The 132,912-nt window shown below is 63.0% G+C and overlaps 8 protein-coding genes and 4 non-coding genes across 19 annotated transcripts in view; 4 read left to right on the forward strand and 8 right to left on the reverse strand.

The window, feature by feature from the left end:
- Positions 1-12,857, reverse strand: part of PLEKHB2 (pleckstrin homology domain containing B2) — a 16,815-nt gene extending 3,958 nt beyond the window's left edge. Inside the window, exons 1-7 of the mRNA XM_045839159.1 lie at positions 12,804-12,857; positions 7,663-7,750; positions 6,793-6,836; positions 3,600-3,752; positions 2,573-2,675; positions 1,347-1,386; positions 304-396 (exon numbers count right to left, since the gene is read on the reverse strand). Coding sequence (XP_045695115.1) covers positions 304-396; positions 1,347-1,386; positions 2,573-2,675; positions 3,600-3,752; positions 6,793-6,829 — 426 coding nt within the window. The 5' untranslated portion in view covers positions 6,830-6,836; positions 7,663-7,750; positions 12,804-12,857. The remainder of the gene's footprint in view (positions 1-303; positions 397-1,346; positions 1,387-2,572; positions 2,676-3,599; positions 3,753-6,792; positions 6,837-7,662; positions 7,751-12,803) is intronic.
- A 3,414-nt stretch (positions 12,858-16,271) lies between these two features.
- Positions 16,272-28,921, forward strand: FAM168B (family with sequence similarity 168 member B). Its single transcript, XM_045839093.1, has 7 exons — positions 16,272-16,499; positions 21,111-21,191; positions 22,425-22,508; positions 23,284-23,426; positions 23,522-23,699; positions 25,145-25,268; positions 25,592-28,921. Exons 2-6 carry the CDS (start codon positions 21,122-21,124, stop codon positions 25,255-25,257), a joined length of 588 nt encoding a protein of 195 aa, XP_045695049.1. The 5' UTR covers positions 16,272-16,499; positions 21,111-21,121; the 3' UTR covers positions 25,258-25,268; positions 25,592-28,921.
- A 493-nt stretch (positions 28,922-29,414) lies between these two features.
- On the reverse strand, positions 29,415-65,226 carry ARHGEF4 (Rho guanine nucleotide exchange factor 4). Of its 8 annotated transcripts, none has more exons than XM_045839059.1 (14): positions 65,181-65,212; positions 60,485-60,687; positions 56,903-60,380; positions 53,031-53,157; positions 42,344-42,483; positions 36,096-36,275; positions 35,136-35,315; positions 34,866-35,045; positions 33,636-33,868; positions 33,262-33,391; positions 32,042-32,173; positions 31,227-31,470; positions 30,573-30,650; positions 29,415-30,241 (listed from the first exon to the last, which is right to left on the reverse strand). In XM_045839059.1, exons 3-14 carry the CDS (start codon positions 59,825-59,827, stop codon positions 30,090-30,092), a joined length of 4,701 nt encoding a protein of 1,566 aa, XP_045695015.1. In that variant the 5' UTR covers positions 59,828-60,380; positions 60,485-60,687; positions 65,181-65,212; the 3' UTR covers positions 29,415-30,089. The 8 variants fall into 8 exon arrangements, with proteins under 8 accessions (XP_045695015.1, XP_045695017.1, XP_045695016.1 ...); XM_045839061.1 differs by adding an exon at positions 30,372-30,451 and having other exon boundaries at positions 56,903-60,687; XM_045839060.1 differs by lacking the exon at positions 60,485-60,687 and having other exon boundaries at positions 65,181-65,226.
- Positions 65,227-71,089: 5,863 nt separating this feature from the next.
- Positions 71,090-78,201, reverse strand: AMER3 (APC membrane recruitment protein 3). The gene is made up of 2 exons (XM_045839050.1): positions 78,056-78,201; positions 71,090-73,345 (listed from the first exon to the last, which is right to left on the reverse strand). The coding sequence occupies exon 2, from the start codon at positions 73,325-73,327 to the stop codon at positions 71,090-71,092; it is 2,238 nt and encodes a 745-aa protein (XP_045695006.1). The 5' UTR covers positions 73,328-73,345; positions 78,056-78,201.
- Positions 78,202-92,380: 14,179 nt separating this feature from the next.
- On the reverse strand, positions 92,381-96,328 carry LOC123818925 (cryptic protein-like). The gene is made up of 6 exons (XM_045839264.1): positions 96,209-96,328; positions 95,706-95,755; positions 95,242-95,400; positions 94,416-94,530; positions 94,169-94,278; positions 92,381-92,602 (listed from the first exon to the last, which is right to left on the reverse strand). The coding sequence occupies exons 1-6, from the start codon at positions 96,229-96,231 to the stop codon at positions 92,433-92,435; spliced, it is 627 nt and encodes a 208-aa protein (XP_045695220.1). The 5' UTR covers positions 96,232-96,328; the 3' UTR covers positions 92,381-92,432.
- Positions 96,329-102,720: 6,392 nt separating this feature from the next.
- On the reverse strand, positions 102,721-105,148 carry PTPN18 (protein tyrosine phosphatase non-receptor type 18). Its single transcript, XM_045839107.1, has 3 exons — positions 104,917-105,148; positions 104,539-104,613; positions 102,721-104,368 (listed from the first exon to the last, which is right to left on the reverse strand). Exons 1-3 carry the CDS (start codon positions 105,086-105,088, stop codon positions 104,301-104,303), a joined length of 315 nt encoding a protein of 104 aa, XP_045695063.1. The 5' UTR covers positions 105,089-105,148; the 3' UTR covers positions 102,721-104,300.
- A 3,869-nt stretch (positions 105,149-109,017) lies between these two features.
- On the reverse strand, positions 109,018-109,181 carry LOC123818957. Its single transcript, XR_006785733.1, has one exon. It is a non-coding gene; the product is annotated as a U1 spliceosomal RNA (small nuclear RNA).
- Positions 109,182-111,539: 2,358 nt separating this feature from the next.
- TRNAY-GUA lies at positions 111,540-111,629 on the forward strand. Its single transcript is given in 2 exon segments — positions 111,540-111,576; positions 111,594-111,629. It is a non-coding gene; the product is annotated as a tRNA-Tyr (tRNA).
- Positions 111,630-112,802: 1,173 nt separating this feature from the next.
- On the reverse strand, positions 112,803-112,892 carry TRNAY-GUA. The gene is given in 2 exon segments: positions 112,803-112,838; positions 112,856-112,892. It is a non-coding gene; the product is annotated as a tRNA-Tyr (tRNA).
- Positions 112,893-115,257: 2,365 nt separating this feature from the next.
- On the forward strand, positions 115,258-115,422 carry LOC123818958. Its single transcript, XR_006785734.1, has one exon. It is a non-coding gene; the product is annotated as a U1 spliceosomal RNA (small nuclear RNA).
- A 589-nt stretch (positions 115,423-116,011) lies between these two features.
- On the reverse strand, positions 116,012-121,337 carry IMP4 (IMP U3 small nucleolar ribonucleoprotein 4). The gene is made up of 9 exons (XM_045839068.1): positions 120,766-121,337; positions 120,518-120,626; positions 118,682-118,765; positions 117,894-118,003; positions 117,687-117,819; positions 117,447-117,601; positions 117,267-117,361; positions 117,097-117,170; positions 116,012-117,005 (listed from the first exon to the last, which is right to left on the reverse strand). Exons 1-9 carry the CDS (start codon positions 120,766-120,768, stop codon positions 116,893-116,895), a joined length of 876 nt encoding a protein of 291 aa, XP_045695024.1. The 5' UTR covers positions 120,769-121,337; the 3' UTR covers positions 116,012-116,892.
- Positions 121,338-121,591: 254 nt separating this feature from the next.
- CCDC115 (coiled-coil domain containing 115) lies at positions 121,592-125,419 on the forward strand. Its single transcript, XM_045839147.1, has 5 exons — positions 121,592-121,719; positions 121,800-121,903; positions 121,987-122,069; positions 122,680-122,811; positions 124,510-125,419. The coding sequence occupies exons 1-5, from the start codon at positions 121,609-121,611 to the stop codon at positions 124,620-124,622; spliced, it is 543 nt and encodes a 180-aa protein (XP_045695103.1). The 5' UTR covers positions 121,592-121,608; the 3' UTR covers positions 124,623-125,419.
- Positions 125,420-132,912: the final 7,493 nt, after the last annotated feature.

Consider the following 132,912-nt stretch of genomic DNA (forward strand, 5'->3'; position numbering starts at 1 on the left):
GCCACTGAGTACGAACTGTAAACCACAAAAACCGCGTGGCCAGAGCAACCACCGAGGTCACGGCGGGTTTCTGGGTCGCCCCCCAGACGGGCTGTGCACTCGAAGGCGCAGGGCCGCTGCTTTACTGCACGGAAGTGGAAGGTGATGCGTCTGGTCTGAGAAAGACGGGGTTCAGAGTACGGTTCTACTTTCCCGACACCGGCTCTGTTCTGTTTTTGCTTTCTTCAAAGACCACAATAACTGGCACAGAGACCCCCGCCCCCGCCGCCGGCGCGGAGAAGCACTCCCCCCCCTGCCCCCTACCTCGGGGTCCGGAGCGGGGTAGGCCGTGTACGGAGGTGGAGGCGGGGCGCCCACCGTGGGGCCGTCGTAGACGGCTTCCGAGCCGACGTAAGCCTTAGGGGAGAGAGGGGAAGACAGCGGTTGCCACACAGCAACTACAGAGGCTTTCAGGACGTTACACATCCGTCCTTCTGTTTAGCGAGTTTTTTTAAAGCCCAAACGTTTCCTGTGGACAGCAATACAGCAGCTCTCAGAAAGGCAGTAATGGGGGCAGGGGGAGACCCCGCCCCTCACCCCCAGGCACCCTCCAGCACCCTTCTCAGGGACCCGCCGGGCAGCTGGGCGCGCTCACACCCGCGGCGCCAGGAGCCCCCAGGGCCACCCCCAGCCCTTCTGTCCACCAGCAGACCCCACAGTGTGGCCCCCACAGACATGCTCTGCACACAGGGTCCGTTCCTGCTCTGAGTCACTCCCCAGCGGAGAAGACGACAACGTGCACTCTCTAAAGTCCCCGTGAAGAGTCGTCCGGCCCCGGAGCACGCGGGCCGTCAGCACTGATCTCCCCCAGGAGCGGGTGTTCGAGGGAGGGGGGAGACCGCGGGCCGGCCGGAGCAGGGAACGCCCCGCTGTGCGTCTCTCCACTTTCCTCCCCCCAGAGAGAGGGGGGCCCCTCTGGAGGAGGAGCACGCAGAGGGCAGAGGAAGCCGCCTCAGCAGTGGGGCTGCCTGCGCAGGGCCCCTCACGGCCAGAGGTGAGACGAGGCCGAGGGGGAACGAGGTCCAAGGACCCGCTGACCTTTCCCAGCCTCCTCTGCAGAGCACAGCGGAGGTCAACGTGCGGCAAATCTGAGACTCTAGCATTTCCGGAAAACCACCCTGGCACCGGGTCCTCCCACCGGGAGGGCTCCTCCCGCCCACAGGCCTGGCCCACCCGGCTCTCCCAGGGTGAACCCTCGAGGGGCATCCTGCCCCCCCGTCACCTGGTGGCCAGGCACCGCCCCTCCCCCGTGTGTCACAGCGAGTCCGTGAGACACGGCACTGCCGGCTGCCCCGCGTGGCACTCACCGTGTTTGTCCTGCAGTCCTGGAGTGTGAACTGCCAGGCCCTGGGGGGACGAGAGGGAAAGTCGTCTGAGTGAAATCCAGCCCCGGGCGCGGCGGCCCCCCAACCGTGCTGGAGCCAGGGCTTCTGCTACAGCCGGGTCCAGGGCCCGGCTGTGCGGCCCCGGCCGCCAGGGCCACTCAACCAACCCAGTGGGGGCGTGCACTGAGAACACGTGACACGTGGAAACACGCCGCAGCACACATGACGCACACTGTTTAGAGCGCACTGCAGACTGCCTCTGCTTCGCCCTCAGTAACTGAAGGGCGCGCCGGCCCAGTGACACACAGACCCACCCCACCCACCGGGTGGCTGCGTGAGGTTCCAGGACGGGGGCGGCAATTCCTCACAAACGAACACGAGGCCGGTGCTTTTTCTGCCAGCCCCAGAAACTGACCTGCGTGCACGTTTAAGGCACGCAGACCACAGGACACACACGTCCTAAAACGACCACCGCAGTAAGTGAACGCCTCTGCTCCCCCGGCCCCCGCGATGACCCTGCACTTTCTCCGGTGGTGACGTGAAGGCTCTCTCCACCCCAAGTGCGTCCAGCAGGGCCGTTCACTCCACGGTGGACGCCCAGCATCGTGCTGACCGACCACCCCCTCCCCGAGCCCCAGCCCCCGGCCACCACCCTCCACTCTCTCCCCCTGCAAGGTCAGCCCTTCCAGACCCCGCGCACGAGAGAGGCCGCACCGTGCTTGTCCCTCTCTGACTGGCTCACCTCACTGACCGTGACGCCCTCAAGGTCCGTCGTGCTGCTGCGAACAGCAGGCTTTTCTCTCTCGCTGACAGAGGGCAGCGACACCCCACTGTGCACGCGTGTGCATGCCCACCTCTCGTCGCCCACCCACAGACACTGGGCTCTTTCCACGTCCAGGCTACTGTCCATCCTGCCGCACTGAGCGTGGCAGGCAGGCGGGGGGGCACATGGTTTAAGAACCCCTTTGGTCACGCCCACCACCCAGCGGGCGTCGAGCAGGGGAAGAAGGGCCCCGGGCCTGCGCAGGCAGGAGGCCGGCCGGGCGGCCAGCAGGGGTGGAGCGGGACCCCCGAACTTCTTCCCCACAGCCCGAGCCACCGCTCTGCCGCCCGAGGGAGGCCCCACTCCCACTCCGTCCCTTCCCGACAACCGGACACTGGAACAGAGAACGCCCTGGAAAACGAAACGTTTCGGAGAGGAGACTCACAGGCAGTCGTCCGGGCTTTCCGCACAGAGGCTGACGGTCCTCCCGTCCCGGCAAACCACCTGCAGCATGCAGTCTCGGGGCCTCCCGTCGGGCGGCTGCACGTCTGCGGGAGGCGGGCGGAATGCAGGATGGGTGTGTGTTCAAAGGGTTTCTTCTCCCCCAGGAGCTCAGATGAGCAACAGGCCGGCACTTCAGAACACCCCACCTGAGGACCCCCCGGCTCTGCTCTGCAGAGCCGAACAGGCGCATCCCAGCCCCGCGCCAGCGGGACTCCCTGCGGGACGAGCGGGCAGCCCTCGGGAGGGGCAGCCCCCACGTGGAGACACGCCGCAAGGCCCAGACGCTGGAAGCACAGGCCCCACGTGGTGAAAGGTGTTCACGCAGCACGAGACACCAGAACACCTGCTGACTTCATTTGCAGGAAGCATCAACTAGGTAGGTCGCTGCTCTAAAAGCGACCTTGGAGCTTCCAAGCACCCATGTGCTCCGCCTGGGCCACGGAGACCCGCGTGTGAGGACCAGAGCGCGGGCGGGACGCCACACACATCCGAGGTTCCCACGGCAAACTCCGCCTCAAACGGTGGCGGAGCGAGGGGGACTGACGGGCTGTGTGTGCACCTGCCGTCCGTGAGACAGGGAGAGCTCGATGCCTGGCGCAGACGGGCCCTCCCGAGGGAGGGCGGGGAACTCCAGGAACACGGGACGTCACGGCCCTTGAGAGACGGCTGCCGTCCTGAAGGCACAGCCGCTGGCTCTGAGTCGCAAACCTGCACTGCCTTGGGGGCCCCCTCTCTCGGGTCCAAACGCCCTGGAGCCCGAAACGCCCACCACCTTCTCCGCGGGCGAGGAAGGAGTGCGCACTGGAGGGTCTGACTCGGAGGAGAAATGGATCTGCCCCACCGCCCGGCCCCCACTGTGGGCGCCTCTTCCCCAGTGACGCCCCCCGGGGCCTGTGAGTGGGGGCCGGTGGGTGAGGGAGGCCCCAGGGCCCACCCAGGGTGGCGAGGGGCGGGCGGCGGGCGCTCACCGCAGCACTGGAGCCCCACGCGGAGGTTGATGCAGTCCACCGGCAGGTGCACCTTGTCCTCCATGCTCTGCCGGGTCTGGTCGCTGTAGTAGACCAGGTGGCCGTCGGACCAGAGGTCGAACCAGTTCCTCTTCCAGCGCTTCAGTATGGTGCCTGGAAGACACCGCGGGCACACGGCTGCTGGGAGCGCCCCGGGGACGGGAGCGGGGGGGGGGGACGGTCCTCCGCGGGCCCCCACTGCCCCGAGCAGCCCACCCGAGCGGCACATGACACGGACCCCAGGGGCAGGACGCCCGCACGGCACGGGGACACGGAGCGCCGTCCGCCCCACGTCCCCAGACTGTTTTTACACCGAACTTCTCGGGGGACTCGGGTTGGGGAAACCGCACAGGTCTCAAGTGTACAACTGCAGGACCCGTCTGCATGCGGGCGGGCGGGCGCAGGCTCACGGCTGCGAGTGTGGGGGGCAGGGTTCCCGCTGCTGTGGCCGTGGTGGCGAGTTACCACTGCGCTGTCTTCCGTGCAGACCACCGCCACCCGTCTCTCGCCCACCCCGGGTTTGCACTGCGTGCCCCCCTACGGCCACACCTCCCCTCCCCCCGATTCCATCCCTCCCCTGGTCACCACCACGCCGCCCTCTGCGTCCGCATCCGAGAGTCTTCGTCTTCCTTGTCCGCCTGTTGCTCCCAGTCTCGTGTCCCTCACACGTGAAGTCCCAGGCTTCTTCACTTCGCCCGTCCGACTCGTCTCGCTCAGCACAACGACCTCGCGGTGCGTCTGTGTCGCTGCGAACGGCAGCAGCCCGTCCCCTCGCCAGTCGAGCGCTGCTCCCTGCAGCCACGCCGCGTCGCCACCCGGTCCTGGTCGAAGCTGCTCCGTGTCTCGGCCACCGCGGGCGGCCAGTGCTGCTGCGGACGCAGGGGCGCGCGTGTCTTTGCACACGCGTGTTCTCGGTTCTGGGGGGCAGACGCCCGAAAGAGGGGCGGCTGGGTCCTATGGCAACTCCATCCTCGCCGTTCGGAGGAGCCCCCGTGCCGCCCCCCACGGGGGCCGCACCAGGCCGCACGCCCGCCCGCGGCGAAGGAGGGCTGTCCCCACCGCCGCTGCAGCACGCGTACGGCCCGTCGTGTGGACGGCGACGGCCCCTCTACCGGGCGTGCGGTGCGACCTCGCTGTGGCCCTCGCTTGCGTGTCACTGGAAGTCGGCCATCTTCCCGCGCCCCCGGTGGCCGTTTGTGGGTCTTCCTGGGAGAGGGGTCTGCTCGGGCCCTCTGCCCGCGCTTTCCCCGCTGTGCGTGTGGTGCTGGGCTCTGTGAGTCCTTCCTGTGTTCGGGGTGTGAGCCCGTCGTCGGAGCTGCTGTTTGCCAGTATCTTCTCCCACTCGGCTGGTCTCCTGTTTGTTCTGCCGGAGGTTTCTCCTGCCGTGCAGAAGCGTTTTGGTTTGACCCAGTCCCATTCGTTTGTGCCTTCCCTGCCCGTGCCTTTGGGGTCAGACTCATAAGACCCTAAGACGGCGGCCCCCAAGCCTAGCCCGTGTCTTCCCCTGTGCACCTGCGCGTCTCAGGCCTTCCGTCCAGGTCTCGGGTCCCGGGTCCGAGCTGCACCACGTCTTGGGCACGGGGCACACAGCAGTCGAGCCCCATTCCTCCCCACGGGGCTCTCCAGCTCCGCCGGCTTGCTCTTCTCCCTCGTCTGCTTTGGGCTCCCGCATCAGAAACTGTGCGTCCATCTACATGTGGTTTGTCTCTGGGCTCCCAGCTCCGTTCCGTCCGTCTGCATGTCTGCTTTTCTGCCGACACCACGCGGTTTTGATTATCGTCACCCTGGAGCATAATCTGAAGCCAGGAAGCGTGATACCAATGTCTCCGTTCTTTTTTTTCTCAGGATTGCTTCAGTCTTCAGGGTCTTTTGTGGTTCCACACAAACCTGGTGTTTCTTTTTTGTTCCATCTCTTTAAAAAATGCCACCAAGAGTCTGACGGGGATTGAGTTCCATCTGAGTATTGTCTTCACGTGGACACTTTCACCATGCTGATTCATCTAATCCGTGAACACAGGTATCTGTCCGTTCCCCTGTGTCTTTCTCGACCTTTTTAAGTAACTCTTTGTGGTTTTCAGTGGATCAGTCCTTCACATCCTCAAGTTTATTCCTAGGTGTCTTATTCTTTTTGTTGCAATTGCAAAAGCAATTTTTTTTTCTTTTTCTGAAATTTCACTGTTAGTATATAAAGACACAGGGAGTTTTGAGCACTCATTTCACACTGCTTCTAGTAGTTTCTGGTGGAGTCAGCCCCACCTGTGCTCCGCCAGCCTTCCCAGTTCCCTGCACCCTGTCAGGCCCCCCCCAACCGAGAGAGCACTTCCCCAAGTCGACAAATAAGTGACCCCAGTGCCCACTGGACTGGCAGCTCCCGAGCTGAGCAGAAACCACCAGTCAGCCACCGCACGACAGCAGGCGGCGTCCCCGTCGGCGGAGTTCTGACCACACATTTCCCCCCCCACCCCCCGCCGTCGAGTCCCTGACGACACGCCCCCAAAGGAGGCTGTGCTCCGTGTCCGGGCTGGCGTCGTGCGGGTGTGGGCGGCACACAGGAAAGGGGTCCCGGAGGCAGTCCTGACACGTGTCACCACCTGCGCGCCTCCACTGCTCTGGGACGTGGTGAGCGTAACACACCTCACTCACTCACTGCTTTGTCACTGGGGCTCCTGCCCAGCAGTCGGGAGAGGGGGAAGTGGGTGAGTCTTCCGTACACACACCTCTCAGACAGCCAGTGCTATTTACACACGGTTTCAGGTGTCCACGGGGGGTCTTGGAACAGGCCCCGGCAGATAATGGGGGGACTACTGCCCAAAGGTTTGGTTTTAGACAAAAACACCCCCTCGGGTCGAGTCTTTATCCCTGTAACTAAAGATCCCACGTTTCAGAATCCCAGTCCCTGGGCACACCTCGGGCGGCCGTGGGGAACAAAGCCTGCCGCCCCTGCCGGGCTGCTCTCCACACAGCCACCCACAGGGGCTCGGGAGTGCGGAGAGGGCCGGAGAGCCCGGGAGACCCCCGAGAGGACACCCGGGGTGACGTCGTGAGCACGGCCCTGCCCTCTGCTCTGTCTGCACACGGATCTGCTGCAGCAGCAGAAACACAGACGGGGTCCCCGCAACGTCGGCCCAGCCCGGGGTCCCCGTGCGGTACTCACTCTGCCGCAGCAGCCACCCGCTCTTCACGAACGCCATCGTCCACCTTCGGGAGAGAGGCAGGGTCAGGGCTGCCCGGACGGGGCCACCTTTTCCCTCACCACACCCTGGCACCAACGGGGCGGGAGTTTCCACACAGGCCACCAGTTCCCCAGCTCCAGGACACGAGTGGACGTCTCCTGGTTCAACCTGACGCCGACCCTCACCCCCTGGAGTCAGCCTCAGAGCCCAGAGCCCTGGGCACGTGCCCCCCCCACCCCCTGCCAGCCTCAGCGTCACCCCACCACAGGAGCCCTCGGCCCCCATCCCATGGGGCTGCTCAGCAGTTCTCGGAGGCGGCTGCTGGTGATGCACCTCTGTGTCCAGCCTCTGTCCCTTCCTGGAGGTCCCAGGAGGGACTGAAAGCTCTGACCTCTCAGCACAAGGCACCCTCCCCCGCTCCACCGTAACCAGCCCACCTGCCGCTCTGGGGCCCTGAGCCAGCGTCAGCGCCCACTCGGCTGCGGCTGCAGGAGGTGCAGGGGCAGCAGCGGGGCGCACCCGCCCCGACCTCTCAGGAGCGCCCGGGGTCTCAGAAGACCACACATCTCCCATTACAGTGTCACCAAATCTCAGCCAGCTGGTCTGAGTCCCCATCCTTATCCCCTTCAGGGTCAGCGGACGGAGGGACCAAAGCCGCTTGACCCCACTGGCCACCTGGCACTCACCAAACACAGTATAATCTCAGTGGAGCCAGTGCAACCCCCAGCCCCTCCCCCTCCCACCGGAGGCTCCGCCTCCACCCCGTGCCCACCCCGCGGAGTATAACCCCACTCAGCTGCCCACGCACACTGAGTTCGCTGGGTCTGGGGTCGTGGCTGCCCCTGACATACCCCTTGTCCTGGGCTCTGGCGTCCAGCAGCCTCCGCGTCCTCCCCGCGGTGCCCAGGTGACTTCACACGCCCGGTCAGGTGTGCACGGCTGTCCACAGGTGCAGCAGCCAGGTCAGAGCAGAACACCGGAAACCGGGAAGAAAAAGCATAAAAGCGTGAAGGACAAAACCCGAGTCAAGAAGACGCAGTAGGCTCAGAGACCACGCCTGCAGCCGCACGGCGGGCCCGGGCCCCCTGCCTGCGCGGACAGAGGTCCCGTGGGGCGGGGGCGGCGCACTCGGCCGCTCATAGGAAAACACTCAGGAGCGGGCAACACACTCCCAACGCGCCCAGTTCCTGCACCTGAGCAGACCGAATGCAAACACCGGGCACCAGGACGCCCCAGCGCCAGGTCGGCACCCGTGGAAACGAGGACGCCCAGAGCTGAGGACGCCCAGAGCTGACGACGCCGACGGCAGGAATGCCGCCCCGTGCAAGCGCTGCTGGGAGGGGATGTGACCACGCCTCCCGGAGGCTCAGCGTGCGCGCCCGCCGGCCGGGAGTGTGGCCACCCTAGGAGCAGACCTCACTCACGCACGTGCAGAGACTCACCAACACACGCACCCTCCCCGCGACAGCGCTTCCACCTGTGCGGCACAGCTGGGCCCACAGCTGGGCCGGTCCCAGCCCCGGAGTTGTGCTGAAGGGGTGCCACCCCCTGCCCCGCCCCCAACCCCGCCGGTCCTGGTGCAAACCTGCTGAGCCCCGAGGGGACAGCTGACGCCGCACAACTGCTCTGGAAGGAACCGAGAGGCTGGCGCCCTTGCCACGATCGCCAAGGACAGGGACAAGGGGATACCGAGTGGGCTTCAGAAGACGGGGTGGCGATTCAGTCCCATCACACCTGTCTGTCCTGTTCAAAAACGTTTAGCGGTCTGCATGTGTTACAGCCTTGTATTTTCCGAAGTCAGCATATACCGACTGGAGGCTGAGGTCACAGGCCACCTCTGTTTCCCTCCCGCGTTCTCAGGCGCTCTCCTTCGGGAACTAGGTCGGCAAAGCGGACCGCCAGCCTACACAGGCCCCTCGGGGGCACAAAGGAGCCGCCCTCATTTAATTTTCTCCCTGTCTCCGTGCGGCTGGATTCTCGCCTGTCTCCCAACCTTCAGAAAAAGAGCTCCGCACAGCTTTTATCCACCGTACATTCCAGCATCTCCAAAGTCTCGGAAGGTTCTTAACCTCTTGCAGTTTCTGCCGATTCATGCTGCCTAAACGCGCCAAGACAGGAAGTGCGTTTTGCATCCTTCCGCACCTTTCTGCCACGCTTTCAGGCCCTCAAACACACATTCCCGCTGGACCAGACCCGGGAGTCAGCCTCTCCCCTGACCCCCCGGGATGCGGGCACTGCTCCCAGTGGCTGGCAGCCACTCTGCGATGAGGAGGGAGCCAGCCTGAGGGCGGGGAACGGCAAGGGAGCAGAGCGAATTCCTCTGAGCCACTGATTCAACCCACCTGTTCAGCAAAATAAGTTTTTTTCATCCTTGAAACTGGGTTGAACTGGTTTCCTACAAACCTGCAGCCTTAAGCATCCTAAAATAGTCATTTACTTCCAAAAAGATCTGAGGCAGAGAAATAATACCATCGTATTTCCATTCAACAAATATCCTTTGAGCACCTACTACGTGCCTGGCCTTGGAGTAGGACCAAGGACAGAGAAGTGACCAAGCCGAAGTCCCTGCTTTTTACATAGCGTCCAGTCTAGTGGGAGAAGCAGGTTAAACTCGTTATTTAAAAGCTGGGCCGTGCAATGTCACCGAGAGCATCACAACTCTACGGTGACAGGTCACCCAGCACAGAAAACTGAAGGTGTGTCCACTCACGCCGCATCCCGGGTACTCATGGCTAAACCTCCTACGGTCGTACCGTGAACTCTCAGCCTATGGCTCGTGGGAGGAGGAGAACCACGGGGGACAGGCCCACATGCCTCCGGTTGGTGCTGGGGGCTGCGGGGAGACAGTGCAGACACGGAGCCTGCCTGAGACGCAGTCACCCAGCAGCTGCCGCTGGTCACGAAACCGAGTGAACAGTCCAAACACGAGGGGCAACCGAAAGGAGTTCCCTGAATTTCTGCGGTAACTTCTTTTAACCTCTACTGGTGCCTGATACTAACTTGGCCTCGTGCGCTGTCCCTGCTGACAGTCGGTCACACGTCAGACCAGGTGCACGGAGACCAGGAGCAGCTCGTCCAGGAGGGTCCCTGAGAGCCGGGGTCCCAGCGTCTCCGGTGCTCATGAGACCACACGCACCCGTGAGGCCAGAGGCAGGGCCCCGGTCAAACCCAGGAGCTAGATTCCCGGCATGCGATGGCGTGCTGGTCGGAGCACGGGACAGAGGACAGGCTGGACTGGAGTGCCAGTTGCTTTGGTGGCCACGGAGCTTCGAGTCAAAGGTTAAGAAAGTGTGTTGGCCATGTCCTAGGGGCCTCGCTGCAAAGCAAGATCCAGGAGAAGATGTTTAAAAGTGCACTTTCTTGAGACAATAAAAAAATGCAGCTAGTTTCCCTTAAAGGAGTAAGAGCTTAAGCAATAACATCGGTCACAAGATGTTTGCTTTCTCCTTTTGCTTTAAAGATAAAATCACTGACTCATACCCTTGAGATCTCCTGCAGAATCTTAGTTCCCCAATCCAGTTGACTCTTGTGACCAGTCAGGGGCGATCCACGCAAGATGAGGTCAGGAACTGAGTTAATCAGGCTCAAGAAACTGCTGAAGCTTGCTCAGAACGCAGTCAGCTTGGCCACTGACCCCTAACCACAGTGTTTGCATTGAAAAACCCTTGATTACAAACCAACAGGAAGGGCTCCGGTCAAGATGGCAGGACAGGTAGACACTGCACTCAGCTCCTCCCGTGGCCACATCAAAACTACAACCACGTTAGGGAACAATCACTTGAATAAACCATCTGAAAGTCTGGCTGAACAGAAGTCCTATACCTAAAGGCACACAGAAGAAGCCACTTCCAGACTGGTAGGAGGGGCAGAAACGCAGCCTGAGCTGGCCCCACAGTCACATGGGGCAGTTCAGGAAGAGGTCAAGTTCAGCTACTGCCAGACACAGGGGAAGAAACCTGCGGTGCGGCAGCAGGGTGAGGGCCCTCCCCCGGCATGGCACGGGATGCCACCTCTCCTGTGTTAAGCCCTCCCTGGACATGGCCAAATCTTACTCTGACTTCCCAAAAGAAGCTTTTCTGGCCAGAAGGGACTGGCACAAAATAGTCACAGTGATAAAAAGCAGAGACTTAGGGCCAAGATTGTTCTGCTCAGCACGGCTCTCGTCTAGAATCAAAGGAGAGACAAGAGTTTCCCAAACAAGACAAAGCTAGAGCCATTCATCACCACCAAACGAATATTATGAAAAGTGAGACCTGCTTCAGACCCCAAGGCCCAGGCAGGCAGACTGAAAGTCAAGAGATGAAAAGACATCTCAAGCAGACAGGAAAAAAAGCTAGGGCAGCAATACTAATATCAGACAAAATGGGCCTTAAAACAAAGGCTATAAGAGACATTTATTTCGTAATAATCATGGGATCAATCCAACAGGAGGATATACCCTTTCAACATTTATATATCCCACTAATATAAGGAAATAATAAAGATCAAAGCTACAATAAGCAAGATAGAATCTACAAAACATACAAAAGATCAATGAAGCCAAGAGGTGGTTCTTTGGAGAGATGAACAAGGTTGATAAACCATTAGCCAGACTCATCAGAAAAAAAGAGAGGACCCACATTAAAAAATCAGAAATGGAAGAAAAATGACGACTGACACCACAGAAACAAATACAAGGGATCGTAAGAAAGTACTGCAATTCCATGCCAGTAAACTGGACAATCTAAAAGAAAGGGATCCATTCCCAGAAACACACAACCTTCCAAAACTAAATCAAGAAGAAACGAAATCTGGACCGACAATTACAACGAACGAAATCAAAGCCGTAATCAAAAACTCCCAGCAGCTTCACTCCTCAGCAGGGAAACGCAAATGGAAACCACCACCAGACACCACCCCCTGCCTGCCAGAGCTGCTATCAGTAGATCAAGGAACAAGTGCTGGCCAGGACGAGGAGAAAGGGGAACCCTCCTGCACTCTAGTTGAGAATGCGGCTGGTGCAGCCAGTTTGCCACTGTGGAAAGTAGTATGCGGGGTCCCCACAAAATTAAAAGTGGAACTGCCTTATGACCCAGCGATTCCACTTCTGGGAATATATCCAAAGAAACCCAAGACACTAATTTAAAAAAAACAAACGCACCCCTATGTTCACTGCAACGTTTACAATAGCTAAGACAAGGGAGCAATCCAAGTGCCCATCAGCAGACAAGCTGATAAAGAGGAGGTGGTCTGTACTGGGCTGGAACTTTCCTCCGGGAGATCCCAGTGCCCCACCCTCGGGCAGTGGGCAAGCAGAGATTCTCAAGGGCCAAGAGTCAGACGCGTTTGTAATTAACTACTTTCCGCTAGAATTTTTAAAATTGAATGTATGGGGCGGCGGGGGCTTGGCTAATAAAACTAGATACAATTCTATAACAACATCATGTGCACACTGTATGATCGTCCCAACTTAACCCTTTCCTCCAACCGCCCCGAAAAACGGGCACTCTGGTTATTCGCTCATTTAGGAAACCTCGTCTCTGTAAGTTCCTCTACATTTGAGATTTTAAGAAAAACAAAAAACTTAAAAACCCCAGTGCCGACGCGAAAGAAAAATCCCTGACCTCCTTCGGAACTCCCAACCTGGTTGGTGAGAGACTCAAACGTGGAAAAAGAGATTTTCTCTAAATAATGTGTAATCACGCACGTAACGCTACGGGAACTGCAAAACCGAGCGCGGGGCGGACGGAGCGCCCAGCGGCCCCGCCAACCGGCGGGAGGAGAGCGCGGTGGTGCCCGGCTCCCCCGCGAGGCCCGGACCCGGGAAAGCTGCGGGACCGGCAGCCCCTGCGAAGCAGGAGCGCGGGGACCTGCACCTCGGCGATCGGGGGGGGAGACGTGGAGATGGAGAGAGGGCGCGAGCGGGGGCGCGAGGCGGACCCCTCCGAGGGGGCGTGGGGCGGGGCACAGCCCACGGCAGTGGAGGAGTGCCCAGACCGCACCTGATTTTTACCTGCGAATATGCCGGCGGGCGTCGTCGCACTCCAGGCAGACAAGGAGCGCAAGGTCGCTGCGGAACCCACAGCCCAGCCCACTGCGCGCCTGCGCCCTGCGGGCCCTCCCTCGGCCCCGCCCTGTCGCGGGTGCGCAGGCGCACTCTCGGCCCGCCCGCGCCCGCTGGGACCCACGGCGGGGCCCGAGCGCGCCTGGGGTTTCCGAGGAAGGAGCCGAGGGGCGGGGTGTGCGCGTCCTCGGCCCAGCTTCAGTACGTGCTGAGTTCTCAGCGAGACAGGGGTGTCGCGCGCCCTTACTTCGAAAGGCCGTCCTGGAGCCGCGCTCCTCAGACGCTCGAATTGGACGGAGAAGACACAGAAGCTAAGCCTAGGGCCTCCTCCCATCGCGCCGGAAGCAAGGAATGCTCAAAAAAATAAAATAAAATAAAGGCGAGGAGGCCCGTGAAAGGCCGTGCCCATGAACCTGAAAGCTCCTGGAACAATTGGAGCAATAAAATAAATTACGTACTATTAGATAATTTAGAGTGTAAGCTAAATATATTAGAGTTCATTCTGCTGTAATAAATGATTAAATAAATTAATGGTAAGAAGAGATACATCTTCCTTATCGAATTCTAATTAATCATGCCCCATTTAGAGGAGATGTTTAATCTCTAACCCCCTTCTCCCGTGTGGGCTGTGCAAGTGACTTCCTCCCAAAGAGTACATGACAGGAAGGGGGAAAATAGCATCGTCGCAGGTGGGCATCAGTAATCAGGTTCTTGGTCATCACAAACAATGAATTGAACACAAAGAGAGAAAGAAAGAGCAGATGTACTAAACAACAGTATACAACACAGAACATGGGAGCAGGTCAACTCCAAGCAGAGATTGACCCTCGGGGGCTGGAGGGATGCTATTCCAACAGGATGAACAGTTCCCGGCTAGTTTTGGCGGGCTTTTTTGTGCATGTACGAGTAGTTGCATTGCTGTTAAGATACTGTCCATGCGGTCTCCCGTGATTTTCCTCGATTGCCCACCAGGGGAGAGGGTCTCCACAATGCTAATTTGTTTTGACGCTGTTATCATGGAACAAGGGTCATGTAGCATCTGTGCAGGTGCTGCATGAGTCGCCAGGATTCCGTGCTTTTCCAGAAAGTGGGCACAACCGGTCTTAGAACAGGGTCTCTGTCCTGTATCAATGCCCCTTGTCCTAGTCCTGGGGAGCCTCTGAAGATTCCTCACTCTCGACTATCTTTTGCCTCAGCTGGGCATCGTCCGGCAAAGCGAAGAGTCAGAACACGTACCAAGAGGCAACCCAACGATGCTTCACTCTCATTCTTTCCCCCCTCCTCTCTCTCTCTCTCTCTCTCTCTATATATATATATATATATATATGGAATAATTACATATGAAATTATATATGAAATCATACCCAAAGAGGTACACAAAAGGAGAAACTTTACAGAAGTGAATAGTTTGCAAAACAGGGAAACAGTTTTAGGTAGGAACCAAAAGTGTGCTTTAACCCAAACAACTCTTACCTGAAGGCATGTTCATTGATTTTAGAGAGTGAGGGAGGGGTGAGGAGACAGAAAGAGAAGTATCTTTGTGAGAGAGAAACATCAATTGGTTGAACATTTATATCTTTTTTGATTTGGATATTATTCTGGTATGGTGTAAGTTATAGATCCAATGTTATATTTTTTCAGATGGCTCTATTTTGTCCTAGTACCATTTATTGAACAGTCTAGCCCTGGCTGGTGAGGCTCAGTGGATTGAGTGCCGGCCTGCAAACCAAAGGGTCGCTGGTTGGATTCCCAGTCAGGGCACATGCCTGGGTTGCAGGCCAGATTCCCCAGTAGGGGGTGCACCAGAGGCAACCACACATTGATGTTTTCCCCCCTCTTTCTTCCTCCCTTCCCCTTCTCTCTAAAAATAAATAAATAAAACCTTTTTAAAAAAGTCTATCTTTATCACCAGTGATTTGGTCGAGCTGCTACCTTTCAAATAACTTCCCAATTACCTGGGTGTATTTCTAGATTTTCTGTTGTATTTCATTGGTCTGTCTATTCATGCATTAATAAAACACTGTTTTACTCATTGAGGCTTTTAAATCTATCTTCTTTTCCTTTGGGGGGAGTCCAGGAACTTCTTCCTATTATGCTTTATTTTCAAAGTTTTCCCAGATGTTCTTGCTTTTTTTTTTTTGGTTGTTGTTTCATATGTAAATTAGAATCACTTTATCTAGTTAAAAATTTTTATAAATTGTATTAAATTCATAATTAATTTAGGGAGTGTTCACATTATTCTGATATTAAATCTACTTATCCTAGAATATGATGTTTTTCTCCATTTTTTGTGCCATTTGGTATTTAAACTTGTATTCATACAGATTTTGAACAGTTCTGATAAATTTATTGCTAGGCTTGTATTTATTTTCCCTATAACTAACCTTGTACAAAATAAATTTTATTATATTTTCTAACTAGTTATTTAAAACCGTGACAACTATTTTATTTTTTCATTTGTATTATTGTTGATGAATTCTCTTATTATTTGTGTACTTCTTTAGATGATCCCACCTGCCTGGACCCAATGTGTGAGAAATAAATTTCTGTTGTGTGAAGACACCGAGGTTTGGGGCTTATTGTTACTACAGCATTTCCTAGCTATCCCGACAGATACAAGTGATTATACACCAACAAAAAAAGATGCCCGGCGTACTAATATATTGGGGCAAAATTCTGTAGCAGCAGTGGAAAGGAAGCAGGAGATCGAGGAGAAAAAGAAACAATAAATTTTCATCTTGTAGAACTTATTTGTTTTTTTAAGAGATTTTATTTATTTTTGACCCAGCTAGTGTAGCTCAGTGGATTGCGCGCCAGCCAAAGGGTCGCAGGTTTGATTCCGAGTCAGGGCACATGCCTGAGTTGCAGGCCAGGTCCCCAGAGGGGGCGCGCGAGAGGCAACCACACATTGATGTTTCCCTCCCTCCCATCGCCTCTATCTAAAATAAATAACTAAAACAAAAAAGATTTTATTTACTTTTAGAGAGAGGGGGAAAGGAGGGAAACATCCATAGGCAGCCTTTGGTAAGAGGCCCCGACAGAAGACCAACTGCGCCCCAGGCCCCTGCCCTGACCGGGGATCAAACCTGCGACCTTTCTCTCTGCAGCTAAGCCCAGCCCGCCACGCTCCAACGTGTCCTTTTCGTATCGCCATCAGTGGGCGTAGCGACAGCTGCTTGAGAAGAAACAGTCCAAAGAAGCGTCTGTTCGAAAAGGTCAAGGGAGACAGTCATCCCCGCGGCCAAGAGCCTCTCCGGCTACTGGCCAGCCCAGCTACTCGCAGGGAGCCGCCACCCCTGCGGTTCCTACCAGCCTCTACCTCCGGGGCCCCTAGACACCGACGGGAGCGCGCACGCCGCCCCCGCGCCCGGAAGGGGCCGCCGAGGGAAGTGACGGCGCGCCCCCGCCGCGGCGCGCTCCGGCCGGAAGTGAAGTCCGAGACCCGTGGCTGCGCGGCTTCGGCTGGGAGCGCGGGCTGCGGGGAGGCGGGCCGGGCGAGGCGGCACTGGCGACGGGGATTTGGCGGCTCAGCCCTCGCGTCGGAGCAGACCTCTGCGGTGCTCGCCCTTAGTGCGGCTCCAGCGCCCAAGCCATCCCGGGCCGGCGTGCGCTCGCCGTCCAGGCCCAGGCCGCCGCCGCGGCGCGGTGAGTGCGGGCGGGGCCCGCGCGGGGCGCGGCTGCCCGGCCGGAAGTGCGGCGCTTTGTGCAGCTGGCCTGGGGCGGCACCAAGGTCGAGCCCGCCGCCTGGGGTTCTGCGCCCCCGGGAAGGGACCGCGGGGCTGGGCGGGGTGGGGGAGGGGGCCTGGGGTGCAGGCAGGTGCGGAGCGGGCGGCGGGGCCGCTGCCCAGGTGGAGTCTGCACGAGCGCGTTCTCTCTGGGCCTCTAGGAGGCCGGAGTGCGAGCAGATCCGGAAAATGGATGCAAAACGGGGAAGCAGCGGATTGTGGTTCCCGTAACCCAGGTTTAGGTCCTGAGATTTTAACAATCTGATGTGTACACGATTCCCTTTGTCTGCCCACACGGTAAAGATTCTTTTGGTCTGGCAGAAACTTGGTGTTCGCCTTCCGGCGTGAAAGCCTTTCATGTTTTCTAAAGAAAGGACGTTTCGTGGCCCAGTCTGGGTCAACTTTGCTAAAGACAGGTGAAACATTTTCTCCTTGATAGTGTCTGTAAGTGCGCACTTAATGGATTGTATGAGTTGATGTTTAATTAAAGTCATACATAAAAATATCCTGGAGTGTCTTGGCACGCAAGAATTTTTTTTATCAAATATTTTATGACAATCCTGGCGGAGTTATCATTCTCATTCATTTCTTCAGCAAGACATTTTTTTAAATGCAAACGTTTGTCTAGTTCCCACTCCTAAAACTTTCTAGTCATCCTTGTGTATGTAATTTGAGGTTACTTTCTGAAATAGTATATGAAAAACTAGATTAAAAGTTTTTGGTGTTGGCTGTGGTAGGGGCACATTTTTAAATTTTAGTAAGTATAGATGTAGGGGATTACTTCTGCAGTGACAGCCAAGAACTGAACAATCCAAAGCTATTTTTCTCCAATGTTGAAGCTCCTGGGGTGCACATGGTGGAGATTTTATTTTTGTCCTGAGCTAGGCAGGCTGGCAACACGTGTTTGCAGACGCCACTTAGGTTTGGTCGTGGTGTGAAACTAAGGTCTCGTAGAGGTCCCCGAAGGCTGGCTTATGTATTTATTTTTAGTTTATATTTACTGTTGACACTTGCAGATGTCCCATTTCCCCGCCTTTGCCCACCTCCACCCAGCCCCGCCCCTGCCCCCTCTGGCCATCACCCCACTCTCTGCACTGGGTAATGCATTTAGGTTCCTCAGTTGACCCCCTCACCTTCCACCCAGCCCCCCTCCCCTCTGACAGCTGTCAGTTGCAGCCTGCTTCCTGCAGCCCCTGCCCCTGGCCGGGCGGGGAGGGGGGGCTGTGTTCTGCAGCAGTGGCTAGAAGGCCCAGCAGGGAGTGCCCCCTCTTCCTGCCCCCTGCCCATCAGAGTAGTGGGAGCATTGGGCACGTAGGCAGGGCGATGGCTCCGCCCACCACAGCTGCCACCTCTGCTGTCCTCCAGGCCACCTGCACTTGTGAGGGTTCTCGGTGAGTCCTCAGAAATAAGCCCCAGAGAGGAATCCGTCCACAGTGCCCAGACGTTGCCTTTTCCTGGCCCCGGGCAGGCCCATCGGTTCAGCCGGAGAGGGAGCTGCAACATGGCTTTCGTCGGTCCTGTTACCACATTTTCTCACTCACAGTTTTTTATTCATGAGGACTTGTTCATCACTTTAGGAAATACTTATCATTTTCCTCTGGGGAAGTGAAAGCGTTTTCAGGAAAGGTAACCTCCGGCTAGTTTGAAATTCGTGGTAGCTATTGAGCACTCAGGTGCAGTCCTGCAGGGGTCTAGTGGCACAGGCACGGCGCCTTCTTTACTGGGCCAGGCGACAGGCCAGGTCGCTGGGGAGGGCAGCCTGTGGGGCCCGTGCTTCCCAGCGTTCACAGCTGTTGGCCATGAGGGGTGGTGCTTTGCCCACACCCGTGCACACGTGTTTGTGGGGATGTCTGTTTCGCTTCCCCTGGGCAGTTTCCACCTGGGCATGGCGTGGCCAGGCCACCTGGTGACTTGTCCTCACCTGCTACACCAGTCCTGCGCTCCCCTGCCTACCAGGGGGCGTCTCCTGTCAGCTGCGAATTCCGGGGTTTCCATGGGGTGCTCCCACCCTGGCCCGGGTCTGAATGGCCACCTGCCGGTTCCCTGCAGGTTGCCTGGGCTCCACTTAGCCCTGTCGCCCGGTGTTCCCACAGGGCACCTTGCACTTTCTCATTTCTGTGGCTTTGGGGGATCTTCCCTGCTTTTAGAGCTTACTGGAAATACCTCCTCTGTGAATCAAGTTTTCCCTGGCCAGTCTCCCCATCTCCAGTCAACCCAGAGAACGCTGTTTTTTAAAGATTTTATTTATTTATTCATTCATTCACTTATTTACTTGTCAGAGAGAAGGGAAGGGAGGGAGAGAAACATCAGCGTGTGAGAGAGCCATGGATTCCTCTCGCATGCCCCCAGCCAGGAGCTTGGACCGCAGCCCAGGCGTGTGCCCTGACCCTCAGAGACCCGCTGGGCTGCCAGCCCCCTGAGCCACACCAGCCAGGGCTCGGAGCCCCTGCCCCGTCCCAGCACCACTTGGGTGCTGTCTCACAGCCCCCTGTCATCCGGAAGGGTCGCCGCCACCTGCAGGCAGGCGACTGCTCACCGGAAACGTACAGTAAGGAGTGGGGCCTTCCCTGTGCCAGCCACGCCGAAGAGCCTGGCGGCCGTCAGTGGCCACGGTGCGTGGGCAGAGCAGACACACCTCCGCCCCCACAGAAAGTTCTGTCGGCCGCACTTCTACAGACTGTAAGCCAGGCCCGGGGCTGGGACCTGCCTCTGGCTGTCTGCGTGGCCCTTGCACAGCGCTTCGCTCGGTTGGGCTTCGATTAAGAAAATAAGATTAGATCCTGGCGCAGAAGAGAGAAATGGGGTTTGGGGAAATAACTCACTTCTTGAGAGAGGTGGTAGTGGAACCAGAAAAGCAGGTGGAGTGTGTGAGGGGCCCTGCAGCTCCGCGGAAGACCCGCCAGCACCGGGTTCGGCGTGCGGGACGCCGGGTCGGCAGGTGCCGGCTCGCCGACTGAGCTGCTGTGGGGCGAAAACTCACAGTCTGTGCTGCCTGCCACACGCCCTCCCGGCCTCCTTCCCCTCCCGCCTCCTCCCTAGGCCTGCACTGCGTTGCGCAGTAGCCCCCAGCCACGTGTGAGTCCACCTAAGCGGAAATTAAATAGAACTAAAAACTCTGTCTTACGCTGGCCACCTTGTTGGGTGCCCAGCGCTCCTTGCAGCGCCGGCCGCTGGCCTGCACAGCATGGATGGGGGTCTGGGACAGTGCGGGCCAGACTGCCCTCCCAGCTCCGCTCGTCGACGGAGCGGCAGGTGCGGCGTCTGCCCCTGGTCCCTAAGGGTGAGAAACGGGCAGTTGTTCGGGCAGTGGGTGTCCCAGTCACCATGTCCCCCGTGCATTCCCGCTCCGGGTGGGACCTGCGGCGCGGGCCGAGGGTGTGACCGAGCACACTTCTGTGTGCTGAACCGCTGGGTCGTGAGCGTTGGCAGAGAGTCAGGCGAGCCGCGTGTTGTGGTTTGGCTTCACGATGGAGTTCGATGTCTAGAGTTTCGAGGCGCACGGGGTTGCATCCGACCGGTGCCAGGCGCCTGCCTGCAGGGGCCTGCACTCTAGTGGGGGGTGTGGGGGGAGCGCGAAACCAGTGAGTGCCCGTGGGTTGTACGTGTTTTTCTTTCTAAAACAGACCTTGCCTTCGAGAGCAGTTTCAGGGTCACGGCAAAATCAAGCCAAAGCAGAGTCCAGGGCACTGCCTGCTGCCCGCCGCGCGCCCCACCGGGGCCGTGCCTGCTGCTCGGCTCAGGGAGCCTCAGTCGTCACCGCCACACGGCCAGGGCGGCTCCCTGGGCGAGGACCCCGAGGGGTCTGCGTCAGGAGCACCCTGCAGACACCAGGGATAGCGCTCCCTTGGAGGAGCTTGCTGGGGTGTCAGGTTACCGTTTCCGCTGGGGAATGGTGAGACCCTGGTGGTGGCTGAGCAAGTTCTGGACCGTTTTAGGGAGAAAGGATTGCGGACGACAGAACGTCCAGGGCTAGCAACGTTGCTAGACTATAGTTAACTTGTCTTTCAGAAAACATTGTTTAACAGAAGCTATTTACGAAATAAGGAAAAGTGCAAAAGGAACACTAAACACCCACCCCTCTAGGGACAGGCCCTCTTTGTGTCTTTACTTACTCCTAGATGGTTTTCTTTCTTTTTTTATAGGGTTCTGTGACTCACATTGGAAAGAGGGCGGGAGAGGGGAGAGAGAGTGCATCCCTTGGTTGCCTCCCACTCATGCCCGGACCTGGGATTGAACCCACAGCTCTGGCCTGTGCCCTGACCGGGAAGTGCATCTGCAGCCGTTGTGTGCGGGACGCTCCCACCCGGCCAGGGCCAGGGCGCTTTTCTTCGTTTCCTTAGCTTCTGCCCGGTCGACACAGCGTGGAGGGAAGTCCCCGAAGCCCCGTCGGTGCCCGGCAGGGCCTCCCGTCGCCTCCTGGTCGGGGGTGGTTGGCCGCGGCTGAGGGGCCTGGTTTACTGGGAGGAGAGGCTGGTGCTGGAGGGGGCCGGAGGTCAGGGCGCGGGACTGACCCCTCTCCTTCCCTGTGCAGCTCCGGGAGTCATGAATCCTGTGTACAGCCCTGGCTCCTCCGGGCTCCCCTATGCCAGCGCTAAAGGAGTCGGCTACCCAGGTGAGCGTGCGCAGTCCGTCCTCACGACGGGACCGGGCACCGGGTGGAGGCCCACACCGCCCAGAGCCCGAGCTGACACGCCCCGGCCTGGGCGGCCAGCTGAGGAGGGGGTGTGCCGGCTCGAGGAGCCGGGACGTCCAGGGCTCCGGGGGCTGCGGTGGTCTGGGGCGAGGGACGAGACATAGCCTGTCCTACACAGGTTCATGTGGTGGGACAGGCAACTTGAAAACCCTGTTGGGTAAAAAAAAAATAAATAAAACCCTAGAAAGTTGAGTAAAATGCTTAAAATGTACACATACCTGAATTTGCAAGGACAGAAGAGACGTGTCCACAGCTACAGAGGAAGGTGGGGGGAACCAGTGCACTTGGCGGTGAACAGACCCCGTGCCTGTCCTGGGGCCCGGATGCAGAGGGGGGCCTGTGGGGCTGGGGCTGGAGGCGGGGCTCCCGTCCGTGGGTCCTTTCGAGGGGCACAGACACCCAGGGAGAAGGGGCTGAAGCACCCCGTTCCTGGCCCAGGAGGGAGCCAGTCTCTCCTCCCGGCTGGGCTGCAGGTGCGTCTCTGGAGCCGAGGTGCGGGAGCGGCCACCTGCGTGCGCTCTGGGGGCCATTTCACACCCGCCCACGGGGCTGGCTTTGGTCTTTGTTGAGTCTTCCCAGACACCGCCTGCCGCCAGACCGCCTCTGGGGGCGGGGTTCCTCCTGGGACACTGCCCCTCTCGTGTGCTGTTCCGTTTGTGCTCCCCGGAGCCAGCGGGGGCTGTGGCGCAGCTTTCTGGGGGCTGCTCGTTCCTGCTGGTGAAGGTCAGGCTGCTGGCAGGGGGCGTGCGGTGCGCACCCACCTGTAGCCCAGCAGAGGCCCCTGGCACGCAGCGCCCTCCGCGCCCCGTGGCTGGGAATGAATCGCGGGCTGAGCATCGAGAGTCAACCCGCCAGAGAACTGGAGTTGTGGGACTTATGCCTGGGTGTCGGGGGGTTGTTTTTGTTTCGGGGTGTTTTTTGCATTCCAGCTCAGTTCAGCTGCGGCTGGGAAAAGCCCTGGCTGATAGGGAAAGGCGAGGTCAGGGCTGGGGCGCCTCACGCTTCCGAGGGGAGGCGGCCACCGCAGATACTCCGCTGGCCTCTGGTACTCGGCCCGGCGTCCTGGTGACGCAGGCGAGGAGACCGCCCCGGCCCGTGTGGAGTCCCGCGCGTCCCCGGCAGTGACGCGCGCTGTCCTGTGTCTCTCTGCAGCCGGCTTCCCCATGGGCTACGCAGCGGCGGCTCCTGCCTACTCCCCCAGCGTGTACCCCGGGGCGAGCCCGGCCTTCCAGACAGGTACGCAGATCGCGTGCTGGGCGGGCGTCCCTGCGGCGGGGACGGGGAGGGGAGGGGTGGGGTGTGCTGAGAAGACAGGCCACAGAATGGGGGTGTGGGGCTGCCGTCTGGCTCAGGAGCTTGGCCTTGCTGGTACTTAGGGAGAGACACGGGGCACGCCGAGGCCGGGGCCGGGGCCGCACTGTGTGCGAGGTGGTAGGGAGCCTGGCGCCTGAGCAGGGCGGGCCGTGCGTTCTGAGAAGCCACCGGAGAGGAGGACTTCGGATGGGCCCGCGAGTTGGGCGGGGCCAGCGGCGCGAGCCGGGCTGGTGGAGGCGCAGACTGGGCTTCCGCCTGCGCCTGCACGTCCAGCCGGACCCCGGGCAGCGCCAGGTGGTGGTCTGGGGTGCGCTGTGACTCGGACGTGTTTGAGGGGCTCCGGGCTCCGAGCCCCCTGCACTGCCTCTGGACTGGAAGCCCACGCCTACGTCCTCGAAGCAGACGGCTGGAAGCGAGGGGGCGGGGCCGAGGGCGTGCTGGTGTACGGAGTGCCGCGCGTCCCGCCCCCGAGAGGCCAGCCGGGCTGTGTTTTATCAGGACTCTGGGGGCGCCCTTTCAGTGCAGCTTTTCCCTTCGTTCTGCTTTTCCTTCTGCACACGCCTTCTCGCACCTGAAGTCTGCGGCCTGGAGTCAGACCCGGGGCGGGGGGGGCGGACACGGATGGCCCTCGGGGCTGCTCCCTGTGCCTGGCGAGGGTGCAGGTGTGTGGTGAGACCACCAGGCTCCTTCGTTTCAGGCTACGCCCCTGGCACGCCGTACAAAGTGTCCTGCTCCCCCACCAGCGGGGCGGTGCCGCCCTACTCCTCCTCCCCCGCCCCCTACCAGACGGCGGTGTACCCCGTGCGGAGCGCCTACCCCCAGCAGAGCCCCTACGCACAGGTAGGCAAGGGCGCCCTGTGGGCGCGGCGGGGTCAGTTCCCGGGCTCCGGCCCGAGGTGCGCCCTGCTCAAGTGTCTCCCCTCCCCCTCCCGCAGCAGGGCGCCTTCTACACCCAGCCCCTGTACGCGGCGCCCCCGCACGTCATCCACCACACCACTGTGGTGCAGCCCAACGGCATGCCGGCGACCGTGTACCCTGCGCCCATCCCTCCTCCGCGAGGCAGCGGGGTCGCCATGGGCATGGTGGCCGGGACCACGATGGCCATGTCAGCAGGTGAGTCCGCCCGGTGTCCGGTGCGAGTGCGCAGGGAGGGGCCAGCCCGCTGCTGCCCCCGCCCTGGGCCTTGGTCTCCCGTGTCTGGACGGGTGTGCAGGGACCTGCTCTTCGGAGAAGGAACTGCCTCTTCCCTCTTTCTTTCCTTCCCTCCCTCCCTCCCTCCGTGAAGTAGGGAGGGGGTGGGGTGGGGGTGGTCACAGGGCCGGCGGCGGGGCTCCAGCCGTGAGAGCCGCTGGGCAGCGGGCGGAGCCTGTGCGGAAGGGACCGGCGTTCTGCGGGGCGAGCCCCGGGGTGCCTGCCCCTGGGACGGGCTGCCTCGCAGGCAGGTCACAGGTCCAGAAGAGCCGGCCTGTGTCCCAGAGAGGACAGCCACCTGCGGAGAGACCCTGCAGCGTGTTCATCAACGTCACTCCCCAGGGAGAGCGGACCCCCGGCAGATGAGAGCCCCTCCAGGGGCGGGGAGCTCCCCGGGGCGGGGCCGGTGCACCGTGCACTTGGGTGGCCGTGGCTGGGAGAGTCCTAGAAAATACTCTTCCCTCTGTCTGTCACACGTTACTCGAATGAGGACGATCACGCCAGAGAGGAAGGTGCTTCTGCTTTCTCGTTGCTTTCCCCGCGCTCATCTCGGAAAGCAGAGGTGCCTGCGGCACAGATGGGCAGTGCGCTGGGGCGGCCGGGAGGGAGGAGGTGCCCGGTGCGGCCCGTCTGTTTGCCCGGTGCTTGTCTGTCGGCGGACTCGGGTCACTGCCCACTTCCCTGCGGGCTTCGGGAGAAGCGCGCTTGTCTCGGTGCGCTCGCGCGCTTCAGCAGCTCGGGCTCTCCCTCCACCCTCTTCCCGCCCCTCGGTGTCGCGCCGGCTGTCTGTGTGCGCGGCTCAGTCCTGTGGTGTGCGCTCTCGCCGTCCAGGAGCCGCTGCGGGACTTTCCTGTGCAGACCCGAGGAAGCTCCGCCCCTGCACACCTCCCTGTCCCTGCCCCCTGACTGCTGGTCTTTCTGTGGCGGGCCTTTTCACTGCCCGTAATGCCCTTGGGGATCATACATGTTGTAGCATGTGGTGGGGTGCTTTTTTTTTCTTCTCTTCTCGATTGTATTAATTTATTTTAGACACAGGGGAAGGGAGGGAGAAAGAGGGAGGGAAACATTAATGTGTGGTTGTTCTCACACGCCCCCTACTGGGGACCTGGCCTGCAACCCAGGCGTGTGCCCTGACTGGGAATGGAACCAGCAACATTTCAGTTCACAGGCCGGCGCTCAGTCCACTGAGCCACACCAGCCAGGGCAAATTGCTTTCTTTCTTAAGGCTGAAGGTAATACTTTTTATTTTGTCGTTTATCATTGCATCTGAAAAACAACTGAGCGTGCTGGCCTGAGGTTTCCACAAGGGCACCGTGCACATGCCCGCGGGGCCCTGCCCGCCACGGACACGCTGCTCTTCTTTCCAGGTACCCTGCTAACGGCCCACTCTCCGACTCCCGTCGCCCCTCACCCAGTCACCGTGCCCACGTACCGGGGTCCAGGAACGCCCACCTACAGCTACGTGCCCCCGCAGTGGTGATCGCCGCGCATGTAAGTGACCGGCGAGGCCTGGGCTGGCTCTTGACTCCAGTGTCCTCCCCTGTGGAGCACGGCAGGTCTGCCGTCCTGTGAGCTCTCTCGAGGAAAATGCTCCCCAACTCCTAACCCGAGGGCAGTGCAGCGTTTACCTGTGTGTTCCTGCCGGGCTCGCACGGGCAGGAGGAAGATGACGCCGCGAGTCCCTGCTGCACGCACTGCGTGCGCGCGCCTGCCCCTCCCCGGCCCCTGGGGGGTCTCGGCCTCCGCGGGTGGGCACGCCTCCTGTCCCGGACAGCATGCAGGGCGCCCGTGACCCCGTCTCCCGCCGCCCCCAGGTGCAGGACGGAGCTGGGCGCCGCGTCTTGGATGCCCCGCCACCGGTGCTGCAGGCCTCACGCCTCCACCAGGACTCGCTCCTTCTGCTCTCGACAGATGCTCGCTGGACGCATCCGGCCGGCCCCGCGGCCTCAGCCCCTCGGCTCCAGCTGACTGTGGGCGGGCCCTGGAGCAGACCCTGTCTGAGGCTGCCTGGTGACTTTTTTAGCTAACTGTAACGATACAAAGGGGGTGTTAACGTATTCTGAAACCATATCTAGTTGAATGCATGTTTAAAAACACAAAGCTTGCTCAAACTACCTGCTGTGACTGGCGCAGAGCCCGAGGACCGGGGGCCGCACTGCACTCGTCCCTGACGCGTGTTGTGTGTGCGACCTCATGGTCAGGAGTGTCGCAGCGCGTGTCTTCACGGGGCATCTGGCATCTCCTAGGTGACGCTTCAGCCTTTGGGGGCCATGTGGTTGCTGGTTGGGAACACGACGTCGGAGTCTTGGCCACCTGTGTCTTTCCCACTGGCTGCCCGGGCTCAGCCGCTGGGTCGGGGCACGGAGGGCAGGGGCGGCCAGGTCCGGGGGCTCCCCGCCTTCCCGCTGAGGCCCGCGGGGCTGGTGCGATGTGGACGTTCTTAGCACACGAGCACGAACGGCTGGCTTGTGTGGCCGGGACACGCAGGGGCCAGCGGCAGTGTGCCCGCCCGCGGAGCGGCGGCGTCTGGGCTGCTGTGCGCGTTCCCGCTGCGGGTCCTGCCGACGCCGGCGCGGCCGTGCGTGTCCCCGAGGGGCAGGCCTGTGCGGGGTTACGTAACTCTCCTGGGCGGAGAGGCGGGTGAAAGAAACAGGCGTGCTTGGAGGGGGTGGTGTTCTCTTCTTGATTTGGCTTAGAAATTGTCTGTCTCCTCTCCACCGAGAGCCCCCCCCCCGCCCCCAAAACCCTGTGGGCGTGGCTCCCCGTGGGCGTGGCTGTTCTCCCCCCACGTGGACTGCCGAGCCCTCGGGAAGCGGAGCAGACCTTGATGTGAGGCGCATCGCCTGCTGTCGCAAACCGGGCGGTTGCCGTGTGTGGGCCGTGCCCCTGGTGGGGGCTCACCCTCGGAGACCCTCTGTGGCGGGCGTGGGAGGCGCAGGGACAGAGGCCTGCGGTCTGCGGCCTCCTGCCGTTTCCCCAGCCACCGAGGGTGCTCGGCACCCAGCAGGGGAGGGCGTGGGCCGGGCAGCGCCGGGCGCTTCTGCCTGCCTGCAGGGTCCCTTAGGGAGAGGGTTTCGTGGTTCGCACATGAATGTTGTACATAAGAAACCAAGGTTTTTTTGTTTTGTTTTGTTTTTGCCTAAATGGGCTCACCTTGTTTTGATGGGAGTGAGTCTGTTCTCCGAGAATGTCAGAGGGAGTGCCAGGAAGGTGGGGGTGCCCCTGGTGTCCCCCTCTTTGTTCCAAGCGCTGGGTGCTCTGGCTGGGGGGGCCTTCTTTCCTGGCGTCTCGGCCAGTGGGCCAGGGCTCGGGCTCTGGGTTTGAGTTCAGACTGGGAGGGGGACCCCTCCCCCCTGAGCCGTGGGTAAACTTATTTTTTATAGCAACTATTCTTTATAATGTTTTCTCACCTTTTATTTTATACGAAGTTTAGGGATATTTTTGCATGAATCATCGTAAAGAAAAATTCCTTATTTCTGATGTCTGTTAACATAGTGTGTTTACTGATAAGTACTTTAAATTGCTTCATGAGCACTTCACCCGTGTGCATGTGCACGCACACGCGTGTGCACTTCTGACCTCTGTGTTGTGATCCGTCTGTGGGTGGGTGGTCTGTCAGTAGGTGCCGAGGGCCCCAGGGGCCGAGCTGACCAAGTAAGTGGTGGAGAACTCGGTCTCTTGGGTCTCGTGCAGCAGAGAGGAGAAGCTTTGGAGATGCTCCTGACAGCCCCGGACAGCAGGGCCTCCCCGGTCTGGGGGGGGGGCTCAGGCTGCACCGAGCCCCCCGTGCCGAGGGACACACCTTTCGGGTGGGAGTGGCAGGGTCTCCGCGCTCGGGCAGGACGGGAAAGGGGTCTCGGCCCACAGGTGCGGTCTGGAGGGGGGGCCGGCAGGTGCCCGGGGGTGGCTGGCAGCGTCTTGGGCTCCTGGTGGTGACGTGAACTCAGAGCAGAAGTCCTGTTAACAGGCTGGCTGGGCTGGGGTCCAAGCATAGTCGTGGAGCATGGAGAGAAGTTCTGTCTTCCGGTTTTTTCCGTACATGACATTCCTCATGCGAGAGTCTTGCGGGCGAAGGGCGTGCTCCCGGTGGCGGGTGCTCGGTGTCTCGGTGCTCTGCGCCTGCTCATGGCCTCTTCCCCGCGGTGTCTCTGCCGGCCTCGCAGGAGGCTCTGGGTGGGGCCCTTGAGTTGGCCGCCTGAAGACACAGTGGGGGGGGGGTGCCTGCCCTTTGGAAAAGTGCCACCTGGACCAGTTAGGCCACCTCCCCCGACCCGGCCTCGGGCGCCCCAGTCATTGCGGCCAGAGCATTGCCCAGACGGGACGGGACCCTGTCGGACACCTTTGGGGGCAGGGCCTGTGGTGGGGGCAACTTCCGCCGCTTCTCCGGTGCTCTCCGAGGTGAGGGTGTCTGCAGAGCAGAGTGCAGTGGGCTCCTGGTCACCTCTCACATGTGCATGTGCTCACACCCCTGTCCCTGGGCTTCCTGCAGGGGCTGCCCGCCCGGGGGGTGGTGGCCTACAGGCCACACACTCCAGAGGGCCTGCCTGGTCCTTCAGGTAGAAAGTGGCCAAAGGGATCTTCCACGGGTCAGAGGACCGGCCCTTCTCCACCCTCTTGGTTTGAAGAACGAGAAGCCCGTGGCGTCCCTTCCCAGGGCCCCCGGGACTGCAGTCAGCTCGCTGGGGACGGGGTCGGAGCAGAGAGGGACAGGGCCCCCGGGGAGCTGGAGCCGTGGGCGGGTGTCCTGCAGGTGTCCTGCAGGGCGTGCGCGTCGGAGGTGAGGGGCAGCTCCGGCCAGCGCCCGGCAGGGCTGCTCTGACAACCCCCTGGAGGACAGACTGGCTGGGAAGTGGTTTATTTAAAAAAAATTTTAAATGATTTTTAAATACTGTTTTTTAGATTGTTCTCTTAGTACATTTTTAAGCTTAAGCCGGCATCGTCTTCCAGTGTTAACGCACCCTCACCCCGCGCGGAGCGTGGGCGGCCGCCAGCGCCAGCCCTGCCGTGTGTGGACTCACGCTGTTCCGTGGTGTGTGCAGCCTACGCGTAGGTGAGCTCCGGCGTGGAGCTGTTGAAAGCACGTTTACTGTACGAGAGCTATGTACTAACACTGCGGTTTCCAATAAAGATTGACTTGTGTCGCGTCTCGGCCCCCTCGTCTCTCTCTCTGTGGGGGTGTGTCCGGGCGGGCGCTGGCGTCGCTGCTCGGGAGCACGGACGCCCCGGGGTTCCGACAGCAGCCCTTGTGCTCTGCTGCCGCCTCCCCCCAGCCACGCGCCCTTGGCCTCGGCTGTGTGGGAACCAGTGCCCCATGGGAGCAGTAGGATGGCTGCCCCGGCGCTCTCCTGGCCCTGCGGCCCTGCTCCTCCCGGGAAGACACCTCACCAGCCCAGAGAGCTCAGCCTGCCCTCCCCCAGACCTGCCTGCCACCTGCAGCCACACCCACCCCAGACTCGGCCCCCGGGGGGGGGGGGGCAGGGAAGCTTACCACCCCAACCTGTGCAGCTCTCCACCAAAGCCCTGAGGCGCACACCCCCCAACCTCTGGGTGCCCCTGGGGCAGGGACATGGACGGGAGGGGGAAGGGCGCAGACCCCAACAGAAGAGGCAGGCTGCAGCCAGGGGCGTCTCCATGAGTTTCTTTATGAAACTAAATGTGGGTTCGGGCGGGGGGAGGCACAGGAGTACGAGCGACCGTCGGCTGCTGCGGGGGGCCGGGCGGGGGCTCTGGGCGGGCAGGCCAGCAGTGGGCCCAGGCACTCTGTCCTCACGGCTTCCCACGCTCCCCCGGGGTAAGGCCACCGTCCTGTGTCACCGTCCTGTGTCACCGTCCTGTGTCACCGTCCGTTCTCCTGCGTCACCACAAAAGCAGGGTCCCCGCAAACAGCAGAACCAAGTTCTGGAGTCGGCACACAGCCATCCGCGGGTGCTCCCGACAGTGTTCGCTGCTGGCGCCAAACCAGGGGAGGGGGCCTGGGGGCCAGACAGGCGGGCTCGGGGCTCCTCCTGCCCGGAGGGACCAGGAGGAGGAGGCGTGAGGAGAGTCCGGAGCAGAGGGCCCAGGGGCGGGTCCTCTCATGCGTCAGCCCGGCCTGGGGGGCGGATCCTGGGCCGGGGCCCCGCCCCTCCAGCTGGAGTCTCCTGTGCGTCCGTCGAGGGGGCGGGGCCTAGTGTGTCCCGAGGCACGAGCCTCTCCCACGCTCAGCCCTGCTCACTGGCGGTTTGCAGGCCGGGCAAAGGCCCAGGGGTGGGGAGGGCCGGGGGCAGCTGGCGGAGCGGAGCGGGTCCAGACAGCGCGGCCAGGGGCGCGGTCTCACTTGCGGAAGGGGGCCAGCCGGCTGATGCTGTGCCAGAAGGTGGACGGCTTCCGCTTGGGCTCGGCCAGCACCAGGGCCTGCTGCCGGGGCGGTCTGGTGGGCAGCGCCAGGGGCTTCTGGCGCGTCAGGTAGTAGGGCCGGCCGAGGGCTAGGCAGGAAGGCAGCAGGGTTACACGGGCTCCTGGGGCGGAGCGGGGGCGGGGGGCAGCGGGCATGGAGCTGTGGGGGCAGGGGGGTTGGCAGCTGCAGGGCAGGCCGCCGGGGGCGGGGCAGCTCACCCTGTCCTTGTGAGGTGGCCAGGGCATGAGTCTGGCTGCACGCGGACACACGTTCCACCCCCGGGGCCCCTTGCCAGCCCCTGTGGGAGCAGACACCTGCAGGGGCAGCAGCCACTGGGACCCGAGCCCCTCGGGCTTTGCTCTAGGGCCAGACGAGGTGCCGCCGCGAGGAGGGTGGGGGCGGCACCAGTGCCTGCTCACCTTTGGGCTTCCCAGCCGCCTGCAGCTTGCTGGCCTTCAGCATGGCCTGCTTCCTCTGCCCCTCGGTGATGGAGAAGCCTAGGGGGCGGGGAGGACGGCCCGATGAGCTGCCTGCCGCCCTCCCCGCCTGGGCTTCCCGGCTGGTGGAGCCCGCGTGCGCCCTGCCTGCCTCGAGCTGCTCCGGGGCTCAGCGCCCTGCGAGGCCCACTGGCCTTGGCTGCAGGCGGCCGTGGGAACCCCTAGTGCCCCTCGGGGCCTCATCTTTCCTGCCCCCCCCCGCCCTTGTCCTTCCCCGGGTCCCCGGCACGGTCAGTGTCCTCGCTCCCCACTGTGGAGGCTGTGGGGCACATGCACAGGACGGGGACACCTGCTCACGTGGGCTTTGCAGGCCGGTGCCGCCTCCGCCCGCATTCCCCCAGGGCTTGTGCTGGGAAGGGGACCCCACATCCGTGCCCCCGACTGCACTGGGTGTGCGCGTGTACGGTGTAAACAGCCCCACAAAAGGCCAGCAGGCCCACGCCCTGGGGCTGAAACCGAGGGTTACTCTGCAGCCTCACAAACCGTGAGGCTCTGGGGCCGCAGGACACGCCGGCGGTGCCTGAGGGACAGCGAGGAGGCCCGGCCGCGGTGGGCGGGGCCGCCCGGGGCTCGCACCTGTCTCCTGGTCCAGCCGCACCTGCTCCCGCTCCCGGGCAAAGGCCTGCAGCCAGCGCTGCTTCTGCTCAGGCTTCCGGGCGCACAGCAGGAGGCTCTCGCCCGTGGGGCCGCAGCGCAGCCGGAAGGCGTGCTTGACGCTCACGTGAAGGTCCCTGTCCTTGCAGTCCCCCACGTCCACCACCTCCAGGCCCTCCAGGTCCACCCGGCCCTTGTAGTACAGCACGTCCCGGCGGAGAAGGTCCTGCGGAGATGGCGGGAGCCGCTGGGCAGCCTGCCCCTCCTCTGCCCCGGACCTGGAAGGGCCGTGGGCCTCCCCCCACAAGCTCACAAGGGCAGAGCGGCTGGTGCGGCCCAGCTGTGCGCTGGGCCATGAGGAGCCGCTCACCACCTTCACCAGCTTACCAGCCGGCCTGGGGCCCTCCGTCCGAGGGTGCCTGCAGGCTCGTGGGGAAGCAGTGTGGCTGCAGGCGTGGGCCGGGGCCCAGCCCGCCCGGCACAGGAGAGCCCCGGGGAGACCTGGGCTCCCCAACCGGGCCAATGGGCAGAGTTTGGAGAGAGGGATAAGCAGCCACACAGAGGTGCTGGAGCAGAGCACCCGGGGCTCGGGGTGGTGGAGCCAGGAGACAGGGTGTTCTCCACAGCACGGGCCCTGGTCAGGCTGGGAGGGCCCCACGGTCCCCGGGCCGCCCTCACCCTGGCCTGCAGAGCGGCCAGGACCCCGGGGACCGGGGTGCCCCTGTGTGGGGCTCTGCTCTGGCAGCCGCTTCCAGCCCACAGGCCCCTGCTCCCCGGCAGGGAGAGCGGGTCGGCACCTTCTTGCAGTAGACGAGCTGGTGGTCGAAGAGGAAGAACATCCTCTGCTGGCTCCTGGCTTGGGGCTGTGAGACCAGCGTCAGCTCCCCCGAGTGGATGAGCTCCGAGCTCCGGACCAGGAGGTCTTCCCCCTGGGGGCCCACGGACAGCCAGGGCTCAGCGCCTCCACACGGGGCCGGGAGGAGGGAACGGGGCCCCTCGGCGTGAGCTGTGAAGCGTGGCCGACCCTGGGGAGGCGTCGGTGAGACGCACTCGGACACGGGGCACGCGGGACGGGACAGAACGCGAGACGTCCCACTGACGACGTTTTCACTGACAACGCGCCGAGCTGAGATTCCAGGTGTCACTCAGACGGAACGGCCGCGTCGGCCCCAGGGGCCACGCTTCCTCTCCGGGGTAGCTGCCGGGGCACACAGACCTCCCGGGGTGCCCGGGGCCTTGGGCTGGCCGACGCCGCCCTCCAGAGCAGTCAGACGTATATAAAGGGACACCCCCCACCCCCACCCCTGCTGAGGACGGCCTCACAGGGAGGGGCCTCTTTGGAAGACCTCCGTCCTTCCCCTAACTTCAGTGTCCGAAGTCCCACCACAGACTTCGAGCTTGCCCCTTTCGGGGTCCCCCGGGAGCAAGTTTGTTGGGGTCCTCAGCCAGGACTGGCTTCAGAACCAACCTCCAGAAAAACAGAAAACAACAAAATAAAACCCGCAGGGGTTCCAGCTGTTTCTAGGGTGGGGCCCAGGAAGCTGTCTTTTTGTACCATCTCATGGCTGGTGGGTGGGGGTCGAGAAGGGACAGGAATGTCACTGTTAGTCCAGGCCTCTGTGGCGTGGGCGGGTCCAGGGGACCGTGCAAGCCAGAGGAACGGAGTGGGGGCTCTGACGGGCGGGGACCTGTTTTTGCTGATGCCGTGCCCGACCCGAACCCTTCTGTTGGGAGTCCCCAGACCCGGGGGTCTGGCCTGTCCCCTGAGAGCAGAACAGCAGCCCCCTGACGGGTGGTGGGCCACACTCAGGGAGCCGTGTCCTGCTTCACTCCCGCGGGGGCACCGGCACCCGCTCGCCCCCACCGGGCCTGCCCACTGGGTGGCGGTGGCAGCAAGGGCTGGGGGTGCTCAGGTGCGCCACCTGGGTCCCGTCGGCTTCCCCGCCCCCAGCTCTAGGAGCGCGGCCCCTCCCAAGGTTTCCAGGAGCCAGTGGGCTGTGAAGCGCGGGGCCCTCACCTCCCAGCCCTCCACGGCGCTCTGCCACTGGGCGATCTTGTCCACGTTCTCAAGCCTGCGTTTCCGCTCGTTGATGAGCCGGGCCACCTTCTTCATGGCGTCCAAGGCGGCTTCCACGTCTTTGAAGTCCCTGCAGCGGCGGAGCCGACGCGCTGCAGCGCCAGGAGGGCCGGGAGCCTCCCGGGGCCCCACGTGAAGCGGCGTCCCCAGGGCTGGAGCACCCGTCACCCCGGGGGCCCCACAGGCAGAACGGGTCCCCCCTCGCGCCAGCCCCAGCCGGTGAGAGCAGGGAGGGCCTCCCTGACCGCCGTCCAGCGCCCGCAGCGGCAACCCGCACAGCCGCCCGCCCGCCCACACACCCGGGCGGCCCCTACCGATGCTGGGGGTGCGTGTACTTGAGCAGCTCGGCCAGCTGCAGCGGGTACTGGCAGATCTTCTGCACCGGCGTCAGCAGGAAGCCGTCCAGCGAGATGTCGATCATCCTCTGCAGCAGCCGGCAGGCCTCGAAGAAGTAGGTGTACTTGCTGAGCCTGGCGAGCCGCGAGAGCTCCAGGCAGGCGCTGGGGTGGTTGTTGCAGTAGTCGGAGTAGATCTGGAAGTGTGCTTGCTGGGGACACAGCGGGCGGTCAGGGGGCTGCCCCGCCGCACTGCCTGCAACGCCCCCCACCCACCCCCACTCGTGGGCCACCACGGGCTTCGATGGCACGCAGACAGACACGGGGTCCAGGCCCCTTGTGGGGGTGACGCGGTGGTGCTGGTGAGGACGGCACAAGGGGGGGTGAAGGGATTACGTGGGTGCCAGGGCCCACTCCCCGCCCAGTGTCCTGCTCCTTCCTCTCAGGGCCCCCCCGCCTTCCTTCTCTCTTCAACCTTCGTCTTCCTGGGGCCAGAGGGAAGCCGGGCCGGCCACGTGGTGAGTGGCCCGTGACTTCCTGGACTTAGGTGGTCATGGAGGGTGACAGCCACTGTGGTGCTCACACCAGGTGCGTCGGTGGAGAGCCCGTGCCCACTGCTCAGGGACGGGCCCCAAAGCTGCCCGCACTCAGGCACCCAGGACCGCCCCCCCATGTGCTCCTGCAGGTGCCCAGACCAGGCCACCCCCGTTCTGCCGCGGGAGGGAGGTGGCGGGGCCTTCCCAGCGCCCCACGGGGTGTAGTCAGGAAGGAGCCCACGGTGTCCGACCCACCACGATCACAGGACCGGGTACAGCCTGTGTTTCCTTACTGGGCGGGGTGGGGGGTGTCCCTCTCACCCGGACCGGCCAGGAGACCTCAGCTACTTGCCAGCTGGCGTTGGCCCAGAGGGAAGCACTGAACCACACACGCGGAAACCCCTGAACTCGCTCAGAACAAACAGCCCGGAGTCGCTCCACAGCCAGCCAGCCTGCCTCCCTTCCTCCCTCTGCCAGGAGGAAAGCCCCGGGAGATCTCAGGCCCCCTGCTCCAAGGGGCCTTCTGGGCCGTGGTCTGCCCCCCAAAACCAGCGACACTTCTCAGTGTTGAAGGGTGAGGACCTTTGGGCAGGCGAGGGAGCGGGACCTGGAAGCTTCCTGGAAAGGGGGGGGCCCCCCTGATTCCCGGCGGCAGGGGGCGGGGCGGGCTCACGTGCTCCAGGAAGCAGGCGCCCAGCTCGCTCAGGTGCGGGCGCTCCCGGTCGAACCTCCGCTCCAGCGCCTGCACGAAGGCCGAGTGGTACCGGTAGATGTCCTCGATGTTCCCGAAGATGGTGCGCAGCTGCTCCTCGCTGAACATGTCGGCGCGCTTGCGACACTGCCTGAGGTAGCCCTGGGGGCGGGGGCGGGTCAGGTCCCCTCCGGCCCCGCTGCGCCCCGCCGTGCCCGCACCGCGCATGTGCGCGCGCGCGCCCCGCCTCACCTCGCAGATGTCGCGCAGGTGCTTGATGTAGTCGCGCTCTGTGCTGAGGATCTCCCGGATGACGTTGGTGCGCATCTGGTCCCTGCTGCTGCTCTGCGCGCCCGCCCCGCCGTCCTCTGCCCCGCCGGCCCCGGGCCGCAGCGCCTCCTCGTCCGAGGGCTCGTCCTGGTTCACACGCAGCTGCAGGCGAGGCTGACGGTCAGCACCCCGCGGGCCTGGGCTCCCCTCGCACCACTCTGACCAGCGCTGCGGACGCAGCCCCCGCGACCCGGCCGCGATCGGCCTGCTGGGACCAGCCTTCTGTGTGGGAAGCCCGCCCGCCCCGCCGGGCACAGGGCTGCGGACACTTTCTGAGCCAGCCGCGCCTGTTCCTCTGGGCTCTGGGGACCCGCGGGAAGTGGACAGTGACCGGCGCTGCCAGCCTTCAGACCCTAACTGAGACAGGCCTGGGGTACAGGGCGGGCGGTTCAGGGAGTCTGGGGGCTCCGCTCCCTACCGCCAGGCCTGGCCCTCTGGAGCCTGCCCTGGACTCCTGCCGTGGACACCAGGGGGCCCCACGGCGGGGCCCTGTGAACTGGGGGCCACGGACTTCACTCGTCCATGCTCCACGCCTCGGCGTCGGCTCCAGGGCTGCCGTGACCGTGCACCCAGTGGGCCCGGCAGGGCGCCCCCCGCCCCCGGGTGCTTCCGGAAACGCCTGCTCACCGAAGGTGGAGGTGTTGGACTGGCGGGCAGGCTCCCCACGGAGGGGCCCCCCCACCTCCCGTCTGACCTGTGCCTCTCCTGCTGCTGGGGCCCCGGCGGGAGGTGGGAGGTGGGGGGAGGCCTGTCCCAGCTGCCTGCCTGGCTGTCCGGACCCCCACCCGGCGGGCCCGCTGCCCACAGCCCCGAGCGGACGGTCCGTGGTGCCCAACGCCACGGCAGCTCCTGAGCAGGACCAGCGGCTGTCGGGGGCCGTACCCGCACGAAGCCGGCCGGAAACCAGCCCTCGCCGTCGGCCCCGCGGCCCCACCACCACTCCCTGTTGGTGGCGTCCATCACTTCCACGACGTCCCCAGCCTTGAAGCCCAGCTCCTGGTCGTCCATGGTGACGTGGTCCCAGAGCGCTTCTGCGCAGACCACACCGCCATCGCTGATGAGCTGCGGGGAGAGCCAGGGACGGCCGGTCAGCGGGGCAAGGCTGCCCTGCCCTCTGCCCTCTGCACCCCACCCCTCAGCAGCCCCATGAAGGGGGGATCCCCCTGAGCCGGCGCTGTCTGGGGGGTCCCCTGGGCGAGCCTGGACCAGCGGGGCTCATGGGGAAGCTGGAAGGGACCTGACCCTCTGGAGCCTAGGTGGGCGCAGAACCGGAGAGCCCAGCAGCACGCGGCTGCTGCCCTGTGGGGGCCCCCCTTCCTCCGTCCCCATCTGGCCAGCGGTTAAACGGTCGCCCCTCAGACTCGTCACTCGTCTCTGCTCTGCTCCACGACGCTGGGGCCGGGTCACCGCCAGCTGCGTCCTGCGGGGCCTGCCACTCCCTGTCAGGTCCTCCTGGGCTGACACAGAGGGGACCACAGAGCTGCCTGCATGTGTGCCCGCTCTGGCCAGGGCTGCTGGGCCCCCAGGCCCCCACCGGGGACCCTGGGCACCGGGCGCTGCGCCTTCCCGAGGGCCGCAGGTCTCCTCGAAGGACCTTGCGCCCACCCAGCTGGAAACACCGGTTCGAGCGCGTCCCCTTCCCAGGGACGCCTGGCCTGGGACCACAGCTCCTGGCCACAGTCTGGACAGAGGGGAACGAGAGAGGGCTGAGGGAGGCCGCCGGAGCGGAGCAGGCCTTCCGCAGGCAGGGAGCACCGTGCGGCCTGCAGGCCTTGGGGGTCTGGCCCGGGGGCGGTCCCCTCCGGGGCAGAGACCCGGGTGAGGGTGAGCACCAGGACACAGGGCAGCGGTGGCCTCATCGCCACGTGTATGAGCATCAGGACTTAAACATTCCGCGTGCCGAGTCGCCGAGACCGCGGAGCTTCTTGGGTAAACTGAAGCTCAGGTCCCGCAGGGAACAAAACCCCTTGCTCGAGCTCCGTGGTGCGGGTCCCGGAGAGGTGGGGTCCTAACAACCCTCCCCCACCTTGCCGCACAGCCCCTGGCGTGCACCTGCCCGCACACGCGCTCACACGCTCGCCCGCGGACACCGCACGTGGGGCTCCCGAGACGACGCCGGGGACCCCGTCCACCCGCAGTCCACAGCGGCGGCGCGCACGCCTGCAGGGCAGCTCGGGGGTGGCCCCAGCGCGGGGCCCGGGGGGGGCAGGGACGCCGACACCCGACAGCCTGCTGCACGCTCTCCCTCCCCTCCCCGGGGGCTCCCGCCTGGCAGGACCCAGGTCAGGCACCTCCCCCGCCCCGGCCTTCCTCGAGGGAGCCCCGCGGAGCCCCTCTCGTACAGCCCGGGCCCGCCCCCCCTTCCCCGAGTTCCCCGCCAGCCCTGCACCCGTGCGGTCCTGCATATCAGGACAGAAGCCCCCTCCTCGGGCGCTCCTTGCCAGAGCTGGCTGGACCCCACAAAGCAGGGCCCACCCTGGCTGTTTCCCGAGCCTCTGTCCTCAGGACGGGAACACCACGGGGAGCACCCTGGAGGCGCAGAGACTCCGGGGACTTGGGACAGGGGACCCAGCAGGCTGCGGGGACCAGGCGGCCGGCCCCTGCACCCGAAGGGAACAGGGAGACACAGCCAGCCCACGCGAGGCGCCCTGCTCGGCAGCCGCCTGGGAGCAGCCCCCAGCCCCTGGCCTCGGGGCTCCCCACATCGGCCCTCGCAGCCCTCCCCCCGCCGCCCCCCCCCCCCGCTTTGGAAAGCAGGATGAAAACTCGGCCCCTGCATTTTCTTCTCCCTGTGAACTCCTTCCCAGCCGGCCCCCTCGCTGACCGCTGCGGGGAAGGGCATGGGCGGGCACAGCACAGACACGGGGTTTCCCCGGGAACCGAGGTTCCCTGTGCCGGTCACAGCCCCATGCCCGTCCTGCCCAGTCACCTGGAAGCCCTGGGGGGGGGGGCGGCAGAGGGATTAGTCGCCTTGTCACTTCCTTGTCACCGCGTCCAGCCAGAGGCACTTGGTAGGCACACGGGCAGGAGCAAGTGCCCTGGGTGGGAGCCCCCCAGTGACAGTGTGCTCGCCACAGGGCTCTCGTGTAGCCCCGCGGACGGGGGCCCTCGGGTGAGTCGCAGTGATGACAGTCACAGTGTATGTGAGTCACCGAGACATCACCACTCCCCAGGCAGGAGGAGCGTCCTGCCGCCAGGGCCCCCGGGAGGCCGCCGGGGCCCACCACATGGGGTGGGTTTCTCGCAGAGGCCCTCTCTTCCCGGCAGCTGTCCCGGGTGCAGGCGCCCGGAAGCCAAGAGGACAGCGCGGGCCGAAGGGGGGCTCAGGCTCACTCCTGGCCGGGCGGTGGGGAGCAGGCGGTGGGGAGACACGCTGGCCCTGAGGTGTGGGGGCTTTATGTGGGGCGGGTGAGGGGCTGTGCTGGGTGAAGTCGTGCCCCTGAGATTCTGACGGGTCCGGGGAAGCCGGACTCTGCCCCAGAGTGCCCCCTAGGACGATCGGCCCCCCTTCCCACTGCGCCCCATCTGGCGGAGAGCCGCAGTTGCCACCGCAACCTGGGGACGCAGCTCGCAGGCACAGCAGCAGCAGGGCTGGAGGCTGTTCAGAGCGCGGAGTGGGGGGTGGGGGGGCGCTAAGCGAGACCGCGCATCTTGAGACCGAAAATGGGGAAAGCCGGTAACACGTGCAGAAGAGCCCGCTCGTCGTCCAGACAGCTCTCACAGCCGCACAGGGGCGCAGGCCCGGGGCGCAGTCCCCAGACACCCGCAGCAACCGCGGCCAGAGCGGCACCCGCATCTCCAGGCGCCCACGGCGATGCGCCATTTTAGCCACACGCGCGCGCTCACTACGGATGCCAGAGGGAAGGACCGGTGCACATGGGCCACCACACCCCGGAGTCGCTGAACGCCGCGTTCCCCGGCCGCGTTGGGGGGCGGAGGGGGGGTTAGGGTCACAGAGTCGGGAGCCGGGAGCAGGTGAACACCGCCAGTCGGGGCTGCAGGGGGAGAAGCAAGGCCAGGGGTGCGCCATGGCAGCGCCACTCACCCGGAGGAGCCGGGTGCCGGGCCTTGGTGGTCAGCGGAAGGCCAGCAGGAAGACCAGCACGACGTTGATGAGGACCAGGAGCGCCAGCACGGCGAAAACCACCACGCGCTGAGCGCCGGGCGGCAGGTTGCAGCGCAGCACCGCGCGCAGGGCACTCCCGGGGGCCGTGGGGCGATGCCGGGCCTGCGGGACCCTGGCCATTGCACGGGGCCTCCGCTCGGCGCCGGAGATCCCGCGGCGCAGGGACACTAGCGAGCGGGGCCAGGAGCGCTCGGAGGGGGCGGAGCCGCCGTGCGCCCTGCCGGCTTCTTCTGCGCAGCCGGCACGTGCGCGCCAGGGCTCCCAGCCCCGCACCGAGGCGAGGCGGGGCGGGCGGGTGATGGGGACTCCAGCGAGCGCAGGGCTCTGACCTGGGCGACTCCGTGGGAGGCTCAGGGAACCTGGAGGGCCTGGTGCACGGAGGGTGGCTCCCGGGTGCCATGGGGCCTGGCAGACACCCGTGTACCTGAGCCAAGGGGATGGGCCAGGGTGTCTGATTCCTGGACCAGGACTGCCAGCGGCCCAGACTCCGCAGAGGAGTCAATGCGGCTCTTGACAGGACGGGGCACTGGCCATCCAACCCCACGGCGGGGCAGGGCCGTGGGGCCCGGATTTGCACTCCGGGCGGACGGAGGCGCTCCGGGGCGGCTGCGACTCAGGACCCTCCTCACGGACCCTGCCCATCAGGGCGTCATTTTGTCCTTTCGGAGACGCAGCTGGCTTCTTCAGCTGCTGACCACCCTGCCCCCAGTTTTGTGGCGGTACAACTGACAAAAATTGTGCTTATTTCAGGCGTGCGACTTGATGTTCTGATACACACACAGGAGGTCAAACGACCACCGCACTGCAGCCAGTCACCACCCCCACCCCCGGAGCTCTGTGGCCCCAGTACATTTCAGGCTGACAGTGGTCACCGCGCTGTGACTGCATCCCCAGGGCTCATCCTCCCCACACAACTGCCACTTGGCACCCTGTGGCCGACCCCTCCCTGTTCCCTCCGTCCTCGGGGCCCCCCAGCAGACACCGGTCTGCTCTCTGCTTCTGAACTGGGCTGAGGCTCCACGCGGGAGAACACACAGGGTTTGTCTGATGTGCCTTGCGACTTTGCTGGGCAGTGTCCTCCTCCAGCTCCACCCCTCTGTTGTGACAAAGGGCAGGATTCCCTTTGTGTGGTTTTTTTTTTTTTTAAGGCTGAATAGTACTTCGCTGCACCTGTGTGCCCGGCCACCCACCGACACCCGTCCACCTGCGGGAGGACACGCGTGGTCCTGGGCCTCGCTCACTGTGCGGAGCGCCGCCGAGAGCACGGAGGGCCGCCGGCTCTCCGAATCCTGACTCCGTCCTTTGGGACGTGCACCCAGCAGGCCGATGGCCGCGTCACGTGGTAGATGGTTTCCCCTTCCGGAGGCACCTCCGCGCTGTCCTCCACAGTGGCCGCACCACAAAGACAGGCTCCGCCTGCCTGCCCAGCCCCCGACGGCCCCACACCCTCTGCGCCGCCGTGCTCTTGGGGCTGGGACGTTACCCAGCACACGTTACATACCCAGCATGCGAGTCACACGCATGCAGCACACACCTACTCACGCCACACCCACACCCTCCCCGTGCGCATGCGTGCGGGCACACACTTGCGCCTAGGTGCCCGCAGGGGCACCCCGCCGTGGTCCCCCGTGTCCCCTGCTCTCCAGGCCCCAGGGTTCGGGTTCCCTCCTGCTCAGGAGACTGAGAAGTGCTGTCCCCTGCGGTCACCACGGACAAGCGGTGGTCACAATCTAGAACACCACACTCACGTGTCCTTGAAAACAGCACAGGCGGATGGACACCTGGTTCCGCATCAAGCCCAGCACCACTGAGCCTGCGCCTCCCTCTGACCTCTGCCCTCTCTGTCATTTCCAGGGAAGAGTTCGCGCAGAGCCCCAGCAAGCCTTCCCACCGAGGTGGCAGGGAGAGCCCAGGGGCCAGGAGCGCACAGGGGTACGCTGATGCTCCCGGCCTGGTGGTCGGCCAGTGCAGAGCCACCTTCTCCGCCTCCTGGGGTTTCTGATACAGTGAGTCTCTGCCGCGCTGCCCGCCAGTCGTAGCCGGGGCTGCCTGTCCCAAGTACCCCCAACGCCCAGGCACAGCGAGCCTCCCGCGGCCCCGGCAGCCGGGCTTAGGGACCGCACCCACCCACCCCGAGGAAACAGAGGCCCAGAGGAGGGAAGGACTCCCTCCCCGCCGGTCCTCCACTGGCCAGGGCCGGGCAGGAGTCTGACCCAAGGAGGTCGGCCCTCACTCAGCCCCAGGCCCTGCCTTCACTCCAGCCCGCCCCTCTCAGGGCACATTTCTGGGGCTTATTCTGGGGGGCACGCTGTGGGTCCAAGGCAGACAAGGACCCTGGGAAGCCCTGGGTGCTCTGAACATGAGACAACAACCCCACCCTGTCTGCTCGGTGACCTCCAGCACCAAGACGGACCTTTGAACCAAACGGGACACAGACTCTCCATACGATGCACAGTCTGAAGGACCCGCATTTCCCGGGGCCAGGTGTCTGCAGAGCCGTCCTGGCTCCTGGCTTTCCCTGTGCAAAGCCTCTCAGCAGGCCAAGGCAGGCCGTGAAAGGCAGTTTCCATAGCAACAGCAGTAACTTTGAGCTCTCCGCGCAGGAAAGCAATCAGCGTTCCCCGCGCCTCATCCCGGTCCTGCCCACTGACTTCTAGGAGGGTCAGGGGCCCCCTCCTTCCAAACTGAGCTTCTGGCAGCCGGGATGGCTTTCCAGGCACCACTCGTCCGGACAGACCAGCACTCTTACACCTGCGGTCCTGGACGGCCTGCCTGCTACTCCAGGTCGGTCCCCTGCAGGCCCAGAGAGCACGGGGGGAGCCCTGTCCGTGGGCAAGCTCTGAGGGTGGACTCCCTTTCCTGAAGGGAGCGCCCGGGGCCAAAACTGCGCCCTGTGCTTGCGGCACAGAGACTGCAGACGCGCAGGCCGGCGGAGCGAGCCGGAGCCAGCCGGACAGCGGGCCGTCCCACCCAGCCCCGCCCTTCACCCCCAGCCCCGCCCTACCTCGTTGATGGCCAGCTGCTCTCCGCCGCCGCCGGGGTGGCTGTAGTGGTGGCCGGAGCTGTGCACGTCCTCGTAAAGGTCCTCCTCACTCCCGGTCTTGTCGGCATGGATGGCCACGTCCAGGGCTCCATCGGGGATGGCTGGAAGGGCAGAGACCAGTTGGCAAGGAGGAGCTGGCGGCGGGGTGGAGGAGGGTCACGCGCAAGAAGACACAAAACTTTTCAGGACAAACGCTCCTTCCTTGAGAGCAGGGAGAAGGCCTGACGCCAGTTTCTCAAACCCCCGTTGCTCCAAACACGCGGTCTGGCCGAGAGTGCACCAGCCAGCGTTCACACCACGGTGACCACGCATCGCTGGGTCCCCACCGACCGCGTGAGCGCGGGACCACAGGTATCTGCTGCGGCCCGCACTCTGCGTCCCCGCCACTGGGTCCAGTCCAAAACCACTGGCCAATGTGCCACGTGGAGTATAAGGCTCTTCAGAAACAGGCTCGGAGTTTATGACGAAATGAAAAAAAAAAATAGCATGAGATATATGTGTGTAGTATAGCCGCACAAGTACACATTATATACGTGCAACTGCAGTTTGGAAAGTAATAAAATAAACACGCACGGCACTGCTCATCCTGCATAAGACAAACACCATAATCGTGGAATTCAGCCTCCGGCATGTCCTGCCCCAATCCTATTCCCTCCTGTCTCCCTGGGAGAAATGTCGAATATTCCCAACTTCGTATAAGTCACACGCTTGTCTTCGTTTCAGCGTTCACCTCCCTTGAGCTTTGCCTGGCTTGACTTCGTGCAAATGCAGTCACTCGCTGGTTCTCTTCGCTGACCGGCTTTTGTGCCTCTCCTGCTCCTGCAGCTTTGGTTGACTCACTCTCTCCGATGCGCCGTCTTGGCTTTTGTGACTAGTTCGGACTCTACATTCTGTTTCCCGCATCGTGGCTGCCGCCGCCGTGAAACAGCCGGAGCACCAGGGAGTCCCGCCCACATCGCCCACGCTGGCGGCAGGGGCGGGTCCTCACGCTGAGCGCGCGAACAGCTGGCAAGATCATCGGGTGGAAGAAAGGCGCCCCCTCCCTCCTGTGCCGGGTCGGGGGCGGGGCCGGGGAAGGCCGCACATGCGCCGTAGAAGTCAGAACGGTGCAGGCGGAGGTGCTGGACCAGAGAGGTCTGTCCGTCCAGCCTGGGGAGGGAGGGATTGGCTGGGAGGTGGACCCCACTGAGGTGTGCAGAGTTTGGGAAGTTGACTGGTCCTTTTGAGAAAGCACCTGGTCCGTCCCAGGCCCAAGCTAATGTCATCCCAGGAGAAAAAGAGAGGGTCACTGGTATGCCACACTGTTCCCCAAAGCTATTCTAGCTATTAATTTTTTAAAGACTTTATTTTTAGAGAGAGGGGAAGGGAGGGAGAGAAACATCCATGTGTGGTTGCCTCTCGAGCGCCCCCAGCGGTGGACCTGGCCCGCAACCCACGCATGGGCCCTGACTGGGAATCGAACCGGCGGCCCTCTTGGTTCGCAGGCCGGTGCTCAATCCACTGAACCAAGCCATCCAGGGCCACCCTAGCAATTTAGGATTCAGTATGTATGAATGCTCCCACTGCGAACATCAGCAATCGGAAACCTCGTTCAAACGGACGTTGAGAGGCTAGAAGAGAGAACGCTCAACGCGCGCTACTGACCCCTGCGCGAAGAGAGGCGCCTGGCACCTCGGACAGGAAGTGATGCGACCTCGTCTCAGCAGGAGAGACAGGAAGTCCTCCTGGCCCAGTAACGCGCAGCCTCAGGGAGGCGCCGTCACTCGGCCAACGGGGAGTCACGAACCTTCAAACTTCCAGCTTCCTCCAACGGACTCTCTGTCACCACGGCCCCTCCCAAGTCCGGGAGAGAGGCTCCTCTCCTTTCTGCGCACTTACCTGCGCTTTGCTGTTAGACCACGTGTCCCAGTGGCCGTTTTTATTTATTTTTTAATTAAATTCATTGGCGTGACATTGGATAATAAACTATACCAAATTGCAGTTTTAATTTTTTATTTCATTTGTTTGTTTCTGGTTCCAGAGAGAGAGAAAGGGAGGGAAGGGAACAGAAAGAAAGAGAGAAACACTGAGGTGAGAAAAACATCAATCAGGTGTCTCTTGTACGCACCCAGACTGGGGGCCAAACCTGCAACCTAGGCATGTGTCCTGACCGGGAATCAAACCCACAGCCTTTCGGTGTAGGGGAGGACAATCCAGCCAACTGAGCCACACCAGCCAGTGTCAAATTGCAGAAAGAGAAAGAAAGAAAAAGAAGAAAGAAAAGAAAGGAAGGAAAGGAAGGAAGAAAGAAAAGGAAAAAAAAGAGAAAAGAAAGCTACCACAGCTGTGTGTACATCAAGGTAGACATCAAGGCAAACGAATTATTAGAGATAAAGAGAAACATTTAATAATGATGAAAAGTTAATATTGGATGAAGTTATAATGAAATCTAAATTTGTACACTCCTGATGACAGAGCCTTTTTCTATGTAAAGCCAACAGAAAAATCAAAAGTCCTAGTGGAAGATTTTGGCTACTTTTCCCAGCAACTGATAGAACAAGCAGAAACATAAATACAGCAAGAAGATTGGACTTAAATACTATATCCTGTGTTCAACAAGGACAGCATACATATTGATTTCAAGTATATATGAAATACTACTATGAAAATAAACCCAGTTTTAGCCCTGGCTGGCATAGCTCAGTGGATTGAGCATGGGCTGCGAACCAAAGTGTCGCAGGTTCGATTCCCAGTCGGGGCACATGCCTGGGTTGCAGGCCATAACACCCAGCAACCGCACATTGATGTTTCTCTCTCTCTATCTCCCTCCCTTCCCTCTCTAAAAATAAATAAATAAAATATTTAAAAAAAAAGAAAATAAACCCAGTTTTGACAAATTTAAAAGGGTGGGAATCATGCAGGGATTTTTTTTTTTTGGTCATAATGCAAATAAGTCAGAAATTAATGACAAAAAGCTAGCTAGAAAATCCATATAGTTATAAATTAATAATATACTTGTAAATAACCCATAGGCCACAGCAAAAAAAAACATATTTCAGTAGGAATTAGAAAGTGTTTTGAACGGAACAATTATTACGACACCATAAAAATCTCTGGAATGCGACTCACTCTGCTCAGCCTGCACTGGGAAAGGGAAGGAGCAGCCTTGTCTTTACTCTAAGCCTACTCACGACTGACACTTCGTTTGGGGAGAGAATTCTTAGCCCCTTGGAGTCCTCCTTCCCCTGGTTCTCACTGGTGCTGCTCACGAGCAGGCTTCCGACCCGACCCGGGGTCACTCCGTGGTGGGCAGCCCGGCTTCTCTCTCTCGCTCTCTCTCTCTCTCTCTCTCAGGTTGTTTTCCGTGTCTCCTCCTTGCCTTCGGCGTCCTGCAGCCTCACGGAGAGGGGGGCGCGTCATGTTCGCCGGGGTACCGATTCCCCCTTTCGCTCGTTCCCCCTCGTTTCTGAAATGCCCCGAGATCTCCCTAGAGACTGATTGTTAGGTGATTTCCCAATTCAATCAGTATTTAATTTTTTTTAACCGACTCATTTACATTCTCAGACTGAATGAGCTGATGTAAATGTCACCCTCTGTCCCTCCATGTCAGGTTCTAATTCTCAGGGAGAGTTTTAATTTTCTTATCCAGAACCCAAACAGGAGTCAAGTAGAATAAAAAAAAATGCATCTTCCACTGACAGTCCAGCTCTTAGCAGGTCCCGGTTTTGCGTGAGGGCTTTGGTTCCCTCTCCCAGCCTTGCGGAGGGACAAGACACCATGTTCCCTTCGAGATAAGAACAGCTCCAGCGGCTGTGTTCTCGGCAAAGCGCCCCTCTGTCCCCCCTCAGCTACGGTGTCGGCTGGCGTGACCACAGCTCTGGCCCTCCCAGCCTCCCAGTACCCACACCTGGGAGCTCTCATCCATTCCGAGGAGTCCAGACAAGCGATCAGGTAACGCCTGCTGTGCCCTGGGCACCACGCGGCGAGGTTTCTGGCAGACGAGTGTCTCAAGTCCATCGTCTTGCAGAGCCAAGAGCTGTCATTCTCCCTTTACCAGCACAGAGCAGGCCAGCTGAACGGCAGCTCCGACGGCTGCCAGCTCACCAGGGGGCTAACGAGAAATTAAATCTGCGTTTAACAGGGAAAAATCACGACGCCTTGCCGTGTAAAATGTCAGATGGGTGAACTTCTTCCTTTTTTTTTTTTCCACCAACGACTAAGATACCATTCTACCTGCAAATGTTTCACACGTCTCTTCCTGCTGTTGCTAACACACACTCACTCTCCGCACCCAGACACAGGGAAACAGAACTGGGCTGGGCAGAGCGGAGGCTAAATCTGGGGCGGAGTCGACTTTCATCAGGGGAAGAAGACGATGAAACCAGCTGCTCGAACACCGAGCCAGCCCCGATGGAGAGGCCGTCCCTTGCACGGGCTCACCTCCTGCGCCTCGGCCCCTCGAGGCCACAGCTGCTGGGACGGCGGCCCCAGTTTCACGTTGCACCCACTGGCCGTGGTCCTTTGAGGAAGCAGGGAAAAAGATGAAATACTCACTAAGCCTCCACTGTGGGCCAAAGACTGTGCCAGAAACTCTCCATTCAACATGTCAACCAATGAGGCACCATCCGTCCTATCTCGGAGACGAGGAAATTCAGGCTCCGGAGCGACAGCCTGCCCAAGGCGGAGCAGCTCGCGGGCTGAGCCAGGGTCTGATCTCGGGCGGGTCTGACCACCGGGCCCCGGCCCCAGACCCAACCAGGAGCGTCTCAAGGCGGGGTCAGTGCCCCTCCCGTCCCTGGCCCCGGGGCCGCCGGGGCACCCTGTGGCCACAGCTGAGACCCGCAGAGAGCACAGAAACGCCAGCGTCCACTGGCTGCTCGGGGGAGACGGGTGACTCCCTGCCGCTCTGTCAGGGCCCAGGAGGGGCTCCTGCCCACGTCACCGCCCCCCATCCGGGCAGACAACCCGGGACAGGGCCACACGGGGAAGGAAGAAGAAATGCCAGCTGCAAAGCCTGCTGAGTTGCCAAAAGCAGAGGAAGGGGGACCAGCCGGACCCAGGGAGGCACCGGGAGTGCCGGCGCTTGCAAACAATGACAACACGTCTACTGACGATTACTCTCTAAAATTATTCGCCCGTCCCTCCCTCCCTCGAGCTCCTGCACAATGTCCCGGGGGAGACGGCCGCAACCTGCAAATGAAGCCGACGGGCCCGGCCAGAGGGGCTCAGTGGGTTGGGCACCATCCTGCAAAGCGAAAGGTCACCGGTTTGAGTCCTGGTCAGGGCACAGGCCTGGGCCGTGGGTTCAGTCCTCGTGTAAGGGAGGCAACTAACTGATGGATGTTTCTCTCTCTCTCCCTTCCCTTCTCTCTCTAAAGATTAAGTAAATAAAATCTTTTATTAAAAAGGGTTTTTTAAGATTTTATTTATTTATTTCCAGAAAGAGGGAAAAGGAAGGAGAAAGAGGGAGAAAAACACAAACATGTGGCTGTCTCTCACACGCCCCCTACTGGGGGCCTGGCCCACCACCCAGGCCTGTGCCCTGACTGGGAATCGAACCGGTGAACCCTTTGGGTTGCAGGCTGGTGCTCCATCCACTGAGCCACACCAGCCAGGGCCCAAAGAGAATTCTCTGAGTGCCTCTTTCCTCTGTCACTCCCGAGCAGGGCAAGTAGCTACGACAGTCCCCTTCTAGAACAGTGCCCATATCCTGCCGCCTGAGCACCTCAGGGCTTAGTCGTCTCCCGGAAACCAGCTGAGAGAGGGCTTCCTGGATCCACCCGGCTCCACGCGCCCGCTGGCGGTGCCCGGCACTAGTGCTGCTGGTGACCGGTGGGCGTGGGGGCGGAGGGTAAAGCGGCGACTTGGAATTCTCCCCCCCCCCCGCCCCTGAGGTTGGAGAGGGACCGGCGTGGCCCCAGCACAGGTGGGACGCTGCCTATGCGCTCAGCGACGCCGGGGCGCAGGTGCTCTGGGCTGTTCCAACCTCACGTGCTTTCCACGCCGCCCGGCTCTGAGCGCCTCCAGGGGCGGCCTCGCGTCTCAGCGTCTACCTCGCCCCCACGTCCGCCCACCCCAGGCCTTCGTGCGCGCAGAGCTGTTATCTCCGAAACACCCAGACCCCTCCGGCCCCCGGCCGGTTTGGGTTCTCAGGATTGCCTTAAAAACCCAGGTCGGTCTGGCCATGTCCATCCGCCTTACGCCTGCCCTGGGCAGGAGGAAGGAATGGGGGCGCACGGCTCCCCCCGCCCCCGCCCGCCGCCGCTGCGGAGTGGAGCGGGTAACCTCCCCGACGCGGACGGGGGAGGAAGGGGTCGTTCCCCAGTTCGCGTAAAGCGCCACTTCGGAGTTCTCTCGCCCGGAGTTCTGAAACTGAGGGGGGCTCTACTCAGGCGGCCCCGCCCCCGCGAGGAAGGGAAAGCGAGTTCTCAGGGGCCGTGGGATGGGGCAGGCGCGCGCGGCACGATTCTGGGAAACCCTTCGCTGGAGGAGCCTCCCGCAGCCTCGCCGTTCGCTTCTCCCACGTCCCTGCGTGGGTCTGGGGACCGGGCAGTGGGCGTCTCAGGGCAGGTCCTTCGCCGCGCCGAGCCCGCTGACTCCGGCGCCGAGTCCAGACGCCGTGCCCACCGGCCACGGCGCTCTCAGGACCCACGCAGGGGCCCTTCACTCCACTCTTCCCGACAGGGCCCCATGTAGCGTGGGCTCCGTGGGGGGGAGGGGCAGGTGCTCAACCCCGCAGTCCGCACGCCCCCTCCCCGCGGCTCCCGCCCCCTCCGCCGCCTCCTGGGGCTCCGAGCCCCGCCCCCGCGGGAGCGTAACCGGGCACCACCCCCCGCCCCACACACGCGCGTGCGCACACACACACACACACTCACACTCACACCGCCGGCAGCCCCTGCTCCCCTTCACAGCTTCCACTGTAGGGGCTCCAAACGAACCTGTGGAGCGTTTCCAACAAGTGAAATAGGAAGAATCCCGTTTAGCAGACCATCAAGGGGCACCCGTCCTAAACCCCCTCCGGGCCTCCTTGCTTAATTAATATTTGGGATCCAGGTCTCGCCGCGTGGACGCAGAACCCGGCCCTCCTGGTAGAAAGGGGAGCCCTCGGGCAGCGCAAGGCCCCGGGGGGGGGGGGACTCCGTGGCTTTCGCGTCCCGGGGAAGGTGCGCTGCTGGTTTCGGAGGGTCCCGGACAAGCGCCTGCTCTGGGCCGGGGGCCTCAGACACCCCGAATCCCGCCCCCTCCGGGCCAGCGAGCCCCCAGCCCCCCGCCCCCCGTTTTACAGAGGTCACGCGGCTGCAGCCCCGGAAGCCGGGCGCGCGCTGCGGCCAGGAGCAGCCGGCGACGGCACCGAGCCCCAAACCCCCCGCTTTCCACGGGCGGAGGCGCCCTGCCCCCGGCGGGCTGCCCGGCGGTGCGTAGGAGCGACGCGGCGGGAACAGGGAGCCACCGGCGGGAGCGGGTGAACGGAGGGCCCGGGTGGTGGGAAATCCGGAGAGACCCAGGAACGAGCACGGGAGAAGCAAAGGGAGAGGGAGCCGAGGCGCAGAAAGGGGGAGACAGCCCGGCGGGGGCAGGGGCCGAGGGCTCGAGGGGCGCGCGGGCGGCGCGGAGGCGGGCGGCGCGCTTACCGGCGGCGGCCGAGCGCAGGCTCTCCAGGCTCCAGGAGCGCGACCGCGCGCCGCGCAGGGCCCCGCGGCCGCCGCACACCACGCCGCTGCTGTCGGAGTCGGAGGCCGGGGACAGCCCGGCGCTGCTGCCGCCGCCGCTGCTGCTGCTGGTGCCCAGGTCGCCGCCGCTCGTCTGCCCGCTGGACTCGCTCGGGCACTGCTGCGCCCTCCCGCACGGGGGCTCGAGCTCCAGCCACAAGCTTGCGGGAGGCTGGGCCGCGGGCCAGGGCGCGGGGGACTCGGCGGCGACGGCGGCGGGGCTGCCGGGGGATGGAGCCAGCGAGCCGGGGCCTGGGCCAGGGCCGGCACCCGCACCCGCATCCTCAGCGCCGTCGGAGGGCGAGGGGCGCGCTGGCGGCCCCGCGACGCCCTCGGCTCTGTCCTCGGCTGCGTCCCCGCCGCGCGGCCGCCGCTCCGGGCTTGCCGACATCCTGGGGCTCCGCCGCCGCCGCCGCCGCCGCGGCTCGGACTCTGCGGGCGCCCACCCGGCAAGCGCAGCGGCTGCCCGCCCGCGCCCGCCCGCTCCCGGCCGCCCCGGGGCGCTGAGCGGCGGCGGCGGAGGCCGCGCAGACCCGGTCGGCACGCGCTCACGCAGGCGCGCACGCAGACCCGGAGCGGCGGGGCGGGCGCGGCGCTGGGCCTGGACGGCCGCCGGCCCTCGTGCGTGGGCGCCCCGCCGCCGGCGTTCGCACGCGTGGGGCACCGCAGGGTCCTCCTCGCGGGGGACGCGCAGTCATCCCAAGGCCACGGTGGTGAGTGGAGCTGGCGGGCCCGCGCTTTGATTCCCAAGGATGCGGCTCGGATGCGGCGGGCGGCGCGCCCCAGCCGGTCAGGCCGGAAGGCCCCGGTGGCCCAGGGTCAAGACCCGGGCGGGCGGCCCAGCGCAGCCCCCGGGGCAGGGAGCGCGCTCGGCCGGCGCCGGCGCGCGGGGCGCGGGAGACACGGGGCAGCGGCCCTGCTGTGCCCGCCGGGGGTACCGGGCCAGGGGCCGTGAGTAAGAGGCCTCGCGAAGGAGCTGCAGTGCCCGCCCCGAACGACGCTGGAAAGTGTCGGGAAAAGCCCGGCGGCGGCACGAAGGGACCCGGAGCCCGGGTCTGCGGATATGGGGACGCGAAAGGGAGCTGCCGTCTCCCCCGACCCCCCTCCCCGCACACTCGTGAGTGTCCCGTGGGTCCTTGGAGTGTGCGCGCGCCCGCAGACGAGCCCGAAAATCAAGAGGTGCTTGTAAGAGCGCAAAATCTGGAGGGTGGAAAACGGGGCAGACGCGGTCTCACGCGGGGGGGTGGGATGTGCCAGGGGGAACTGCCAATAGGGACTGACGGGGCGCAGAGCCCCCACCCCCACCCACCGCTCCCCGAGCCCACCTGGAGGAGGGCGGCTCCCGCAAAGGTGGGCGCTGCCTCCTCTCCCCTCCTTTGGGGTCCCTTCCTCACAGCCCATCTCCTCCCCTCAGCCCCCTGGGCTCCTGCCTGGGAGCCACAGGGAACCGGCATCTCCGTGGATGTCTGGGTGTCTCCCCCTCCCCCCCACCCTCACCCCCCGCCCCCGCCCTCGAGGGTCCTCCGTTATCTCCGCTGCGAGTATACTAATTCCCGCCCCCACCCCTGGGGGGCAGGCTGGGACGGTCGCGGGCAAACGCTGAGCGTCCAGGGCGGAGCGCTGTGCCAGCATAGGGCGATACCAGCCGATGGGCACCAGGGGGCGACTCAGCCGCGTCTGCGCCTCGCAGGCCCTCGCTGGGTGCGCGGATCTGGGGAACCGGTCCTGCAGGGACCCCCCGGGTCCCCACCTGAGTGCTGGTGTGGCACAGGGGCCGTGTCCCTTCAGACCACCGTGGGGACGGCTGCCCTCACGCACCGCTGCCCTTCCCGGGGGGCCTCCACCTAATTCTGGGACTTATGCGTCGTGCTCCTGTGAAGAATCCTGTTGTTCTTGAAAGGATTATTTCGGCGCTTGCCAAACACGCCTCTTCGGAACTTGGCCTGCTGTGAACTTAAGACCGCAGCCCAATCTGAGAAAAAAGTCCGCCGCCTGGCGCGGCCTGAGCCGGTGCTGACGGGGGACCGTCGTGTTCGCCCACCGAGCTGAGCAGCCGGTGCCCCGGCAGAGTCCCACCCGGAGCTCCAGACGCCCACCTGTACCAGGGCTGGACGGAGGCCCTCACACGGCACCTTTTGCCAATGGCCCTGGCCCCCCACGGGACCGTAGTGCCACCAGACGGAGCCCTGGGGAGTCCTGACTGGGAGCCAGGTCCGCACCCCCCGAGTCTGGAGAAAGCACGCGTTTGGTAGAGCCCCTCTGGTCCTGCAGGCCTGTCCGGGGCTGTTTGTCCTTCCCGGACACCGGCTCTGGCCCCTCCCCCCAGCCGGCGGGATGCTTTGGGGCAGTGAGGTTGCCCCTGACCTCGTCGGCACCCCTTCGGGCCCCGGGACCCGACGTCTGTGCTTCCCCGGGAGACCCTGAGCATCTCCGGCTCGCCCAGCCGCTCCTGGGTTAGTAGTGCACGGCAGCGCCACCCTGGCTGTCTCTGCGGCCGGTTCCTCCCGGCACAAGACCCGGCCCCTTCAGGCACCAAGACGTGATACACCGCTTCTTGCCGCAGTTTCGGGAGACGGACTCCGAAGGCGGCCGGCCCCTCAAAAGGGAACGCCCCCAAGTCCCTGGACTGGACTGGAGACAACTCTCTGTGGTCACTTCTGCGAGCTCTGTCCCACAACAAGGCCCAAGGGCCGGTCAGCAGTTCTGATCGAGTTAAGTGAGTGGAGGCAGGTTTGGGGGTTCAATAACGGAATGTCCCCTAGGCCAAGAGTCCCCTTCCCCTGCGTGGTGGGGAGCCCTTCCGAACTGAAGGCACGACAGACAGTGTTTTCTGTCCCTCACCTTCCAGCCACTTCTCCGCCAGATGGGAGACAACATTAGCCAACAGCCTGTGTCACTTGCTGTCCTCCGGGCCACCGCGACAGGGCGTGAGCCAGCAGGGAGAGGGGCGCGGGACTCACCGGGGTCAGGTCGGCGCTGGGGCCCGCCCAGGCGGTCCAGTCCTGTCGGGGCGCTCTGGGAGAAGGGGCGGCTTCTTCTGGGGGCACTCAGAGACCCCGGAGAGGCACCGGTCATCTTCCTCCAGCCCTGGGAGAGGAGGGAAGGGACCGAGAGTCAATGAGAAGAGACGACATGTCATTGCCACATTTCTCTGACTGTTCCGGGCTTCTGGGCTGAGCAGAGCCCAGGGCCGGAATGCGAGCGGCTCCGGGCGTTGCCATGTTCACTTGGAAACCCGTGGGCACAAAGGGGAGGCTGCTCCTGAATCCGGTCGTCTGCAGCCTGGGTGCCCAAACGTGGTGGCCGGGGCCCAGCAGGCAGCCGTTACTCAGCACCCCGAGGGAGGGCCGTGGGGGAGGTTCCTGGACCCGTGGCTCTGCCCCGGGCTGGCGGGTCGCACAGCCGGGCTTTCCGCCCAGGGCAGAACTGTTCGTTTCACCTGCGGCGTATTCTTTTAGGGGCGTTCAGTGAATACTCTTGCACCTCGGGAAGCCTCTGCCACCTCACCATTATGAGACAGAAGGGACCAGGGTTGTGTGGGTCTGGGGAAAGCAAGAGGTAGTGTCCCTTAGCACCCCACAGTCCCCAGGTAAACTTCGTCCCTCCCAGTATGGTCTACTTTAAAAAGTTATTGTGGCCCTGGCTGATGTGGCTCAGTGGACGGAGTGCCAGCCTGGGAACCAAAGAGTGGGTGGTTCGATTCCCAGTCAGGGCACATGCCTGGGTTTCAGGCGAGGCCACCAGTAGGGGGCGCGCGAGATACAGATCAATGATTCTCCCTCACATGGATGTTTCTCTCCCTCCTCTTTCTCCCTCCCCTCTCCTGTCTCTAAAAATAAATAAATACAATATTTTTAATTTTTTTTCAATTTTAAGCATGAAGCATCTTTTTCTTTAATGAGGGAGTTTTTTTATATATATTTTATTTCTTTATTTTTAGAGAGGGAAGGGAGCGAGATAGAGAGAGTGAGAGAGAGAAACATCAATGTGCGGTGGCTGGGGGTTATGGCCTGCAACCCAGGAATGTACCCTGGCTGGGAATCGAACCTGGGACACTTTGGTTCGCAGCCCGCGCTCAATATTTTTAAATTTTTAAAAAAATTCTCATCATTCTCTTCACGAGAAAAAACGTTCTGTTAAGTGTGTGTGTGGTGGGGTGGACTAAACATGCTATGGCGATCATTTTGCAGCATGCACAAACACAGAATCGCCGTGCCGTGTACTTGGAGCTGGTATCATGTGTGTCCCTGTTGCCTCCATACAAGATAAGCAAGTAAACGCGTGTTCACTGGCACTGCCGATTTACACGGTGGGATGGGAGAGGGAGGAGCCAACAACCTTCTAAGCAGCTCAGTGGAAATGATCCAACCTGGATAAGGGGGGGGTGGGGGGCGGGGGGGGCTGGTGGGAACCAACCCACAGTCCCAGAGCCTGTGGGGCCGCAGCGCAGGGTCGGCCCTGCCGACGGGCTCCCGGGCGGAGAGGAGCAGGGGTGGTGCCGGGCAGGAGCAACGAGGACTTTCTGAAACTGTCCCGAATGTGGCAGAAAAACATTAACCTGCATGACAGACGCAGGAAGCTCAGCCAACGTCGGACCGGAAGGCCCGAGGACACGGACCCCTAGCACATCCTCACGAGACTGCTGGAAACCGGAGGTGGTGGGGAGATCCTGCAAGCAGCCCGAAGCTAACGACAGATGATTATTTGTAAGGGAAAACCATTCGGACGACTACAGATTTTTCTCGGAGGCCGGAAAGAAGTGGGACAGTATTTTTTAAATGCCGAACCAACTTCGTGTCCACCCGGAATTCTGTGTCCAGCCGAAAAGAAGAAAACTTGAGGAAAGGAGGTGACACACACACACTCTCACGAGGAGGAGGAGGAGGAGAGGATTCACAGCCAGCGGACGGAAGGAGGAGCAACAGGGCAGAGGTGCGGGTACAGGCAACAGGTTATGTTTCTCCTCTGAGCTCTCTGAAGTACACTGGACAGTTAGAAGCACAGGTCAGCGTGCTGTCTGATGAGGTGTGTGTACATGTGTGCACATGTGTGTGCATGGCGTAGCCTATGGGGTGTGCGGCGACGGTTTCCACGTTCCATTTGAAGTCACGACACAGTCACTCTAAGCCGGCTGTGTAAAGTTAAGGATGCACTGTAACTCCCGGAGCGACTATTTTAAAACACCAAAGACATAGACTTTAAACTCAGTAGAAAAGTTAAGATGCAAAACTAAGAAAATGTTCAAATGGTTTAAAAGGAAACATGAAAAGGCAACAGTGCAATGAAATCAGAGGAATGAACAGAGAACACAATTGAGCTAAATCCAAACATGTCAGTAATGATGCTGGATTTAAATACTCAGAACACATCACTAAAAGATTTTCAAAGTGGGTTAATGAGAAAAAGAGACCTCACAATATGCTGTCACAAGAAACCCACTTTCAAAGTGACGATAAAAGTCGGTAAAAAGTGGAAGGAAGGGAAAACATATGCCACGCAAATTCTAACAAAAACGAGGCCTCGAATGGTTGTATTGGTATCAGATGAAATAGACTTCAGAGTAAGGAAAATCACCAAGACACCAAAGGATATTAAACAACAAGAGAGTGAATTCACCAGGAAGACGTAACAATCCTAAGTGTGTGTGCACCTCCCCACACACCTTCAGAATACACTGTAGGGAGTGGAAATGGATACGAGTTAACCGAGAAGTGGAAAGTCCGCAGTGAAGGTTGGATACTTCCACACTCCATCGCAGTAACCAATGGAACAAAGAAACAGAAGCAGAGGGAGGAAACAGAACAACAGAGGACCTGGACGACCCCTCAGCCCAGTGGGGCTAGCGGACCTTTGTAGAACCGCCCACCCACGGCAGGACACGGGGGCTGCTCACCAGGGGAGACCGTGTTGTCGGTGATGAGGAGAAGAGCAATAATAGCACTAGCACATGCAAAGGGATTGGAAGCATACAATGTATGCTTCCCTGACCGTAAATTAAACTAGAAGTCAGTAATAGAATGGTATTCGGGAAGGCCCCATCTACTTAGAAGTGAAGCAACATACATCAGAATAATCCACGGAGCCACCCTGGCTGGTGTGTCCCAGTGGACTGAGCGCCCGCCTGCCACCCAGAGGGTCACCAGTTCAATTCCCAGTCAGGGCACATGCCCCGGGGTTGCGAGCCAGGTCCCCCAGTAGGGGGCGTGCGAGAGGCAACCACACATTGATGTTTTCCTCTCTCCCTCCCTTCCCCTCTCTCTAAAAATAAATAAAATCTTTAAGAAAAAAAGAAAAGCGACAGGATGCAAAGTCATAGAAAATTAAAGGCTCTATAGTCGGCATGACCGTGACCGTGTGAAGTGGTATATAAACGTGTTTATAGAAGACGTGATGCTATGTTCAAGTGACCGTTTCAGGGCACTGGGATAACACAGCGCCTGCTCCCTAAAAGCGCCGAGCCAGGGAGAAAGGGGCCCGCGGCCTGAGTTCCCGGCGGACGCGGCCGGCCACAGCCTGCTGTCTCGGGAGCCGCCACCAGAGGGAGCCTTGGTGCCGCCACGGCGAGCCTCCTGCGCTTTGCGGCCCAGCCAGGCCCCCGCAAACCACGCAGGTATTACAAGTACGGTGAATCGCCAGCGCCCGCCTGCGGGTTGGCAGGCGGGTTCCAGGAGCCTGGTCGCACCCCGTGCTGACGAAGGCGGGGGCCGCGGGGCGTGCGGCTGGGCCATCTGCTCCTACCTCGCCTAGCAACACGGCCCTGCGGCCCCTCCCGCGCCCCCTCCCGCGGTAAGCCGAGGGGTTGGTCGGGGGGTGGGGGTCCCTGCTAACTCACCTCACTCCGGGGAAGGTCCCTGAGCGAGCGTGCTGGGCTCAGAGGACGGAGCCGCCGGCCTCTTTCCCAGCTCTCCTCCTCGCGGTCCTCCCAGTCCAGCAGCTGCTGAGAGCACAGGCGGCTCCTGCCGGCCTGGTGGGTCCTGGGCCCCGCAGGGGCCTGCGGGCTGCCATCCGCCTGGCCGCGGCTTCCGAGGAGAACCATGGAGCCGGCACTGCCCCTGCCGGGGTGGCAGCGGGAGCCCGCCCGCCGGGGCTTGGGGCCCAGGGGTCTGCTGGGCGCGTCCGGGCTTGCACAGGCCAGAGAGCAGGTGGAGGCAGAGGGGACGGTGAGGGCGACCCGGCGCTGCCGGGCACCAGGGCGGGTGGGGGGCACCAGCCAGGACCTGTCGGCCAAGACCCCTGCGTGCAGGCACCGACCCCCGTTCGCGGGGCTGGCACAGGGCATGGTGGGGTCACTCTTCCTCCTGCTCTCTGCACAGACCGAACTGCCGGGCGAAGGTGGGGGTGCCCCGTGGCCCCCCTTGTCCTCTGGCCGCTCCTCGCAGCGGCCCTGAGTCCCCGGGGCAGGCGGGAGGGGCGCAGGGGGTTCTGGGCCGGGACCGGGACTCACTGCGGAGGGCCGCTGGGGGGCCCCTGCAGCCTCGCCCTTCAGAAGCGCCCGCCAGGAGCTCTGCGGCCGCCTGCTCCGCCCCTTCGGGGGGCCCCGGGGGGAGCCTGGGGACCTGTGGTCCGCGTTCTGTTTGTCCACAGCTCTGGACTCAAAGAGACTGGCGAAGGCCCTGTGGGCTGTGGCCAGCCTCGCCCACAGGCTCTTCTCCGGGGTTTGGGGCGTCGGGGCGTCGCAGCTCTCCGCGCCCAGCCCTCTGCCCCCTGGGTCCTCGGGTGTCTCCGCGGCCCCGCCTCCCACCAGCCCCGCGGCCCCCTCGCCCGGGCTGTGTGGGGCGATCTCAGCGTCCTCGAGCGCGTGCACGTGGTGCAGAGGCGTCGGCTTCCCGGGGCGCGCCCCCGGCCCGCCGTCCACAGCGGGCGGCCTCTCTGCGCCGCGCTCCCGGTCTCCCTCCGCGCCCAGGGCGCCGGCCCGCGGCTGCAGTGGCTCCGGCTCCTGGGAAGCCCGGCGGAGCGCGCAGGTCCGTGGGGACGAGGCCAGAGCATCGCCGCCCTCGGGGTCCCCGCTGCCCAGCGTGCCCGCCCACGCCCCCCCTCGTGTGTCCTCTGGCGGGGAGCTGGGCACCCGAGCAGCGGCCCCCTCGTCGGAGCTCTGTTCCTTCTCCGGCGGTTTGTCCCCCGCGGGCCCCTGGGGACTCAGCCTGCCCCCTGCCGGCCCCTGGGAGCCGGTCTCTTCTCTGCCTCGCGCAGCAGCCCCGGCCACGTGCACAGGAGTCCCCTCGTCACCCCCCGGGCTGCGGCCTGCGGGCCCCTGGGGCTCCGCCCCCCAAGTGCGTGGCGTCCCAGTCCCGGGAGGTTCCCAGGGCGCCGCTCCGACACCGCGGCGCGACCGTGGCCTTTCCCCCAGGAACTCACAGGAGCGCGTCCCCGGGAGCAGGCCCGCGCCCCTGCGGGTGGCCTGGAGCCCTCTGTGCTCCACGGCGACGATAACGAGCCCGCGCCTGCCCCGGGAAGGCGTGTCTGCCCCGGGCCCCGGCGTCCTGGCCCGGGCCAAGGTCCCGGCCGCCCCCTCTGGCCCCTGGCCACAGCCCGGGTGCCTGCCCCTGCGGGGAGACGCGGCCACCGGGGTCATTTCTGAAACACCCCGCAAGGCGTCGTCCCGGCGTTTGGGGTCCAGACCAATGGCGTCTTCTCCCTCCTGGGGACCGTGCGCGGCCCTGGATTCCAGGGTGGCCTTCGGGGCATCCGCCTGACCGCTGCCCCTGGAGCACGGGGTCCCTTCGGGCCCGCACACCTGCGACCGACCGTCGCTAGGATGCCGTGGGGCCCCGGGCACCACAGGCGGCTTGCTCTTCTCGGGGAGAACACCCTCGGGTGTGTCACCGCTGGTTTGGTTTCCTGCCTCCACGGCCACGTCCTCGAGGTGCTCCTGTTTCCCGGCAGCATCCGGGGCGGGGCTGGCGCCTGGGGGCTCCCCCGACCTGCTCCCCAGGCCGTGTCCAGACCTGCACTGGGCAGGTGGTGGCACTTCCCGAGAACCGAGGCCCCCGGACTGCGCAGCAGGGACTGGAGGGACTGGGCGGGGCCGAGAATCCCGGCCCCACTGGTCGTCCAGCCGGGGACTGTTGGAGCGTGTTGCCTGAGAGCCCCCCGCACAGCTCCCCGCGCTGGGCCCGCACCGGTCCTGCCGGCAGGAAGACCCCCTTCTCGGGGCAGGGGGCGCTGGGGACACCTGGGCGGGAGCCGGGGGCAGGGGGGACCCGGGCCTTGTAGCTCCTTCTGCTTCTGCACAGCCCTGCCCCGGCGGGTCCTCAGAGCACCGTAAGGGACACCCCGTGATGGACTGGGCCCTGGGTGGCGTCCTTGTGGGCCCAGACCCGTGCCCGGGGGGTGGCCCAGTCTCACTGCCAATGTTCTCTGGGGTGCTGCTGCAAAGCCAGGAGTGCATGAGGCCAGATGTCCCTGAAGGAGACCGGCAGGGGCCATCCCGGCAGGGCCGGGGGCCAGGCAGGGCTGCGTTCACTGCAGGGCCCCGGATGCTTCTCGTCCTCCCCCTGCCTCCCAGCGGGCCCGCGCTGCTGGGGGCCTGGGCCCCGTCGTGGGTGTGTGGCCAGCTGTGGCCCGGCCCACCGCCCTGGAGAAGTCGGGGCCAGACGCCCGCGAGGCCCAGGCAGCCCTCAGACCTGGATTTCTGGAGAGAAGTAGCAGAGGCCTCGCTGCGGGCCCAGACGGTCACCTGCGTGGCTGGCGGGAGGTGGCAGCCGCCCTGCAAGAGGTGCAGCGCCCCGGCCAGCGAAGGCCGCTGCGGGCTGGCCATGCGGCCCCGGACCTGCCCTGCCGCCTCCTCCCCGTCCGTGGTGGCGGCAAAGGCTCTGAAACCACTTTTACGAGACTCCTCCCGGAAGTCAAGGTCTCGCTCTTCCTCTGGGCCGGGCCCAGGGACACCCGTCGAACGCTGCTCCTGAGGAGGTGTGGTGGCCGGGCCATCAGGGCACCCCCAACATGCCGCTGCGTCCCCAGGGGCGCCACCTGGAGGGCGGCCGTTCCCCCCGCGGGGTCACCAGGCGGGGGCTCTGTTGGAAGCACTTCCCAAGTGGCCGGGGTCTGTGTCCGATGGTCTTTCACGCCGGTGGGGCCGCGTCTCCCAGTCATCGCCGTCTGGTCCCTGGCTCCATCCCTGTCCCTCGGGCTCTGCGGAGGAGCCAGGGGCCGCTGGTCTCCGAGCTCACCTGCCCTGGCAGGTGCGCACCTGGCTCCGGGGCCGGGAAGGGCGAGGAGAGAGGAGGCCGGGAGAAGGCCCGAGGCCGCCTGCTCACGCGCCTCCCGGGAGGAGAAGGTTCAGAGACGTCCCGTCAGCGCCCCACGTGTCCCTAGGAAAAGACAGGGGTGTGCTCAGCAGGAAGAGCTTTGTGTCCCTGACAAAGACGAGTGACAAAGCCCAACCCAGCAGCAGCGGCAGGAAAGCGGGGCGCACCGCCAAAGCAGCCCGCCTGGGGCGTCAGCCCGGCCGTCTGAGGACAAGTGTGCCGCCTGCGTCGCGGCCAGGCTCCCATCGTGCTGTGTTGTCGGCAAGAAAGAACGCGTTCCCGTCCGCGCCGGGCTCTGCCGGCGGTTGTGCAACCCGCCGGGCGCACGTCAAGGCTCTTGCACTTGGAAGTGTTTTCTGAATGAGGTTTGCTGGGGCAAAAAAAAAAAAAAAATTAGACAAGAATTCTTGAACTTGCAAACACATGTGGAGATGTTATCACTGCCCAGGACGGCTGTGAGAACAGGAAGAAAAACACACTGCAAGACCAGCGGATTCTCCTTCTCTCGTCCCTTCACCAGCCGGGTGCGCGTGAGTTTGTTTATGCGCACCCACTGACGGGGACCGTGGGGTGAGCGGGGAGGAAGAGGAGGGAGCTGCAGGTCGAGGGGTGGTGGTTGCAGGGGGGGCACGTTTGTCAGAGGCGTAGAATGGGGCACTTCCTACGGACGCAGCCTCTGCCCTGGTGTGTGAGTGACCTAGAAGAAGCATCCCTCGCACCCTTCCGGCATAAAAGTCAAATGAGCTTCAAATGCTCGACTTCGGGGGGGCCGTCGGAGAGCTGAGGTTGCAGAGCAAGCCGCCGGCCCAGAAGGTGAAGAGGGAAGGGCGCGAGCAGGGAGAGAGGAACCCAGACGCCCGAGACCAATGCCAAGTGCCCTGACGCCGGCGCAGCTGGAGCCCCCCCAGAGGAGAGAGAGAGACGAGGTCGGAAGAGACTCGGAAGCAACGAGCCCAGGACTGTCCCCAGACTGGCGGGAGACAGGCGCCTGCAGAGAGACACGCAGTTCGAAGAGGGAACTAGTGTCTCCGGCCGACCCTCCGCCTCGCGAGTGGCGACGTCCTTCGGGGGACGCGGCGGGGACCGGGGCTGGGCTCCACACACGGAATGAAGGGCGCAGACAGGGAGGGACGGGAAGCTCTGCGGCTGACGATGGGAAACCGCAGGACAGAGACAGACAGACAGACACACAGACCGGCCAGCGCCAACGAGGGGGACACCAAACACTCTCCCTTGCGGCCTCAGCCGGGCCGGAGTGCTTTCTCGCCCCACGCGCACCCGACACTGAATGCTGACATCCTGGTGTGATACGGCAATGAGAACAGTAAGAGCAATGCAGAGTAAAATGAAAGAAACTAAATAGTTTGTGTATGATTTTTATATGGAAAATAGAAAAAAAAACTAAAAAAAAAAAGCCTACAATTAGTAGGTGAGTTTAGTAAGGTGTCAGGGCGCAGTCAAGAAATGAACAAACAAAAATTGCATTTCTATATACGAAGGGCAAACAATTAGAATTTGAAATTTAAAAATAGCAAAAAATCCATCCCCATGTATAAATCTCATGAAATACATTAGACACATATTCGGGTATTTCATGCGCATGTATTTTTGGGCAGCCCTGGAGAGAGAAATCAAACGAGACCTAAATAAGTGAAGGGAATATGGTGTTTGTGAACTTAAACACTTAATATAATTACTCAGCAGTGAGTAATGCTATTACTTACTATCACAAAGAATCCGGTTCTTCCACTTATTTCTTTACCCAAATTATGTATTTATAAATAATTTCCTGAATTTTATTTATCCAACATGAATAATCATAGTGGGTTTTTTGGTAACACAAAAATAAAGGGCTTCTCTCTAAGCCCCTGCTGACATGAGTAAGTGACTGAATAAACGACAGACAGGGAGAAGGGAGAACTCTCCTTCACGGGATAGTTCCAGCCAGAAATGCGGAAGGAGCAGCAGACACGGGAGGTGACCACTGGGGCGCCCGCCGTCAGAGTGGCTTCAGGGACCGTCTGCCCACGGCCGCCAAAGTCATGCGTCCGGAGGGGTTGAAAGTGACCTCCCGTGAGAGGTTCTAACGTAGGGAAAGACCCCGAGACGTGACGCGTCTGTGGCAGTAACTGCTGTTCGCAACATTTAAAAAAGGGGGAGACTGTGCCCGACACCAGGACACGGACCGGGCAGACGCAGCCACATGAGTGTCCTCGGTGGGAACCAGACGTCCGGTGAACCGTGGATGAAACCCGTAAACGTGTGGAACGGAGAATGTCGTGTACGCTGCGATTGTAAAGCATTTTAAAAATACCAGGAAACTGAAATGAAATATGCCAGAGAAGCAATGTTTGGGGTATAGCCAAAATTGCGTCTGTTTTTCTACTTGCCACATACGGCGGCTAAATTACTTTATAATAGAAAAATGTGTGGCAACAGCTTACTTCCTTACGTCACTGGGAACTGTAGGTGGTTTCCTTAAAGGTCCCAGAGCACTTCAGCCCCAGAACAGGGGCCGCGCTCGCGGCTCCTCTGTTTCTCCCCGTGGCGCTGAATGCCGAGTCCTGGCCCGCAGGCCGCTCTCGACCAGAATTCGCCAGGGTTTCGATCCACTGACGCATTTTCAGTATTCACACCTCCAGCTGTTGCATCAAGATAAATGCCGTGTTTGTTTCTCTCCCAGCGACAGCTCTCAATGTTATTAGTGGGGAGCCGAGGCGCCCCCCCCCCCGCAACCCCATGGCCCTGCCGAAGCCGCGCCCCAGGGCCCCCCAGTCGCCGGGTCTAGGTGAGGCCCCGTGTATTGCACGCAGCGCTGCACCGTAAGTGCCCGGAGCGAAACCGAAACCCGCTCATCGCGGCGGGAGGCGGGAAGACCGCCGCTTGCGCGCGGACGAGCTCCCCTCGACAGGCAGTCCCGGAGACGCCCGCAGGGCGGCGGCGTGCCAGGGGGCGCTGCCGCAACCATGGAAACGGGCTGGCGGCTTCTGGTCACGTGATTGCACCGTGGGCCCCAGCAGCGGTGCCCCGGGGTTGTTATCAGAAGAAAATACAGCGCACGCCCACGCCGAGGTCCGAAAGCAAGTGTGCGTAACACGGAGGCGCCGGGCAGCGCGAGCTGGCCCCGGCCCCCACGCGCTCCAGGGGGGGCGCGCCCCGGCCGAGGCGAGCGGACTCGTCACACCGGACACAGCCAACCTCCGGGGCCTTCCGCAGCCCGACACCGACTGCCACGTGCCCTGTCACCTGCTTCACGTGAACCCCCCCCCCTTTTCTAATCCTCACTCAAGGATATGGTTGTCGATTTGAGAGAGAGAGAGAGAGAGAGAGAAACATCGGTCGGTTGCCTCCTGTGGGAGCCCCGACCTGGACCCGTCCCAGCCTGGGAGGCGCTCCGACCGCTGCGCGCCCGGAGGGAGGGCCGGTCCCAGGAAACCGTGGGAAGAAGGGAAACCGCAGGAAGCGGAGGCGCGGGGGTGGGGGTGGGGATGGGCCTTGTGCCGGGAACCGCAGGAGGTTGTGTGTAGTAACGGTGACGGGGCACAACTGTGCGCTCACACTCCGTGAAACTCCTGGAAAGGCACACGTGGGGGCAGGAGTCCTGCTGCGTGTCCCTCACCCCGGAGCCAAGCTCACCCTGGAGAGTCAGGCTGCCGGCTCGGGGATAACCAAGAAAAGCGGCGGAGAGGAAGCTGAGGGAGGGGAAAGGCCCTTGAACAGCCGCAGGCTCCCCAGGGCCGGGAAGGCCACTTGGGGGGCCCCAGACCGAGGGTCCCGGGGGAAGCGGCAAACCTGGACTGGATGTTATTATGTAAGGTTCTCACCAGTCTTCCCTTCATAAAAATGCTACTTTAAAAAAAAAATGAGAAAGGCAACAGATGCTTCTAACGCATCGACGGGAAGGAGGCAGGAGGATTAGGTCACCGTGGATCCCCCTCCACCCCCTCCTTGCCCTCCGCCCATCCCTCCTCCAGCTGCCCAGGGGGCTGCAGCCACCGGTCAGGCCTCGCCCTCACCCACGCCCACTTCCTGCGACCCCTTCAGGGGCCTCCTGGGTCTTCGGGGGGAAGAGACTGAAAGCCACTCCTGGGCTCGGGCTGAGCTCCAGAGGCTCAGAATTCCCCCACCGGCCCTTTGTCTGTATGAAATCTCCGCCCCGGAGGGGGCCGCCCTCCCCGACCATGTGGCCCTGGAGACACACAGAGCAGAGCAGCAGGTTGGGGAGGGCAGAGGGGAAGCAGGAGAGCGTGAACAGCAGGCGAACATCATTCCTGCAACGTCCGCTTTTCTGTCTAAGCTCCGTGAACCGCCTTTCCAGAAAACAGTCACGCCCGCGGCCAGCCGACCTGCTTGTCCACAGCCCGCGGTACGCAGACCCGGGTCCACCTACTGAAACGATGCCTACAGACCAGACGTGTTCACAGCGTGTCTGTCTGAGCCCGGCCTCAGCCCCCGTGGGCCGTGGTGGGCACGGGCCCCAGCAGGGTGGGCTGTGTCCGGAGAACAGTGACAGGTTCGTCCGGAGCTCATCACAAAGTCCTTCCGGGCCCTGGCCGGGTGGCTCAGGTGGTGGGAGCATCTCCCGCAGACTGAGAGGTCGCAGGTTCGATTCCCTGTCAGGGCCCGTGCCCAGGTTTCAGGTTTGGTCCCTGGTCGGGTGAGTACGGGAGTCAACCGATCACTGTCTGTCTGTCTCTCTCTCTCTCTCTCTCCCCACCCCCCGCACTGTGCTCTCTCTGTGCCACCCCTTCCTCTCTCTCTCAATGCAATGAAAACCTGTCCTTGGGTGAGGACTAAAGAACAGAAGACCTTCCCAGACAGAAGACCACTCTCCCCTGTCGGAAGCTCCGCGGCCCTTCCTACCTGCTGGGCCTCCGTCCCGGAACACAGGCAGCCGAGGTGTGGCTTGCTCCAGCCGAGCGTCTTCCCCGGGGGACGGAGGGCATGCCTGGGCCGGGCCGGGCCGGGCCGGGCCGGGAGGGAGGGCCCACGGAGTGTGGAAAGAGGCTCCAGGTATTTGCAGCGCCGACACGTGCTTTCCGAGGCGCGCTCCGTTGGGGCTGATTCACCGCCGGGTGGAGCCCAGCCTGCAGCTCAGGCCTCCCGCCCTCGCCCCCCCCTCGCCCCCCACCCCCTGGGCCCTGCCCTTCCTGGGCCCGAGTCTCCCCGGCCTGCTCAGGGTGCCCCGACTGTAGAGGGCAACTCAGGGAGGAAAAGGCCTCTCTCTTCGGTGATCGATCTGGTGACCTCTGCGCTGCGTCCTAACCATGTGTCCCCTCCCCCGCGGGGTCCCCGCCCCCCCCCCCACACCGGCACAGGGGCCATGGAACGAACTCTGGGTGACAGCGCGGCCCTCTCTGTCCTGGCGTCTGTGCCCCTGACGCAGACACGGTGGCCCTGCGCTGGGCCTGGGGCCATGCTGTCCTCCCCCTGGTGCACCGGGGCCCCCCCGGGGGAGCCACACACCGGGCCAGCCTGTTCCCCGTCCCCCCACCCCGTTCTCTCAAAGTGCTTTCCCGGGACAGGGGGGCTGGCCTGGAAGAGCTGCCGGCACAACCTCGTCAGCCCCTTCGTGTCCCCCCCCGCCCCCCCACCCTGGCCCAAGGCTGTCCCCAAACCGGCAGCCGGTGTGGGCCGCCACAGGGCCGCCGCCGGAGGCCAAGGCCGAGGTTGCCGCCTCCCTTCTGTGGGTCCCCAAGCAGCTTTCTTAAACCCTCCCCGAGGACGTGATTGCTGAGCTGGGAGAGAGAGAAACTTCGACCTGGGCGTCTTCGTGTTGCTCTTCTCTCCTAGCACCGGGGCGGCGCTCACTGCTGAGTGTTTTCAGTAATGATCGTTCCGACGACGTTTCCTCCCGCTCCTGCCGCACTGAGGACGCTTCACCACCAGGGGGCGCTGGACCTTGTCCAGCACTGTGTCTGCGGCAACTGAGATACTCGGGTCCCCTTCTCCCTTCTTCCCGTTAATGGGGCGTATCCCACTGTTTGAGGGCTGTGTGTGAAGCCGTCACGAATAAACCTTGGCTCTCGGGCCGGCCCGCAGTCCCCCGAGCCCCACCAGCCGGGGCCGCACCTGCGGTCTCCCCCTGAGGACTCCTGCACCTGTGAGTCTGGTTGTGCGGACACAGCTCCACCCTTCAGACTGTGTCTTCCTGCCTTCAGCAGGTTTTGTTTTGTTTTTTAACAAAACATAATTCTATTTCAACGCACAACTTCTGTGCAACTGAAACATAAAAGAGCACCACACGAAAAGAATAAGAAAGAAGATTCATTCGCAACACGTGACAAAGGGTGGCCGTCTCCGGTCATAAACGAGCTCTCAGAACCCAGCACTGGCCCACGGGATCCACGGCGACCGGGAAGGGAGCCAGCGAAACGGCACAAATGACCATTAAAGAGGAGGAAAGCGTGACGGTGCCCTGGCTGGGGTGGCTCCGTGGACTGAGCACGGACTGTGAACCAGGGGTCGCCGGTTCAATTCCCAGTCAGGGCATGTGCCTGGGTTGCGGGCCAGGTCTCCAGTGTGGGGGCCGCATGGGAGGCAGCTATGCATGGATGTCCCCCCCCACCTCCCTTCCCCTCTCTCTAAAAATAAATAAATAAAATATTTTAAAACTTTTTTTTAATAAAAAAGAATGCATGGTGGCCGAGCTGACCCGTGACCCGAGAATGACTTCTCTCGGACACCACGCTGCCGGTAGAGACGCCACTGTCCAGTGGTTCTCCGCTCTGGACGGCGCCGCGCGGCCCGAACCGCCGCACGGACGCCAGGACACAGACCGTCTACAATGGGGGTGGGGGACACGACAGTTTGTCATTTTCTCGCTGGAGACAGACACGCCCCAGAGGGCGGCAGACACTGACGGGAATGGGCGGTGAGCGTCCAGGTCAGCCCGGCGGGCGGGAGGCTGGGCTGTGGTGCCGTCTGTCCCCGCGGTGGGGCCCTCGAGGGCGCCCTCGCGTTCCTCCGTGTGCTCGTGGCCTGTTTCCTCCTGGTCCTTAGAGCGAGCCTCTGCCTCCGTTAGCTGGGCTCCAGCCCTGGCGTTGCCGGGGGTGTATGGACGTGGGGACGGGGTGAGGCAGGCAGGGCCCCTCCACTGTCCTCTGAGAGTCCACTCAGGTCCCAGCCTTCCCTGAGCCTGTGCCTTGGGGTTGGGGACAGCCCCTCAGGAGCCCCACCAGGGGGTCTGACCCGCGGCCCATGGGCCCCGTGCGGCCCAGGATGGCGATGAATGCGGCCCCACATAAAACTATAAATTTACTTAAAACTTGGTGAGACCTTTGTTTGTTTTTGTTGATGTTTACGTATTTAACGTGTGGCCCCAAGACAACTCTTCTCTCCCTGTGTGGCCCGGAGACGCCACGAGGGGAGACACCCCTTTCCCGGCCCTGCCACTCCCAGTCTGTGCCCTGGACGTCCTGTCCTGGCCGCCTGCCGCCGGCTGGCTGCCCTGCAGGTCACCCCGCCTGAGACCGGGAGGTGGAGGAGGGCTGCTGGGCTGGAGTCCCCCCTCCCGCTGGGAAAGGCCTCGGCACGGCCCTGCGGGGAAGGCCCTCCTCCCGGGTCAGGGCGCGGGGTCTGGGCGGCACCCCCGGGGGCTCTGCCCACTCGCCCCCCGCGGGGCCCACGGGGAGGCCGCCCCTGCCCACGCCCTGAACGCGCAGTGTGGCTCCTGGAGGAGCAGCCTGTAGAAGGACAGGCCCCCCTCTCACGGTCCAGCCCCCGACCCTTACGGGGCCTGAAAGGCTTCTAAAGGGAGGGGAAGGGGGAGAGCAAGAGAAACCCCGATGTGAGGAGCGTAGGATCCCCCACGGGGGACCAAACCCGCCCCCCACCCCCGGCGGTTTACGGGACGGTGCTCCAAGCCGCTGGGCCGCACCGGCCGGGGCGGCCAGGGCGCGGTTTCCGGCCCCTGGCAGCAGCTGCTGCTGCTGCGGGTCCACGTTGTCACACTTCTCGGTCTCTCCGGTTGCAGGGAAGCTGCCTGCCCCGCAGCCTCGGGCGGGGCAGGGAAACCACCGATACTCCGTCCGCCCAGACTTCCCTTGTCGTAAGGGTGGGAACGACCACCTCTAAGGCCTTACCTGTGCTCTGAAAAACCACAACACCACCTTTCCCCGCCCCGGCACGGAGGTGTGCGGTATGTCCGTGTCAGCCCAGGTCCCGGGCTGTGACCTTCAGGAGCGCCCCCAGCCCCACCCCGCAGCCCTGCTGCAGGGCCCGGGCCCCCACTGTTAGCCCCCCAGCTGGACACTTGCTGCCTGGCCCCTGCCAGCACCCTCCGTCCCCAGTGCGCCAGCGAAAGGCTGGGAGGCGCGGCCCCCAGCTGACCCCTGTGTGACCCCAGTGAGTCGCCTCGGCTCTGAGGGACAGCTGGACCTAGTCCTTGGGATGGGCTTTATATGGCACAAAACCTCCTGTGACCTCCAGGGCCCCGTGGAAGCGAGAGGGTCAGAAATGACTGGAGTTGTGGAGATGCCCGGCCGGGCCTCTTCCCCCACAGAGCCAGGCTGGGCCGCCTGGGCAGGGGAAGGCGGCCTGTGAGGGGTGTGGAGGGAGAGATGGACAGAGGTAGACGGGGCAGCTGGGGCTCAGGGGACGCAGAGGGTAGCCACACCCTCTGCCCCGTCCTCCGAGCACCGTGCCCGGCCCGCCTCTGCCACGGCCCCTACCCCCACCCCACCCTGGTGGCTGCAAACCAGGACCTCCTGTGCTGGGATCGCCCACGCGGCTTCTCGACCCAAGAGCCACGGGGCCAGCGGCTCCTCCCGGGTGGGCGCAGCCCCACTGGGTGGGGGCGGGCGGTCACTGCAGAGCAAGGCCTGGGTCACCCCGGTCGCTGCCCTTCCCGGAGCTCTGGCCTGGCCGGGTTGCCCCCCACCCCTCCAGCCAGTGTCCCTCACCGCCCCCCAGGACACGCTCCCTGAGAACTTCCCCGAGGCGACACCTGGCCTCGGTGGCTCTCCGGACCCGGGGCTCACGGTTGAGAAGGAAACCACGCACCGGCTTCCGCCATCTCCTTCCTTCCACAAGTGTTTACTGGGCACCGGCTCCCCTGGGCACGGCACAGAGTGACAGGGCCTGCCCTCGGGGGGGTCTGAGCTGCTGGCGGGGGACACAGGCTGGGCCCCCAGGGGACTCAGGCGCCTGTGCAGCTGCAGGAGGGGGCGGGCGAGGCTCTGAGACGGGCCCTCCCTGGGGGAGCTCAGGCGGCTGGGACCCACCTCCCCCACCCCACTCCCCAGGGCAAACGGCACACGCCAGCATTCTGTCCTCAGTCTCTGGGTCTGGGCCACGAGGGCGACAGCTGCTTGCAGCCAGGAGGCTCCGTGACGATTCCGGGGTCACCAAGGGCGGGCCCGAGGGGAGGGGTGGAGTGTGGCTTCCCAGGAGGGCTGGCCCTGGCTGTCCTCGGTGGGGCTCCAGGCCGGGAGTCCGGGTAGGAGCGTCTGCACCGACCACACGCTGCCTGCGCCCGGCACACAGCCGGCCGGCGAGGAGTTTTCACCGAGGGCTGCTCACCCGACAGCCGGGACAGGCACGCCTGGGGTCTGGCGCGTCGCCGTGTGGACTGCCACCGGTCCCCGGCCTGTGCCTCTTCCGTGCTGGCCGGCCCCGGGTAGAAGTCCTGTCCTGGGCTGCCTGCGGCAACCCCCCCTTCGCGTCCCACTGCGGTGTGTCGGCAGAGTGGGCCCGCACCTCACGGCCCGCAGGGCCAGGACGGACGCCTGCCCCCCCTGCTCTGAACGGTCCGTGGCTTCGGGGGAGGGGCCGAGAGAGACGTCTGCTGTTCCCCAACGCTCTGCGCCGCGTGGCTCCCCTGACGGTGTGAGCTGGAAGGGCTGGCGAGGCGGCGTTCTCGGGGGCGATCTCTGGCAGACCCGTGGGCAGCCCCTGCTGGCCAGGGCGGCGGGCTGGGTCGCGAGGCTCTCGCTGGGAGGGAGCTGGCCCGGCTTCGTGTTCCCACGGAGAGGCCCCTCTCCCGAGGGTCCCGGGACACGGCGGCTGCTGGGTCCGCGGCGGAGAGCAGGCTGGGCTGGGGCTGGCGGGCACTCCCCGGCTCATGCGCGGGGGGGGGGGGGCCCTTGCCTGTCGCCCACTCCCAGTGACCCCCCTCCCCCGAGTCTCCGAGCCCACACTCTCCCCTGAGTTATCCTCACCCCTCAGGAGGACTCACGGGCTCCTGCCCCTCCCGTCCACAGTGCGAGCTGCTTCCTTCCCGCCGGCCCCAAGTGCCCACGCCTCTCTGGCTCCTGGTAGGAGGAACCGCCGGGCACTGCCGCCCCTCCGGCCGCCTGGCTCTGGGCTCCTCCGAGCCTTGTGGGGAGAGGTGCGTGGACACAGTCGGAGAGAGCCGGCCGCTCCCCAACTGGCCTTGGCCGAGGGCTGCCCGGCCTGGTCCGGCTGAGCGCGTGGCCTCCGGCCCAGGTTCCTCCACAGTGAAACGCCCGGCCCCGCTTTGCCCCTGAGCCGTGCCCCTCCCACGACCCCCAGCACAGTCGCCGCCACAGCGCAGACAAAAGGTGGAGATTTGGGTCTCAGGTTCTCCGGAGGACTGCGGCCGCAAAGACGCCGCTCCCGGTGACTCCTGCAGGGCTGTGCTGCCTTGGGGCTCCCCGCCGGCTGGCCGGGGGGCCCCCCACTTAGGGCTGGCTGCAGAGGAGGCCTTGGTGGGACAGGAAGCCGCAGCCGCTTCCACAGCGCCCGCGGGGCAGACTCTGTCCCCTGGCTGTTAGAGGTGAGGCCCGTGGCTCCTGCCGCGCCCAGCGGAGCTACAGGGGCTGCGGCCTCGCAGAGGCCCGGGCCGGGGCAGGCCGCACCCGGGGCTGGTGCAGGTCCAGGACCAGGCCCGGGCACTTGGGGGCCTGTGGGCCGTGGGGTGGGCCTGTCGAGGAGGGCCGGCCACAGGCGGCAGCCCCTCCAGGAGGGCTGTTGGGCCGGTCCTGCCGGGGGAGGGGCCTGTCCCCCGCCCAGGGCCGCCTGCACGGCCCACCGCCGGTGTCCTGCCCGGGGGGCTGCACCGTGCGGGGCTCGGGCCCAGACCCCAGATGGATCTGCAGGGCGGCCACCTGGGCCGCACAGCCCGCCAGGATGGGCTCCGCTTCCGGGGGGCTCCCCCTGAGCCCCGGCCTCCGCCAGTCTCGGGGGCACCCCGAGTGCCCGGGCGGCTCCTGCGAGTGGGGCCAGGCAAGAGGGGTGATGACCTTGTCTTTGCCAGGAGCGTCTGTGGCCGCAGACGCCGCAGCCCCCGAGGGGGAGAATGAACCTTCCTGGTGGCCTCCTGCACCGGCCTCGCCGGGGACCGGCACGCCCCTCACGGCCGGGTCCCGGGGCCGGTGGCTGGGCCCCTGCGCCACCGCTGCTGACGCCTCGCTCTCCCCAGCGAGCAGGCCCGCGGCGCCCGAGTGCACCCACCGCTCCTCCTGCCCTCCGGGGGCCGCACCCACGGCAACCCCGCCCTCCAGCTTCCCGGGACCCGGGCCTTTCCTCTCGGGGCCGGCGGGTCCCCGGAGGCCGGGGCCGCGGCGCAGCCAGTTGACGACGCCCATGGTGACGGCGAGCTCCGTGTCACAGAGCTTCAGCAGGCACTCCTTGCCCTTCCAGGAGCTCTGCGAGAAGCCCTGGCCCAGCAGGTCGGGGCCCGGGCCCGGCGCCAGGTTCTCGTCCGCCCCCACGTGGAAGCTGCACATGGACAGGGGCGCCCCCGGGGCCGGCCCCGACAGGCTCTCGGACACGCACAGGTCACCATCGTCCAGGCCGGGGCCGGCGGGGCCCTCGCTGGGGTCGTAGAACAGCTCGTAGAGGGCGTCGCCGCTGTAGCTCTCCCGGGGGAAGGAGGCGGTGGGGGTGCCGGGGCTCGGGGCCCCCGGCCGGTCTTCCAGGCTCGGGGAGAAGGCGTCGTAGTAGCCCTCGTCGCTCGTGGACACCGACTCCGGCTGCTCGCTCTTGGGGGTGCCCGTGTCGGTGGGGCTGGCCTTGGAGCCGCCGAGGGGGTCCCTGCAGGGCCACAGAGGGAGCTGGGCCGGGCCCGCCCCCGGAGCACCCTCGGGCCGCGGGCCCAGCAGGGCGCGCCGCTGCTGCCACACGCAGTGGTTCACGCTGTCCCAGAACCGCGCCAGGTCCGACACCTCGTTCTGGGCCGGCGACGGCAGCTGGTCCTGGGCAGGGCCCCTGGGCGCCTTGCCGTCGGAGGCCGGCGGAGGCCGGGCCGCGCCGGGCAGGCCGGCGTCCAGGATGAGCGGCGGCAGCGAGCTCTCGTCGGCGAAGATCTCCCCGCAGCCCGTGAGGGAGTCGAAGCTCTTCAGCGAGGCCGCGTCCTCACACAGGGCCCTGCAGAGCTCGTAGGGGGCGTCGGGCGGGACCTCGCCGTCCGACAGGTCCTGGCACGCGCCCTCCGGCCCTGGGCCCTCGCCCCAGGCGGCCAGGGCTGGGCCCCGCCACCCTCGGGCCTCGGGCGGGCTCCCGGGGGAGGGCGGGCCCTTCTCCGCGCCGGCCAGGGAGGCCAGGTTCTCCGTCTTGTTCCTGCGGAGGTGGAACAGGTTCCGGAAGCACTTCTTGGGCCTCTTCAGGGAGATCCTCTTCCTCGGGAGGCTCTTGGCCACGGCCGGCACGAAGGGGGCCTGTGGCACGGAGTGGCGGTAGTCGATCATGCGCGGGCTGCCCGAGGGGCCCGGGAAGCTGGCGCTGCCCACCAGGTGCCCCGCCGCTGAGGCTGCCCTGCCGGCGCCCGGCGCGCTGTCCTGGGCCTTGCTCTTCCACACCAGCTTGAAGGGGGCGCCCCCCTCGGGGTCAGGCTGCGCCCCCTTGCTGGAGCCCCGGGGACACCCGTGGGTGCCGGGACCGGTTTGGGGGCCCCTCTCGCCGGGGGCCTGCTGCCGCCCTCCCGGCGAGACCGAGCGGGCGCCCGCGTCGTCCTGGGCAGGGGCGGGGGCCGCGGGGCCCGGGGGCTTCTCATGGGCGGCGACGTGGGGGCTGGACTTGATGAAGGTCTTCCCTCTCCTCAGCTCCATGCTGCCCGGCGGGGGCTGCTGCGGGGAAGCAAAAGGCACTCAGTGTCCCCGTTCCAGCCCCGCCGACCCCCTCGGTGGGGCGGAGCCCTCCCCGGGGGTGGGGGTGGGGGTGGGGAGGCAGCAGCCCACCTGCTCACGTTCCAGCCTTCCCAGGCCCCTGACGCCCCGAGAGGCTCAGCCGCGGACCGCAGGCAGCGGCCAGGCCCCCAGGAGAGCCTCGGGGTCAGGCGTTCTCGAGTCTGGGGTCCCTGGGTGCACCCCAGCACCCTCCCAGAGCGCGGCCAGCCCAGTCAGACCCCCGTTCCGAGGCCCAGGGGGCGAGCGGGGGGCACCCCCTCCCTATGGGGACGCCCACGGCCCTTGTAGGCGGGTGCAGCAGGGACTTCTGGACACGAGTTGCCTCCTTCACCTAAGAGACAAGCCCCAGGCCTCCGCTCCGCGCCGGGGGAGGCACGCGGACCGCCCTCCAGGCCGGCCCCACCTGCTGGGGGGCAGGGGGGGACGGGGAGGGGTCCGGAGGGGGCAGGGACACAGGGCTGGGACGGACGCCACCAGGCGACACCAGCGGAGCGCCTGGTGGTGCGTGCAGAGCTAGCCCCCGAGCGAGCTGGAGCAGCGTGGCCGGAGGCCAAGGCCGGCAGGCGAGCTCCAGGCCAGGACCCGGCAGATGGAGGAGACGCGGGACGCCGTGGGCCGGAAGAGGCGCCAGGTGTCACCTCCTGTGCGGGGCCTGACCGGAGGTACTGACGCGGGGACACGGACCGCCGCCCGCCCGGGGAGGGCTCCCGCGCCCCGCCTGGGTCTGGGGTGGGGGAGGGGCCCAGGGGGCTCGCAGAGGTCCGTCCCGGTCCCGGGTGCGGGGCTGGGCGGGTGGTGGGAGAGCAGACAGGGGAGCGTGGGCCGGGCCGAGAAGGGCGGCACCACCCTGAGGTCAGGGCAGCCCTGTGGGGGTCGCCGAGGGGGCGGGCGGGAGCCGGGGCGAGGGTGGGGTGTGGGGGTGGTGGGAGACCGCCCCCTGAGGTCTGCGTAGAGGGCGGGAGGAAGTGGGGGGGGGGGCTCCAGGCCGGGCGAGGGGGACTGGAAGGAGGCAGCGAGTGGGCTGAATGTGCGTGTGTGCACAGATATGTTTATACAGGAACACACACGCATGTTTACACACACACGCGTGTTTTTATAAGGCCTAGACGGAGGCCGAGGCTCTGAGCGAGGGAAAGGGCTGTCCAGCCAGAGGGTCTCTGGGAGGAGGAGCTGCCCGGCCTCGGCACCCCGGGGCAGAGGGAGGAGCAGGCGGGGGTCACAGTGGGGCTGGGGAGACGCGGGCAGAGGCGGGGGGCGGGGAGGCGGGCCGACGAGGAGGGCCTGTGCCTGGAGCTGGTCTGGGGGACGGGAGCACAGTCCCGTGTTAAACACGCCGCCTTTGGGGCGAGCTTGGAGGCCCAGGCGGCCGCACCCAACGAGGGCAGCCGCCCCCACCGCGCGCTGACACGCTCAGGCCGGCCGGTCTCCTCCCTCCTGGGCCACGGTGGCCTACACGTGGGCCCTTGGTCGGTCGGTCGGGGGCACGAGGGGAGAGCGCGGGGGCGGGGGGGGGGCTGGTGTCTGACTCGGCACAGGTTGTGCCTGAGCTCCCCAGGCTCTGCGGCCTGCACCCCTCGCACACCCACCGCCCACGGTGCAGACGCCCATCAACGGTGAATGCACTAATCCAGTAATAGCCGTGTCTTCGTGGGGGGGGGGTTTGGAAAGCGAGTGGAAAGGAAGACGAAAAGCAAGCGAGTAGCTGACACAGGCGTGGACACCGGCACCGGGGCTGGCGTCGTCCCTGCGGCGGGGATTTCGGAGACGGTCACTGCAGGAGCTCCGCTGAACATGCCCTTCTCTGTTTTCGGAAAACGTCTTTATCGCCACGCTCTCGGAAGTGACTTCTGGCAGGCGCGATAAAGACGATCTCACCGAGTGCAGAATTCCGCAGGCACAAGGACGAAGGTGATTCGTTTGCTGTTGACCTCGATAAATAAAATGCCCGGTTTCTTAACGACCGGAACGGCTAACCGAGTTAAAACCGTGAACGGTGGGAAGTTCCAGTGCACCTGAACTCAGACAGTGACCGCTCACCATAGCTGTACGTGGCCGGACTCGGTCGCTACCGTGGCCCAGCCTGTGTCCTGAGCTAATGTGACACCTCGCCAGTTGGGACAGTGAGCGCTAGGGCCCAGAGCAGTGACCCGGAGACTTGCAGAGTTCTGGAGCAACCGAATGAAATCCGGGGTGTATTCCGCCCCCCGGTTTCCACACATCATATCTCTGTACTACTTCCTCTGAGCCTGACTCTTTGGAAACATGGGGTCTGGATGGGACAAGAGCAGAGACTCCCTGAGGGTCAGAGGGTCTTAGAGGGTCTTAATGGAGACCGGCTGACCGCCCCCTTCCACGACAGCTTCGGGGTCCGAGTGGACTGGGCGGGACAGCCAGAGGCTGCCGCTGCTGCTGCCTCTGAGAGCAGAGGCCGAAGGTGTCCAGGTCCTCAGTGGCCACCGCCACATTCCGCTTTGGGACCCCGCAGCGGCACGCCCCCGCAGTGGGGCCCAGCAGGAAGCTGTGAGGCACCAGGCAGACCCGTCGCCCCCGCCCCGCCCGCCCCTCGTGGGGGCCCCTCGGCTGTAACCCTCCCTGGCCCCGGCCCCTCACTCTGCTGCTCGCCTGGTCCTCTGGCCCCTCAGGGAGACCGAGGAGCTCTCAGGGGCTCCTGACTCCCGCCACGGCGGTCCACAGCCACTACTTCTTCAGGTGCAGGGGTGACGTTCTGCAGACGTCCTACCCACACAGGTCCGCCTGCGCTTCCTGAACGGGAAGCTGGGTCTGGGACCGTTCACTCTGCGGCTCACCCCGGCGGCCCGGGCAGCAGGCCGGTGGGGTGGGGCTGGGTGGTGGGCACCACAGCCACGCCTGGCCTGAGGCAGCAGCGAGGGCCCTGGCCTTCGTCCTACCTGCCGTGGGGACCCAGACGGGAAGGGTGAGTGACGTGAGCCCAGTGCCGGTCCTACCGGATTACTCCGGCTGCGGGCGTGACCGGAGGGGAGGCCGGAGCTCAGGGTAGCAGCCAGAGCAGTGCCCGACGGGGAAGAGTGGTGGCCGGGGCGTTCCTCCCCACCCCCGGGCACAAACCTTCCTTCCCAGCCCCTCACACAGGGACGCACGCGCACAGGTTCACTGCACACGGGGCAGGTCACACCACTGGAGCGGCTGCTGCTCTGCCTGGTGACGGACCGCACAGCCTAGGTGTCCCTTGCCCCCTCGGCGGGGTAACTCCGTGCCCCTTCCCTTTGTAGCGTGACAGTGACCGGGTGTTCCACGGAGCTCAGGGAAAGCCTGAGACGCAGGTATGCCCTAGAAACGGGGTCCAGATGGGGAGATTTTGACCCCTGGGTTGGGCGAGTGTCACGCTGTCCCCGGCCCCGCCCCCGCCATGCAGGACAGCCGGCGCGGGTGAAGTGCAGAGGGGTGGGCGGTGGTAGGCAGGCAGAGGGCGCTCAGGGGAGACCCGTCCAGGGATGGGGGGGGGGCTGGGGTGTCGGGGTGGCAAGCTAGGCAGGGGTGCGAGGTTATTTCTGTCGCAGGCTGCCCGAAGCCTCTGACGGATGACGTGGAGGCCACTGGGGGAGGGACAGCCCTGCTGTTCCGGGTGGGTGTGGGGGAGGGAACAAAGCAGGGACGGGATTGGCAGTGGGCATCTGCAGGTCACCCCACCCCCACGCTGGGGAGACAAAGGGTCTTTGCGGCGCGAGGTTCTGGCCCAGCTCCCCTGGGGGAGCCTTTGGGTGGTCCTGGCTGCCCCGTCGGGAGGATGGAAGCCACGTCTCCACTCCTACCCGTTCTTTCCCGGCTCCCGCACCCGCGACCGCGGGCCGAGTCTCTTCCCCTTCCCAGCCCAGACCTGCAAGGGTCATCGCCCCAGACCCGGGACCCCAGCCATCCGGGCAAGGCACCATGCGGTGGAGAGAGTGTGGACCTTGGTCCCTCCCCGCGTGCCTCCGTGACGCGAAAGGACGCGCAAAAATTCCCAAATCACCCTCCACCCCCCTCCCCCCGGCCGACATCCTCGGGGCCTTGGCGACTTACCGCGGGGGCCGGCAGTGGCGCAGGACGCGGCCTCAGCCGGGCCTGGAACCGCGCGGACGCCGAGCCGCGCGCTCAGCACCACGGCCAGCTCCCAGCGCCGCGCGCCCCCGCCGGGGCGCGGGTGGGGGCCCGAGGGCCCGCGTCCGCGCGCCGCCGCGGGTCCGGCCGCGGGCGGACTGGGGAGGGCTCCCCGCGGGAGGGGGGTGGGGCGGGGCGGGGCGGGCGAGGGCCGCGAGCGCACCGGTGGGAGAGGTGACGCTCCCGGGGCGGGCGCGGAGGCTGCGCCGGGGGCCGCAGCCCGGATGCGCCGCCGCCGCCGCCCTGGCCCCACAGGATCTCGCTTTGTTCGTGTCTCTCCGCGTCTCTGTCTCCGCGTGTCTCTGCCTCCCGCAGGGACGTGGCGCCGCGTCCCTCAGCCCAGCCGCCCGCGCCCGGCAGGGACCGCGGGCCGGAGGTCTCCCGTCGCCCCGCCCTCATCCGCGCGCCGCGGTCCCAGCGCCTCGCAGCGCGTAGGCGCAGGTGTCCGAATCCCGCAGCCCCGGGCCCGGGCAGGGTGAACCCCAACCCTCGGAAGGGCGCAGTCACAGGGGGCCTCGCCTCGAGTCCTACCCGGGATTCGGAGACGGGGAGCAGGCCACCCTCGGGATGCAGGGCGGTGTTCCAGAACCTTCTTTACGAAGTGCCTCTCTTGGACCCGATGATAGCATTAATGGGGACGAGGGGGGCGCTTCCCCCACAGGTGCTCCCCGCGTGGGGTCTGCGGGCGCCGTGGCCTGCCGCAGTCTTGGGGGAGGAGCAGAGACGGTGCGCCCCCGGAGCTGAGGACGGAGGGTCCGCGCGCTGGGGGGCGGCCATCGAGCAGGGACTCGGTGACTGCCGATGGCTCAGGAGCAACGCCCGCCCGAGCGGGGGGCGGGGGGGGCGGGGGGGGGACAGCGGGAGCGCAGGGCCGGGGCCAACGCCGCGGCGACCCCAGGGAGCGCCGTAAGTGGGGCGGGCAGGGGCCGGCCCCACGCTGCAGAGACGAGGAGGGAGGGGTCGCCCCGCCCGGGCTTGGGCCGAGGGAGGCCCCACGCAGGTACCGGCTCTGGGGAAGGACAAAGGCCACGCCTTTCCTCGAGCCCTCGGGCCTCCTCCCCGTGCCCCTCTCACAACAATTAATTAGTGAATAACTTAATATTTTTTAAAAACCTGGAGAAACAAGGCGTCCACGTTGGTTCGGACTGGCTTTGCCGTGACCCATGCGCCGTGTTTGTAATCAGCCGGCCTGAGGCTGCGGCGCGGCAGGCCCCGCCTCCAGCGAGCACCGCCCCGCCTTTGCGTGAGCCCCCTTCCCCCGTTTCTCGCAGTTGAGCTCTCTTTGCCCCTGTTTAGGCCGCCTGTCTGTATGTGCTTCTGCGGATCAGGTGGACCTACTCGATCCCTAGCTTTGGCAGGGGGCCGTGTGTAGTAGGTGTGGGGGACGGGGGGCGGGGGGGCTGTAGCTCAGGCTCCCTGATCCCCCGAGTTGGGTGCTCCCGCAACGCCCCTCTGTGGGTGAACTGAGCCCTCCCGTCGTCACTGAGTCCAGATGGCTGTTGGCCCAAACGCACATGAGGATCAACCCCCAGCACAGCGTCCAAAGCTGCCAGTGGGTGCTGGCCACCCAGAGGGGCCCGCCCAGCAGCGTCTGGTGCCTGCGGAGAGCCCCTCTCGAAGTGCATGGGGTCCTGCTCCGACGGGGCCGAGGCCCCCCGCAGGCACGCTGGGACTGACCCCTCTTGGGAGGGACTCCCGTGCAGAGCGGTGCCAGACGCTGCCCAGGGCTGGCCCTGGGCCACCCGTTTGGGGACACAGCGGGATCCACAGCGTGTGGCTGCCTCTCGCACCACACGAGTGCGTGGAGTGGCTGCGGTGCACACCACAGCGGGCTCCCACCCGCACCGAGCCTGGGGACCCACTCACCCAGGGACTGGCCTCCGCCCGCCTCCGCCTGCTGGCTGCCCCTTAGGCCCCTGCATTAATGGAGGAGCCTGTGGCGGCCGGTGGCTTTCTGGAGAAAAGCCCTCGGCGAGTCAGCCTCGGGCAGAGGTTGGGTTCGCCAGACCCGCAGAGCTTCGGGTTTGCGGCCGGTGCGGGGTCTGAGGCCGCTTGGCAGAAGCCTCAGGGAACACCGAGGCCAGGGGCCACCGGCCCGAGATCTGAGGACCTCTGTGGTACGGCGAGGCCACAGCGAGGCCAGCAGAGGTCACCAGGCCCAAGCGGACCAAGGTCTGGCCGTGTGAAGGGAGGGCGGGCGAGGGAGACATGCCCCCCACCCGGGGCCGCACGGCCAGCCGGCCGGGCTCTCCTCGCACAACGCCTGCCCACTCCCAGCGGCCCTCCCTCGCCGCACCCCTGGTGAGCGGCTGTGCACGAGAGTTTCTGTGCTGGCCTCTGCAGGGCTCCTCGCCGAAGCCTGTCTCTCCCGCAGACAGAGTCCCCACTGGTTTTCACACCACGTGTGCTGTGGGCCCCTCTTCCCGGCCCCGCAGCTCTGGGCTGGGAAGCTCTGGGTGGGGTTAAAGCCCCGAGTTCCTGCGGGGGGGGGGGGAGCCCTTGCAGCCGAGCTCAGGCGCGCTGCGGGGGCCGGTCTGGCCCTTTTCCTGTCTCCGCCCTTCCTGCCACATGGCTTCTTCTGAGAATCTTGGGGTACAGGACTTCTGTTCAGCCAGCCTTCGGGTGACGGTTGGGGGCTGATGGTTCTACATTTTAGCTGGGATTCCAGTTCGGTCCTGGGGAGGGAGCTGAGTGCAGCTTCCGCCTGCGCCCCCGCCCTCTTGCCCTCCCCCGGGGGCAGAGGGTGTCAGCCCCAGGCCCTGAGACATAAACACTGACCGTCAGCTTGTGGGGCCAAGGTGTCACGGCCGCCCCGACAGGAAGGTGTGTTCAAACCCAAAGGTGAGGCAGGCAGTGTCACGGAACGGAGTGGAATCTGGCGCGAGGTCAGGTAAGGGGAGAGTGGGCTGCGGTGGAGACACGGCCCAGCAGTTCCGCTCCCACTGTCCTTCACGACCGGACCCCGTCACAGGCTTTTTCCGGCCATCGCTCGGGTGTCAGTGACGGACAAGACTCGGGGACACCGGAGGCAGCAGAGCGGGGGCCGCCCTCCCGGGGTCGGTCCCGTGAGGGTTGATGGCTCGCACCCGGTCCTCTCACCAGCGCGACACTCGGCCGAGTCGCCGCCCCGTTCCGGCCGTGGCCCACCCCCCGGAGCGTGCGTGGCAGCTCTGCAAGGAGCGCAGGCCGTGGACGGCGGGCAGGCTTGCTCAGGACAGGGAGGTTGGTCCAGGGTCACAGCGTCGACCCTGCAGTGAAGCCCGGGACACCGAGACAGAGTGGGTTTTGCCCACACACCCGTCTGCACACGTAGGAACCAGCGGCTCCTTCCACTTTCCACCCCCTTTGTTATTCCTGTGGTTAGTTTCCATTCTCACCCAAGGGTGTGTTTGTTGCTTTTAACGAGAAAGGAAGGAAGAGAGAGAGAGAGAGAGACATCGATGTGAGAGAAAAACATAGACTGGTTGCCTCTCGTACACACCCTGACGGGGAATCGAACACACAGCCTTTTGGTGTATGAGACAGCGCTACAACCAACTGAGCCACCCGGCCAGGGCCGCCACCCCCTGGTTTTTGAACAGAAACGTCTGGGACTGTCACCCCTGCCCGTCCCACCGCTGGGTGCTGGGATTGCTGGGTTTCACCGGCCTGCAGATGGGAAAGACCCACGCTTCACAGCGTCACCTAACGGGTTACCATGGGAACCGCCCCCTCACCTGAGGAAGAGGCCTTGGACATCCAGGAGATGCGAGAAAGACACTTAAATTTAAGCGAGGGTGTTGGTTCACAGAGCAGCCCCCGTATGCGGAGGGCAAGAAGAGATGCGAGAAGGAGGCAGACCACTGAGATTGGCAGCTGGGGGGCTGCACAAACGAGGGGACTTCCTTGGCAACCAGAAGACGGGGCCACCCACCAGGAGTCTGTACACAGGCCCCTTCTCCGTCTGGGCTGCCGGCACAGGGGGCGGAGCGTGCCGCCCAAGGAGGGCAGGGGAGGGGCCGGGGCCCTGGACGGCAGGGGTCCCGCTCAGCGGTCAACCGCGGGTCACGTCCTGCCCGTGACCTCCACTGGCAGAGGTGAATCTGGATTTTGCGTCAGTGGGAGGGGCCTCGGGAACCGAGGGACACAGTGGAGGATCCGTCTTCCGGAAGGACGCCCGTCCTCCCAGGGCCGAGGGCCGCGCTTTCCCCCCGCCGCGGCCCTCGGGTGACTGGCCAGCGGGCACCAGCTGAGGCGGGGAGGGGGCAGGCTGCACGGGTGGGCGGAGGGAGGAGGCGTTCCCTTGGTGGGCCGGACCTAGTTGCAGGAGGGGGCTCAGAGGAGCATCAGATCCTGAAAACAAACGACAGAATTTGGTGGCATCATCTAAACAACTGACCTCTGACCACCGAGGCCTATTCCTGGGCAGCGGCCCGGGCTCCCAGACCTTGGTCGGACTGGGGTCCCTGCGTGCCTTCTGCTACCCTCTCAGTCTGGGGGCTCCCAGAGTGGACGGCCTTTTTGGGCCTGCCTGGCACACCCCCCCCCCCCAGCGGCTAAGCGCGCGCGCATGCGCGCGCGCAGGCCCGCCCCCTCCCACCCCACCCCCAACCCCCAGGAGGCGGTTTCCCAGCGGCCCGCCGCCACGTGGGCGCCCAGCCATGGTGAGCGCTGGGGCGGGGGGCGCAGGCCCGGGCCGGCGGGCGACCCTCGCCCTGGCCCAGGCCGTGGCTCTGCTCTGGCTGTGGCCGCCGCTGCGCGCCGAGCCCAGCAGGACCACCACCACCACCCCGGACGTCGAGGCCGGTGAGCTGGCAGCCAGCGCGTCCCGCGCCCCACCCACGGCCGCGGCCCGAGGCACCTCTTCCGGCCGGGGTGGGCTCTGGGGTCCCGGGGCTTCTGGGGAACGTGGGCGGCGGGCCGGGAGGGCGGAGAGACCAGGTGCCGCTGCTCCCGGGGCCCTTCCCCAACGGATGCCAGCCTCTGCGGCCAGGGGCCGGGTCCCGGGTCCCGCCCGCCACACCCTCCCCGGTTCCTGAACGCGGGGCGCGGCTTCCGGAGCCGGACGGTCCAGCAAAGTGTGTGACCCCAGGCCTCGGGCTGCCTAGAGCCCCGGGCTGAGGGGCCGCCGCTTCTCCCGGAGCACACAGCACCCCCTCCCCGGGGGCCTCGGTCTCCGGGGCCCCAAACCGGGGCAGCGGTCAGAGAAGCGGGTCGGGGAAGGGCCGGTGCAGTGGCGCTGCCCATCCTGGACCTCGCTGCCCGCTGGTCTGCCCATCCCCCCCCGCAGACCTACAGGCTGCGTCCTGACCGTCCTCACCGCCGCGGTCTCCAGTGATGCCAGGGGGCCCCTTGTCACCTGGGCCTTGTCACTCACCGGGGCCTCGGGTTCCTGCTGTGACCTGCGAGCACGGGGCACGGTGGACCCAGGTCCTGCGGACTCGGCGCCCGGCGGGGCCAGACCACGGAGGCATCTAACCGGGTGCCTGGCGGCTGGGCCTGTCCCCACAGTGTGCGGGAGGCCCGCGGTGGTCGGGAGGATCTTTGGTGGCAGCAGCGCGCCTGCCCAGCGGTGGCCGTGGCAGGCCAGCCTGCAGTACCACGGCAGGCACATCTGCGGCGCGGCCCTGATCGGCACCTTCTGGGTGGTCTCAGCGGCCCACTGCTTCCAAAAGTGAGTCTCCCCCCCCCCACCCGGGCCAGCTGCCCAGAGCGGGAAGGGGAGGCAGCACCGAAAGGCCAGAAAAGATGGGGGTACAGGGGGCCGAGGGCTTTCTTGCCCCTCTAGGCTTTGTTCTGGGGCCGGCGGCGCCCACCAGGCGTCTCTGGGTGCCCCTGCCTGGGGGGCGGTCCCCTCCACCCGGAAGGGCACCCGTGTCCGGCCCCTGAGCCACTCCTCTGGGGAGGCCCCTTCCAGGCCCCTCTTCGTGCTGCGGTGTGGCTGTCCCGGCTCCAGCAGCTGAATGGAAATTGGCTCTACATACGGTGACCGCTAAGCACCCCGGGGTGGGGGGTGGCGGGAAGGTTCTAGTTCCAAAGTCATGGCCTCCAGGCCCCTCCTTACCGCCCCTGCACCTCAGGAATCTACGCCGGGTTCCCACTCGAGGGGGGCTCCGGCGCCTGCATCTTGCCCACAAGGTGCCCGTGGGCCTCGGTTTCCCCTTGTGCAAACGGCGGGGGGTGTCGTGCCCCTCGCCACGTGCCTGGCTCCGGCTTCAGGCCAGAGTGAGGCTGGGGGTGGGGAGCTTGGGCCAGGGCCCCGCGTGGACAAGGGTGTTGCCCCCTTGTGGCCAGGATGTCCGAAGGCCCCCTGAGGACAAGCGCTTCCCTGGGCGCTGCGCACCTGTGTGCGTCCCCTCTCTGGGCTGCGGGGCCTGTGCAGAGCCGGCGGCTGGCACCCAGCTTTCCCTCTCCCACCACCCCGCGCACCGGAAAGAGCCGAGTGAGGAATGGGAGCAGAGCCCGTAGTTCCTGTGCCGGGAGGCGGGCAGGGGGGTGGCCTCCCTCTGTGCCCAGAGGGAGGGAGTGATGAGGACATCGCGGTTAACCGAGCGCTTGGAGACCCCGCTGGGGTTCTGTTCACTTACTCAGCACCCCTGGGTGCCAGGCCCCATGTGCAGCCCACTGGGGGGTGGGGGTGGAAATAAATGCAAGACCCGCCTTGAAGTTTCTGGTCCTACGAGCAGAGGGAGGCCCGGTCCGATGGCGGTGATGCAGGACGCGAGGAGGCAGAGCCCGGGCAGGTGCCGGGGGTCTGTGGGCCTGCCGGGTGCTGGGCCTCGGAGAAGGAGGCCTGGGGCGTCCGGGGGGGTGGCCCCAGCAGGACTCGGAGTTGGGAGGTTGCTCGTGTCCAGAACTGAGGGGCAGCTGCGAGCCCCCCTCCACGGCTCTGCTGAGACCCGCCGAGTGCCTGTCCCCAGACCGAGACCAGCCCTCCGAGGGGCCGGCGGGTGTGGACCGGGAGGGGTGGTGACAGGGGCCTTTGGGAGTCACTCCGGACTCTGGGGCCTCCCCAGGGCTCAGGCCCCAGACGGGAATGGGCCAAGCGTCCTGCCGCTAGGGAGAAGGCTCAGTTCTCTGCCCCTGTGATTCTGGGGCCTGGGGGCCAGGGTGGGGGAAGCCGGCAGAAACTTTGGAAGGACAAATGTCCCGAGGCCACGGACAGCGACCAGACCCCCTGGAGAGAGTGTTAGGAAGGAAGGAGAGAGGAGGCTGTGGGGCAGACAGCGGCGGGGGGCGGGCCGGGCGGGCGGGTCAGAGAGCCGGTGACAGCGCGGCTGCCCCCCACAGGTCCCGCGACGCCCGTGACTACCTGGTCCTGCTGGGGTACCACAAGCTGCACGGAGCCGCCCCGCACGGCCTGCGGGCGGCCGTGAACCGGCTCGTCATCCACAAGGCCTTCAACAAGGCCCACTTCATGGACAGCGACGTAGCACTGCTGCAGCTGCGGCGGCCCGTGGACTTCACGCCCCACGTGCTGCCCATCTGCCTCCCGGGGCCCGACACCGTGCTGCCCGTTTACGCCCCCTGCTGGGTCACCGGCTGGGGCATGCTCACCGAGAACGGTGAGCGGGGCCGCCCGTGGGCGGAGGGGGCGTGAGGCTGGGGGTGGGCGCGCTGACCCGCGCGGGGCCCGTCCGGCCCTGCAGGGCGACCTTCTAAAGTGTCGAGTTCCCTGTAGTCAGAGGTCCAGACAGCCTGGGTGTCCCTCCAGAGCCTTTGACTCTCCGTGGGCTGTTTCATTCCAAACCAGCCAGGACTCCGCCGGAGCCCCAGGTCCTCCTGGGTCAGGCCCCTTCAGAGTCCCCCATGGGGACGGGGGCGGGGGTTGGGGCTGCCCTCTGGCCCGAGGGCTGAAGTGGGGCGTTTTTGGCTAAAGCACAGTCACCTCGGGGACCCTCACTCCTCCTGACCCCGACTCGAGGGAAAGCTGCCTGTTGCGCCAGCTGGCCAAGCAAGCTCGTGTGTTTTCAGGTGGAGAGAGGGGGCGTGCTGGGCAGAGATTTTTTTTTTATGCCAGGGTTTCGCTTATGAAAATGTAACACTGAGGGAAAAAGCAGAGTGTAACCATCATGATCTGCAGGGCCCTGATGGGGCGTTTGGGGCGGGGCTTCCTGGGCTGGGCAGCCCAGTGCCCGCATCCCGCTCCTGTCCACCGGGTGCCCGTCACACCGACGGCCGGGACATCGGCCCCGACACGTCCAAAGGTGCCCCCTGGGACGGGCTCCGCTGAACCGCCGGCAGCTCTGGCCCGGGGGGCTCAGCCCGCTGGAGCCTGGGCCCGCGACCGGAGGGCTGGAGTTCCGACCCCAGCTGGGCCACAAACGGGAGGCAGCCGTCGAGTTTTCTCTGTCTCCCTTCCTCTGCCTCTAAAAGCAGTGTAAAAAATGTCCACCGGTGAGGATTTGAAAAAGAAGAAAAGAAACACTGGTAGACTCAGGGTGGGTCAGAGGGCGGGAGCCGGGGCAGGAAGGGAAGTGAAGGCTGGAGCCGTGAGCAGCTGCCAGGAGAGACTCGGCCTGCAGCTGCCCTCCTCCACCCCCACCCCCCTGACTGCCCTTGCGGGGCCTGGACCACCCTCGACCTTGACCATGACGATGTCGATGATGACGTGCAAGAGCCGTCCACGGCTCCCAGCCTCGGAACCTTGTGCTGCCACCAAGGAGACGGGGCCAGACCCGTGGGAACCCGCACGGAGGCCGGCTGCACAGCAGATGCTCCCAGATGCCGGCCACCTGCTCCTGGCCGTACCACCCAGCCGCACCTGGCACCTGGCACCCGGGAGCCGCGCCCCCGCTGCACCCTGGCCCGGCCAGGGTGCCCGGCTTCCACCCTCTGCGCCCCACGAGCAGCCGCGTGAACTGTCCCCGAAACCTGAGCGGTCTCCGCGTGCGGGGAGACGGCCCCACCTGCTCGGTCCCTCGGGGAAGTCGCCCCTGTGGGCACTCCCGCCCCCCTCCCGGTCCTTCCCCCAGTGCCCTGCTCACTGTGGCCCTCTCGCCTGCCTCCAACGTCTGTCCCTTGGTCTTTGCACGGCCTCTGAGAGGCTCCCCCCATCCTCTGGGCCAGAACTGGCCGCCTCTTCTTCCGCCGACAGGGTAGGGAGGGAGCCGGCTTCTCTCGGGGCCTCCGCCCCACGCCTGACCCTCCCCCACCCCCCACAGACTTCCTGCCTCGCCCCTCCCAGCTGCAGGAGGGGCGGGTCAGCCTCCTGGACAGACACATCTGCAAGGTGTTCTTCCAGGCGTCTGACCCCGACGGCCCACAGTACACCATCAACGAGGGCGTGCTGTGCGCTGGGACCATGTCCAACAACAAGTCCATCTGCCGCGTGAGTGACTCGGCTCCGTGTCTGGGGCGGGGGCGGGGCTGCCTCTCCTCTCCGGCTGCACCTGTCCCCTCGCTCTGTCTTCTCTGGACTCTTCCTCGGCCCACCCACCTGTCACAAGGGTCAGAGCCCCAGGGCTGAAGCCCCCATACTTTTTAAAAAGCTTTGTGGAAGTGTAGTGTCCCGCGGGGAGGGCACCTTTTACAGGTGCACCATCTGGTGCAGGCGAGAAACTGAGACCCTCATGGAACCAGCCCCAAAGGGCCCCTCTTCCACGCCCTCCAACGGCCTGGCCTGGTTTCTCACGCCCCGTGAGTGGGTGCCAGGGCCTCCCTGCATGGGACCCCACGGACGCCCTCTCCTCGGGCCTCTTTCAGTCCGTGTCCTGCTGATGGCCTCTGTCCACCTGGCACGTGCTTTCCGTTGTTCCTCGTATTGCTGAAGAGCACCCTACTGGGCGCACACACAGCCGCCGTGTGTATCCGTGCTGGTGCCGGTGGCCTTTGGGCAGTGTCCCCTGCAGACCCTCACAGACCGCATTGCCGGGACCGCCCGTCCCGTGCGTGAACTTCGCTGCACACTTCGGCGGGGCGCAACCCGGGCGTGGCGCTCTGGAGCCGGGCGGCAGGCACCGATTGGACGCCCACGCGGTGGGGGGCGGGGTTAAGGCCGCAGCGCTCCTCCTTCACGGGGCCCTCAGGGTCCACCTTAAACACTGCACCTGACTCTTCATCTGCATTCCTCCGGGGAAGAAGGAAGATGGGCCCTTCTCCGTACGTGCATTGCCGTTTTTTTGTAGCGTGCGCCTTCAGGTCCTTTGCCAGCGTTTCTGTGGGGTTGTCCGTCTTTCCTGCGGACTGGCCGATGAGTGCGTTCGGGGTCCCTGCGTAATGGAGGTCTCCTCGCACTCTGTGTGGTCCTGCTGGTTTTGGCCGGAGAAGCCGAGGCCCAGAGGGGAAGTAGCTGGCCCCGGTGGGATGGGGTGGGGTGGTGAGTCGGCCATCAAACTGGGGCAGGCAGGCTCTCCTTCGGAGCGGTGGCCCCACCCACTTCCCCCCACAGTCTGGGATCCCTCCTGCACCTTCTTCCTCGCTCTTTCTCTCCCTCCCTGGTCGTCTCCCAGCAGCTCAGAAACACACCGTCATGCTCCCGCCCCCGCTCTTCTCCCCAAACCCCTGCCCGCTGTCCCAGCAGGGCCCGGGGCTGCACGCCCTGCCGTCTCCCGAGCCCGCACCTCTCTTCCTGGCCGCAGCCCGCCCTGTGAGGCCTCCGCGCCTCTGACTCCGGCGCTGCTGTCCAACCTCCCCCCTCCCCCCTCCCCCCGTGCCTCCCCGTCCCTGGCCCCTGTCGCCCTTTCTGCTGCGGCCACATCTCCCAGCCCCAGAAGCCTCCAGCCATCCTTTCATTGTATTATTTTATTGTGTTTTCTCCCCACCCCAGGAGGCCGTGCTTACCGGTTTTAGAGAGAGGGGAGGGGAGGGAGAGAAACATCGACGGGTGGCGGCTGGAATGCGCCCTGGCCGGGGACGGAACCCACAACCTTGCATTCTGTGGGGACGGCGCTCCAGTCCACTGGGCCGCCCGGCCAGGGGCATCCTCCCTCCCTTTTAGGATCCATGTCAGGTCACGTCGCTCCTCCGCTGAGTGCCACTCGGTGTTCCCTTCCCACACACACGCACCCACACACACGCACCCCTCGGCCTCCCCCACGCCAGGGCGCCGTGCCGCCGTCCCAGCCTGCATCTTGCAGAGCCAGGCCTGCCCCCCCCCCACACACACACACAGGCGGGGCTCCCAGAACTCCCCGAGGGCCAGCAGAGCCGCCGGCCCCTCCGCCGCTCCCCACCCCCTCGGGCCCAGACTTGCGGGGGGCGCCCGCGTCTGCCGCCCATCACCCCGCTGCGTCCTGCACACGCAGGGCACGCGGGCACGCTTCCGGAACAGGAGTCCGCGGGCCTCTGTCCCCACGTGTCTGCCTTTGAGATGCCAGCGCCAGGCCCCGTGGGGGCAGGTCTGTGACTGCCGGCCCGCAGGGGTGCCCGGGGGGGTCCCCTCCGAAACTCCGTGCACCCGGCCGGCTCCGGGGCCCTCCCTTGGTTTCTGGCCCCAGGAGGCCTGCCGCGGGGCCCGGTGTCTGGACTTCCCACATCGCCAGGACCCCACCTCGGCACGAGGCCGCCTGACCCCGCACTGGCGGAGGACGCAGGCGGTCTCGTCCCTCTCTGCGTCCCTCTCCGCCCTGGTGCCCACGAGATACCCCTCTCTCCGCCCAGGGAGACTCGGGGGGGCCCCTGAGCTGCGAGCTGAACGGCACCTGGTTCCTGATGGGGCTGTCCAGCTGGAGCCTGCCCTGCCGCACGCCCGTGAGCCCCAGCGTCTTCACCAGGCTCGCCCACTTCTCCGGCTGGGTCCTCGAGCGGCAGAGGGAGACCCCGCCGCCCGCGCGGTCTCCACGCAAACCCGCGTCCTCCAACGGCCCCTCCTCCACGGGCGCCGTCCCGGGGTCCGGGGTCCAGAGGGCCCGGCTGCTGTCACAGGCCCTCCCGCTGCTGCTGCCCCCGCTGCTGCTGCCGCCCCCGCTCAGGGTGCCATGAGGGACCCCTGGCGCCCTCCGCCCTTCCCCGTGCGCCCCGCATGCTCCTGGAGTGTGTCCGTCTCCGGGCCGTGTCTGAGCCCTCCCGTCCCCCCGAGGCCTGACCAGGTAAAAGTGATCCCACAAGCTCCCTGCTCCTGTGTCTGACTCTGCAGTGCCCCGCCCCCTGGGCTCAGGCTCCTCCCTGCAGGAAGGTCTCCCTCCTCCCTGGGCTGAGGGGGACAAGGACATGGAGAGGACGGCCGGCCACCTGGAGCCGAGTGCCTGTCCCTGGGGAGTCTTCTAGAAGAGCCGGCAGCCTCGGGGGCCAGGGCCTCCCCTGGAAAGGAGGTGGCAGGCCCTAGGACCTGTGGGGTAGCATCCGTGGATGGCCAACGTCACCCGGACAGAGTGCTCCCAGAGACCCGCCGTCTCCCTGCAGTAGTTGCGAGTGAGGGGCCCTGGCCGCCCTTTCCAGAGTTCTGAGTCCCCCGCCCCCCCCCACACACATCACCTTGTTCACCCCGCCACCCCCCCCCCCCGCCCCCAGAGCCCACTGCCCCGTGCACTGGCCCTGGCGGCGGAGGCGTAGCTAGCCCCGCACTTGCTGGTCCAGCACCGAGGCTACAGCCAGTGGCTGCGCATCCCTTCCCCAGCAGCGGTCCACCCGAAATGAGAGGCGCTCCTAGAACGTTCACGACCCCAAGATGAACGCAGGCCGCGGGCAGCGCCGGCTGTGTGGCGTGGAGGCCTGTGTGCAGACTGGCTTCTGCAGGCAGCAGAGGCTGAGCGTCGTGCAGAGGTGGCTCCTGCATGCCGTCCCTCCCACACACACACCGGCCGGCCCAGTCCACTGCTCCCAGGCCGGAAGGGGGACAGCGCTGCGTGGGGGAGGGGTGGGGTCGCAGGACGTCTGCTCCGGCTCTGGAGTGACCTCAGATTCTGAACGGGCTGGGGCATCTGGACGACCAGGGCGCCGAACCCCGTGGCTTTCCCCATTCCTGCTCAGTGTCCCTGAGTGGTCGGTGCCCACAGTGAGGGCGCCAGGTCAACAGTGCCGAAGGCAGAGAGCCCGCCACGGCTTCCTTCAAAGGCGGGGCCCTGGCCCCCCGTCAGCCTGAGCAAAGGCAGGGCCCCCGAGGAGGCCCAGGCCGGTGAGGCGCCTCCCTCCATGCGCTCCCCCCAGAGAAGAGCAGTGACGCGTTTGGGTGAAGGGGTCCTCCTCTGTCCCCTGAGAGGTTTCTAGTTCTCGGGGACCTCTCTGGGCACCTGGGGGGCCGCTAACAAGGAAAGTGCCTTTTGTCCCAAATTCTTCACGCCCCCCAGCAGAGAGCGGCAGATCCCTTCACGGTTTGGGGGTGCGACCCTGTGCTGTTGCTCTCGGAGTCGGGAGGGCGGTTTTCCCGGTCTGTTGTATAGGTGCGCGGACGGACAGCGCAGACAGACAGACAGACAGGCAGAGAAAGATAACGCGGTTACTTGGGGGGTTTTCTTATAATCAAGGAATTGCTCTGTTGGGAGGACGCATACGCCTGGTTCCTAATTTTCTACTGGAAACGTAAGTGAGCGGTTTGTAGCGCGGCTCTTCGCATGAACAACCAGTGCGTCTCGAGCTTCCTTTTGCCCACACCTGCAGCCTCTCGGCGGAGGTGGGCGGCCCTCGGGGCTCCGGTTCCTGGGTGCAGCGGCTGAAACTACAACCACGTGCCTCCCGCCCGCGAGGTCCCCCCGCACAGGTCACGTCGGGACACAGGGAGGAGACAGGCATTTAGCGAACGTGCCGCAGCGCGTAGACACGTCCGCCGAGGTCTTAGGGCGCGCGCACCAAGTCCACGGGTGGTCCGTTTCTGTGGCAATGACGCCGAGCGCATGGCGCTGCTCAGCGTGCACTCGGGACCATTTAAAGACAACTGGGCTGTCAAAAATGTCGATTACTGCCTGGAAGTAGCTGTCTCGAAATTTGAGTCCTTGGTTTCCACGTCAGCCCTGCACCAGACCAGACCTGCCTTCCTGTTTCTTCAGCGCTTATTTCAATCTGCGTTGAAGGTGCCAGCGTCTTGGAGGGCGCCCCTTGCCTCAGCGGCGCCGCCCCTGCACCAAGGGTCGGACTCGTTTTCACTCGGGAACGCGGTGCACAGACCCCCAGGTCAGCCTCCTCGCGGTGGGCGGAGGCGGGACGCTGCCGCGCGTGCGCGGTTAGGAATCAGGCCTGCGCCCCTCGTGGTTGGAGCCCGGCGGCAAACCCTCGCCCCCGGGCTGCGGAAGGTTTCGGGTTGTAACGAGCGAGCGTGTCACGAGAGCGGTTCGTGAGAAGGTCAGCAGGTGGGTGCGCAGCCCTCCAGGGCGCCTGCGCAGCCCGAGTGGTTTCCGGCGAAGGCGCCCCCGGTTCTGCGGGTCATCCCGGGCTCCTCGCGGCCGACAGCCCTGATTCGTCAGCGCAGGGGGCACAGGTTTGGAAGGAAGTTTAACCAATGAAGTCCCTTCGGTTAAACCCCTAGCACACCAGGGACACGGTTACCCAGACTTGTACAGCCAGGGTGTTCCAGGTGCGCTTACTGGTTCATCTAGCAGAGTCATGAGCCTCAATGAAGGCGGTCGGTGCGGGGGGGCTGCCGGCACACGCGGGCGGTTCGCAGGTCTCTGGAGCATCTGCACATGGGGGCTGGGGGGCTGGAAGACGGGGTGCTGGGAGAGGGGGTGCTGGAAGACGGGGTGCTGGGAGACGGGGTGCTGGAAGACGGGGTGCTGGGAGAGGGGGTGCTGGGAGACGGGGTGCTGGGGGCGCCCACCCAGTCTGCCCCACCACAGCACGGATGCGTGGGGTGGAAGCGGCCGGGCCTTCACTGTTTGCTCACGTGCGGCCAAGTCACGTGCCCTGATGTACAGCTCAGGGAAGCAGGCTTTGTTTCTGCTGAACATGTTTATTGACAAAAACATGGGCGCAACGCCTCAGTCCACACAAATTGGGACGGAACAAATATGTTATTCAGAACATAGGGGACTGAAGAGGACACACAGGACGCGCCCGCTCAGCAGCTCCGGGGGCGCGGCGCTGGGCCCCCACGGGCGCCCGGGGCGGCGGGCTCCCCTTCACGGCCCCCGCGCAGCAGGAGGAGGCAGGGCAGCAGCAGGCTGAGCAACACCAGCGGGCCCCGGGCGCTGCGCCTCGGCGAGTGTGAGCTGAGCAGGTCTCTCGGGTCTGAAAAGTAAACCCCAGAGCGAGCAGGTGAGACCCTCCCTCTCTGGCAGACCCGCTCCAAGGGGGTGACAGGCGTCGGCAGCCGCTCGGACAAAGGCCCCTGTCAGCGTTGCCCGCGGCCGGGGCTCTGGCCGGCGGGCTGGACGGGAGAGAGCCCGCTGCCCGGCCTCGGGCGCGGCTCCAGGAAGATGTGCCGGCCTTGAGCTTGTCTGTCCGTTTTGCTGGGTCAGAAATGCTTGTGGGGCTGAGGGCTTCGCTGTCGTTAAGGCAGCAGAGAGGGGTCTCGGAGGCTTCCTGGAGAAGCCCACCCACGGGAACGGCGCCCATCACAGGAGAGCACCCCAGGAGGGCTCGACGGAGGGGCTGCCCTCTCCCGGGCGGCCCACCACCATGCCGGTGGCCCCTGGGGCCAGGACCTGTGTGGGCGGCCTCCCCAGCGGCCCACAGCCCCACAGACGGTGGTGTGCTGGCTGATTGGTTGGCTGGTTGGTGCCAGGAAAGTGTTTTTAAAACTTGAGTGTGAGCCCTCACCAGTGCGGCTCTGCTGGTTGGAGTGTCTTTCTGTAAACCAGAAGGCCGCAGGTTTGATTCCCGGTCAGGGCCCGTGGCTGGGGAGTTTCTCTCTCTCATTGGTGTTTCTCTACCTCTCTCCAAAATCGGTGGGCATGTCCTCAGGTGAGGACAGAAATAAAAAATTGGCCCTGGCTGGTGTGGCTCAGTGGATTGAGCACCAGCCCGGGAAACCAGAGGGTCACCAGTTCGATTCCCAGTCAGGGCACATGCCTGGGTTGTGGGCCAGGTCCCCAGTAGGGGGCGAGTGAGAGGCCACCACACATTGATGTTTCTCTCCTTCTCTTCCCCTCTCTCTATAAATAAATAAATAAAATCTCTTTATTATAACATAAAATCTTTAAAAAAAGAAAAAGACATATGCATCCCTATGTTCGTTGCAGAATTACTTACAAATAGCCAAGATATGTAAGCAGCCAAGTGTCCATCAATGGATGAATGGAATAAGAAAATGTGGTTAAATGTATATATAAAATTATTCAGCTACAGAAAAAGGGAAACCTTGCCATTATTAACAACATGGATGGACTTTGAGGACATTATGCTAAATGGAATAAGTCAGATAAAGACAAAAAGACAAAGGCCACATGATGTCACTTATATGTAGAATCTTAAACGAAGGAACCAAACTCATAGACACAGAAACAGATACGTGGTTGCCAGAGCTTGCTGGGGGGCGGGGAGGTGAGTGCGAGGGGAGGGGTGTTGAAACGGGTGAAGGTGGTCCGTGTGCAAGCTTGCAGCTATAGAGACAATCCGCGGGATGTAACCTACAGGGTGGCCAGCATGGTAGATAATAACACTGCACTGTGAGTTTAAAAATGATGATGCACTATGTGACTCACAACAGATGTGACTTCCCTGAGGGATGATGACTCAACCCAGCTTGCTCATTTCTGTGTCGCCTGGCACACGTAGATCTGGGAGGATCGAAGTGTGTAAAGGAGAAACCGCATGCATGGGTGGACTGTGAGCCCAGGACGCAGGTCCCCTTACCGCAGCGGCCGGGCGTCTGGCGGGGGAGGCAGTGCAGGGCCCCGAAGACGCACCTGCACAGCCGGCAGCTGCGCAAGGTCCAAGATCCGTGCACCAGGGCGCCGCACTCGCTAAGAGGGCGAGACCCCGCGTTAGCGCCGCCGGCGCGCGTGCCCCGCCCTCCAGTCCCGCCGTCCCCCCAGCCGCGCCCCCGCCCCGCGCGCGCGCTCCCACCCTGGTCCAGCCATCCGCCCCGCTCCGCGCGCACCTGTGCCTCTGGTCGTGCTCGCAGTAGCGGCCGGTGAAGTGGGCGGAGCACACGCAGAAGCTGCCCAGCACGCAGGTGCCGCCGTTCATGCAGCAGCGCGGCCGCGGGGGCGCACCTACGAGGGTCGCCGGGGCGTCAGCCTGGCGCGCGGGCGCAGCCCTCTGCGTTAGATCCGCCGGAAGGGGGCAGGACGAGATCGCCCGGGAGGCAATAAAATTAGCCCCCTGCTAAGTGTGTTTGCTCAGGTAAACCCCGCTTGTTCATTAAAGGATTAAAAACAAGCTACCCGGGGTGAGGGCGGGTCAGGAACCAGTCGGAGGGCGGGACTCGAAACCCTGCCCCCAGCAAGCAGGGCTTGCTTTCTTCCTCTCTTTCACATGTTAAATTCAGGCTGTGACACAGTGACAGTGACTGAAGACAGGCCTCCGGGAGAGGACCACCCACGGACGCAGTGACGCCACCCTTCCCCCCACCGGAGGGACCCCCTCCTCCAGAGGGACCCCCTGGAGCCCGAGAGAGTCCGCTGTTATCTTGGGTTGGGATATTTGTTTTCAATGCATTCCAATCAGCTCTCTGGGCCTGAGGAAAAATACCCACGTAAGAGCAAACGCAACACTTTGCCAGTGAAAGAGTAAAACTTCAGAGCCAAAGAACACCCCGCTAGGGAGTGTTTTTACTTGATAGTGCGTCATCACTTGAAGATGATAGAATGCTCTCTGTTGGGCTTCCCGTCTTAGCCTTAACAGATCCCGGGCTTTCCAGACCCTGACTCCGGACTCCGGGGGCTGCGATGACCGCCAAGGCCGTAAGGCGGTGTGGGACTCACGCTCTGGGGGAGCCCTGGCCTGGGGGAGCAGGTCCTGCGCGCTCCCGTTCCCGTCCCTGGAACCGTCCCACGTCCAGTTGAGTGTTTTCTGCTGGAGCCTCTGAACTGTCGCGTTGTTGGTTTCTTCTCTACTGCCCTCATGATTCTCTCTCTGGCAGCCTTTTAAAAACGTTGGAAAAATGAGCCGCGGCTGGTGTGGCTCGGTGGATTGAGTACCAACCAGCCTGCGAACCGAAGGGTTTTGGCTGGATTCCCAGTCGGCGCACAGGCCTGGATTGGGGCCAGGTCCCCAGCAGGGGGCGCGCGAGAGACAACCACACACTGATGTTTCTTTCTCCCTCCCTTCCCCTCTCTCTAAAAATAAATAAATAAAATATTTTTTTAATTGGGGATATGGGATTGATAGTGACTGAGAAACAACTACACAATAGAAATCAAAATACTGTAAATAAAAGGCTTCTTACTGTTTCCCAAAGGAATGGTCTGTAACGCCAGACTGATCGCAAACAGAAGCCTGGAATGTCGAAGGAAAAGCATTGACGTTTAAAATATTAAAAAAAAAAGCAGAAGCAGAACTTTCCATGCATGTAAACTGTGATACAGTCACATGTAATACAAAGGTATATTCAATGTTTAAGGGATGGTACCATGCAGTCATCTTGTAACTTGTAGACTCTGAGCACCATGTTTCGCCATGCATAATGCGCACTTTTTCGCCCAGAGTTTTGAGGGAAAATAAGGGCGTGGGTTATCCACGGGTAAAATGGCCGCACGCCGTGGGTGTGATAACCCTGAGACAATGCGCACAAAAATGCGGGTGTGTGTGCATCACGTTGTCGTCGCTCAGAAGATTCGGAGACCAACAAGGCACACGGTGCCTCAGCGAGAGGGAGCCACCCTGCCCCTCATGGTGGAGGCTTGTCAACCACCCTACCCCCCCCCGAGACCCGCTGGCCCCTGTGCTCACCTGACAGGGGCGCTCCGGGCCATCTCCTCCCTGACTCCGTGGGCAGCAGAGTCTGCTCCTGTCCTCGGATGCGGTGAAGGCCGGTCAGCCCACAAGGAAGTGGGGTCTGACAGCGTTTGTACGGGAAGGTCCCAGAGCCACTGCTGGAGGAGACCAGGAGGGTAAGAGCAGAGGCCGCAGGTACGCCCTACCTCCGCCTGGGCCGCGGGAAGTGACCTGAGAGAGATCTCTGACCTCTGCTGTGGAAGCCCTTGGGCAACAGCCCGTGGTGACTGTCCCCTCAGGGAGACTCAGCTGGGGGCAGGGGCGGAGCCTCGGCTGACTCTGTCCCCAGCCATGGGGACAGTGCAGACGCAGCCAGAGCAGCAGGAGTGGCCAGGCCTCAGGGAAAACACTGGTAACCAAGGCAACACCTCTTTCCCTCAAGGGGGGGGGGAATTAAAACCCCAACACAAACAAACAAGTTTTCATGGAAAATGGACATTTTGCATTGCTAAGTGCGTATCCGGGGAGATGGGAGGGGACCCGGCTGTAAAGGGAACCGCCGTGTGGGACCTGCCCAGCAGACGCGGGTCCCAGCCAGAAGCCTGGAGCGCCGGGGACGCTTCGACCCCTGCTGTCCGAGGTGCCGGCCTTCCCGCCCCCGCAGCCTGCGCTCCGTGCCCAGCACAGTGACCGGTGCGTCCACACTTCGCTCAGTTCACAGAGCGCTGTCCTGGGGGAGCACCCTCAGCAGCCCCCACGTAACAGGCGAGGCAAGTAGGGCCTGGAGATTAGTTAGGTCTTTCCGAAACAGGACGTGCGCTGACTGCTCCCGGGGAACCGCCGCCCCACCCCGCCCCCATCCTGGATGAGCCGCTGGGAGCCCGAGAAGGCAGTGGTCCGGGAGCCTCTTCTGAGACTTTGAGTCTCAATTTGTCTTGTTGCCAAAATAGCGACTGGAGACTGGCACCAAAGGGGACCCCTTGCCATGTGGGTGCGAATGGTCCTGTGATTTTAATGGAAAAACTGCTTTCTAAAAACAGCGTGCTTTCTCCAGGGATGATATTGTCTTGGCTCCTGATTTATTTTTTTTTCAAGATTTTATTTATTTATTTTTAGAGAGCGAGGAAGGGAAGGAGAAAGAGAGGGAGAGAGAAACATCGGCCCACCGCCCAGGCAGGCGCTTGACTGGGAATCGAACCCGCAGCCTTTCAGTCTGCAGGCTGGTGCGCAGTCCACGGAGTAAATGTGTAAACCTTTAAATGCGAGGTTCATTAGACAGGCTGTGAGACCCGCCAGCGGCGCATCGGCGAGCCCGGCTGCAGGGAGGCCCCCTTCGCCGGTGCCCTGAGCTGCAGGGACCCACGGGCAGCACAGGCAGAGCGGGACGTCCGGCGCCTGCGTGAAGCGTCTGTAACTGGCGTCACGGTCAACACTCCTTCAAACCGAGGGGCCACTACCTGTCAATCCCACGATTCAGTCGCGCGTAAAAGTGAGTGGGTTTTATGACTTTAAGTCACTGGGAATGTTTCTGCAACCTAAATGGCTCGCCCACCAAAATGAACCCGTGCATAAGTGCAGGGAGTGTATTACCTGAGCAAGAGGTGTAAAAGCTGTTCCATTTACAGGATGACACTGAAGCCAAACCTTGCTAATAGCATTTAAAAATGTAGAGTAGTATCTAAAATGTAACTTTCCCTTGCTGTTATTTTTAACTAAATGTGCATTGTGGACGGTTTCAGATTTACACAAAGGCTCACTCAGGGATCCCATAAACCTGCCTGGGCTCCGCAGTGAAGTGTCAACCTTTGCCAATCTCATTTATTCCCCCCCCCCACTCCGGTACTTTTTTTTTTTTTAGAAAAAGCAAATCTGCGACATCATGATATTTCCCATGTCAAGTGAGGTTTTGAAAATAGGCCCCTCATCAAGGGGAACCACAGAAATAGCGGCGGAACGGGAGGCCGGAAACAGCCCTGGAATGTCCCGCCTCGGCTGTTTGCTGAAGATCTCAAGTCAGCTCTCCCGGAGGGAGGGAAAGGGCTGGCGGCGGCCAGGGCGATGAAGTTGCTGCCGCAGCCTCGTTTTCAGCAGCCCGTCACGCGCTCTGGTTGACTTAAAGGTCTCGTAAAGAGAGCTTTGCCTGTCACTGCGGGAGAGCCGGGGTCTGCCTGGTCAGGGAGGCCCAGCTGGCGGGGCGCGGGGGCTGGGGGGGGCAGGGCTGGGGAGCAGCCGGAGGCCAAGTGGCGGGAGGCAGATGCCCAGCTCCCAGGAGGGCCCCTCCCCGCCGTTATCACTTGTGAACAGATAAGCCTGGAGCCAGCGCGGCCGGCAGACCCCCAGCTCATTCTGAGCCGCCCCGCGGCGTGTGGGAGCAGGGACCCCCTGTGCCAGGACTGGAGACCGCCGCCCCTCCTCTGGGTCCTTAGCACATCAAACAGCGGCCGGTGAAAACGTTAGGTGCGAAGGGGTTGTCCGGGGGCCACTGTAAAGCAGGTCGGTCCTGCGCGGCTCAGGGCGCTCACCCTGCGGGCCTTTCTCTCAGAAACCCGGGCAGAGCTGAGAGCCACGGCAGGGTTTTGTTTTTTCCTTTCCCTCACCAGCCCAGGAGACTCTGGTGCACAGCCAGAACTGTGGCTCTGCGCCCACGTTCTGCGTGGCTGTGTGCCCCCGAGGGTGGGGCGCTCCTTCCAAGCCTGGCTGCTACCTTTGAGCGCAGTGAAGTGCTGCTCGCGTGCATGAAAGAATAAATGGGCTCTGGCTGCTGTGGCTCAGCCGGCTGAGCACCGGCCTGCAAACCAGAAGGTCGCCAGTTCGATTCCCAGTCAGGGCACAGCCCTGTGTTTCAGACCAGGTACCCCCAGTAGGGGGCGATCGGGAGGCAACCACACGTTGATGTTTCTCTCCCTTCTTTCCCTTCTCTCTAAAAATAAATAAATAAATAACTTTTTAAAAAAAAAGACTGAATGGATTATCATACTTAGAATCCACTGAGTGTGAAATTGAAGAAGAGGACGGCTTGGGGACATGTGATATGGGGGGAGGAACAAACTTCTCTCCCCCCTCCAAGTGCCTCTGGCTGGTCTAATCGTGGGAGAGGTTAGCAAGAGAAAAGTAACCACATTCAAGACACACGCGTGTGTGGGAAGCCCGAGAGCCCGGCAGAGCCAGCGAGCCCACCCTCAGGAGAGGCGCGGAGACAGAACGGGGGGTGGAGGCCTAGGAGGCCGCCTGCGCTGGGCGTGAGACCGGCCGTGCGCCTTGGGGGCCACAAAGTGCTGCTGCGGGGTCAGAAGAGCAGCTGTTCAGCGAAGAGGAGTGTGTTCTGCCCGCTACACAGGCCAGAAGCGGTGAGTTCTCTCTCCGCATCGCGTAGGGTGGGCAAGGCCCCTAATTCAAGTTCTCCAGGTCACTGTGCATGGGGGGCGGGGGCGGAAGTTTCTCCTGAGCTTGCAGCTGAAGTTCCCTTTAGCTCAAGCTTGCCACAGAGGGATGGATGCCTTGGGGTGGCTCGCTCTGAACCCCCAAAGTTCCCTCCTGGGAAACTCGCCTGGAAGTTTCACCTTTCAGAAGTTAGGTTGGTAGGTTCTTCTGTTTCTGACTAATTTTTATTTTTCACTTATAGTTGATGTACAATATTGGTTTCAGGTGTACAACGCAGCAGTCCGCCCTAGCTGGTGTGGCTCAGCGGACTGAGTGCCGATCTGTGAACCAAAGCGGGCGGGGAGAGGCGCCTTTGGTTCCTGGTGCAGCTGGAGGTCAAAGTTCTCTCCTCTGGACCTGCTTTGTCTGGCTGAATGGCTTGCGGTTCCGGCTCCCTGTCTCTGAGAAGCAGCTGCATCTCTCTGAACGGGATAGGACCATTTTGAGTGGGTTCTGCAGTTATAAAAAGCTCCACTTTAGGCTTTTGGGCATGCTACACATTAAATTAAAAAATAATAATAATTTACGTCCTGGCTGGTATAGCTCAGTGCATTCAGCGTGGGCCTGCAAACCAAAGTGTCACTGGTTCGATTCCCAGTCTGGGTTTATGCTGGAGTTGCCAGCCAGGTCCCCAGTAGGGGGCCCACGAGAAGCAACTACACACTGATGTTTCTCTCCCTCTCTTCTTCCCTTCCTCTCTCTAAAAATAAATGTAAAATCTTTTAAAATAATAATGTATTATTAAATTCTACAAATAAGTGCTGGCTCAAAATTCTGCTAAACCCATGGGGGAGGACCTAAATATTTTTTTTTTAATGGAGCCCTACTCTCCATGATAATTTAAACAAATAAGACAGGACCGGTGGCTGGCCAGGCCCAGTTCGAAGAAGGAGGGAGGCTCTCAGCGGCCCCAGACCGCAGGGCCTCCTGGGCGCAGTCACATCCGAGAAGCTCGCTGACGATCAAAGGCTAAATGGAAATTGCTCGCCCTCCTCCCTTCTGAGAGCAGACACCCGCTGCCTGGCCCGGCCGCCCGCGGCCGGTTTGCGGTCCACGCGCTATTTCTGAAGGTGATGAGGTCTGTCTGCCTGGGGCGAGTGAAAACCGCACAGAAGGAAGAAACTGAAACAAAGTTTTCGCCTCTGCTCGAAAGAGCTCTGCTCAAGGGGATTAAAAATAACGACCCGCGCCAGGAGCCCATCCGCCGTCCCGGGCGTTCCCCGCTCCCCAGCGCAGTCAGCAGCTGGGCTGCAGGCCGGCTGTCTGCAGGGTTTGCTCGGCTGTGCGCCCTGTGCTCACACACGTGCGAGACCGGACCGCGCTTTCGGTGACCCTGCTGCAGTTCAACGCCCAGACACGGAGCCTTGGGTGTTGAACAGGCGGATGAGACACGCGACGCGGGAAGCAGCGTGTGGTGCCACTGCGCAGGCGCCGGAGAGCCCCCGCCTCCGCGCACTGAGACGTCCTCTTCCCACCTCCTGGGACTTCTTGCAAACCGTCCCGGCCTTGTCTGGGGAGCAGCCCCCTCTTCCTTTCCATCAGGGCTGACTCCCTCCTGCCCTTGAAGTTTGGTGGGGGTTTTTGTGGTTGTTATTTTAAGACTGTATTGATTTGAGAGAGCAGGGAGGAGAAGGGGGAGAGAAACACTGACGTGCGAGACACACGTTGATGCGGGAGAGAAGCCTCCCACACGCGCCCCAAACGGGCCCGAACCCACAACCCAGCCGTGTGCCCTGACCGGGAGTCAAACTGGCGACCCCTTTGCTTTGCAGGATGACGCCCAACGAAGCCACACAAGCCAGGGCGTGCACACAGGAGTTTTTAATAAACCTCTTGCCTGAGCGCCGGTTTTGGTGAACTCTCTGACTTCCGGGAGTTCCCGAGACCCCCGGGCCCTGGTAACAACACAAACACCACACAGAGAGGAGAAGCAAAGTCAGGTGAAGAGTGGCCAGGCCCGTGTTCCTGGCGTCCCCGGGATATGGGGCTTCCTGGAGCTGTCGTAACAAATGACGATGAACTGGACGGTTTAAAACAGTCCTGGGGGCCGGAGGTCTTACGCTGAGGGGTCGGGGTCGGCAGCATTGGCTCCTGGAGGCTGGGGGCGGGGGGGGGGCGGGGCAGGAGGGGTCAGGGGGCCTGTCCCTGGCTCTCGGCCAGCGTGGACAGTTGACTGGCCATTTCCGCTCCTCTTGGCCCGAGGGTACCTCAGCCCGGCCCCTGCCTCCCGTCTCCAGCGGCCCTCCCCTCTGTCTCTGTGTCTCCAGCCTGCTGTTGCAGGTTCCAGGCTCGTGTGCCTGATGCTTCAGAACAAGGTCAATATTCCACAGGTCAGTTTGTAGCAAAAGGAACGGTGTATCGATGAAAAAGGCCGACCTCGAGGAGAGGAAGGAACGACCGTCTCATACATCGAGGGGAGGGAGGACCAGTGAGGTGGGGGGGGCAGCCAGGCCCCAGAAAGGGGTCCCAGGAAAGCTCAACATTTCCAAATCCCGTTGTTCCTGGCGGACCCCGCTGACACGAGCCCAGTTCTGGAGTCCTTACATCGTCGTATCCCCCCACCTCTCCCCCCGGCCACGGGCGGCACTGCCCCTCCTGCCCCAGCCTCAGGCTGGGTTTCTCCAGCCAGGGGGCGTGCCTGTGGCAGTGGCTGTTAGCCTGAAGGTCATCCGGGAGAGCAAGGATTTCACATCCTCTCCTTTCTCTCTCTCTTTTTATAAAAAAGATTTTATTTATTTGTAGAGGGGAAAGGCAGCGAGAGAAACGTCAATGTGTGGTCACCTATCGCACGCCCCCAACGGCAGACCTGGCCCACAACCCAGGCACGTGCCCCAACTGGGAATTGAACCTATGAATCTTTGGTTTGCAGGCCGGCACCCAATCCACTGAGCCACACGAGCCAGGGCTCCCCTTTCTCTTACGATGACATAAGTCACTGGACTTGAGGCCCATCCAAAACCCAGGATGATCTCAATGCATTTAAACCACATCACACCTGCAAGACCCTGCGTTCAAGTCGGGTCACCGGCGCCGCACCCCAGAGCTCAGGTCTGGGCACGCCTTCTGGGGGCCCATGTTCCAAGAAGAAAGAGTCTAGAGCCAAGAGCTCTGCCATGAAACGTTTACTCAGAAAGTCACGGAGGTAGAAGGGCGCCCGCTGGGCGGCACGGACTCAGGGGACAAGGTGTAGAAACGGAAGGGCCCTTGCAGTGTGCGGGGGACAGGCAAAGGCGCACACCTGAGGGGGGGAGGGGGAGGGGCCCGCAGGTGGGGGAGGGAGAGAACAGGAGCATGCTGGCTTCTTGAGGAGACCTGATGGAGATCTTCAGGGCTTTACTCTGTTTCCCAAAGGTGAGGACTTCCAGGGAGGTCTCAGGAGAGGATCTTAGTAGAATATTCATCAGCTTTCCAGGGGTGTCCGCAAAGGGCTGTGGTCTCTACCTGTCTGAGGTCTACCTGTCTAGCTTGGGAAGCAGCTGGTCAGTCGGCTTGAAGTCCATTTCCGTCTTTGCTGAAGGCAAACTGGGCGCCCATCTGTCCGATTCACGGTCCGTCCCCCTGGTGGGATCCTGTCTGAGGGGCGGGAGGTCCCTCTGACTGGCAGGGGGGTCCGTCCAAAGGACCCGCTGACCCACACCGCACGCCCAGCTGGGAGACAGCCTGGAGCGGAGAGATTCTGCCTGGCCCCTAAAGCCCACCTGGAGGTCCGTCCACCCGTCTGGCCCACGGACAGCCTGGGGTCTACCTGGCTGTCTTTCCCTCGGGAGGTACGTCAACTTCTCTGCAAAATGCAGGTTCCATGAGGCTGGAGACACGGGCCCACCTGCCTGGAGGTCCACCCATCTGCCCAGCTGGGAGTGGGCTGGCTGATCAGGGTGTCTGTCTGGTGGAGGGTCCCCAGAGCTAGCTGAGAGTCTGCCCACCTCGCAGCGAGTCTGGTTGGCTAGGAGGACGCCTGCATGTCTGCTCAGCTGCAGATGTTTGTGTCTGTCTGTCTGGGAGTCTGTCCTGCTAGGGACCCATCTGGCCGATGCCTGTCTGGCTACCTACCTGGGGGAGGGGAGGGGAGGGCTAACATTTGGCTGGTCTCTCTCTCTGGCTGGAGATCCATCCATCGGGGCTGGCTGGCTACGGGTATGGCTATCTGCCTAGGCAGGTCAGGCATCCATCTGTCTGTCTGTCCATCTGAGGATCTTTTCACCTGTCTGTCTGATATCAGCCTACACGGCTTGGCCATGCCTGGTTTGGGCCTGTCGGAACGGTGGGGGGGAGGGGGTCTGTCTCTCTGCTGCGTCAGCTGAGGGAGGGAGGGAGGGAGGGAGGGAGGGAGGCTCCGATACTGACGCCAGCTCGTCTTCCTTCCGTGGTGACGGGGACGTTCTCCGGGGGCCCATCACTGCATCCTCCCCTTCGCAGCAGAGCGGCACCTTGGGGTCAGACCCCTCCCTGGTTTTCTTCCACCTGCCCAGGCCAGCCCGGCCAGCCATCCTCTGGCTCCCTCCCCCGGCCTCAAGCCTCGAAGTCTGTAGTCACAGGGACCAAGTCCCCACATTTCCCACCCTGAGAAGTTTTGTTTTGATTTGGGCCCAGCGTTCCCGCTCCTGACACTTCACACAGTCCAGAGAGCACAGTGGCCTTCAGCGGTCCAGGCACCCACGTGGAGCAGCAGGCGGGCTGGGCGCAGCCCTCACGCCTGGGTCCACTCCGCAGGAGGGTCCCGCGGCCCTTTGGGCCTCCGGATGCGCAGGTTGAAGCCTGGAAGGAGGAGCACAGTGGTCTCAGGGAGCAGCTGAGAGGTAGGCGACTCGGGTAAGGCCACCCCCCAAGCCTTCAGGCTCCCCTGGTCCCCTGCGGCCGCATCCACCGCACTCCGGAATTCGGTCAGAGCTGCGCAGTCCCAGCCACCGGGGCTTCGTCTGACTTACCCAGACCACCCGTCTGAGCTCCGTTGGCCACGTCCTCGTAGGCGCCAGGACCAGTAGGGCCGGGGTCAGCAGGAACTGCAGACAGGAAACCAGCCCCCACGCGTCAGCTCCGGCAGGGAGTGGGGGTGTGGGGGAGGGAGGAGAGGAGGGGCGGTCCCACAGCTGGGCCCAGAACAGGTAGCTTCCCGGAGAAAGGTCCCCAGCCAGGGGCCTGCCAGGGTTTGGACTGGGACACTTCCGGTCGTGACCTGCGCGCTGGCAGCAGCCAGGCGGGGGCCAGGCCGGCATGGGGGCGGAGGCCCAACAAGAGGGTCCGGAGAAAGAAATGGGGCTGACCCTCCCCAGCCCCACCCCCCAGCCCCCGGCCGCCCGACTCACCGCAGCCCAGCAGCGCCCCCTGCGCGTCCTCCGCGGGTGCTTGCGGCCGGCGGGGGCGCGTCATCACCTGGCTGTAGACTGGTCCCCCCTCCTCCGGGCTGGGCGCCGCGGCCCCCGTCCCGGTGCTTGGAGGAACCCTACGCTTCTGCACCACCGCATACGTGTCAGCCATGGCGAGGGCTCGTAGCACAGAGAAAGGCCTGCTCCTTCTCGAGACACGAGACACGCCTGCCCGAGGGGCGGAGGAGAGGAAGTGAAACCGCTGGGGAGGGAGGGCCTGGTGGGGACCGCACCGGGCGCAGTTTCCTTTCCCCGGTCTTCCTTTCCGCCAGGGGCACACAGTTGGGGTGGGGTACACAGTTGGGGTAGGGCGGTGGAGAAGGGGACTGCTCTGGGGGAGAGAGCGGCGTCTCTGGGCAGGGGTCTCTCCTTTCTGTGTACTCACTACCTCGGGGGACAAGGGAAGGGGGTCAGGCTGGCAGGGGATGGGGCCAGAGTGTTGGTGTAGAGTGTTATCACTGCTGTGTGTTAACCCGGAGAAAGCAGAGAGCTCTTAAGAGGGGGTCCAGGCGGCTCAGACTTGGAAAAAACAGAGCCTACCAACCACTTCTGCTCAGAGACCTCCCCAAGACTGACCTTCGGGGAGAAGCTCACACTGTTCCCGGTTGTGTGAGCCGCCCTTATACCGGAGCTCCTGGGATCCTATTTCAGCCAATAGAAGTGAGGCTTTCCCTGTCCAATCGGAGTGGCACTTCCGACCAATTGGAGTGGCTCTATTTTGATGGATCAGGTTGGTGCTTTCTGGACCAATCAAAATGTGACGATTTGGAGTCCTCATTTGCATAAGGATAGACCAATCAGGGACAAGGGGTGGGGACTTCTGTCTATATAAGCCAGATGCCCTCCAACTTCGAGGGTGTGTCATAGTTTCTTTTTTCTTCTTTTTTATTCTCGCGGGACATGTGGGAGGGGAACCCGGCTGTATCAGAATGGGGGGCTGTGTTAATGACGGGCAGTTGAGGCAGTGTCAGTCCAAGAACGCCAAGCAAGTTACAGCCGCAGTGGCAATGGGATCTCTGGGGTTAAGGAGTCACGTTGGTGCGTGGGTTCCCAGAGCCCAACTCAGAAAAAGGGCCCGTGATTCTGAGCGGCGAGAAGGGGTCAGGTGTTTCAAGTGTGAGAAAAGGGTTAACCTCTGACCACGCAGGAGAAATTGGGAAAGGAGGCAGGAGGATCACACCTGGTAAGCGGGGCGTGGCAAGAGTGGCCAGAAGTTGGCAGGGAGGGGCGCCGACGCACAGCGCGGCACCACTTGGGTCAGGACTGGAAGGGAAGGGCGTGAAGGTTCGGGGAAACTGGCCAGGCCCGGGGGGCGGGACACGTCCCTGTGGCTTCTGTGGGGTAAGCTGAAGAGGCAGCGGGACAGAGGCAGACCTCGTAGCGAGTCAGGGCTTGGCTCCAGGGCCGTGCTGTGGGTCCCGGTCTGAGAGGCCTCGGAAGAACCCAGACCAGCCAACGCCTTGGCCTTGGACTTCCAGCCCCCGGACTTCCAGCCCCCGACGTTAAGGGAAACTCCTGTGGTGGTTTGTGGCAGCCTGAGCCAGCTACGGCAGTTCTGCGGTCTCTGCCGGGGATGCACATTGCAGGCTGGTCTGACGCTTTTTCGGCAAAATAAGGGGAAGTTGCATGCCTTTCGTGCAAGAAGCCAGGACGCTGGACGAGGGGCTGTAGACAGACTCTGGAGAGTGTAGAAATCTCAGGAAGAGGGGATCAGAGCACACTGAAGCGAGAACTAGTTGGTAGATTGCTCAAACTTGGCCGATTGAGGGACTCTCAGAGGCGGGGACTGGTGAGCCACCACGTGCGTCAGGAACTTTCCTCCGTCTGATTGTGGCCTCACCCTTTCCGGTACACACTGGTGCTGCTTCTCTCCATAGTTTCCAATGCGTGGTCCTCTGACAGGAACCCGTGTTCGCTCTTTCTCCTGAGCCTCGTGCTAACCTCCTGGGGAGACTTGCCCTGTGAAGGAAAGACTGTACCCCACTTTAGACGAAATGTGTGTGGCGCCCCCTGGAGAAACAGGCCTCTGCTTGGTAACCACGTGCTTTCTGGAAGAAAAGTAAAAGGGTAATGGCTAAAGCACTTTGAGCTGAAACAAACTGATGGACAGAGTTGGGGGTGGTGGCACTAACTTCTCTAGATGGAGAACCAATGAAAATGACTTACGAGGAGAGTAAGCCATGGTCAGGCGTCAAACATTACGGATTGTGAAAAGCATAAGGGATGATACCAGTAGTAACTTAAATGAGAATTGTAAAAGACCATTTTGTAAAGATAACATGTTTCATAAAACAACTGAGAGAGACTTGTACAAGATCTTAGAAAAATAAATTTACTACTCCCTTAACATTCACCGCCGTGGTCCCTGACTGCATCATCCCGACTGTATTCCTGTCCCGAGGTGATGTGCAGTTTGTCTGGCTGAGTTGGGTTTTTCCCCCCATCCGTCTTGCTGATAAGTCTAAATTCTTGTTTGTGGAGTTTCAGAGTTTGAAGCAAAATATTCTACAAAGATGTGGGGCCTTTTCGATTTTCTCTGGTCCCTTATAAGACAAGAGATATGTCCCTCCGAGAAATCTACAGTTACTCCGTATGTGGTTTGATTTGGTAGTCTCTGAAACTCAAGTCTCGTTTCAGGATTGTAAGGCTTTCCCAGACAAATTACAGTACGGTGAAACCTTGGCATACATCTGGTGAATGCGTCCTGTCGTGTGTGCGGGGGCCTGACAGCTCGGGACACTCGGGCCTGGTGTTGACACTGCCCAGGGCAGCCCAGGCCCACTGTGCTGGCTTGCTCCGGAGCTGTTGGGTGGGGGGCAGCCCGGGGCCTGTGGGGGAGCTCATCGTCTGGGGGTGCTCCCCAGGGTTGCTCGCATCTCCCCAGAGCTGGCCCCTCTGCGTGCCAGCTCGCAGGCACACTTCCACTCGCCACGGACACGGGGACCCTTTGAGGGACTCCCCACACCCTTGTTGATTTGGCCCTTCCTGGGCCCACTTGCCTAGCACGTGCCCAGGGCCCTGGCTTCGCACGTGGGGGTCATGACCCTGCTCTGCATAATGCACACACGCTGATGGGGAAGTGATGGCAGGTGAGGTGAGGACAGGACTCATAAGACAGAGGTGGGATGGGGTGGGGAGGGAGAGGCCTCTGCAGGAGCCCCAGCTGGTACGTGGGGCAGCACCACACCATTCAGGGGGAGCAAGGGGTAGGACCTCGCCGGATGGCCCTGACTTCAGGCCCCGGTCCTGGGAGGCCGGTGAGCTGCTTCAGGGCCTTCCGGGACCTCGCCCACCTTCCCGCAGCCTCACCGCAGGGAAGAACGTGCCGTTAAAACTTGTGCAAGTCAGGAGATTCCAAAATGCATCCGAAAGCAACTGGTGGGTGTTTCTCCCCCTCTTTCTCTCTCTAAAAAAAAAATGAAATCTTTCAATAAAAAGAAGCAAGATGCAAACCACCTTTATTCACTGTCTTGTGGCCTCCGCTCTTCAAAAAGGCACCTGAGTACTTCATTCTTTCCAGGGGCCTCGGAGAACCCCACACGAGGAGCTCCCGCGCTGGGCTCCACGGGCCCTGGCTTCGCAGCTGCCGACGGTGCCCTTTGGGATCCAGGAGAAATTCCTAACGGGCGCATGCACAAGTAGAGAAGCAACCGATACTTCTCTTCCTTCCGCGCGGCGCCGCTGGCGTTTCCAGGGGTCTTGGGAAGCGGCTGTTTCCCAATCGCGCCCGTTGTCGCTCACAGATAGCCAGAAAAACCACAGCAGTTTAAGAAGCAAAATAGTGGGGGCAGCGCCCGTGGACAGTAGTGCGGAACTTTCAACACGCTGCGCAGAGAACACTCAGCAAACAGGGCAGAAAACACTTGGGAAGTGGTGTGTTGCACTACTAACGGCGGGTAGTGCAGCTAGGAACAAGCACATTTCTTCAAGCCCACCCCCCAAAACGAGGCTAGCCGCAAGGCCCCAAGAACTCTGCCGCGAGTAGGTTTACACCCACGCTCTGCCTAGCTAAGCCGTTCTGCTCTTTCAACCACGGAAAGCCAGGGGAGAGCGCGAACGCAGTCCCCCACTACCACAAATTATGCAGTCGAGTTTCCCACATTTGGGGAAATCGCAGGGGTCAGCACATCCGGAGTGCAATGGATAAGCCTCGCCCTGGGAAAACCACCTTCGTGATCATGGTATCTCCCCTGCCAGGTAAGTATGAGTTGGGCTTCCCGCCTCCACCGGACCCTCACGCTCGCCTCACTTTACACGCACGGCCACTGTTCGCGCGCCGCCGCCGCACCTCCCCGCCCGAGCGTCCCGAGCTCTAACTTCGCCCACCGCAAAAACGGCCTCGGGGCGTTTGGATCCGGGACGCGGGGGGGCGCGGACGCCGTAGGACCGGCAGCCTCTGCGCGCCCGCTCATCTGCATACGCCGCGCGCCCCGCCCATTCTGACGTCCGGCGCCCAGTCTTCCGTTCCGAACCCAGCGGCCAGGCGCAGGTGGCGCCCGGCACGCAGCAGCACGCAGCGCTCTTGGGCCCCGGCGAGGTTGGAGGTCAGGGCTCCGGCGTGGCCTCGCCTTCTTTCCGGCCAAAGAAAATCCCCTCCCGCTTTTGTCCTCGCCGGCTCAGCTCCTCACGTGACCGAAAGCTCAGGAAAAGGCCCTTTTGCAGGCTGACGTTAGTGCGGAGCCGCTTGATCAGAAGTGGTGGGCCTGTCTATTCCTGCGGTCTCTCTGAGCCAAAGTCACGCTACGGGCTGCGGAATGCGTGGCAGCCTGACCTAGTGACGCCCACGAAAACCCAGGGGGGCAAAGTTTTGTAGAAAGAAAACAGGGTCGGGAGCCCTCCCGCCTCTTCCGCGAGCGCTGCCGGCCCCAAAGTGCTCCCCAACCACCCCCCGCCCCACCCCCGGTCCTCTGACTCGGCCAGACTCTCTCCAAGGTGAACGCAGCAGACAGGGGTGAGAGTGATGGCACAGGTGTGGCGCAGTAACTGCCGACAGAGGGGAGAAAGCTGGGCTCCGGCTGTGCAGCGGTGATGGCGGCGTTTGAGAGGGAGAAGGGGGCGCTCCGTGGAGTCAGAGAAGCGAAAAGCCGCCGCCGAGGGTCGGTCAGCGTCCCAGCGGCCAGGCCAGCCGTGTGTGTGTGAGCACGCAGTGTGAAGTTAGGAGGCCGGGGGGGCCGCCCGGCCCTTCCCGGCTCCGTTTCAAAGGCATACGCATCCCTAGGAAAGGGGCGTCAGGCGCTGACCTCTCTCGGGCGGGCATTTAATGGGAGCCGGAGGTCGTGCCTAGGGACAGGACCCTGACGCTGCCACGAGTCACGCCGGGGTCTGCTCACGTCTCTGGGGACAGGGAGCGGCTTGGGTGGGTGGTTCTCTGCTGGGAGCTCTGTGGTTGCCGACTCGAGGAATCCTGTCTTGTGATCAAAGCCGGACGGCTGCGCCGCCGCCCCCCTACCCCGCCCCCCCCAACACACACCCCCGGCGAACCCTGGTCCCTGGCCCCTTCCTTTGTGTTCTCTCCTCTGTGATGACCTGGAGCGTTTCTCCACTCAGCAATGGTGCACGACCGTGCCAGACGCCGCTCAGGGACTGGGGAACAAAAGCCCTCCTAGCGCTTACGGCAGGAGGAGTGGGGCGGGAGAAAATTGACGGCGGACGCAATAGGTAACTTAATTAGTACGTTAGGCGTTAGGAGCCGGGGGAGGGCCGGAGGAAGAGAAAGAACAGGAGGGAAAGGGGGACCGGGACGTGCAGCAGCGGGCAGAGGGGTGTGCTGAACCGGGCGGTCGGAAGAGGCCAAAGCCAGGAGGCGCCGAAGGAGCCAAGACCTGCCCGAGGGGAGGGGGTCGGTCCCGGGTGCCTGGGGGGAAGGGCGTCCTCGGCGCGACCAGCAGGAGGAGCAAAGCCCAGGTTGGGCTGCGATCGTGTCCGGGTCGGGGCCAGGTCGCGCGCGCCTTGCAGACCATTGCAAAGCTGTAAATCTGAGCGAGCCAGCAGGTTTTGAGCCGAGGAATGGCTTGAGCTGACTCCCCGCCCCCACCCCGGAAACCCGCTCCGGCCACCAGGGTGGCGAGGAACGCCGCAGATCAATAAGAGACTTAAGGTTGGCTTACGTGTTTTTGGCACAAGGATAATTTGGAACTAAAGGTACTAAAAATCCAGGAGGTGGCCAGGCCGTTCGCCGACGCCTATCCGGTGCCAGTGGTCCTCCCCCTCCCGCCCCCGGCAGCGGGTGTGCCAGCGCCCCTCCCCTCCCTACCCGCTTCCTGGCCGCAGGTCACTGTCGTCCCCCCATCTCCCCCGCCCCGTCCCCTCCCCGTAGAAAGGGGCGCAAGGAGGGGAAATTAGGCAACAGGTGAGGCCTGACCACGCGTCCTGAAACATCATCGTGGCGGGGCGGAGCCATCGCCTAGCCGCAGTCCTCCGCCCGCAAAGGGGGCGGGGGCGAGTGCCCGGCCGGCTTCAAAGGGGCCGCGGGACACCTCAGGGCTCGTTCTGCTTCTGGGCGCCAGTGTCTCGGCGTCCCCGAGCTCAAGGAATAGTCCAGACCCGGGCTTGGCGGCGTGCGCCCTTCGATAGCTCAGCTGGTAGAGCGGAGGACTGTAGGCCACGTGCACGCTGACATCCTTAGGTCGCTGGTTCGAGTCCGGCTCGAAGGAGGTGCCTGGTGCTTTTTGCGCCCGCCCCCCCCCCCCGCCCACCTGGCACCCAGGCCGGTCTTAGGGCCTGAAGGGCAGGACCTTGAGGCCCAACCCGAGAGAGCACCCAGGAACTAAGGGGCTGGGTCCTCACCCAGAAGGAACCTGGACCTGGCCGGTTTGCTCAGCTGGTTAGAGCAGCGGTCCTATGCTCGACCAGGGGGTTCAAACCCCACTCATGGTACAAGTGAGCTTCATCCAATGAGTGCAAGAACTAGCGGGACAACAAATTCAGGTCTGTTTCTCTCTGTCTCCGAAACCAATCAATAACATTTTTTAAGACAAGAATTATTTTTTAAAAAGGAAAAGAAAGAGAAGGAGCCGTCTTCACTGTGGGACAAAGCTGGGTGGAGGCGAGAGCGCAGACACAGAGAAGGAGTCCAGGGAGGGTCCCTGCTCTTTTCCCTCCCGGTTAAGCAGACCCTGGAGATTCGAAGCTCATGCGGTGGTGGTGGTGAGGGGAGCTCATCCCATGGGGGACTGGCAGGGGAACAGCATGGGAGGGTGACTTTCTGAACCCCAGGGTGCCCTGCCCTGACCCGTGAAGCCACAGTCACTTTTCGGTCCTGATTCAGCCTGGAAGCTGCGTGTCCCCAAGTCCCCTTTCCCCGCGGAGGGCGCTCGCGGTCTCCCCCTGCAGTCCAGCGCCCCCTACTGTCGCACTGTGAGGACAAGCAGCCCGGGTACTGTGGTCCCCGCGGGTTCCGAGGAGGCCGGACCACGGCACTCTGACCAGGGGCCTCCGGGAAGATTCTATTGCTGTGCAGCTACAGAGAACCCCCAGCCTCTAGTGTCCCCACCAGCGGATACCCGCGGACCGGGACCAAAGACAGAACCGTGGCCCATCATTGGCTTTGGCCCCCGAGGGAGGTGGAGGTGTGGGACCCTGGGAACCGGTCTTGGGTTCTTCGGGAGAATGATGTGAGGGGAGGAGTGGGTTTTGGTCACCAGCACACATCCCTCTGAGCCCTGGCATGGCCCCCTCTTCCCGTAAGGGTTGGGTGAGGGCCCAGCCCCTTAGTTCCTGGGTGCTCTCTCGGGTTGGGCCTCAAGGTCCTGCCCTTCAGGCCCTAAGACCGGCCTGGGTGCCAGGTGGGCGGGGGGGGGGGGCGGGCGCAAAAAGCACCAGGCACCTCCTTCGAGCCGGACTCGAACCAGCGACCTAAGGATGTCAGCGTGCACGTGGCCTACAGTCCTCCGCTCTACCAGCTGAGCTATCGAAGGGCGCACGCCGCCAAGCCCGGGTCTGGACTATTCCTTGAGCTCAGGGGACGCCGAGACACTGGCGCCCAGAAGCAGAACGAGCCCTGAGGTGTCCCGCGGCCCCCTTTGAAGCCGGCCGGGCACTCGCCCCCGCCCCCTTTGCGGGCGGAGGACTGCGGCTAGGCGATGGCTCCGCCCCGCCACGATGATGTTTCAGGACGCGTGGTCAGGCCTCACCTGTTGCCTAATTTCCCCTCCTTGCGCCCCTTTCTACGGGGAGGGGACGGGGCGGGGGGAGATGGGGGGGGACGACAGTGACCTGCGGCCAGGAAGCGGGTAGGGAGGGGAGGGGCGCTGGCACACCCGCTGCCGGGGGCGGGAGGGGGAGGACCACTGGCACCGGATAGGCGTCGGCGAACGGCCTGGCCACCTCCTGGATTTTTAGTACCTTTAGTTCCAAATTATCCTTGTGCCAAAAACACGTAAGCCAACCTTAAGTCTCTTATTGATCTGCGGCGTTCCTCGCCACCCTGGTGGCCGGAGCGGGTTTCCGGGGTGGGGGCGGGGAGTCAGCTCAAGCCATTCCTCGGCTCAAAACCTGCTGGCTCGCTCAGATTTACAGCTTTGCAATGGTCTGCAAGGCGCGCGCGACCTGGCCCCGACCCGGACACGATCGCAGCCCAACCTGGGCTTTGCTCCTCCTGCTGGTCGCGCCGAGGACGCCCTTCCCCCAGGCACCCGGGACCGACCCCCTCCCCTCGGGCAGGTCTTGGCTCCTTCGGCGCCTCCTGGCTTTGGCCTCTTCCGACCGCCCGGTTCAGCACACCCCTCTGCCCGCTGCTGCACGTCCCGGTCCCCCTTTCCCTCCTGTTCTTTCTCTTCCTCCGGCCCTCCCCCGGCTCCTAACGCCTAACGTACTAATTAAGTTACCTATTGCGTCCGCCGTCAATTTTCTCCCGCCCCACTCCTCCTGCCGTAAGCGCTAGGAGGGCTTTTGTTCCCCAGTCCCTGAGCGGCGTCTGGCACGGGCGTGCACCATTGCTGAGTGGAGAAACGCTCCAGGTCATCACAGAGGAGAGAACACAAAGGAAGGGGCCAGGGACCAGGGTTCGCCGGGGGTGTGTGTTGGGGGGGGCGGGGTAGGGGGCGGCGGCGCAGCCGTCCGGTTTGATCACAAGACAGGATTCCTCGAGTCGGCAACCACAGAGCTCCCAGCAGAGAACCACCCACCCAAGCCGCTCCCTGTCCCCAGAGACGTGAGCAGACCCCGGCGTGACTCGTGGCAGCGTCAGGGTCCTGTCCCTAGGCACGACCTCCGGCTCCCATTAAATGCCCGCCCGAGAGAGGTCAGCGCCTGACGCCCCTTTCCTAGGGATGCGTATGCCTTTGAAACGGAGCCGGGAAGGGCCGGGCGGCCCCCCGGCCTCCTAACTTCACACTGCGTGCTCACACACACACGGCTGGCCTGGCCGCTGGGACGCTGACCGACCCTCGGCGGCGGCTTTTCGCTTCTCTGACTCCACGGAGCGCCCCCTTCTCCCTCTCAAACGCCGCCATCACCGCTGCACAGCCGGAGCCCAGCTTTCTCCCCTCTGTCGGCAGTTACTGCGCCACACCTGTGCCATCACTCTCACCCCTGTCTGCTGCGTTCACCTTGGAGAGAGTCTGGCCGAGTCAGAGGACCGGGGGGTGGGGGGGGGGGGGTGGTTGGGGAGCACTTTGGGGCCGGCAGCGCTCGCGGAAGAGGCGGGAGGGCTCCCGACCCTGTTTTCTTTCTACAAAACTTTGCCCCCCTGGGTTTTCGTGGGCGTCACTAGGTCAGGCTGCCACGCATTCCGCAGCCCGTAGCGTGACTTTGGCTCAGAGAGACCGCAGGAATAGACAGGCCCACCACTTCTGATCAAGCGGCTCCGCACTAACGTCAGCCTGCAAAAGGGCCTTTTCCTGAGCTTTCGGTCACGTGAGGAGCTGAGCCGGCGAGGACAAAAGCGGGAGGGGATTTTCTTTGGCCGGAAAGAAGGCGAGGCCACGCCGGAGCCCTGACCTCCAACCTCGCCGGGGCCCAAGAGCGCTGCGTGCTGCTGCGTGCCGGGCGCCACCTGCGCCTGGCCGCTGGGTTCGGAACGGAAGACTGGGCGCCGGACGTCAGAATGGGCGGGGCGCGCGGCGTATGCAGATGAGCGGGCGCGCAGAGGCTGCCGGTCCTACGGCGTCCGCGCCCCCCCCCCGCGTCCCGGATCCAAACGCCCCGAGGCCGTTTTTGCGGTGGGCGAAGTTAGAGCTCGGGACGCTCGGGCGGGGAGGTGCGGCGGCGGCGCGCGAACAGTGGCCGTGCGTGTAAAGTGAGGCGAGCGTGAGGGTCCGGTGGAGGCGGGAAACCCAACTCATACTTACCTGGCAGGGGAGATACCATGATCACGAAGGTGGTTTTCCCAGGGCGAGGCTTATCCATTGCACTCCGGATGTGCTGACCCCTGCGATTTCCCCCAAATGTGGGAAACTCGACTGCATAATTTGTGGTAGTGGGGGACTGCGTTCGCGCTCTCCCCTGGCTTTCCGTGGTTGAAAGAGCAGAACGGCTTAGCTAGGCAGAGCGTGGGTGTAAACCTACTCGCGGCAGAGTTCTTGGGGCCTTGCGACTAATCTCGCTTTGGGGGGTGGGCTTGAAGAAACGTGTTTGTTCCTAGCTGCACTACCCGCCGTCAGTAGTGCAACACACCACTTCCCAAGTGTTTTCTGCCCTGTTTGTTGAGTGCTCCGCGCAGCGTGTTGAAAGTTCCGCACTACTGTCCACTGGCGCTGGCCCCCACTATTTTGCTTCTTAAACTGCTGTGGTTTTTCTGGTTATCTGTGAGCGACAACGGGCGCGATTGGGAAACAGCCGCTTCCCAAGACCCCTGGAGACGCCAGCGGCGCCGCGCGGAAGGAAGAGAAGTATCGGTTGCTTCTCTACTTGTGCATGCACCCGTTAGGAATTTCTCCTGGATCCCAAAGGGCACCGTCGGCAGCTGCGAAGCCAGGGCCCGTGGAGCCCAGCGCGGGAGCTCCTCGTGTGGGGGTTCTCCGAGGCCCCTGGAAAGAATGAAGTACTCAGGTGCCTTTTTGAAGAGCGGAGGCCACAAGACAGTGAATAAAGGTGGTTTGCATCTTGCTTCTTTTTATTGAAAGATTTCATTTTTTTTTTAGAGAGAGAAAGAGGGGGAGAAACACCCACCAGTTGCTTTCGGATGCATTTTGGAATCTCCCTGACTTGCACAAGTTTTAACGGCACGTTCTTCCCCGCGGTGAGGCTGCGGGAAGGTGGGCGAGGTCCCGGAAGGCCCTGAAGCAGCTCACCGGCCTCCCAGGACCGGGGCCTGAAGTCAGGGCCATCCGGCGAGGTCCTACCCCTTGCTCCCCCTGAATGGTGTGGTGCTGCCCCACGTACCAGCTGGGGCTCCTGCAGAGGCCTCTCCCTCCCCACCCCATCCCACCTCTGTCTTATGAGTCCTGTCCTCACCTCACCTGCCATCACTTCCCCATCAGCGTGTGTGCATTATGCAGAGCAGGGTCATGACCCCCACGTGCGAAGCCAGGGCCCTGGGCACGTGCTAGGCAAGTGGGCCCAGGAAGGGCCAAATCAACAAGGGTGTGGGGAGTCCCTAAAGGGTCCCCGTGTCCGTGGCGAGTGGAAGTGTGCCTGCGAGCTGGCACGCAGAGGGGCCAGCTCTGGGGAGATGCGAGCAACCCTGGGGAGCACCCCCAGACGATGAGCTCCCCCACAGGCCCCGGGCTGCCCCCCACCCAACAGCTCCGGAGCAAGCCAGCACAGTGGGCCTGGGCTGCCCTGGGCAGTGTCAACACCAGGCCCGAGTGTCCCGAGCTGTCAGGCCCCTGTGCATAACATCCCTCACAACTCCCCCAACAGCAGCCTTGTCCGAACCACTCGGAGGCAAAGGGGGCAGCGTGGCAGACTTTATTGGGACCTGCCCTGCCTGCTGGCCTGAGCCCACAGCCCACAGCAGTCGCGGCTGCCCGGGCCTCACTCTGTGCTCAGGAAGACCCTCTTGCGTGCGGTGTTGGTGTAGGGGTGCCAGCGCCACTCCACGTCTGCGGTGGCCTCCTGCCCCAGAGTGCCAAGGCGGATCATGTACACTGGAGAGGGGACGGGGGAATGGGGACGCTGTCACCCACAGCCAGCATGCCCCCTCCCCCCGCCAGCACTGGGACAAAGCCCCAGACTCACACTTCAGCTCAAAGCGGGGCCCGACCTCAGTCAGCTCCACGTCTCGGTGGCCGGTCTTCCTGTACACGTGGTGCCTGGGGGAGGGCAGGAGGAGGCAACTGTGGGTCAACCGCAGACAGTCCAGAGACACAAGAGTCAGGATGCAACCCAGGGCCAGCCCCCAAACACACCGGAAGGAGATGTAGTCGTCCTGGTTGGCGAAGGTGATGACCCGGTGGCTGTCATCTTTGGGCACAGGGAACAGGTAACGAAGTATGTCGGAGACCTGGTGCAGAGGGAAGGAGAACAGGTAATGCCCCCCCGCCTGGCACCCCCTGGCCCCAGCCCGAGTCCCGTGCTCCCAGACTCACGCGCTTGCCCAGGCGGGAGGAAAGGCCGTGCATGATGAGGTGGGGCTTGGCTTCCGACATGGTGCCCAGGTCGGGGACGTCGTGCCGCATGACCACGTTGCACAGCGTGAAGTACGCGGTGGGGCCGAAGGGCAGGTGGCTGACAATGAGCCCCACTGGGGGGCCGGGCGGGCCATCAGAGACCACGTCCGCTCTGAGATGGCCCCCCGAGCAAGGGCTGCTCCCCCCCACCAGCCTCACCGGGAGTGCCTCGGTGCTCATGGACGACCAGCAGGTCCGTGACCCCGTTGGCTTTGCAGGCTCGCACCAGCGCCCCCACCTCGTGTCGGCCGCGGTTCATGCGCTGGGCGCCGGGAAACACCAGCTTCAGCTCCTGCGGAGGCAACCACACCGGTCAGGGCTCGGGCTGCTGCCACCCGAGCACCTTCCATTCCCCGCCACTGGTACCTTTGCAAACATCTTGAGGCGGGAACTGGGGTCTCGGGAAGTAGTGATCATGACCTTGGGATCCTCAACCCCTGCCCAACGATACTCATCATCCACGTGGCTGGTCACACCTGTCAGCAGCACGAGGGACAAGGACGTGACATCACCCAGGGAAGTGAAGCACTGACTGGGCACGCCCAAGCCCACCCAGAGCAGCAGCACCACCCGACAACACCCTCGACGGCAGAGCGCCCACCCCACGTGGCTGCAGGGTGGCCCGAGCCAGAGGCCACAAGTGCAAGTGCAACTAAGTTTAATGGTTTAATTTGACTTGACTTCGGTCACTTAAGCTGTACCCGTCACACAGGGCTAGAAGCTCTTGTGTCGGCGTCCAACCCCGACTGTATTAAGGCCAAAGGTACCAGACTCCTCTCTCATGACAAACATTTACGGCGTTTGTGATTCCTTAAACACTTGGTGCCACTGAAGTGCGGAGAGCCAGGGGACCACCAGTGACCACGACGGACACTGTCCTGTCCCAGCAGCACTCACATCCAGCGAGGGAACAATTAACAAAGCAAAGCAGAGGGCAGGCTGGGTCACGGCACGTGCATCATGCCTCCACGGAACCGGGAGCACTCAGGACGCCCCCACGGCACCGAGCCACGAGGACTGCTGGGGGACAGTTGTGGGGGTGCAGCGGCAGAGCCTTTCCTAGGGTGTCAGGGGAAGGCGGGGGGGGGGGGGGCAGCGCAGCGAGCTGGCATGCAGGGAGAAGAAGGGTGGCCCTGAGCGGCCAGGAGGGTTACCTTCACCGCCAGCGTCGTCGAACTCCAGGGAGCCCTGCAAGGCCAGGGCCTCCCTGCGCAGCTCCGTGGGGATCAGACGGTTCTCTGCGGGGAGAGACAGGGCGACTGAGCCGCGTGCAGGGAGCCCTCGGGCGGCACCACGCTGCGGCTGACGGGCCTGCACAGGAAAACGCCTTTCATCCTCCTCTCAGAGCAGGCAGGTGGTCTGTAATTATTAGGGGGTGGGAGGTGGGGGACCATTTCTGCCTACTTACTAATCTGTTAGCAATGGTTACAGGAAGCTTAATTGTCTCCGGTTTCGCGTTTCACAGCTTGAAGGCTTAAGACTGCTCTTTCCATACAAAGGTGGACCTGAAATCCCCAAACCCTCTGACCACAAAACAGCGCATCTCGACGCTCCGGGTAAGAGGCTCCCGCTGTGGACTGAAGGGCGACCTGGCGGAGGGCGGGCCGTGGGATGGGCCAGGTCGGGAGCACAGAGCAGAACACGAGCCCTGCACCCAGCACTGCCGAGTGTGCCCTCGTGCACGTGGACGACCCGCACCCGCAGGAAACCGCCACTGCACTCAACAGGTTTCAGAAACGATGCCGAACGAGAACGTAAAGCGGCCAAAGAACGCGCACAGCCTGATGCACCTTAAAACTGCAAACTGACCAGTTTGATTCAGGGATAAAATAAGAACTGTACGAGCACAAAGAAAAACAAGGAAACAGGTTATTTTTAAACAATGTTCAGTACCGTAGTTACCTAAGTTGTGGAAAACATTCCTGAGTTTCAATCACAAGAGCAGGCGAAAGGGGGTTTACGGCTGCACTGAGACGTTCCTTTGCATTATCCTTCTGTAATAACCACCTGCATGTCTTTCTCCATGTGAACTGCAAACGTACTTCTGCCCACCCCAGCATGCTGACCCTTTTCTCTTTCTTCCTTTAATTCTCACTGAGAACACGTTCACTGATTTTTGAGAGAGACGGACGGGCACATCCGTCAGCTGCAGACCACCTGTGTCCCGACTGGGGACAGAATGTGCAACCTTCCGATGCGCGGGAACGATGCTTCAACCAACTACGCCCCCCGCCAGCACCCGACCGCTTCCTGTCTAAGATGGGCAGAGAGGTCACAGCTGTTCCCACTAAGATGAGCATAAACACACACATAACCACTGACACTTTGTGTACCTGACACCTAGGAACGTCAGAAAGAAGTTAAAATAACGGGGGAGCTTACGCACCCTCAGATAAGAAGCAAAGCTTCAGGAACACAAGAGCACCACGGGACCGAAAACCGTCGCTTCCGATCAGGCGTGTGGGGCAGACTCTTCACAGGCAAGGCGAACGGAGAGGGAGAAAAACATTGTGAACTCCTCGCTTACAACAGCCAACAAAATTAGGCTCTACACAGATCAACACTTTAAAAATGCAAGGGACTCGGAGTACCGCAGAAGGACAGTGAGACAGGCTTATTACCTCGTGCTACAGAAGAGAGCAAGAGGAAAAACCACAAGCGGTCGGAGAATGGAAACAGGTTATTAAGACCATGGCCAAAACTGTAAATCAGAGCTGGGCACGCTACTAACAAAACTGACGGGCAAGCTGTGAAATCTGGGTACTGCAACGCAAATGACAAGTGATTTACACCATCCTACGGAGGGGCACTTGGGAGCCAACAGGAACACGCAACAGGCAAGGAAAATGGGAAAGTATCTGAAAAGGTGCCCAACCGCACCACCAGAGATATGCCAAGGGCACGCGTTCCATACCACCGGGTCTTGACTTCCGCTGGGCTTTAAAACCCAACCCACGGTCTTTCTAAAGCCTGGGCGGCGGGGGCTGTACCTTCGAGCGCGCGCCGCACCTTCTCCTTCTTCTCCTGGGCCACGCGCTGCGCCTCCTCGCGGGCTTTGCGGTACAGGTACTCGCGGCGCAGGCGGGCCTCACGGCGAAGCTGCGGGACAGTGAGGCCGGTCAGCCCCCCTCGCCACGCGCGCCCGAACCCCGGGGACCACCGACCCCGAGCCCAGGGAACCCACCCCCAGACCTCCGCGAGCCCCCAACCTCCCAAACTGGAGCTCAAACCTCCCTACCATCCTGAGCGCCGCTACCACGTGGGTATAGAACTGTGCGGCCACCGCCCGCGCTACGCAGTCCTCGCTTCCGCCCTCAACCAAGAAGGCGACTAGAGGCTTCACTAAACACCGCTGTGGTTGAGCATGACCAAAGGTAAGATGGCGGACAGCGGATGGAAGTCGCGAGACGATTGGCCAGTCCGGAAGCGCCTGCTCCTAGAGCAACCAATAGACGAAAGGAGTATCCCAATGTTGTGAGGGCTGCCATCAATAAAGATGTCCGCTCTTGGCTTCACCATTTGTCGCCGCTCTGCAGGAAGCCCAATTTTAAAATGATGTACGAATAAAATCGTAATTGGCGGCTCGAAATAATGCAACTATAAAAACTGCACAATGGTTGACCGTAGGGTCACCTACGGGCTCCTTCTGGAACTCAATATAAAGCCGCTTTTCGCTTAAAATGGTCGCTATGCCTCCTTCCACTGCCGCAGCAACAGCCCTACTTTTAAAATGCGGCTGCTTCAGGAGCGACTTCGAACCACCCACAGCTCTCGCCGATGTTCCGGCTGGCCGGCCCGCTTCGGGTGCTGAGCGCAGAACGCGGCTCCTCAGTCCCAAAACACGACTGATCTGAGGAAGCTGGCCCTGGACGCCGTGACCCCGCGGCGACCGCGCCCGCTGCGGGAAACGCCCCTTGACTGGAACTCCGCACGGTGGGCGGAGACTGGGCGACCGGAAAGCTACCTGGGAACGCCCCCTTGAAGGCGGATATGGCACGCCCATTGGCTACAGCCGCGGCACTGTGGGCGCTGATTGGGCGACGGGAAGGAGGCTGGCTCCAGACCAGAGTGCTGTGGAGCCATGGCGGCGGCTGATGTGCGGACGGAGCTAGACTCGTTGCTCCTGCGGCTGCTCGCGGACCTAGAGGAGCTGGAGGCGAAGCGGGCGGCGCTGAACGCCCGGGTGGAGGAGGTAGGAACCTGGGGCGCGCGGGAGGGTGGGCGGGGGCACGCCAGGTAAGCCGAGCCTCAGCGCTCCCCTCTCCTGCGCAGGGCTGGCTCTCGCTGTCCAAAGCTCGCTACGCCATGGGCGCCAAGTCGGTGGGGCCCCTGCAGTATGCCTCCCACATGGAGCCCCAGGTGTGCGTGTGCACCAGGTGAGGAGCCTTGTGCGCTGGGACGGGGGCGGCGGTGTCCGGGCCGCGATGTCAGACATCCACGCTCCCTTCTCGTTCTGCAGCGAGGAGCCGGACGGACTGCAGAAGTTCCGCGTGGTGAGGGCTGCGGCCCAGGCTCCGGAGGACGTGGGGCCCCGCGAGCCAGGTGAGCCCCCCTTCCCTCCGGGGACCCTTCCCGATGTCAAGGCCAGAATACAGTCGCGGAGATTATTTTACTCAGGCTGTCGCGGTAGAGAGAGTACCCCGGGAAGGAAGATCCAGTGTCTCGGCGGAGTGATTTTGCCTTGGACTTTTGTAGGGAAAAGTAGACGAGTTACAGGTGAAGTCTTTTTACGGGCGGGGTTGTTTCGCACTCAGGGAAAGTCTCAGTCCGTTGAAAAGAAAATGCTTATGCCCATGCCTAGCCAGTTCCAGCGGGACAGACTTTCGACTCAGCTACTCACTCACGAGACCAAGGACGGGGAGGTGGGGGTCTCCGGCCTCTCGGCACGTTCTGGCAGAACGGGAGAGGTCGGCGTGCGGCTCTGTCTGGTTGGTGTTATGAGAGTCACAGGAACTGAACGGAGACTCGCGTCTGCATCACGAGTGTGGGAACGGCGGCTCTTTGTGGTCAGCTGCCTCGTGGGACGGGAAAGGCGGGGGAGAGTTCCCAGCCATCAGGATTTTCCAGGATCACGAGCTCCGACTTCCGCATTGTCACTTGGAAGACGAGGTCCAGGCAATAAAACCCCAGCCTCTGCCTTTTCTTTCTCCAGCTCTGCGCAGGCGCAAGGGCTTCACCAGGACCCCAGAGCCAGAGCCCTCGTCTGCCCCCCGAGACCCTCTGAACTGGTTTGGGATCCTGGTTCCTCACAGCCTGCGGCAGGCCCAAGCCAGCTTCCGGGAGGGTGAGTGGACCCCTGGGCCCTCCGCCTGCAGGGAGCGCTTGCCCGCGAAGGCGGGGGTTGGGGTCGGTCTGCAGAGGGCATCGCGGGCTTTCTCCACTGCAGACTTGGGTTGCACGGCTGCTTTTATTTTCTGGAATCGTGAGCTGGGTGCTGGCAGTGCTCTGGGCTCAGGACAGGTGCTGGGGACACGGCAGGAAACGAAAGAGACTGGTCTGCCTCGGAGAACGTTGTGGCGTGGGGGGAGAAAGACAGCCTGCAGCTGCATAAGTAACGAGAATTGTTATAAAAAAACAAGGTGGAGGGTGGTGGGTGGAGTGAGACAGGGTGGCTGGAGGGAGCTGTTTTGTGAGGGGCGCTGATTTTGTTCTCTTGAAGAAGGGAGCTTGGTGGAGGCCTGGGGAACAGTGTTCCGGGGGGCGGAAGGGCCAGCAGGGGTGATCACCCTGAGGCGAGGCTGCGTCTGGCGTGGCAGAGAGGAGGCCAGCGGGCTGCCGGGGCATTGGTGCCACGGAGAGTGCCAGCAGCTGGGGTCCCAGGGGTCCGGGCCCAGGAAAGCGGAGAGCTGGGAGTGACCGGAACCCTGTGGATCCTGGCTGGGACCAGATGAGAGCAGAGGGATTGAGCAGGTGGCAAGGAGCAGCCGGGCTCAGGGTGCAGGTGGAGGAGTGGGCAAGTGGTGGGACCTGCGGGTTTTGAGAGTAGAACTCCGTCCCCCAGGATTTGCTGACAGGTCAATTCAGGAATAAGGGAAGGAAAGGAGCAAAGGCGGAGCCTAAGGTGGCCAGCCGGGGCTCCTGGGAGGACGGTGTGGCCCGCACCTGGCGAGGGAGGACTGCAGAGCAGCAGCGGGAGGGCGGGGGGGGGGAGCGTGTGGCTGCGTCCCCAGTGCGTGCGGTGGGGTCTGAGTGGGCAGTCGGGCTCACGCATCGGAGTCTGGAAGAGAACTGAGCTGGGCAGGGAGAGTCGGGAGCCACCGTGTAGCTCTGGTGTTTGAACTCCCAAGGCGCTGGCGCAGATGTGGCGGTAAAGCTGAGGGGGGGTGAGACCAGCGGGGGGCCTGGAGGGTGGACCGGAAGTGGGAGAGAGGAGGGGAGAAAGCACTACAGGAGACTGGGAGAGAAGCCCAGAGGGGGAGGTGTCCCAGGAGCCAGAGGAGAAAGTGTTCCCTGGACAGAGTGGGTCAGACACGCGGCCAGCACCGCTGTGGGACAGGCAGGCTGCAGACAGGACTGGCCCTGGGACTGGGTGGCATGGAGGCCCAGAGGACTGGGCAGCAGCCTTCCCAGCAGAGGCATCGGGTGGAAACCACCAAGAGGCGGGTCCAGAGTGTGGGATCCTGTTGGGGGTGAGAAAACAGGTGGGAGGAGTGAGCCTGGGCGCAGTGAGGGACCGTGACCGGGGAAGACAGGAGGGAGGGCATGAGACCGCGTGACGGCCTGTGGGTTTTCAGTTCCTGGGTAGGCGATGCCCCAGCAGGGAGTCGAGGAAGTGTTTTAAGGAGGCGGCGTTTTAGCCAAGACCAGGAGGAGGGGTGGGGCAGGCCCGGCGAGGTTCGGAGCGGGCGCTGCAGGGCCAACCCTGGAACGGTTTAGGGGCAGCAGAGAGGTGGGGTCCTCCCCAGTCCCCTGGGTGCCCAGAGTCCCTGGAGTTCTGTGTCGCACTGCAGACACCATGGTGACCATCTCGCCCCTTCCCTAGGCCTGCAACTCGCTGCAGAGATGGCCAGTCTTCAGAGCCACATCAGCTGGGGGCACAGCCGGCTCCGGGAGCTCCAGGAGAAGGTCAAGCAGCTCGAGCTCGGGGCCGCCTGACCGTGGACATGGAGGAAGGCCCCGGGTTCCACCGCCCTTCCTGCCCTGCCGTCTCCACCCCACCCGGCCAGCCTCCAAGTCCCTCTGGCCACACGTGTCTAACTGGGTCGGGTACAAAAGTTTGAAGACGTTCAGAGTCGCTCCTCCGGTGGTACCACCCCAGTCCTCGTTCTGGGACACCCGTGTCGTGCGGGGGGTGGACGGGGGGGGGGGCGTCCAGGCTGCCAGGTCCGTTTGTGCTGGGGAGCAGCAGAGCCCAGTCACACAGGATGGGTCCTGGTGACGCGCTGCACAGCCTGCGGCGGAGGGACAGGTCGGTGCTTCGGGCTCACTCGTCCTCAGAACTGATTCGATGGGGGGGGTCGCGGCTAACAGATGAGGGGGGAGTGAGCCCACAGGGATAAAACACAAACGCCTGCACAGACGGGGCGTCCTCGGCGGGCTGTGAGTGAAAAGTGAACCAGATCTGACCTGGGTTCTGAAACGACCTCTAGGAAGAGAACTCCCGGGTTTTTAAAAACCCGCCGTACCCAGGAGGTGAACCTCCGTGATTTGTCGAAAAGCCGGTTGTTCCCCCGTTCGGGGAGCGCCGTGACCCCCCTAGTCTTCTTGTCGGGCGGTGGGGGTTTGCCCCAGTTCCCGAGGAGCCGACTTCTGTGCCGGGGGGATGGGCCCTCAGTTCATGACTTCAGTGATGGAGACAGTCTTTCCTGCTTTGTTTTTCCACTTTGTTTATGGTGTTTTTTAAAAAAGAATTTTATTGTAAAATAAAATACATTCCATTACTGAACCACACAGAACAGTTGAAAAGCTTAATGAATGATTGAGGTGAAAACTGGAGTAACCACTGCTCCTGGTTTTTGGTCCGTGTTCTTTTTTCCCCCTAAGTTTTCTTAATAGAGTAGAATTTATGAGTTAGCTCTTTCATGATTTCTGGATTTGGGGTTGTAAGGAATTCCATTTTTCTCAAGAACTCGTGGGGTTGGTTAAGATGTGGGGCGAGCCCTGCACCCCGCTTGTGACGAGGGGCCCGCCCTCCCGCTGGTGGGGAAGAGGTGCCGAGTTTTCCTTCGGTCTGATCCAGGTTGCCTGGTGCTGGGCTGTTCCCTTGGTCTGACTGACACGCGGGTGCCACACCCTCAACTCTGGGCCTTAACTGTACTCTGTCACCGCCGTCAGGCTGGCTGGCAGCTGGATGGGTTGGGGGGGGTTGTTTTTCGGCCACACCGAGCTGAGCTGTCAGTGAGGAACCTCACGGAATTGCTCAGAGGGAACCACATGGCGAGGAGAAGACGTCCCTCCCCACGGCCGAAGGGGAGCTGCAGGCCGAAGGGCTGCTGTCCGCGAGGTGCTGGCTGGCGGTGAGGTGGGGGGGGGGGGGAGCGAGGGAGAGGGGCCCATGCCGCTTCTGCTCTTCCCAGAAAAGAGCTGGTGTGGGGCCCAGGCCCCCGGTGGGGTCCTTCATGTCGATTTTATTTTTTCAAGGCTTTAAACTGTACTACAAGGCTATAGTCATTAAAACAGTACGGTCTTGGCATAAAAACAGACATATAGCTCAATGGAACAGGATAGGAAACCCAGAAATAAACCCACACCATCACAGCCAACTAACACTTGACCAAGGCGGCAGGGACACACAGCGGGGTGAAGACGGTCTCTTCAGTAAATGGTGCTGGGGAAACTGGACAGATGCCGCACAGCGTGAAACTAGACTGTCTTCTAACACCATGCACAAGAGTAAACTCAGAATGGACTACAGACTTAAAATCCTAGAAGAAAACATAGATAGTAAAATCTTGGATATTTCTTACAGCAGTATTTTTTCTGATATATTGCCTTGGGTAATGGAAACAAAAGAAAAAACAAACAGGACTACATCAAACTAAAAAGGTTTTGCACAACAAAGGAAATCAAAAACAAAATGATGCCCTGGCTGGTGTGGCTCAGTGAATTGAGCACCAACCTGCAAACCTAAAGGTCGCAGGTTCGATTCCCAGTCAGGGCCTGGGTCTGGGTTGTGGGCCAGGTCCCTGGTATCAGGTGCACAAGAGGCAGCCACACATGGATGTTTCTCTTCCTTTCCTCTCTCTAAAAGTAAATAAAATCTTTATTTAAAAAAAGGAAAAGACAGCCCACTGAATATTTGCCAATGACACATCTGATGAGGGCTCACTATCTAAAATTTATAAAGATCTTCTACAACTCAACACCTAAAAAACAATCCAACTTAAAAACAGGCAAAGGCCCCGGACAGACAGTGCCCCAAAGAGGCCAGTGGACATACGGGAAGATGCTCCATGTCACTAGGCATCAGGGTTGACTCGGAGGAACGCTCAAAGAACTGCGTGGAGACGGACCAAGTCGTGCTGAGGGGCACTCCAAGGAAACCACGGGGCCAACACCAGGCAGGCTAGGGGCCACGGCCTGGCAGGTGGAGGGGGAGAGACACACTCGCAGTTCAGGGGAGCAGAGAGCGAGCCCCGCCAGCCCAGCCACGGGGTGGCCACCGCAGCCCTGCCCAGCAGGCCGGTGCACTGGAGACCTGCCCGGAAGAGGGCTCTGGGCCCCGGGACCGTCAGCCCGGAAGCAGCGGGCCTGTGCTCTGGGCCCCGGGGCCTGGAAGGGCTGGTGCTGTGTGCACACAGCCGAGAAGAAGGAACTCCAGGCACGCCCGGCGTGGAACAAGGACGCACCGGCTGGCCAGTTGCGCTGACTGTGGCCTCGGTCTCACGCTTGTCCTGTGCACATCTCGTGTGCTGGTTCCACACTAAGAAAAGAAGGGACGAAAGGGAGAGAGGGCGCGGGGTGGGAAGGAGGCGGAAACCTAGCTGGGACCTTCGGGGGCTTAGCCCTGGGTGCCGCACCCAGGAAGCCTGGTTCCCGCGGGCCTTCCCCAGGACTTCGCAGTGCGGGCCGCACCTCCGGTGAGCGCGCAGGTCGTGACCACCATCCATACCCCGTCGGGGCTGGGGGCAGCTCACCTGGCCCCGTGTCAGGGACCGTCCTTGTGGCCAGCCTTGGTTCAGGCCGAGTCCAGGAGGAAGAGGGGCCGAAGGGGGCCGTGAGGGCGGGAGGGAGGAGGGTGCCCGGGAGCAGGGGTGGTGCGGGGCGGGGGAGCAGGGAGAACCTGGCCACCTTCCTGAGAACCGGTATTTAGACTTAATTCCCGGGCACACAAAACCCCTGCTGTGCCACGTCGGGTAAATCACTTAATCTCTGCAGACTTGTTTGCTGTGCTATAAAACACCCACCTCCCGGGCGGCCGAGAGAATTAAACAAGATAACCCGGCGGAGCCCAGGCCGCGGCCTGGCGTCGGGTGCAAGCTGAGCAAACACCGGTTTCCTCCCCTCCGCTCTCACCTGGGCTTCAGTTTCCGGAGCGCGTCTGCCAGGCTGTTCCCGAGAAACCCAGGGCCGCCGTGCGCGAGGCTGGGGGTGGGGGTGGGGGGGGTGGGGGGGCATGCGCAGTGGGGCAGAGAGGACCCACGAAGGCGTGCGGCCCCCGCTGGCCTTCCTGGGACCCCACTGACGAAGCCCGCCCCGTGGGAGCCCCGCTTCCCCAGCACCGCTGTCCGAGGGGCCCGACTTCAGCTCCCTCACCCCACTGGGGCTGCGTGCTCTCCGAGCTCACCCAGGACCGCTTAGAACGCCCGTCCTGCCGCCTTTCTGATGCGTCTGGTGCCCCGTGCGGGCTGCGGCTCCCGGGGCTCAGTAAACGCTAGTGCAAGCACAGCGACTCTTCGCGGGCGGTCTCCGCGGTAACCAGGCCATCAAACGCGGCCCTGACAACAGCGAGCTAGATCGCGGTGGCCTGTGTACGACCCCGTGACTACTAAGCAACGTCGAACTGGCAAATTGTGTGGCATGCGAATCAAATGTTAATAAAGAATAGAAAAAAAAATTAATAGCCCTCACTAGCGTGGCTCAGTGGGTCGAGCGTTGCCTGGCAAACTGAAAGGTCACTGGTTCGATTCCAGGTCAGGGTTGCAGGTGGGGTCCCCAGTTGGGGAGCATGTGAGATGCAACCCATCAATGTTTCTCTCTCTCCCTTCCCCTCCCTCTAAAAATGAAGAAACAAGCCCTGGCTGGTGTACCTCAGTGGATTGAATACAGGCCTGTGAACCAAAGGGTCACCGGTTCCATACCCAGTCAGGGCACATGCCTGGGTCGTGGGCCCTGTCCCCAGTAGGGGGCGCATGAAAAGCAACCACACATTAATGTTTATCTCCCTCTCTTTGGCCTTCCCTTCCCCTTTCTCTAAAACTAAAGAAATAAAATCTGTCAACAACAACAAAAAAAAGGAAAATAAAATGATAATAGTAAGAACAACCTGACCGTACAGGTGTCCCGATGTGGCATCTTCTGAAGCTGACAGCGCCGCCCAGGAGGTCTTCCCACGGAAGACGCGGAGCGAGAGTCAGAGCAGGAGCTCACTTCAGGAAGTGCGGGGGCGGAAGGAACGAGGCTAAGATACACTATGGGGCCGGTTGATCAGGGAGGGCTCAAAGTTTAGTGTTTTGGTTTGGTTTTGGTTTTGTTTTTGTTTTAGAGAGAGGGGACAAGAGGGAGAAAGAGAGAGAGAAACATCGACGTGTGGTTGCCTCTCATGCACCCCCTACCAGGGACCTGGCCCACAACCCAGCCAAGTGCCCCGACTGGGAATCGAACCAGTGATCTCCCCACTTTGCAGGCAAGCACTCAGTCCACTGAGCCACTCAGCCAGGCTCGAAGCGCCTTTAGGAATAAACAAGTGACGGTGTTGGTAGACCACAGAGCTTCAGGCCCGATACAGCGGGGTCCTGGGGGGGGCAGCGGGGGCGACCACGGAGGTGGTCCCCAGGAACCCGCCAGCAGCGGCAAGGGCAGTGGGTGGGTGCTTCGGGTGGAGGGACAACCCACTGCCCAGTTCCGGGAGCTCCAAGCCAGGTGCGAGGAAAGTACTGGGAGACGCTAAATGCGTCTAGATTCCACGGGCGTCAAAGGCAAGGCAAGGCGCAGGGGGTGGGTTTAGGATGGAGGCAGGAAGGGGATAAAAATGCTGTTTTCGAAACGCGAATGTGTCTGCGGCGTGTGGGATGAATGCGGTCGTAAGTCCAGGTGGAACATGGAACGGCAGACATATGGCCTTCCTTCTGGCCCTGACAGAAATGAGACACAGAGTCTGAAACCTGTGGACACAGAACAATATAATGAAAAGAGCTTACATAGCAAAATTAAATGAGAATACAATAAAGGCAAGATACAGAGAGCATGACGCTTTCACGTGATCTGCCCCCATAAGAGTTTGCCGCACAGCGGCAGGTAAGCGTCCTGACTTATGATACGGGATGAGAGACACGGTCGCATAAGCCGAAGAATGCGCAAAATCCCACCAGCAAGAGGAAAGGCCGTTGAGGTTGGGAGATATGGTCAAGAGTGTAACGTGGACTGATGAAACCCTGGAGATCTGATAAATATCATCTATGATCGAGAAAGAATGAGCAGGCTGACAGCACATAAGAAACTGAACTTCCTAAATGAGAAAAACATGACAACATTACACGGCGGAGTTCCTTATTGCGAGGGCGGTAAGAATGCACACTGTAACACAAGCATGGCAATGCAGTAAGCGGTGGCAAGGAGGGACACCGCCAACAATGGGGCTTCCTGACGGTCGCTTCAGCATTTTCTGAGTTTGAACACTGAGCTTCATCTGACTCCTGATCTAAAGCTGTGTGATGAGAGCAACACGTCCTTCCTTCTTGCTCGGTTTGCGTTCACACACAATGATCATGGCAGGCTGCTCCACACAATTTGGTCCTCTGAGAGGTCTCATGGCAGGGAAGTCACACAAGCGCACGTCTGAGCTTCACCATCGAGTCCATCCCTGGCATACAGTTTTCGTGCTTCGGGACTACCTCGGCTCTAATCACCACAGAGAGGCCAGATACTTCGTCCTCTGCCATGATCCACTTGACGTGGGGAGCCATCGGCAGAGGATGCAGAGTTTATGGCAGGTTCAAAGCAAGGTCCTGAGTAACTGAGCTTGGCAATGAGATGCACACAGCACCTGCAGAGAGGCAGCAAATAAGTGGAGGAAGGCAAGATCGAACGAGCGGCAGTTTAGTGTGGCAGGTCATGTGTCTGTAAGCTTGTACAACCTACCGCCGCACTTATGAGTAAGTTACTTCCATAGTCACACCACCCAGGCGTTACATCGACAGGCTCAGTCCCATAGACATCGTATGTTTTTTGAGTTTGGTTGAGAGATTTCAGAGTGAAAACAGAGGCATGAGAAGGTCACGCACGCCGCAGCACTTCCACCCGCCGGCAGCATGCAATGCATGTGTGGAGCCAAAAGCAGCCGGTCCCATTCGAAGCTTCCGAAGGCCCGGAGCTCGCAGCGCTGGCCGAGGTGGGACCCTGACGGATGCAGCCGCCTGGGGCAGGGGTGATCGGCCGGAGAACGGTGCGCACCAGCCAGGGCGGGCCGGGGCCCGAACCTCCGGAGAGAAGCGGGCCGCGTGGTGCCACCTCGCCAGGAGGGTGAAGCGCTGAGAACTGGCGGATGGTTGGGGGCACACCGCCCCCTGTGGCCGCACCACCACCACCTCCACCCTCAGGCCTGGGGTCGCAGCTGCTGCCGCTTCCGTCCAGCAGGACACGCGCTGTGGCCACCCCGTCCTCGCCCTCGGGGTAGTGGCCCTGGGGTGGAGGAAAAACCGAAGGGGGAAGAGAAACAGCAAACACAGTGCCTGCCCCCCACGGCTGCTTTCTCTCCCCCACTGCCTCTCCGGCCCCCCCACGCCCCCGCGGCCGCCACCGCTGACCCCGAGGAGGAATGAGCCGCATGTGAGTCAAAGGATGTGCGACCAGCGTGGAGACAGCTCTCCCTGCCGCACGTTGTAGACGGTTTACCGGAGAGGATGGGCGGGGAGTGGCTGTTTGGCGGGGGAGCGTGTTCCCATGTGTTTCCATGGGAATGAGTTCCGGAAGGCCCGTGGGCTCCCGCTGCTGGGCAGAGCAGGGGGCCGAGCCCCGCAGGTCCTTCCCGCCGGCCGGGCGCGGGGCCCTTCTGCCCGAGGACTCCGAGTTCCGTTCTGATGGCCCTTTGCCAGGCGGCCGCAGAGCGCGAGGGACTGCTGCTGGGGACTGAGACTGTGACGAGACGCTGCTGTCCGAGGGGCTAACTCACCCCGGGGGGGAGGGGCTTGGAGCGGGCAGCTGTGGCACGGGGTGGCCCGACCTGACGCCCCCGGCTCTTTGGACAGCCAGTGAATGGGCAGCATTCCCCGGCGGGGAGAAAAACTGCCCCCTGCTGGGGTGTTCTTTGTGGCAGAGAGGACGGGGGTGGCCCTGGGGGTAGTGGGGACCCCTAGACAGAGCGGTGGGCAGCCCTGGGGTGGGCAGCGGAGTGTGTGGGGCTGGAAGGGGAGAGAAGAAGCTACAGAGGGAGGTGGGGACTGCCCGTGGCTGGCCTGAGGGCTGGGCTAGAGTAGAAATGCCCATGCCCATGACCTGAGCTGCTCCTGAGCAGCGGGGCTCCAGAAAGGGTGGGGGGTGTGTGGATGTTGGTGGCCAGGTTTGCCCACTGCCTTCCCTCTGCCAGCACCTGGCTCTCAGAGGATGCACCTGCGTGCAGAGCACCTGTGACGTTGACTGGGCCCTTTGAAAAGAAGGAAACTACAGGGCTCTCTCCCTGCTAGTGTTTCTTGTTTTTTTGTTTGTTTGTTTGTTTGTTTTTTAGATTTTCTTTATTTTTTAGAGAGAGGGGAAGGGAAGGAGAAAGAGAGGGAGAAAAACATCCATGTGTGGTTGCCTCCCACACGCCCCCTACTGGGGACCTGGCCCACAACCCAGGCCTGTGCTGTGACTGGGAATCGAACCAGTAACTCTTTGGTTTGCAGGCACGCGCTCAATCCACTGAGCCACGCCAGCCAGGGCTCCCTGCTAGTGTTTTAGTGGATGCGATGCCCGATCGAGTGAGGAGGACCCGGTTCGCATCCTGACCTCATCGCTTACAGTTTCTGCAACCTTGGGCATTTAGTGGCCTGCACCTGGCTTTCCCGGTTTCCATGGGGGGAGGGTCTCAACGGGGCCCATGCGGCTTCCCAGAACAGAACGGCCATCCATGGCTCGGCTGGATTCAGCGCTCAGGGACGACTCTCTCCTGGAGACAGAGGAGCCTGCTCTGCTCTAGCCCAGCACTGCGGACACAGGAGGTGGGGGCCGGTAAACGTCTGTGGAGTAACAGAACCCAGGCAGGTGTGAGTGGCGAGTGAATGCCCACCCCCCCGCCCAGGGCCAGGCT

The sequence above is a fragment of the Phyllostomus hastatus genome, unplaced genomic scaffold (assembly GCF_019186645.2).
Source record: "Phyllostomus hastatus isolate PE091 unplaced genomic scaffold, TTU_PhHast_1.1 phas_contig_29, whole genome shotgun sequence".
NCBI lineage: Eukaryota > Metazoa > Chordata > Mammalia > Chiroptera > Phyllostomidae > Phyllostomus > Phyllostomus hastatus.

Excerpts from the sequence above, each read along its gene's own strand:
- CCDC115 (XM_045839147.1), top strand. The coding sequence starts at position 121,609 with ATGGCGGCGGCTGATGTGCGGACGGAGCTAGACTCGTTGCTCCTGCGG. Across the intron at positions 121,904-121,986 it reads CAGGTGTGCGTGTGCACCAG|CGAGGAGCCGGACGGACTGC; the intron begins GTGAGGAGCCTT and ends CTCGTTCTGCAG. Across the intron at positions 122,812-124,509 it reads CCAAGCCAGCTTCCGGGAGG|GCCTGCAACTCGCTGCAGAG; the intron begins GTGAGTGGACCC and ends CCCCTTCCCTAG.
- AMER3 (XM_045839050.1), bottom strand. The coding sequence starts at position 73,327 with ATGGAGCTGAGGAGAGGGAAGACCTTCATCAAGTCCAGCCCCCACGTC.
- IMP4 (XM_045839068.1), bottom strand. Across the intron at positions 117,602-117,686 it reads TGAGCACCGAGGCACTCCCG|TGGGGCTCATTGTCAGCCAC; the intron begins GTGAGGCTGGTG and ends CCGGCCCCCCAG. Across the intron at positions 117,171-117,266 it reads GACGACTACATCTCCTTCCG|GCACCACGTGTACAGGAAGA; the intron begins GTGTGTTTGGGG and ends GCCCTCCCCCAG.
- PTPN18 (XM_045839107.1), bottom strand. The coding sequence starts at position 105,088 with ATGGCTGACACGTATGCGGTGGTGCAGAAGCGTAGGGTTCCTCCAAGC. Across the intron at positions 104,614-104,916 it reads GGGGGCGCTGCTGGGCTGCG|TTCCTGCTGACCCCGGCCCT; the intron begins GTGAGTCGGGCG and ends TCCTGTCTGCAG. Across the intron at positions 104,369-104,538 it reads AGCTCAGACGGGTGGTCTGG|GCTTCAACCTGCGCATCCGG; the intron begins GTAAGTCAGACG and ends TCCTCCTTCCAG.
- LOC123818925 (XM_045839264.1), bottom strand. The coding sequence starts at position 96,231 with ATGGCCCGGAGCGCCCCTGTCAG. Across the intron at positions 95,756-96,208 it reads GCCCGGAGCGCCCCTGTCAG|GCTTCTGTTTGCGATCAGTC; the intron begins GTGAGCACAGGG and ends TCGACATTCCAG. Across the intron at positions 94,531-95,241 it reads GGCCAGGGCTCCCCCAGAGC|GTGCGCCCCCGCGGCCGCGC; the intron begins GTGAGTCCCACA and ends CGACCCTCGTAG.
- ARHGEF4 (XM_045839060.1), bottom strand. The coding sequence starts at position 59,827 with ATGGCCAGCCCGCAGCGGCCTTCGCTGGCCGGGGCGCTGCACCTCTTG. Across the intron at positions 36,276-42,343 it reads AGCAGCTGGCCATCAACGAG|CTCATCAGCGATGGCGGTGT; the intron begins GTAGGGCGGGGC and ends CTCTCCCCGCAG. Across the intron at positions 30,651-31,226 it reads GCGGCTGGACCAGGAGACAG|GCTTCTCCATCACCGAGGGG; the intron begins GTGCGAGCCCCG and ends CCCGCCCCCTAG.
- FAM168B (XM_045839093.1), top strand. The coding sequence starts at position 21,122 with ATGAATCCTGTGTACAGCCCTGGCTCCTCCGGGCTCCCCTATGCCAGC. Across the intron at positions 21,192-22,424 it reads TAAAGGAGTCGGCTACCCAG|CCGGCTTCCCCATGGGCTAC; the intron begins GTGAGCGTGCGC and ends GTCTCTCTGCAG. Across the intron at positions 22,509-23,283 it reads GAGCCCGGCCTTCCAGACAG|GCTACGCCCCTGGCACGCCG; the intron begins GTACGCAGATCG and ends CCTTCGTTTCAG.